Consider the following 144,179-nt stretch of genomic DNA (forward strand, 5'->3'; position numbering starts at 1 on the left):
GTACATACAAGAGGGAGTGCTTTAGAGTGGCATCTCAGTTCTAGAAAGCCCACCGGGACGAAGGTGAGTCAGTGAGAAAATTTATTAGTTGTTTAAAGAATTTGAATTCTCGTTGTAATCCAAATGAGTGTTTCAACAATAACAAACTACTTCATAGATTAATTAGGGAACTACGACATGAGGATATCTATAATGGCCTAGTCATTAGAGGTATCACTACTTGGGAAGCAGTCACCACCAATGCAATCAAATTGGAAGACAATTTAATGATTGCAAGAGAAAGAGTGTCTGTTGAGCCAAAGTCTACTAGCTTGCAAATAATTGGGCATGAGCCGATGACCATAAAATCCATTGTCAAAGAGCAGATATAATGAGATGAGTTTGGTAGACCCACCAAGGAACCGATGACCATAAAACGCATTGTCAAAGAGCAAAAGATATTTGAGATGACTTTGACAAACCATACCAAGGCTATTCAAGAAACTCTTATAGATACTTGTGCTCCACAAAACAATCATATGTATCCAAGAAGGGAGCTTTGATCCACATAGTACCAGTGAATGTCCTACATGTAGAGTAAAATGTAATGGGAATCTCAATGCATATGGGAGGTATAGTCATCAAGCCAAGGATTGCATAGTGTTTAAATGTGTGATGGCAAATAGACCACCTTTGGCTTGGAAGGACACACCTTGAGTTTGCCCCACCTCTTGTGAGGGACCATCACACCACATGGTCCCTAGGGTCCAAAATGTTGTTTAAACGTTTGGTGAAGGGAATTCTTGATGGTGGTCTTGGGGTCAGCACTATAACTAAAAATTGTTGGGGGGAGACAACTCATAATAAAAAATTAGACAAGAGAAGTAAAAGATTTAAGAGGCAACGATATCAAGCAAATGTGCATAATCGAATGAATGAAAAGAAATCCACTACAGATGGGCTCAATTATGTGGGGGCATGTGATGCTCATCGAAAGTTGGCAAACAATTGGGGTGAATACCTTCAGAGTGTCATGCGGTGCACTCCACAACCCCTTGACATTGCACAATTAGAGATCACAGAGAAGCCAAAGTTAAGCCGTACTGTAAAGAGAGGCCAAAACAGAGAGTTGGCTCAACAAAAAAAGGAAGCGGAAGTAAAATCAATGCCCATAACCCAACAAGATCCCATTGACTTACACCTTGCACCTAAGCATTTTAAATCTTACACCACGGAAGAGCGTAAGGTTGCATACACAAAGGCCCAAAGTGTTGAGTTAAGGCGGAAACATGAGTGAGCCATTCATGGCACTAAAAATTAATAATAACTATGCTTAACTACACAAAGTGAATTTAATTAAGTTTGGATAGCAAAGTAGGTAATTTCTTGTTATTATGCATCATGATATATTGTTTACAAGAGGCTCCTTATATAGATCTTTTGCAAGGCAACTTTCTTCCACATGTGAGAAATGGGCTAAATAGGATATGGGCTAGGCCTAATAGCATGTGGCTATTTTGTAGCATGTGGGTATAAAGAAAGAGACATGTGTGAGGCTTTGTAGGTTCCATAGAAAAATGTTACTTTACACTTTATGGTGCATGCTTGGCTTTTTAGGGAGTATTCACGCTATAAGTGTAAGCTAAGGCTTACCCCAACAAATGCCCTCATAAGCTAAGCTTACACAATGAATGCATAGATTCTAATCAAGGAGTCTAACATGGGTTGCATTGGGTAACTACATGGGGTGCATAAATATGGAATATGAGGCAAAGTAATAGTGTACATCTTACCACCAAACTATGTGGTTTGGGGCAGTGTCTAAACACTTGACAAATTGCAGGTCATCATTGTTTTAGGAACTTCATTAAGGCCTCATCTAAAATGTGTTAATTTTCTTGCATTGGAGTCTTAGAGGACTCTTATGATGGGACACGTATGGGGTGCCTCCCTTAGGCCATGTGCCTCAAAAGAGGAGAGGGTCCCATACAACCTTTGAGGGGAATTTTTGCCTTCAGCACCCTTTTCAAAAGGGCGCACACACACACACACACACACACACACACAAATTTGGCAAAAAAATCCAAAGGACGAAAGGGAAAATCTTGCACGTTTATTCCCCTGATTAATTGCATGTATGAGGCCCGATTTGAGCAAATAGATGGTTGACGAATTGCTCTACCAAGACTTCTTCCACGCACTATTAAATTTTTAGTTGGAGCTCATGTGACAAGTGATTAAGAGGAGCTATTATGCACAAAATTAACGCTAAATGGAAATATTAAATTGTTCGATTGCTAAGCTAATGCAATAGGAATCAATAAGAGGTAAATAATACTAATGACTCACACTAATCACAATTTCATCAACAAAGAAGGGTAGTGGCCAATTGGTCTTCCCAACGACTTGCCGGAGCTTGATTACAACCTTGCGATTAGGATTTTTATTAGAGGAGAGAGAGGCGAAAATTGAATGACGATCAAAGTGTGTCTGTATACACTAAATCTAGCATAGGGATAGAGAATAGGCTAAGATCGAAGGTGGGTGATTAGGAGGTGCTAATCACTCTATTAGCTCTGATACCACATGTTGAGTTAAGGTGAAAACATGAGTGATCCATTCATGGCGCTAAAATAAGTATGCTTAATTACACAAAGTGAATTTAATTAGGTTTGGATACCAAAGTAGGCAATTTCTTCTTATTAGGCATCATGATATATTGTGTACAAGAGGCTCATGATATAGATCTTTTGCAAGCCAGCTTTCTTCCACATGTGAGAAGTAGGCTAAATAGCATATGGGCTAGGCCTGATAGCATGTGGCTATTTTGTAGCATGTGGGTATAAAGAAAGAGACACGTGTGAGGCTTTGTAGGTTTCATAGAAAAATGTGACTATGCAGTTTATGGTGCATGCTTGGATTTTTAGGGAGTGTTCACGATATGAGTGTAAGCTAAGGCTTACCCCAACACAAAGAACACCTACCGAGGGAAGTAATGGAGTCTATGATGGTTTGTCGATAGTTAAGGAAATAGAGTTAGGAGACCCACGTAAGGAGTCCAAAACTGTTTTCATTGCCCAAGACCTAGCGGAGACCGAGGATTTGTACTTAAGAACCTCCTCAAGGAATTCAAGAACATATTTTCTTGGATATATCATGATATGAAGGCGTTCCACCTTTCATAGTGCATGTAAAATCCTAATGATAGCACTGCTAAGCCGGTCCAACAAAGACCTACCCAATGAATCCTAAGTATGCAAAGATCGTTCAGGAAGAACTAAAAATGATTATCAAATGTGGATTCATATAGCCTATTGAGCACTCAAAATGGCTGTCCCCAATAGTCATCATGTCAGAAAAGAATGGGAAAATCAGAGTGTGTGTGGACCTTAAAAAGGTTAATGCAGCCACTAGGAGAGACCATTATGAAGTGCGCATGCAAGAGCGTGTGTGTGTGTGTGTGTGTGTGTGCAACAATGGAGAAGAGAGAAGAAGGCAGGAGACACAGGTTTGGGTGGACTCCAAACACAATATTGTTAGGGTTATGAGTCATTATTCTTTTATGTAGAATGAATGGTCAGTGTTAGTTCTCGGTTAGTCTTCGACCGCCCAACACTCAACCGCGGCACATTGGGCTTTACCACCCCATTAACCTCCCACTTAAAGGCCAATGTGCCTTTAAGTTGGGGTGACAATGTATATATACATACAATACAGGTAGACAATGATCATAATCATCTACCTAATGCCCATGAGTGCCCGACAATGTGCAAACCGCTCTGAAGGTAAGCCCTTTGTTAAAAGATCAGCAGGATTCTTAGTGGTGTGAATTTTGGCAAGCTGCAATCCCTTGTTCTCAAGCACCTCACGAATGAAGTGATACTTTACATCCACATGCTTTGTCTTTGCATGAAACACTGGATTCTTTGCCAATTGTATAGCACTTTGGCTATCACAATGTAACACAGGCATCTCAACATTGATTCCCAAGTCTCCCACCAACCAACCAAGCCATATAGCCTCCTTGCAAGCTTCTGAAGCTGCAACATATTCAGCCTCTGTAGTAAACAAGGTAACACAATCTTGCAAATGAGATCGCGGTGAAACTGCACCTCCAGTGAGTTCAAAAACATAGCCTGAAGTGGACCTTCTCTTGTCCAAGTCTCCTGCATAATCTACATGTTTGTAATCCTTTATACATGCTTGCTTTCTTCTAAAGCAAATACACAGGTCTTTTGTACCATTCAAATATCACATAGCCCCTTTCATCGCCTCCCAATGTTTCTTGCCTAGATTTGACATATATATGCTAACAACTCCCACTACAAAAGCATTATCAGGATGTGTAGCAATCATAGCATACATCAAACTCCCAACTGCGAATGACTAAGGCAATTGTGCCATTTCAACCTTTTCCTCTTCAGACTTAGGTCAATCATTTCTAGAAAGTTTCACATATGGAGGCAATGGAGTACTCAATGCCTTCCCCTTCTCCATATTGAAACACTTGAGCACTTTAGCAATGTACTCAGATTGAGACAAATAGACCAATTTCTTGCATCTGTCTCGCTTAATGCGCATGCCAAGATATGGCTTGCTTCACCCATGTCTTTCATTTCAAAGTTTGCATGTAACTCTGACTTCAAGGCTAAAATCTCATCCTCACATTTCCCGACAATTAACATATCATCCACATAAAGGACCAAAATTAGTAAACTACCATTTTTAGATCGCTTAGTGTAGAGGCAATGGTCCATATCGCTACATTTGTAGCCTTGAGAGAGCATGAACGAGTAGAATTTACGATACCACTCCCTTGATGACTGTTTTAGACTGTAAAGAGTCTTTTCTAGCTGACACACCAAGTCTTCATTGCCATTCTCAACAAAACCTTTTGGCTGTTGCATATAAACTTCTTCTTGAAGATCACCATGAAAGAACGCCGTCTTGATATCCATTTGGTCAAGTTCCATGTCCTTTTTAGCAACCAACAGAAGTTAACACCGTAGAGTAGTCATCTTGACAACCGGAGAAAAGATCTCATCAAAATGAATACCCTGTTGTTGCTTAAATCCTTTAGCAACGAGTCGTGCCTTGTACTTGGGTTTATTATCATGAGGTGTAATTTTCTACTTATACACCCATTTCATGGTAATGCCTTTTTACCTTTAGGCAACCAAACCAGCTTCCAAGTTTGATTCTTATGCAACGAGTCCGTTTCTGATTGCATAGCTTTCGTCCACTTTGCCTTGTCATCCATTGACATGGCTTCCTTATAGCAGGAAGGCTCTCCGCAATATGTCAACATAATGTAGTCCAGTGAGGGAGTAAATCTATCAGGAGGCCTTGAAACTCTTGTAGACCTTCTAATAACTGCTTGAGCCAGTTGTCCCTCAGAAACACCTGTACTATAGGAGGATTATGTACTTGTTGTCTGACATTAGGCACTTCAGTTCTATTGTGAACAATTCCATTTTCTTGGAAGATAACTCTCCCGACCTCCACTGTATGCACATGCTTCTTATGCATCTTTTCTTCATTGAAGTATACGTCATTGCTGCGAACTATCATTTTAGCTTCAAAATTCCATAACCAAAATCCCATCTCGCCAAGATTGCCATAGCCAAGAAATATGCATTTCTTTGACTTAGGGGCCACCTTGCTTAAAACTCCTTCGGAACATGGCAATACGCTTCATAGCCAAAGACTCTAAGATGCTTGTAAGAAGGTGGCTTCCCATACCAAAGCTCTTCACGTACCTTCTCATCTAAAGCCTTATTAGGAGATCTATTAATAAGATGGACAGCAGTTGCTAACACTTCCACCCAAAATCCATTAGGCAACTCTACATTAGACAACATGCTACATAACTTCTCTTGTATGGTACGGTTCATCCTCTAAGCAACACCATTTTGTGGAGGGTTATATGGAGCAGTCAACTCTCTTTTGATGCCTTTGGAATCAGAAAAATTTTGAAAGGCTTTAGTGACATACTCACCACCATTGTCTGACCTTAAGCACTTGACTTTCTTGCCAGATTGATTCTCCACTAATGCCACAAAATTTTGAAATTTTGAAAGAACTTCATCCTTCTTCCTGAGAGGATATACCCACACTTTCCTTGAGAAGTCATCAATGAATGTAACAAAGTACAATGAAACTCCCATGGATATGTTAGGCATAGGTCCACACACATCACTATACACTAACTCTAATGGCTCACTTTTCGGAGTGCTTCCCCTTTTGTGTGGTGACTGTGTTTGTTTACCATAAAGACAATGCTCTCAAACTGAAAAGTATGAGAAATTGATGCTAGGGACATAACCAAAACAAGACAAGATTTTCATTCCCTTTTGAGACATATGTCCTAACCAATGATGCCACAAAGAAACACTTGGCTTCTCGGTTACACAAATTACATGGTTTTTAACATTGGATACATGTAGCATGTACAAAGTCCCAGACTTTGAACCATGTGCTACCACTAAAGAACCTTTGGTGATCTTCCACGAACTATCACCAAATGTGCAGCAATATCTTGCGTCATCCAATTGTCCCGTTCTAATCAAGCTTTTGGTAAGCTTCGGCACATGTCTCACATTCTTGAGCATGAATGAAGAACCATTTTGAAATTTCAGCTGCACATCGTCGACACCAACTATGTTGCAAGAAAAATAATTGCCAAGATGAACACGACCTTTACGGGCTGCATCATATGTATTGAACCACCCTCGCTAAGGAGTCACATGAAATGATGCACCTGAGTCAATAATCCAATCCTATAAAGCATAGTCATCAGTGGCAACCAAAAATGCTGAATCCATGGCAGATGTGAGATAAATGTCTCCATTAGAATCTTCAACAAAAACATTGTTGATCTCTTCAATCTTTATACTGCCTTCCTTAGTCTTGCCTTCTTCCCACTTCTTGTCTTTACCTTTCTCTTATTTCCACTTTTGACTGTCTTTCTTCATATCACCTTTTTTGTGACAATGATAGCACTCAATGTCTTTTTGGCCACGCGATTTGCTACGAGATTTTTTTCTCTGATTCTGCTTGCCCTTTTCTTGTGATCGACCATGAACAACAAGAGCATTGCTAGTACCACAAGAAGTATCAAGATTCTTCATGCTAACCTCTTCAGTAAGAAAACTTCCCTCAACATCAGCACATGTTAAACCATGAGGAGGTGCTGAGTTACTTATGGCTGTGCAAAAAGTATCCCAACTTTTTGGCAATGTAACTAGCAAGAACATTGCTTTGACCGAATTGTCGAAATTGACTCCCTGCACAGAAAGCTGACTGAAAATTGTGTTGAACTCATTGAGATGGTTGCACATGGGTGTGCCCTCATCAATCTTCAAATCAACTAAATTTTTCAGTCAATAAACCTCTAATGCTGCACTTTGCTTCTCATACAGGTCACATAACTTCTTCCACAGCTCATAGCTAGTCTTTTCCATGTTCACATTGAAGTACACATTCTTTGACAGAGTCAGCATGATGGTGGACTTGGAAAGCTCATCCAACTCCTCCCAATCATACTCGTCCATATCCTTAGGCTTTATCCCCTTCATCTTTATCGGTCGGATCTGCTTTTTTTGTACTAAGACATTGTAAACTTGTTCCTTCCAAAATGGGAAGTTAGTGCCCATCTAACTTCTCAATGTTGAACAAAGAATTCTCCAATGATGAAGCCATCACTCAACAAGGAACAAAAGTGATAGATCCGCTGCACTAAAGAAGATGATAGAAAACCTGAAAAATTTCGACAGAGTCTTCCCTGCAAAACTGCCTTCTGAACCCAAAACAAATGTGTACAATGATTGAAACGCTGATCAAACTGGCTAAACTGGCAAGATAGAATCTAAAAGAACTGCAAGTGTCTACAACTCTAGAAGAGTGTCTCACACAATTGAACACTGTCAAACACATACGCATAAAGATGACATCAATGCCAACAATGGCGGGTCAACAGATGCACACCAATATTGCACTAACCGCATAAACATACATCCTATGTCGATGCCGAAACTATGGGGATGTCGTGGGCTTGCTCCAAAACCTGTATCATTGAAAGGATCTCCACATTTGAGAATCCCCCATCTCAATAAAATCTTACCACGATCCTCAACAATAGGCTTTGCATATTTCCATCACAATACATAAACCGCATAAGATCTTACATCAACCACAAAAACCTTTTCGGTGGTTTGTCTAATTTAACAGACCCTCAAGATCTTACATCAAATATGCATGTGACAGAGATTGCAGAAAGAGTCTGCAACAAAAAACCTGTACGGAGAAGAACCGATGAAGGTAGACCACCCTGCTGTCTGAACTGAATATCTCTCGAACCGTGCAAAATTTACAAAGACTTCCTTCTACAAAGTTGTAGACCTCACAAAAATGGTTGGGATCAATGGGAATGGACATGAAATAAGTTGTTTTTAAAGTTCAAAGCAAATCTGTAAAAATCTGTAGCTTGTACTTCACGACCTACAAGCAACCTGAGTGACGTATCTCAAAATTGGTGAAGATTTTGAGAAAATTTTCTTCTGCAAATTTGAAGAGGACAAAAAACTGGTTAGGAGTCGTAGGAATCGGCTTGAATGAAGAAGTTTTGGTAGGCAAAAATAGATCTGCAAAAATGTGTTGCAGTTTTTACTCCTTCTCCGCTTGCCTCCCCGCTGAGCTCCAATGGTGCTCCCAATCCCTGAGCTTTGCTACCAGTTGAAGTGCGCGTGCGATAGCGTGTGCATGTGTGTGCAGCAATGGAGAAGAGAGAAGAAGAGAGGAGATACAGGTTTGGGTGGACTCCAAACACAATAGAGTTAGGGTTATGAGTCCTTATTCTTTTACGTAGAATGAATGGTCAGTGTTAGTTACCGGTTAGTCTCCGTCTGCCAAACACTCAGGTGCGGCACATTGGGCTTTACCACCCTAACACATTATCCGTTATTCGCTTGAAAGAGTAGCAGGAAAAGAAGCTTATAGCTTTCTAGATGGGTGCTCGGGTTACAATCAAATCACGACTGCAGTAGGGGACTAAGGTAAAACTACCTTCGTAATGAAATTCAAGGTGTTCGCATTTTGCGTGATGGCTTTTGGCTTAGCCAATGCCCCTGATATGTTTCAAAATTAATAAAAACTGCTTTTAGAGAATATTCAAGGGACTTTTGTGAAGCTTTTTTATATTACCTTTCTGTTTATTCTTCTCGGAAAGAACATCTATCATGTCTACATATCTCAATGAACCAATTTAAATGCCAAATTTGGATCAAGCATGGAGTTATTTTAGGGCACTAGTATCCAAGAATGGTATCTCCAATGATGAAGGCAAAATTAAAGTAATTCTATATTGCCACCACCCACCATATAAAACAATTCAAAGATTCATGGGTCATGTCAATTATTATTGACGGTTTATTCTATTTTTTTGTAGAGATAGCCCGTCCCTCGTATAAGCTTATCGTTGAGTTAAATGGATCGAAGAGTGTCACCGGGCCTATGAACTATTGAAGAAAGCCCTAGGAAGTGCCCCAATTCCAAGGACACCTAACTAGGATGTTATCTTCCATGTGCATATTGCTGCATCAAACTTTGCTATTGAGTGTGTTCTGACTCAACCAAGAGAACATAAATTGGACCTCCTCATTAACTTTGCCAATTGCCAATTGCCAATTGAATGATGCTTAAAGGAACTATACCACTACATAGCCAGAATTATATTTAGCTATGATTTATGCATTAAAGAAATGTCACTATTATTTTCTTGCTAACAAGTTGTTTTTATGGGGATCATCAAGCATTGTTGTATCTTGTAAACAAACCATGCTCCCCCAACAAAAGACATGTCATGGGTGATTATTCATCTTGCATACCCAATGGTGAAGCCCCTACTAGAATTGATAATGAATTGCTCAATACTTTCCCGTTCCTAGTCGAGACCATGCCCGAGTGGAGTGAGAAGATTGTAAACTTTTTAGTTAATGGTTTTCCACCCAAGGAGCTTCACAAGGATATAGCTCGGAAGCTACTCAAGGGGAATGTGAACCTTTTTGCTAGAACTTTCGATAAGGTAGGGAAAGACGATATTCTTACATGTTGTGCTCATGAGGATGAGTATGTGTACATATTGCAAGAATCACATATAGGCATAGCTAGAGGGCATTTTTTATGATCACTAAATACTAGAAAGGTGATACAATCAGGCTATTGGTGGCCCACATTATTTAAGGATGCATCACTTTTTGCAAAGGGGTGTGATGAATTCCAATGTTACAAAACCACACAGTGGAAAGATAATATGCCCTCACATCCTATTAAAGTGACTCAAAATGGGGCTTGGACTTTGTAGTCCAAATAGTCCGACAGCCTATAACACTCAATCTTGATACATTATTTTTGTCATTGACTATGTGACAAAGTGGCAGGAAGCTAAAGCAACACACAAGGATGATGCAAGGACAACAGCTAAGTTTCTCCTTGAGAACATTATTACGCGATTTGGTTGTCCCTTTCAAATTGTGAGTGACAATGGCACCCATTTTATAAATGAAGTAATAAGGGAACTCACGACAAGCTTCATGATATCCCACCATAAGTCTATACCTTATTATCCACAAGCAAATGGCCAAGCCAAGAGCACCAACAAGTCTCTAATCTTAATTTTAACCAAGATAATAGAGGCTCATCACATAGATTGGTATTTGAAGTTGACATCAACTCCATGGGCTTATTGTATTGCTTTTAAAGTGGCCATTAATTGTACACCATTCAAATTGTTATATGACCAAGAAGTATTTATGCCATGGGAGTTTGTCATTTACTAGTCTTCGAGTAGGTTTTCAAGAAGTTTGGGATGGTAACCCTTTAATTGAGCATTTATATCTCCTAGAGAGGTTAGATGAAAAGAGGCAATTGGTTGTGCAAAATACACTTGTGGAGAAGAATAGGAGAACAAAAATGATTTGACTGTCATTTAAAGAACAAGGATATCAAGGTTGGGGATAAAGTCCTTATGTATGGAGTGTGTAATGAGAAGTTAAATTTGAAATATGCAAGAAAAGGACCATATAGAGTACATGAAATTACCCCACAAGATACCATTCATGTGGAAACTCTAGATGGAGTTGAAACCATTGTATTCCTCAATGGGAGTAAATTTAGAAGAAACTATGATCCTTTGAGCCATGAGAAGCTACCTGCCATCCATCAAAAGAAGGCAACAAAGTCACAAGAAGAATTTTAAAAATTACAAGCTCAAGTTGAGGCTTAAGAGAGCAAAAACAGCATCTTAGGCAACAACAAGAGATTAAACTTGGAGTTACACATATATTTCAAGTTTAAACAAAGGATGATTTGGTAGACTTTGATCCACCTCTATGATATCCCATCGAGTTAAACAGCTTTTACGGGAAAGTGCTATATAACACATTATTATCATAGAAGCTCAAAAAAAATTTCTATCTTATGGAGTGTGGTGTCAGTTAGGGAATCCACCTTTATCCGAGAGTACCATTCAAATCAAGGGTATCATTAAGAATAAAAATATTGTCTTCAAAATCCTGCACACTTCTGTCAATTATGGCAATGGGGTCGTGGCTCAAGGCTTCTTGATCATGCTTGCACATGATATGGAGGGTAACATGAACCTAAGATGTATGTGGATGTCTGCAACCAAGTGTACTATTGATTGGGAGATCGAGAGTATCACAACATAGACACCAACTCTTAGCTCTACCGATCAAGCAACATTCCCTGAGTTATCACCTCTTGGGAGAACACAAGACAAAACATTGCCGATTCAAGAGGTTAAAGCATCCATACCTATAGCACAACCCTCTAAAGCTTCAACTTCCATGGCTAAAATAAAGAATGTGGCACCCAGGACTCAGCGTGATTTCTCACTAAGGATGACTATATTTATCTTGATGATGATGATAGAGACCTAGCCTTAAGATTGCCAACCAATCTTTGCAATATCTTGTTCCCTTGATCCTATAGTGTGGTGAAAATAATCTAATGGTTGCTAATTTGATAATCAAGTTCGTTCAACAAAGTATCAAGCATTTATTATCTCAATCCCTAATAGATGATAGGCATTTTAACTAAGCTACTTTTATTCAAAGCTTTCAATTCAACACAATATCAACGTGGTAAAGATAATATTGTAGCTAATGCTTTTAGTTGAAGACCTTCTCTTAATAATCTATCACTCATTACGGGTACTTCATTTGATTCTATGCATGAAACTTATGCACAAGATGATGAATTCAAAACCACATGGTTGCATATGCTTGACAATTTTGTGCACACATTTTTGGAATAAACTATTCAAGAATGATTCCTTTCTTTCAAACACAAATTGTATGTAACAAATTCATTTCATCTTTTACTCATTGAAAAGTTGCATAAACCACCTTATGTTGGACATAGAGGGTTTATTGCTACTTTTCAAATTTTATTTGGTGATTTTTATTGGCTTGCTACAAAACGTGATGTTAAATAGTATGTTTCATATTGTTTGATTTGCCAAAAGATTAAAGTGGCAACGTGTAAGAAATTAGGCTTTTACACATTCTTCGCATTCTTAAAAAACCTTGGGAACACATTTCTATGGTTTTGTTATTGGTTTTTCACTCAATGTTCACAAGCATGATATGATCTTGACTATCATTGATCTTTTTTCCATGCAAGAAAACTCTCACAACACAGCACGCTTTGCTTTTATTTCTAAAACTTGTCTTTCCTCATCATGGTTAGCCAAAGGTAATTTTGTAGTGCTTTTGGACTATAACGTTTAAAAATCTAGGTACTACTCTTGATTTTACTTTTGCATTCCATCTTCAGTCTAACAATCAAACAAAAGTCACTAATCGCACCATGATTGATTTATTAAAATCTTATGTTTCTTCTCAACAAAAGAAATGCGATGATTACCTGCATATTTTACATTTTGCTTATAACAATACCATTCACTCTGCTACAAGTAAATCTCCATTTGAGATAGTGTATGGTCACTTGCTTCCTGCTCTTGCTTCACGTCTTTCTAACACTGTGTCTACTATGGATACTTTTACATCAAATTACATGACATTTATGCAAGTGTTCATTCTGCTATTAAGCATTCACAAGAACTTTACACTAAGCATGCTCATAAGCATCACAAGGCACATGAGTTTAAGGAAGGTGATTATGTTGTGCTTTGAATTAAATTTTCAGGCAATTTTCACATCAGGTGCAACATTTACCATGGTTGACAACAACACAGATGTGTTCAAGATGTTTGCTACTGAGGATAGATTGGATGGGGACAATTACCCTATGTGGGCTTACATGCTGCAACATGTTCTTGTGTCAAAGGGCATCTGGAATATTGTGCAGGGCATTGATGTATGTCCTAGTTCTGAGGATGTAGGCAATGTTGAGGATGTTGCAAGTCTTGCTGCAAGGATTGCAGCAAGCTCCACAGAAATTATACAAGAAAGCAAAGTGCTAATATGGGCACTCGGGTGCAAGCATCACTCGGAGGATTGGTCTAGGACTACTTGTGCCTTGTTGTCAGCAAATGGAATGCCTAGGATGGGGGCAAATCTTGTCCATCGATAAATAAAAGATATCAGAATGAGGCGGGGTGGTAGGGGTGGCTGCCCTGATAGCCATTGTAATTATGATCCCTGGATGTTGTCATGGCTTAACATGAGCATGACAAAACCTTGTAACTTTTTGGGCTGCTCAATATAATCCACTCACAATTGTGAGTTTTGCTATTAAAAAAAAAAAGGATTGTTGATGTTAGAGTTGTTTTGCCTACAACAAAACAAGCTCGTTGGGATGTAAAGAATGTGCAGGCTCATGTGTTGATTGCATTGTCTGTGAAGCACACCATTACTCATCACATTCGTTCAACAAAATCTGCAAAACAGGCTTTCTGTGGTACCATATGGTATTCTCCTACTCTTTTTCTTAAACTTCATGTCACCTATATTTGATCTATTCCTACCCATTGGATTCCCATTTGAAGTTTCCCCAATCATCAGAGCTCTACCATTCGAACTAACTAGTCTCTCTCTTTAATTCAATACAGTGAAGCTGTTCGAGCCAGTTTATCATTTTTAAACCTTGGCTAAGGTATGAAAGCCAATTTTTGTAAAAAGTAAATTTTGGATAATGAAACTTTCATCACGATCTCTAAGCTTTGTCTACTCTCCCTCTAACTTTTGATCCTCATATCTTCCTCTTGGATTGTCAATTTGAAGTTTCGTCTGCTTCTTCCTCTTTCTAATCGGCTCATAACTCAAGATTTAAGCATAAAAAATGCATTATAACTAGAGGAGAGATATTAGGGTAACAATGATAAGCTTGTAGGTGTATTCTGGATTGAAACCAACTATGTCAAATATGCCAATCTGATAATAATCATTTTTTTGGTAAGTGGTCAAAAAGTAGTGTTGAGATGTTAGGCACCTGTGTTTAAGCTCTATCTACTTGTCTTGTAAGTTTTGAGCTTGTTTCCTTAGTGAGTTGTCAATATTTTCTTTGTTGATGTGACAACTAGCTTTTACTGTCTGACATACAATTGAGTGTTGCATTGAGTGAATTAGTTTTCCAAGAGATTGTCAACCTCTTGTAGCCTCTATGGACTAGTCGTGTTAGCCACATCCCACAGATTGACATTTATATACATGGTTCTTGCTATGTCTACAATAAGATAGAGTGTGGCTTGGCAAGCCATCCCATACATTTGGCGCCATTGCCGAGGATAAAGTCACCTAAACTACAGAAAACCTCTACAATTGGATAACATTATCCATCACTTTCTCTAGGTTTATTGGAGAAAAACACCATCTTTTAGAAACCGCATAGTTGACGAGTGTCGTCTTTAGCTGCATAGAGGTGTCTTTTGGAGTATTTATACTTGATGAGGATCTTTATGTATAAATTAGGTTGGTTTTGAGTGGTTGATGAGTTGGACTATGTCATAATCTAAAAGTTGACATTCAAATCATAAAAGCCCAAGAAAAAGAAAGAAGAAAATCAGTGTTCGTGGACACTTTTGACTACTCTTGTGTTGTTTGATTAGGAGTAGGTTCAGTAGACAACTTGGTGGGTTTTCTATCTGTCTCACTCTCTAAGTGTTCATTAGTGAGCGTTCTTTGAAATTTCAAGTTTTTCAAGTTTCGAACTCCTATGAAAACCAACATTGAAGAAAATTTTCAAAGTTTGGCTAAAAAAGGGGTTATTATCTCCCATGTGATTAATGCACGCAAATATGAGTTTTTCATGCTAAGAGTGCTTACAATCCTCTGTAAAAATCCTGAATCACGTCAATATTCCAAAAAAGTGCAATTCTAGGCTTGTAGATAATAATAGCTTTAGAGGTTGAAATTGGTGGACTTTGAGCTAAGTATTATCTTGACAGGGTGAATTATAGCCACTTTTGTGAAGGTTTGAGACGTCTCGAGTTCATTCGTGTACAAATTTTTATGTTAGATCTACTTCCACATTCGATCAACAAGTAAGTGAAAATAAGCACCCCAAAACTGGTCCAAAGTCATTGAAAACTTTTGACATGCCTTAAAACATTTTGTACTAAGTATTGGAACCATTAAAAGTTGAAACTTTTGCAAATTTGGGAAACATGATAATACTCACGCTTATTATCTTGCAATCCAAAAATTGCAAATTTTTCATCATTTGGATAAACCACCAACTAGACCATAGTGTATTGAGCCTATGATTCAAGTTTGGAGTCATTTGGAATTGTAGAGTGTCATTTAGACCTAATTTTCTTTTAAGTTCAATAGGAGACGCAAAAATTGGCTTAGAAACTTGAGAATTTATCCAAACCTCATGAAATTTGTCAAGTGACTTGTAAATAGTGTGTGCATATATTGAAGACCAAAAAATTAGAAAAAAAGATTCATTTTAGGCTAAAAGATAATAAGCACGCTTATTTCTCCTACCCTAGAATTTCAACTTTTTGAACTTTTCTTGAAGGGGATTTGATCTATGATAGTAATGGAATGCATGTATCAAATTTAAAGTGATTTGGAAAAGTTTTGATTGAGTTAGCCACTTGTATTGTAGTAGAGTCTGCCAATCATGGAAACTTGTGAGAAATTATACAAGACTTGTTCAAATTTGTTAAAAACTAATTCAAAGCTCTTTGAGCACCCCCTTAACTAGTAGGTATCATCAAAAGTGCAAAAAGATGCTTTTCTACGTCAGTAGATAATAATCATGCTTATTATTTCCTGTCAAACAAAGAAGGATTTTATTTTATTTTGGTTGCCAAGGGTAGAACACCTATCACACAGATAGCTTGAAAAATTTAGAGTCATTTGGACACTATTTTCTACTAGAAATTGAGCTTTTAGAAATTGAAGGTTGTAGACTTGTCCTTTGGCTATTTTTGCAGTTTGGGAATTTAAAAATTTGACCACCATTTATTGTACATAATGACAACTAATAGACCAACTAGAACACTATTTGGTTTTGCAAGACTGGTTGAGAGCAAGCTTGAGTAGAGAGGTAGTTTAGAAAAGGATAATTTCTACAGTTGAAACATATTGGTATTGAATCAAAAGACTAGGTATTCATTTTTAATAAGCATTGTTGGTCTTTATGTACCTTATACTAGGTTGAGTACTATAAAATTAGGGCTTTAATCAAGAAAAAGAGAGTAGAGTGTCAATTGAAGAGAGCACAGTGTCAAGTGAAGAGAGTGTCTACTAAGAGGGGCCCTTAGAGACCATTGTTGAAGAAGTGTCAGATACTTTTTTCGACTTGACATCAGACATGTCTTCCTTCTCCACTCCTTCGGGTGCAGGGACCTTGCTATGGTTTAATCACACATTGACATTTCACAAGAGCAATACTCATGGGGCTCAAGTTTATCTAGATCCTAAGGAGGAGTATGTAGTTAGGGTCAGGTTATACAAATTGACGAGCGAGTATTTTCGAGCAACAAAATAATCATGCAAGTCCCTATGGATTTCTCTCTCAAGCACAGATCTCCAAGCACAAAGCAACCAACATGGGATTGTTATACGGCAGAGCCGCCGGTGCTTGCAACAAGTTAAGGGCACCTAATGTCTGCTAATCTAACAGTTTCCACATGTTTGTATTATCCACTTGGAATACATTTCCATTATAGTCTCCAAAATTCATCCAAGGGCACTTTCCCACCTTATCAATTGACTCCTAAGTGCATACCACATAGTGTTCTATAGTGGTATGTACCATTAGAGCACGACTATAGCAATTTTGAAACAAACATGGCAAAAACCAGTACGTCCAGACGGCAAGCAGTCATAAAATTGCTTTAATATATTTTTCCAACTCCTCCAAAAATGTACCACCATGATGACCATAATCAACCTAGCTACAAGTAGTAGAAGCACCGTTCCCTTGCAGAAGAGCTCTCATCATACATCCAAAATCCAGTATGAGTCTTTCTTTTGTAATCAATGTTTGGAATGATCTAGTTGATAATAGAAATGTTCGTCCTCCACAGTCCCCCAATATGGGAAGCCTTATTCAACATGAGATGCAGTCTATCAGGTCCTTTTCCTACACACCAATGGTTGTTCATTTGGTCAAGCTGAAGAGCCTTTGTGCAACATTCTTATCGATACAAGCCCGATAATCAAAATATTGGCCAGGACAGTGTTTGTCTCCAGTTTAGTCACCTTCAATCCGTTTGAAGCAAGCTTTATAACTCATCATCTACTTGACACATTTTGTCTTCGACAGCTCATCTAGGTGAGCTCTGGGATCTACAACTTCTCCTTCATCGGGCATTGTCGCCTGTATTGCACGAAGCTCTTCCCGAGTTCCTGCTTTGATCCTCTCTCTCTCTCTCTCTCTCTCTCTCTCTCTCTCTCTCTCTCTCTCTCTCTCTCTCTCTCTCTCTCTCTCTCTCTCTCTCTCTCTCTCTCTCTCTCTCTCTCTCTCTCTCTCTCTCTCTCTCTTTGTGCATAGAGCTTGTTGGCTTGAGAAGCAAAAGCGAGGCCTGTGAGAAGCCGAGAAGGAGAAGCACATGGAATTTTAGAAATTTTCTCATGTAGGAAAATAGAGTCTTTTATAGTGTTTTTCATACAATATATAACATCATGAGCTTTTGCTCGACATGCACCACATACCTAACTAGGTACGATTGGGGGCAGGGGACCACCGATCTCCCTCACCGGCCCACGACAGTCCCCTACCCCCAATCGTACCTAGCTAGGTATGCGGTGCCTCTCACACAGAAGCTCATGATGTTGAGGTAAGTAACAATGTGGGAATTATTGTGAGAATTTGTCCAAAACTTCTTGTGAAGGAGGCATGTCATGCAGTTGGTTCAATTTCAATACATGAAATCTCCGTAGAATCCGTCACTACCTCTTCTTCCAGAACGACACGAAGTAAGCAAAACTACAAGGTTGTGATTTGACATTTGGCCGCTCAAGAATTTGTATCTTGGGTTATGGACTGAGGTTGGAAGCCACCAATCTCATCCAAGTGCTTTCTTTTGATAATCACCCCCGTCCCAACACATGGGGCACATCAACGTATGTTCATGTGCACCATCACCCTATCATACCCCAACCCACATGCATCATTCAGAGGGTCTCCTATAGGCTAGGAAGGTTGTAGAATGATTGGTGGACTTGCATGAAGGAGACATCGGGAGCATTGACAATGTACAGTAGCACCCAGATTAAGAAAGAGGGATGGAGGATCATATCTGCATCCATCATCACTACATACTCAGCATCTGAATGTTGCACACCAAAATTCATGTTTCCACACTTGAAGTGGTGAGGTACACCAGCTGGTACCTGCATTAAGGCCTTTCATGGTTAACATTCCACTACAAAATAAAGAAAGCAAATAATGCACGCATTTATTATCATGTTGATTAGCATACTTCTTGATGGAGTATACGTAATTAGATAAATTACCTTTGTCCTTCTCAGGTGGACAAGTTGATCACTGCCACTTTCGACCCGTATTGTTTCACAAAATGCCTTGAGATCATCATCAGCTAGAGAGAAGGCTACCAGAATGCTCTCATGGGGCACATCAGTGGGCTCTTTGCAACAAGGGATCATAATATGCACACGAGGATACCTTACCAAGGGCCCATTAAGGAGAGGCAAATGATCACCAAGGCTGCATGGGTAGTACTTAGATAATTCCATCTTAATGTTGTCATCTTGTTCTTCAGAGGCTGGGGGCGTTAGCGTCCGCACAATCATAGGTGGGACGAGGACATCCATGGCTTCAATAATGTTGGAAAGAAATTAAATCAGCTCACATACCAAGAGGAGGAGAAGCCAGAGTGCTGCTAGAGCTGCAAGAAGCTCTGGATAGTACAACCTAATTTTGAACGACAGGTAACTTATGTCATTGGCAAGGCATCCAAGGAGAAGCAGATAGGTGAAGAGGTGGAGGATGAGTACCTTGATACCAGGGCGCCGTAGCAGCTGCATTGGATGGATGATATATTTGGCGCACATGATGAGGAGCCCAATACTAGGGATGAGGCGACGAGATAGCTTGATGAGGAGCCTAGGAAGCCATGAGTTGTTGATGGGATGATGCTGAGTAGCGTTCACTACCCATCTCTGCTAACCAGTCTACCACTTAGATGGGATAAGACAGTGGATGTTGGGGGAGATATTTTTTCAATATGAAGGCTCTGTAGTGTCAATGGCAAGATCGGATGGCTCCCCCTCAGGCCCTCTATCACTGCCGGCGAGCAGTGCTCGGTTCGTGATCATCTCTTCTGCTAGTCTTTTCAAAAATCCTTGCACCCTTACTGAATTGATGTTTTTATTATTATAAAAAAATAGCCTCCTTGGTCAGCTACTGCAACCAGTATGTGCCTGTGCGGACTGGTTGCAACACCATACTAGGGAGGGGTAGGGTCATGCGGATAGTGTCACTTATTTAAGATAAAACATCAAGCAGACCAGGGAGTTATTGCAGCAGGCAGTGCCACAGACAGATAAAGTGGCACAGGTGATGGTTAGCAGCAAGAGATCATTCAATTGCGTGCCTCTTGGGAAAACAATGGTGAGGCATCATGATGTTGAGGTGTTGAGGGTGGATGACATTACAACGATTGCAATGTGATGGTGAGCAATGAGAGGAATTTTTTTTTCATGATTGAAGGGATTAGGACGTTGGATTGCAACCAAAGATGTTGGCATGTAGAAGAAACAACTCTGCTCCTATGATGGTCGCTCTTGTTTACATGTTGCTGCAAAGGATCTGGCAGGCTTTGGAAGCTTTAAATCGCCATTATGTGAATTAGGATAAAAATATTCTTTCAATCTTGGTATGGACTCTAAATATCCTAGGACCTTGGGTGTTTTCAATAGTAAGAGCACTCACATCATAAGAGCTTTTAAGAAATTGATGCTTCATGACTTTATGGCTCTCTCCATCCAGCAGGAAAATGCATCCGAGACTTGGGCCTTCCCTATGCTGAAGAACTTGCATTTGTCTATAGGTCGGATCGCTTTTGTTTAATTATCATGATAGACTCGTTAGGCAAAAAAATATCCCCGCAAAAAGTGGTTCCCAAAAGCAAAATGACCAGATCAAGTAGCCTTTTGGAGGTCCCTACAAGGCACCTCTTCAAGCTTTATTTTATCCTTGAATTTGCAATTAGGAGGTCTCAGATAATTAAGAGGCTGCCAGGGAACTTAAGCAAGACCAAAAAAATTGGTAACTAGTAAACTGGAGCTTGCCACAACCCTTTTACCGCCTCTTCTCAAAATACCTTGCCGCTTCGCTTTTGTCTTGGACTCCTCCCTGAAAATATTATCTAAGACCTCATGCATGTCATCAATTATGTTCACAAATGCAGATGACAACAATCAGTTCCCACAAGGTTAGGCAAATCTATGATATATAGATATATTAACCTCTCATCAGTTTAACTTGCTTGTATAAGCACCTGCTAAATTCTCATAATGGTTATAAAATCTCATTTTTTTTCAATTAAGTGTCAGATTTGTAGTATTGAAAGTAATGTGCATGGCATAATTTTTTTCTTTCACCATTGTTAACTCTTGTATCAGTTTGCTCGGATTTATATTTGCTAGGTTTTTTTTGCTCGGTGATTAGAAACCCCCGTTTAGGGTCGATGATCGCAGTGTTGAATTTGAGGAAGAGGTTAGAGCCAATAAGTAGGAAACCTTCTATATGGATCAAAATAGGACACAATACTTAAAGATTGTGAATCTTGACACTATAGACAAATGGGGACTAGAAGTTGATTCACTGATTCCAGACATGATTACCAAAGAGGGACCAAGGGTGCTTGGATTGGAAGGTTATGATCAGATTGACATAAAGCCTCTAAAGCATATACCGATTGATAACCCAAGACTAGGAGTCTATTATTGGGAGAAAAACAATGCTAGAGATTTGCTGTGGATAGCTTATGCTAAACCAAGACACTTCACACCCTTGAAGATCATGTATATTTTCAAGATTAGGGAGAAAGGTGCAACAAACCTTCCTGTGCACCTCTTTAGGGATTATTTTGACAACCAAATTTTGTCACCGATGACTCCACGAGAGGTTGAATAGACCAAATATTAAGGCTATTTGATCAAGGATATGATGTTGGGAATGGGCCCTAAATTAGATCAAAAGATTGGGCCAACATATAGATCTTTTATTAGTATGGCCAATGAATGGGGGAGTACCACCCATGGAACTCACTTCAAGGATGAAAGAGGAGCAAAAACCACCTAAAATAAAGGAAAATTGGGTGACATTAGAGGCAAAATTGGGCTACACGAGTCACTACTACCAAGCAGTTGGTTTGAAGGCTTAAAGGACGACCACCAGCCAATATAGTAGGTGTTCAGCATAATCGAAGATTTAGACCAACTAATTTTCAAAAATAGATCAAAAAACATAATGGATCTAGGGATCCATATGACCACTTAAGCTTCATGCAACTTTTAAGAGCAGAAAGGATTTCTGATTCCATACTCGTTTTAAGGTATTTGAAATGACCTTAGAAGGTAAGGCTTTGATTGCAACCAAGGAAAGACTTGTCTCACTATTCCTCGAAGGCTTGCTTAACAAAGAGTTGCATGCTAAACACAAAACCTTGGAAGCATGCATCCTTGATGCAATAGACTTGGGGGATAACTAAGAAATTTTTAGCAAAAAAGGCACTATGAGAGATATTCAAAGTGAGAGAACTACATCTAACTAATGTGCCTGTATCAATAGGACCAACTAAGGTAGCACCTCTAAATACGATAGAGGACATGCTCAAGTGGGTGAATGACATGATGAGCAATATGCAAAGAATGCCAGTGAGAGGGCTAGGACAAGGTCCACCAGAAGGGTAACCCATGGGATCAACGAGGACACCTAAATGGTGTGCTATCGAGGAAGAATGGACAAACCATGAGACTACCAAAGTATGATAGGAATGTACAATATGTGCCTATGAGAGACAACCTATGTATAGGTATCCACCTAACATGGGCAAAATGCAAAATCCACCCATGGCTATGGAGAGACCACAACCAGTGCTAGGTCAGCAACCACCACTACCAAGAAACGATGCAATACTAGTCAAGTACATGCATCTTGAAGGACAATTGCAAGAGTAGGCCATAGTACTAGTTATGCCACACAATGAAGGTAGTTCATCAATTACGGTAGTAAGGGAGAATTGGTATAATCAACCATAAACTACGAGAGTTTAACTAGTTTATCAAGCGCCTCCACAAGTAGTACTTATTTCATTGCCATTCAAGGGACTAGGCCACACATGATGAAACCAATGCCTAAATCACAAATGGGAAATTGCCATAATTGTGGATCAAATGATAAAAACGATTGCCCAAATCCTGATAAAAATGTCAAGCCAATTGAGGCTTCTTGCATGTAATGTGGTAGAAAAGGGGGTTCATTATACCAAGGAGGTCCCAAAGGAGAAACATAAATAAACATAGTAAATGCCTTGCCAATTAGATCCTTTGTGATAGTGAACTAGTAGTTCCAATCAAAGTTGCTAAAAGGGCACAAACCAAAAAATCACACGCCAAATGGAACAAACAAAACAATGCTAGTGAGTTAGAAAGCAATAAAAACTTCTATGAAGATTTTAAGAGGAGATGTTAGCATCATGAGCTTAGGAAATAGAGTTAGAGAAGGGGAAATTGAGGAGAAAGCTCAAAGGTTATTCCAAAAAAGAAGAAAGTCACCTTCATAAAGTTCAAGGAACCGAAACCAAAATCAAGTGGTTTTGTACTTATGGATAATATCTATGAACCTATCAATGCAACCTTGGAAGCTTTCCAAGCGGGTTGAAAGTGAATTGAAAGGTTGTTCAGTACTTGTGGATAAAATCTATGAACCTATATCAATGCAACCTTGGAATCCTTCCAAGCAGGTCAAACCGTAGAAACCAAATGGAAGATTTATCCAAGCCCTAATATAGAGGTAGCAAAGCTAGAAGCCTATGAGAATTTACTGAGAAAACAATGTTCAAAGCACAGAAACCAAAAGTCAAAATAATTAAAAATCCTACAATAGATAAAACAAATCAGGAATTAACGGAGATAAGAGACACTAAGGAATTGAGGAATTCTTTAGTTGAGAATGAAGAACCTACAATTATAGTACCTGACATGGAGAAGGGGTAGATGGAATCCCTTTAGTGGAGGAATATTGGCGTAAACACCTATGAGAAATAGTAAGAGAGGTTAATGTTAGAAGCTTGGCCTTGAAATCAGCCCCAATTGAAGAATTGTGACTAGAGCAACCCCCTATAAAGTTGGATATACAATATTTTGTATGAAGATTGGGGGTTCAGAGCAGTCAAGCATTTCCAAAGTCCAAACACTCAAAACCCTATCCTCATACCTAGGAGAAAACTAAGAAAATCTTTAGTGTATAAGACCACGAAATTGACTCGAGCACATTAGACTGTAGATGTGGGAAACCTTCAACACCCATACCATGTACTATTACATCAGAGAAGCTATTAAAGATCATATCACATCGATGGAAAGATCTATGAAACACTTTAGAAATAGTAAAAATCATGGGATCAACCAAGGAGAAGGCGAAAGAGTTGCAACAAGAAGAATCTCAAAGCAAACTTGTCAAATCTATTCCGATGAACAAAGTAGGAGAATATTGCAATGAAAAAAAAGAAATGACAACTCTTCATGTGGAATATAACGAGGTAAAAACCATGGCAATACTAGATAGTGAGGTTGTCATTACCATAGCCACCACAATAGTATGGAAAGTCTAGGAAGACCAACAATAATAAGACAAATGAGAATGAAACTACAATTGGTAGACGATCACATTGAACGACCAATGGGAGTATTGGAAAATGTGATAGTCAGCTCATGTGGGATTGATTACCAGCATACTTTTGCCATTGTAGAATTCAAAAAGAAATTGAATTAAGAAATCATCTTGGGATAACATTTCATAAAGCATGTTCAATGGATCTAAGATTGAAAAAATGACTAACTGTATCTAAAACAAGTAGGATCAATAATAAGAGTGAACCTAAAGGATCATTCTTACAAGGATGTCCTGAATGTTGGAGCTTGTGCTATGAAGCCATGCTGGTGCAGAGCAAGAAGAGGGACAAGAGAGAGAGAGAGAAAGGAACTCGACACAGTATGCAGAGAAAACACACACGCTATTAATGGAAGCCTTTAAGTAGCCTTTGGAAGGTGATATCTACCTCACCTTTTTCCACATGCAAACTCAACTAACTAATGGTCTATACCTGCATGCCTTTAGACTTGTTCTCACGGGCTGACCAATAAGCTGACCAATAAGCTCTGACCAATAAGGGCGTGAACCCAACAATCCCCCCCTCAAGCCCGAACTAGACAAGCAACTCATGATACCTCGAGTTTTTGGTGTACTCGTCAACCGTGAGTTTTAGGTTTTCTCACAACCAAGGATTTTCTGGTGTATCCATAACCTGGTGCTAGATCAGTAAACCCCCCCTTGAACAAATAGGGTGTAGGCCAAATATGTAGCTACCAAAAATGGAGTTTTTGGTTCACTGCCAAACCTTGGGTTTATGGTGTACCCAGTAACCTCATGAGAATGCAACAAAAAAAAGGGCTGAGAACTGATAAAAATTGGGAGGTCTTACCACTTGTTTTTGTGGCAGTGTCTAGAACCCGTACAATTTATTTTGATTAAACAACATGAAAAGAGTTGATCTAATAAATTTCCTCATCAACATAATATATTGGAGATTTAGTGTCTCCCTCAACCACGTGAATTTGAGTTTTACCCTTTTGAAAGCACTTATTTGACGGATGATTTGTTTTACCACAGTGAACACAAGGATTCTTCTTGAAACAGTCTTTCGTCTGATGATTGTTGCGCCCACAAATGGCACAAGATCTGGTTCCATTGAATGGTCGAGATGAAGCTGCTGTAGTAGCACATTTAGTGACTGCATATGCACTGGAAGTATCAGAAGAACTGGTGGGGGATACGGCATTCAAGACTGTATATGCACTGGGAATAATAGTAGAATTGGTACTAGGTACCCTGCGTTCTTCTTCCTGCAATGAATTGATGATACCATCCAAGGCGGGCAGCGGATCTTTCTCTTTTAAAAAAGTAACAATCTGATGAAATTTGTCAGTCAAACTTTTTAACAAAATGGCTATGAGATCTTCTTCTGGTATTGAAGCTTCAACATAAACAAGTTGATTTCTAATACTCTTCAGTCTATTGGCTAAAGCTGCAATGTTTTCATCTTCACGCATGCAGATGGAATATAATTCCATTTTTAAACTCATTTTTGAATACTTAGCTTTGGCACCGAAAAGCTTCTCTAACTCTATCCAGGCAGCACTTGAAGAATCAACATCGTCCAAATAATGAATAAAATCGTCTTCTAAGGAGGTTAGAATGATACCAAAAGCTTGTTCGTCTTTCCTTTGTAGCTCAGCAGATAATGCCCTTGAAACTGTAGCGGATGTTCCAGATTCGTCGGCTGCGAAAGGCTTGACCACGTTCCATAAGTTTTTGCGCATCAAATAGCCTTTAACTTTGATCTGCCAAGTATGGAAGCCCGATCCATTGAACTTGTCGACTTTTGATGCCATATTCAATATGCAAAGGATAGCTTTATGATGTGTTGGTCAAAAATACTTCGAATCAATCGCCATATTGTCTCTCCAATTGAGTTCGATGTACCCAAAAGTCTTCTTCTAAAAGATCTCGCTTTATATCATGAGTTCGTTGAGCTTCATTCATAGGCTGTTGTTGCTCTGGAGGTGGTTCAAGATCCCACGAAGGGTACGTGTCTTAATTTGACATAGAGGTCTGCTTTCTAAATATGCACACAAAAAAATCTCTCCGGATTTCCACCTACAATCATAAATTGTGAACAATCGAATGCCGATATCCACTCTCTTCGATCGACACGCTGGACTGCGGCTGCGGGGTGTGAATGACCTCTGGCTTAAGGAGTTTGGACCAAAAAAGAGGGTGGACACTTGATTTAAATGTGAAATTCAATTAAAAAAAAGACAAAACGAACTCTGTAGCAGCGTGAGAAAATCTGCGCCAAGCTTCGGGCAACCATGGCGAGCTGTGGGAACCGATTTATGGATAGAAGCAGAGACGAAAAAGCCTTATGACCCAATTGCGCTCCTGATGAGCCCAAAACCGAATACTTTGATGCAGGTCGAGACTCGAACTGCCTCCTCTGCAAGCGGTCGTACCCGCGCTGTGCTTGTCGAGCGCTGAGGCCCAATAGGGCTCTGATACCAGTTGTTGGAGCTTGTGCTATGAAGCCATGCTGGTGCAGAGCAAGAAGAGGGACGAGAGAGAGAGAGAGAGAGAGAGGGGGAGGGAGAGGAACTCGACACAGTATGCAGAGAAAAAACACACGCTATACTACTTTTTATTAATGGAAGCCTTTACATAGCCTTTGGAAGGTGATATCTACCTCACCTTTTTCCACATGCAAACTCAACTAACTAATGGTCCATACCTGCATGCCTTGAGACTTGTTCTCACGGGCTGACCAATAAGCTGACCAATAAGCTCTGACCAATAAGGGCTTGAACCCAACACTGAAAACACCAATCCAAGATTTTGATTCTGAAACATCAATTGAATCTAAATCACCATCATGGTTTTAAAAAACACTCTTATTTGGATGTGTACAGATTTAAAAAATGGTAGTTTAAAGCGAGAGGATTGTATCTTGGATTGGGAGGTAAATGGTACTAATTATATACCAGATCCTTTTTTTGAAGACTTGTTTGAGCCTTTTGAGTGGACTCAAATATTGGCTACCATGGATGTTTGCGTTAATGAGTTGACACACACCTTATTCTATGATGAAGAGAGCTACGACATTGTTCCTATTCAAATGGTAACTATTGTGTCATTAGGTAATCAACAAGTTTTCTTTGACCATTACTATGACATCACACAGTACAAAGTAATTACCCAAGGATGGAGTTTGCATAGGTTCACAAACATCACCATGCACAAGTTGCAACCTACATGTAGACCTTACTAAACCATCCTTTGGAAACTTTGAACGTTGTATCTTATCCAAAATACAACCTTCACAAACATGCTTAGAAGGTGCTTCAAGAGGGGCAAAGAAGCAACCGTATCATTTTTTTGCAAATGCACCAAACTGGCAGATTCAAATGCCCAAAACATGCATGCCAAAGTTGGACAACTGAAACAACCTTTGAATCCACAATTGTATTTGCAAGATTCTACCCACACTTGTCATACATAGTGAACTTATATAGCCCATGGCACAAAATGTCAAATGCAACAATTTCATCACCAAACCTGAGATCATGAACTGTACATCTATTATCCGTAAATTTGACAAGACCAAGTCATGCAAGTGTAGATATAGACAAAAGGTTCTTTTTTATCACTGGTACATAAAGTGCATCAAGAAGTATGGAAGAACTACCATTTGTATCAGTTAGCACAACCTTTCTAATTCCCTTGACCCAATACGAGGAATTGTTGGCACAAGTGATCGAATTCCCACGAGGGATAGTCTCGAGAGAGGCAAACAAGTCATGATGCAAAGTAAGGTCTTGGTTTCTTTTGCTTTCAACTTAGGACATTGCTTTATCAAGTGATCATTAGCCTCAGAATAATGTCAATGCAACTTCTTCTTACCTTTTCACCAGAATTCCTAAACAAGCTGCTACCAATAGAAGCACAAGACACAAGCGATTTGTTACTTACGTAGGAACCATGAGAAGTGGTTGCATTGCTATTACTATCTTTTCTTTGAGCAACAACAAAAAGCATGTTCAACTACGTGCTATTTAGACCTGTTCTTTCTTGAAAGTGTTGAGCAGCAACAAAAGCCTACTCGATTGCATGTTGTTTAACCTTGTTCTTTCTTGAAAGTGACTCCTGTAATAGGAATGTGCATAATGTATCAAACTTGATAGCTTGAGGGTCTCCTTGGGTCATAAGTCTCCAAGTACGAGCAAAAGTCTTGTAAGAGTATGACAATGCATCAAGAACAGTTTGCACAAGTGAACAGCTGAAAATAGCTTCACCTATAGGAATGAGTAGCTCATTAATATCCTTGATACCATGAAGGAAACTGTCCATATCATCTTCCTCTTCCATAATCTTCAACTCTAGCTCTTTATGCATCAATGCAATTTTAGACTCATTGCCACTTGCGTAAAGTCCAACCAAAGTATCCCAAGCCTATTTTGTTGATTTTGTTGAGCGAATGTTGTTGGGGTAAAGGCGGTGTGCCTCTTACCCCGGTCGGACATGCCAGAGATGTTTGTCGTCCATTACGTGTACATACCTTATTCTTTACTAGTTAAGAAGTAAGGGGCTCTTTCTCACACACACATAGTGTCGAGCTGCTCCATCGACATCTTGTGTTCTCTCTCTCTCTCTCTCTCTCTCTCTCTCTCTCTCTCTCTCTCTCTCTCTCTCTCTCTCTCTCTCTCTCTCTCTCTCTCTCTCTCTCTCTCTCTCTCTCTCTCTCTCTAGGCACAACAATCCACAACGATTTTGCCTCCACAGTCTCCGCATGGCAAGGGGCGGCCATGTGGAGGGTGTGAAACCCCAGCCTAGTCTCTTGGAAGCCCAAGCGATGGCCCCATGCCGCTTCTATTGTAGCTGGTGGTGGCGCCCATCTCCACAGTCCCCGCAGGGCAAGGACCGGCCATGTGGAGGGCGTTAAACCCCAGCCTTGTCTCTTGGAAGCCCAAGCGATGCCCCCATGCCGCTTCTATTGCAGTTGGTGGTGGCACCCATCTTAGCAGACTCCCGAGAGATGATGCAGCTCGTCTAGCTATGCTGCATGCCGAGTATGAGCAGGAGCTAAGGAGGGCACCGAATACGTGAGCGCGTTTGTGCCAATGGTGTTGTTGTCGTACAAAGCCGGCTTAGAACAATGGCATTAATCTCTATCAGAAGCTCCTCAACATATTTTGATATATTAATGTTGGGTTCTTAGGTATGTGTTAGGTCACACAGACCTGTAGCCAAACATAAAATTAAAGTTGGGTTCTCCTCAAAGAAACACCGATTCACACGGAAAGGTCATCGCAATCCAGCCGAACATGTCTTTTGATACTCCGATCTCCCACACAAGCAAGAGTTTTCTAATAGTGGCAGATGCGCCAAAGAAGGACTCCGCCGCTCGACAAGAAGCAAGGATTACAGATATGGAGGCTAAGGTTCAAGAACTCATTGAGCAAAACAAAAAACTGAAGGAGCGCTTGCATAAACTTGAGGAAGGGAAAGAAGTAGAGAGCCAAGATCTGCTTGCAAAAGCATAGGAAGTTAAATCCTCTATCGCCGAGAGTGTCATAGAAGTCCAAAAGAAAGCTCTTGAGGCAGCCCATGAAGAGATTGACACCGAGGTACAAGCGGCCCTACAAGAGTCTCTTGGCCTCAAGGTCCGGATTGGGGGCTCCACCCACCGTGGTGCACTGACGAAGACACCCTCGAACAAGCCATCACCAAACTTAATGACATTCTTCAACTAGTTCAGATCAAGCCCGAAACTGTTTGTTGGATCAACTACACACATAGGCCTATGCCACCCAAGCAATGTATTATCACCTTCAAGGACAAAGAGGAGCGGATCAATTTGCTAAGTCAATCTCGACTCTTGAAGGGAACAAAGCTTTCGATCACCAAAGAATTAACCACGATGCAACTGCAGATGAAAGCAAGCGAACTCAAGAGGATGCACGAAGCCCACAAGCAAGGTAAATGGGCAGTCTACCGAGGCGGTAAAGCCATCATCCAAAAAATTTGAACTCCCAAATTAGCTATCTCCTCGCCTAAGCCCCCTTAGGATTTTTTTTATTTTCTACCATGATTTTGACTGACCCTCAGTCCCTAACTCATATGTATCAGATATTATCACATACTTGGAGCGACCGTTATGTTTTGTTTTTTGGTCCCATGGGTCATATCTGACCTCCATGGGTCGATAATTTAATCTATCTATCTATCTATCTCTACACATGCACCGCATTCGTGCACTCACAATTGGTATCAGAGCTATGGCTTGGCAATGGGGGGTCGAGAGCGTTGAGGAGGTAGCTTGCTTGCTCTCAGTGGTGGAGAGATCAAGAAAGCTTTGAAGCTTCATGAGAATGTAATGGGAGCTTGTGAGCTCATTTGAGAGTGATGTATGCTCTTGTGGAAGCTCAAAAAGGAGTGCGGAAGATAGTGTGTAAGTGAAGGTACTGCCCTAAAATTATGTGCACAATATCATTGTTTTCATATTTGTTTTTATCCTTGTAGAATGTAGGTCTGAAAATAAGCCCCTCTATTTCGACGTGGTATACAACTTTTCAAAAGAAACTTTTTGCAAATTCCTCACGTTTTGCTAATATTCATTTCAGACTGGTTGTATACAAAAATTTCAGGTTTTCTATTTTTGCACCGTGTGCAAGTTTGATGCACTTTTGGAAGCACGACAGGTGCTCAAAGTTGGGTGCATAAATTATGAGCTGAAGATGCAATTTCAGCTTGTGCAGAGCTTGTGGTTTGAGGAATTTTTTGTGAATTTAGGCAACAAAGCACGGAGGCATTTACACACCATCAAAGCGGTCTCTTGAGAGACGCGGTTTTCCAAGCACACAGGTGGAGCTTCTTTCACAAGTTTTCACAAGACATTTTGGCAATGATTTTGTGCTTTGGTTTATGATCTTTGCGAATGGATTTGCATATGCTTATGGCACATGGTTGATGCCATTATACATGCATTTTGGCGAGCATTTTTGAGTGCCGGTGAGCTCTTGTGAGAGCATTAATTTGCATGATCAGGGAGGCGGTTATGGAGCGAGATCAACGGAGCGAGCTTTGGAGCGATGTTTTTTTTTTTTCATCCCACCACCACTACCTCCCATTGCCACCCATTAGCACCCATTGCCACCACCAACTTAGCCCACCAATGGTGGTTAGTGGTGCTAACTTACTACCACCATATGTGCCGCCCCTAATCCTACAACCATAGCCCATTGCCGCTCCTCCCTCCAGTGGAGTAGCCAAGAACCTCCTTCTCCTTGTGTGTGTGTGTGTGTGTGTGTGTGTGTGTGTGTGTGTGTGTGTGTGTGTGTGTGTGTGTGAGCCTCTACCCCCCCCCCCCCCCCCCTCCCTCTCTCTCTCTCTCTCTCTCTCTCTCTCTCTCTCTCTCTCTCCTCTCTCTCCCCCCCTCCCCCTCTCTCCCTCTCATGATCCCTCTAACCCATCCCCTCTACTGCCCCCCCCCCCCCCCTCTCTCTCTCTCTCTCTCTCTCTCTCTCACACACACACACACACACACACACACACATCCACCCCTCCCCTCTCGCTTCTCTCTCTCCATCCCTCATCTTTATCTCCCCATACCCTCCCCTTCTCTCTCTCTCTCTCTCTCTCTCTCTCTCTCTCTCTCTCTCTCTCTCTCTCTCGTGCGCGCGCTTGTGTGTGTATGTGTGCACACGTGCGCGCTAATAGAAAGAGGAAAATGGTATAACCTTTCTATCACCCAAGTGTGGTAGATTGGTTATCCCATTTCCCTCATGAATAACAGGTCTTGAGTTTAACTCTCGTATCTTTGAGGTCTCTTGGGATAGCTTCCTACGATGTTAAAATCATCTTCTTCTCGGGTGTGTGTGTGGATGTGTGTATTTAAAAAGAGGAAAACGGTATAACCTTTCTATTAGCCAGATGTGGTAGATTGGGTATACCATTTCCCTCTTGAATAACAAGTCTTGAGTTCAACTCCCGTCATTGAGGTCTCTTGGGATAGTTTCCAACAATGTTTAAATCCTCTTCTTCTTCTTCTACTTATTTCCCTCCCTTCATATCTTCCCTCTCTCTATCTTTGCCTCCTCCTCCTCCTCCTCCTCTCTCTCTCTCTCTCTCTCTCTCTCTCTCTCTCTCTCTCTGACATGGATAGATTACCCCCTTTCCATGTGACTGGACACACCCTCCTTGTCTCTCACACGGACCGAAATCACTCAGCTCATCAGAGAGGACTTGATTCAGTTAGACACTAGGAGGACATGGATACAGCCTATGGGGGTGCATGACACAAAGAGTGCTTTCTACAGAGAGCATCTCCTTGAGCTTATAGAGGATGGTTTTGTGACCAAACCCGCCTGTTTGAACACTCATCTATCCCATGGATTATGATGTGTTATTGGACAGATGCGCACATCATCACATCAGTTAGAGATTGAGGCTGGCAAATTTAGAGGAGTACCATTAGAGGCTAGGGTTGAGAGCGAGCGAGCGAGCGAGTTGTGGGGGGGGGGGGGAGAGAGAGAGAGAGAGAGAGAGAGAGATTTGTGGGGGGGGGGGGGGGGGGGGGGGGGGGGGGGTGGGGGGGAAGGGGGTGCTTTAGGAAAAAATGAAAAAAAAACCAAGCCCAAGCACTATTGCTATTGCTTGGGCTTGGGTTTTTTTTTTCTTTTTTTTTCCTAAAGCACCCCCCTCCCCCTACTCTTTCCCTCTTTTAAAGAAGAAGAAAAAAAGAAGGCATCCCCCCCCCCAATCTCTCTCTCTCTCTCTCTCTCTCTCTCTCTCTCTCTCCCCCCCCTTCCTTCTCTCCTTACCACACCTCGCTCTCTCTCAACCCTAGCCTCTCTTGGTACTCCTCTAAATCTGCCAGTCTCAATCTCTATTGATGTCATGATGCACACATCTGTCCAATAACACATCGTAATCCATGGGATAGATGAGTGTTCATGTAGGCGCTCCCCCCCCCCCCCCCCTCTCTCTCTCTCACACACACACACACCCACACACACAACCCTAACCTCTGATGGTACTCTAAATCTTCTAGCCGCAATATCTATCTGATGTGATGATGTGCGCATCTTTTGAATAACACAACGTAATCCATGGGATAGATGAGTGTTCATGTAGGCACGTCTGATCACAAAACATCCTCTGTAAGCTCAAGGAGATGCTCTCTGTAGAAAGCCATATTTGTGCCAAGCACATGCATAGGCTGTATCCATGTCCTCCTAGTGTCTAACTGAATCAAGTTGTGTCTAATGAGCTGCGTGATCTCGGTTTGTGTGAGAGACAAGGAGGGTGCATCTAGTGTGTGATTGGAAAGAGGGTAATCTATCCATGTCAAGGGGGGGGGGGGGGGAGAGAGAGAGAGAGAGAGAGAGAGAGAGGTGGGGGGGGGAGGGAGGGAGAGGGGGGTGATAGGGGGTGGACACACACACACAAAGGGTGAGGGGAGGTGGGGGCGTGCGGAGAGAGAGAGAGAGAGAGAGAGAGAGAGAGAGAGAGAGAGAGAGAGAGAGAGAGAGAGAGAGAGAGAGAGAGAGAGAGAGAGAGGTGGCCAAGGAGGAGAGAGAGAGGGGGGGGGGGGAGGGCATGAGTATAGAGTGATAGGAAAAGAGAGAGGAAGAAGGGTGTGGAGGACCTTGTGGAAGGGAGGCGGGTTGCTGGAAGACAAGATGGAGGAAGGGAAGGCAGTTATAGGAGTAGATGGAGAGAGGAGGTGGAGGATATTGGAGGAGGAGGTTGAGGAGGAGGAGGAAGGGAAGAGGAGGAAGCACATGGGTGGAGAGAGGAGGAAGGTGAGGTAGGGACAGCGGTCCTTTTGAAAAAAGAAAAAAAGCTTGCTTCAAAGCTCGCTCCGTTGAGCTCGCTCAAAGACCTAACTCCATGATCAGGTTTTTGGATTGCAACTCTTATGGCGCTTGTTTATGCACAATCACTCTGTGGATGTACGCTGATTATGGATTGCCATTGTATGTGAGATTGTGGAGCCATTTTGGCATCTCTACTCATTGGCATTGAGTAGTGTTATGGTTTATGGTTTAGAATCCTCTTTCGAAGACTATGGTGGTCAAGGTTTACTCCCACTTTGCTATACTTTTGGTTGACAATTTTTTGTCAGGTTGTAGTGGTCAAGAGCTTCTCCCACTTTGGCATCTTGGATGCGGTTTTATGGTTGAGATTTTGCTCCAGTTATAGAGGAGACTCTGTCAGTTTTTTTTGCCAGGTTTTATGCGCTTTGTGATAGGTGCTAGAGAGCTATTTTAGCCAAGTTTTGGCTTGTGCCTATGCGGATGGTCATTTTGCTTGTGCTTTCATTACGTATGGTCACGACTTATGCATGATTGGTTATTGGTTTGGTAGAGGGTTATGTGCTTTATGCAATGTTTGCCATAGATTTGGTGACAGGCGTTTGACCAACTAGTTTTCTTTTGCATTGTGTTGAGCGGTTATGCTCTTGTGGACAATGCATTTACACTTTGTGTGTGCTGATCTATAGACTCATTTTGTGCTCAATTATGGCATCTTGCAATGACAATTCGTCATTGGATACACAAGTTGGTGTTTTAGGCATATCTCAGAGGCGAAGGCATGTGGTTTGCTGGCATGGTGGCAGACCAGGGCACATGAGGAGACGTTGTTTGAGGTGTTGGAGACAGCGGAGGATTCTATTGACTATTGCTAAGAGTACGAGTGTGGTATACACTCCTACTTCCTTGGGTTCACCTACACATGCATGGACTTTGTCTCACAATTGGCAACTGGACAGTCATGTTCATAGGGAGTGGTTTATCACGTTTTCTGCTCCAAGACAGGATGGTGTTCATGGTGTGGGTGACATTCATTTGCACTTTGATCCACACACACTCAATTGTAGATGTGAAGCCTACCATGCACTCATCTTCACAACTAGAAGCGGCCACAATAGGTTGATTCTCGCTCAACCATGATATGCATGAGTTGTCGAGCATGAAACAAAAACTACTTGTGGACACACGTGTGTCATAACAACCAGCCCAACCTGAGTCCCAAAAAGGCATGCAAATCTAGTGGTAATGATCCCCTTTGGGATAAAATAACCCAAGATGTGAAGTGTCACTCATGTAGCAAAAGATCCTCTTAATAGCCTGCTAATGCTTAGACCCTAGGCTATGCATAAATCTCTTGACTTGTGAGACTACAAACTAAATATATCACCTTGTATTGTATACATAGATAAGATATCCAATAGCAATCTGATAAAGAGTGACATCAACAATATCTCCGTCATCATGAAAATCTCCAACAATAAGATACATTTTGTTTGAAAATGGTATAAATGGTAACCTTTGCTTTTAGGCATGTAGCAAAAAAAAATGCATTGATAGCCTTATCCAACTTTTTGTGCTGCATTTATGGCACCAAAGCATAGCTAAACAACCAAAAACATAGAAAAAATGCTAGTGACCTGTTCATGGTGAGGTTAGTGTATTAATTACAAGAGATTAGAGAGAGATAAACACTAATGCAAGTAGCAAAACGTAAAGTAAATTGACCAAACTAAATGAAAATGATGAGTACAAAGTGGGCTAAATGATGGAGCAAATGCTTCAATAGAAAGTCTGTAGATTGGGCTTCTTTTGTAGGAGTAGAGGGAGAGCATTTAGTGACACAAGCGATGATGTTAGATGTAGGCTTCCAAAGCAGAAGGGGTCTCCACGAGTTGGTGGTGCGGATGTGTCACACACCCAAACAAGCCTCCTCACGTGTGTTCAAGGAGCACCCAAATAGTACAAAAGAGTGTCCTCCCCTAGGGATTGTCAACTAGGGTGTAGGAATCAAAGTCAAGCATCCTCTCGGGAGATTTGTCAATTTGTTGTAGGATCAAAATGCTTGTCCTTAGATAATTTAATAGTAGGGTATAGGCCAAAATACACCCCCCCCCCCTTGAAGAATAACAGGCAACTTGGTGGTAGGTCAAAAGTCAAAACGGTGCTTGTATGCCTCTAGTGAATGCATACTTCAAATCTTCAAAATATTTTGTGGTGTTGTCGATGCTAACCACAAAGTGTCTGTGTTTGTCAAAGTTGTTGTGGTCGATGCTTCTCCTCCCCTCAAAGTTTTTTGTCAAAGTTTTCAAAGTGGATGCCAATGGTGGCATGACATACAAACCAAACTTTGTGCAAATGGTGTGCCATAGTCAGCATGGTCTTCCAGTGTATGATCCTTTTACAATCATAATCTCGTGAAGCCAAATGTGATCATGCTTTGTATATATGCAAATATGAATGCAAAGAGTTTGTGCAAAATGAGTAAACAAACTTGTGCGAGTGTATGGTTTGGAGATAGTTGGGTAGTCTTGGGATTGAATTTTGCATACATTGCTTTGTCATTGGGTCTCATGGAGCCTTGGCCCTGCATCTCTATGAAGAGCTTCCCTGGCAATTACGGCTCGGCTTTAGTGTTGTGGGAACAATGGCTTTGGAGTTACAGGCAATACTACTTGAAGATGGCACCACATGAAAAGCCCTTTGAGATGATATATCATGGTAAGTTGGATATGTTTGATGGTCTTTGGTGCTTGATATAGGGCACCCATGTGGGACTACTTGCTTAGATGAAGGTGTAGCCGTGGGAATCACCCCTTATATGGATTCGTGGATATGTTTGATGGCCTGTGGTGCTTGATGTAGGGCACCCATGTGGAACTACTTGCTTAGATGAAGGTTGTTGAGCTCAAGGTGTAGCCGTGGGAATCACCCCTTATGTGGATTCATGGATATGTTTGATGGCCTGTGGTGCTTGATGTAGGGCACCCATGTGGAACTACTTGCTTAGATGAAGGTTGTTGAGCTCAAGGTGTAGCCATGGGAATCACCCCTTATGTGGATTCTAGGTTGAATATGAGCGCACCCAGGATTGAACTCATGTAGACCCAAAAATAGCCTATAAATCCTTTTTGATGATCTTGGATGTTCGAGCGAACAGGACAATAGAATTGGCACGTGTGAGCGCGCTAACAGACCCGCCTGCTCAATAAGCTCGACTAGACAAGCCTTGCGGTCTGCTTTATTGCCCAAAATAGGGTGGGCGGTTTGATCCCACGACCTCACAATACCATGAATAGCTTTGTGCCACCTAACTAGTCTGCCAAACGCGTTACCTTGTCGAGGTGTCCTCTTTCTACAACATTCGGCCTTGCTATAGCAGTAAGGTTAGGCTTACTTAGTTCAAGTGAAGTCAAAATCAAGCATGCATTGGCTCCTTAGAAAGCTTTAGAGCATTCTAGACACACAAGTAATTTCACAAAATATGACTTGAATGGCTCACTTTACAACTGTGTATTTGTGAAGGTAGGCTCAATTACACACACACACACACACACGCGCACATAAATAGGACAATCAACCAAATTTTATTCCTATACCTAATGTAATGTAAGAGGTATGAGTAGCGGCCAAATCAAGCAAAGAGGGGGCTTGAATGGCCTAGCATAGAGGTGAATGATGCAAGCTATGTAAAACTAGATATTGCAAATTCAAGAAGGGGTTAAATGCAACTAGTAAAGCTATTAATAATGATCAAATAAACATGTTAATAGGTCTATGTGTGAACCATCGGCTCTGATACCACATGAAAGGGATTGGTTATGGCAAAAATGTCAATGAGCCGTTCATGGTGAGGTTAGTGCATTAATCACAAGAGATTAAAGAGAGAGAGATTAACACGAATGCAAGTAAAAACACAGAGTAGATTGATCACAATAAATGCAAATGATGCATACAAAGTGGGCCCAAATGATGGGCAAATGCTTGGATACAAAGTGTGTAGATTGGGCTTCTTTTATATGAGAGGGAGAGCATCTCGTGACATACGTGATGATGTCAAATGTAGGCTTCCAAAGTAGAGGGGGTTTCCACTAGTTGGTGGTGCAGATGTGTTACACACCCCAACACAATAGATGGCTTTATATCATGCCATGCTTCGCAAGGATTCATAGATTACAAGGCTTTGGTAGGACACTTGTTAAGTACATAAGTAGCACACATGTCAGACTCGACCCAAAATGAATGTTATAAACTTTCACTCTTGACCATACATTGTGCCATCTCCAGAATCGTCTCCATTAGTGGTTGCATTATTTTCTTTGAGCAACAACAACAAAAGCTTGTTCAATTGCAAAAGAAGAACAAAAGGATGGAATTGCCTACACAATACTGAATGTAATGGAAATGGAGATCGAAATGAGTCTGAATCAAAATTTTGAGCACACCCGACACTACGAGCTATCCCAAAGTACTACTCGACCTACTCACACTCACCAAAGCTCACCCAATTTCAGAGAAAATGTGTGGGGGAGGGAGAGGGTGCTGGTGACGTTGACGATTATGCCTTGGAGGAGGCAACCTGCTCTGATAACAAATTGTTGGAATTATCGTTGCAGGGATGCACACACAACTTAAAGAAGACGAAGAATCTCAAGGCACACAATATAGAGTATATTGCTTAGTAGAAAGATAAGTTACTCCTAGAGTGATGGGTGTATACAATGCATGTGGGAAAAAACCTCCTGGTGACGAGAAAAGTACCACGACGGTCCTGAGTGTGTTTATACCCATCACTACTACGTATATGGTAACAACACCCAAAAGATTCCACCTCACAAGATAGCAAAATGAGGATGGCCAACTTAATGAACGAGAAACTAAGCTAATATATTTAAGGCTTTTAAAAGTTAAAGAAAGTGAAGCCTTTATGGACACGAGTGACCAAAGATTCAAGGATCTACCCAAAACAATGAGCACATTAAGTGCGGATAGAAGTAGAAATGTTGAGGACATAGCACAAATAGATGATATCTACTCCATTGTTCAAAAAAATGTTGATCACTTTTACTTCATCTAGTTTTTGTGTACATGGTCAAAATTTTGAGTTTTAGGCTCCTTGGAGGGCTACCATATGTACTCGGATGGGGGAGATCAATTAGCCAAGTCAAGACCTTCATTATACATTGTGATAAAGGTATTTAGACCACCGTTATCACGTCAAAGATGTAAGTTACTAATTGCATTTGGTTAGGATTGCCTACACATGTAAGGGTGTTAACAAAGAGGGGTACCATATAGAGTTGTGGGTTTGATGTCGTGGAGTTCATATATATGTTTTATGGTTTGTGTTGGTAAGTTGATTCCACTTGTGTGATATCCCATAAAGATATGCTTGGATGCATGGTTACCTACACAAGTTGTATGTTCAACTTTGCATGAAATGACTTTCATCATAGTTATCGATTCTCACCCTTAGAGCATAGCTAGACACAAAGACTAAAGGAAAACTCTGTATATCATGGAGAAACTACAACATGGATACAAAATTGTCTAAACCAATTAACAACGACCAGCCACGTAAAGTGCATGAGAACCTTTCAAAGCTTCAAGATGATAGCAAAACACACCCATGACACACCTATCACAATGCAAAGGATAAGATGGCACTACAACACGGACAAGGCAATGCATGATGGACAAGAGAGCTTGCCTTACGAGGCAAATAAACCAACAAGATCTATGAATGGTTTCATAGGTAATGATTATATACCAACTTTGACTTTGCTATGTACAAAAGAACTCACCTTATGAGGCGAACAAGGCAAGTATTAGAAAAGAAACTAACAAGATCTAGGAGTATTTCCACATGTAATGATTCTGTACTAGCTTTAACATTGTGTAAGCCATATTGAACAATCACAGCAAAACGAATCCAATACAAGCATAAAACAACATAAGAGAACCCCTGCAAAAAAAATGCTAACCGACATACATAAAATTGTCCATTTGAGAGTGATTTTGAGCTAACCACTTTAGAATTGTGTACAAAGTATGTAGGCTAGAACCATAGAGCAAATACACACAAGATAATACAAAACATTATTCCTTTAGGATTTAATATTTTGTTTGAATACCCACCAACACAAAATTATAGTCCATTCGAGGGCAATTTTGAGCTAACCACTTTAGAAATTTGTACTAACTGCGTAAAGGCTAGAACCCTAGAGCAAATATACTTAAGATAAGAAAAGAAAAATTGCATTAGGATTTAATATTTTGTTTGGATACGCACCAAAGTCGAAGTAATATCACTTTTTATAGCTTTAACCATTTGCCAATTCCTTTACTTTGACAAGTCCATTAACTTGGTCTCTTCTATATTCGAGTTGTAGACACCCAAATCTCCAACATTCATGCTCATATGTGGTACGAAACAAGATTTATTTATGCATTTGTGCTTACATTTCTCATTTTAAGCATGGGGAAACCCATACCTATTGAGCAATGCATAAAATTTGTGGATGCAAAGTACGAGGAGCTCCTAAAATTTGGGCAAAATGAAAACTTAATCAAAACACTTAAAGAAGCAAAAGTGAAGGGTGAGTAAAACAAGCTACTGGTTGCGAAATAAAACCTAATGTAAGTGGAAAATCAAAAGTTAAAAAACTGTCTAAAAACTAATTATGATGAGAGAATACTCACCACAATTGGAGAAAATTCATTCCTTGGCCTATTCAACCATCTACACGAAGGCACTCACATTATATCACATGGAATCCATCAGACATGAACATACTTATTGACATTGCTGCATTGGCCACATGCTCATTGTATGTTGCTCATAACATTCATAGACAAAGCTAGAGACCATAACAATAAAAGTAATGCCAAGCTTGCCTCCCCCTTGCCACATGTCTCTGTCCTTTCGACGAATGTGAATTGCTCTTGCCCACTCTCTGGCCAGTAGTTAGAAATAGTTTGTGAGAAGCATAGCCGGGTTGATTGAAGGGAAAATTACCAAAATACCCCTCTAATTTGTGGAAATTCCCAAAACGCCCTTCAAATTTTCCAAAATTCCCAAAATACCCCTAGTTGTGAGCGTAAATTTCTCCTTTTTTTTTAAAAGCTTTTCATAAGAAAACCGTTTGTCTATCATACAAGATGCTAAAACTAGAATTCAAGCTGGTTACGAAGGTTTTGGAGATGAATTGCTCCATTATTTTTTGATTTGATTGCCTTTTTTTCTAGATAATTTGTGAAAAATTACATGTTAAGCATTCAAAAACGGATCTCAATTGTCAAAAAAGAATAAAGATTAGAAAATCTTGAACAATCCAACCAAAATAAATACAATGGTATTTTGGGAATTTTTGAAATTTGAAGGGTACTTTGGAAATTTTGACAAATTAGAGGGGTATTTTGGTAATTTTCTCTTGATCGAAATCAAGAACCCCTCTCTCTCTCTCTCTCTCTCTCTCTCGCTCTCTCTCTCTCTCGGGGCCGAGGCTGGAGGATGCAGGCAAGCAGCGCGCAGCAGCTGCGCCACAATGACAAGACCTTTCTGCCGCGGCTGGGCCTCAGAAGCTTTCCTTACAGAGTGCCCCTCCGTAAACGCCTCTCCAGTTGTCGCTCTTGCCTCGCCAAAGAAACCAAACAGGACGAGAGAACACGCAAGTTCTTCGAGGTACACACGCTCTTTATGTGTGTGTGTGCGCGCGTGCGTGCGTGTGTGTGTGTGTGAGAGAGAGAGAGAGAGAGAGAGAGAGAGAGAGAGAGAGAGAGAGTATGGACCGACGGATGACGTGCCTACTGATTGCATTGGGATCTTATAATAACAGTAGAACACTTAGTTTTGATTGGCTGTCTCACTTGCTGCAATATCAGGCTTTGAGAAACAAGGAAAGGGAGCGTATGCTGCACTTGAAGGAGACATCAGAGAAAGCAAAGAGACAGCATGAGCTGGATTCTGTACAAGCAATTGAGTGGGCCAAATTCTTATCTCGGCTACAAGGGAAAACCAAGGGAACATTTTGGGATCCTGAGCCTGCTCCAGACCTCCTATTTAGTCACTTCACTAAGTTACTAAAAGGCAAAAAAGTGCAATTCATGGATTATGCGAATGCAGGGGAGGATGTAGCAGGTAATTTTTTGATTTTGAAGAGTACATTGCATTACTGCAGGCTATATGTACTTAGTCTCGATGTTATATGGCAGAGTGATTCCACGCAAAGCACGACATCAATTTGCTTGTATCAGTAGAAAGTATTTTAGCCCTTCTTTTAGTTTGCAGTTTCTGAACTTTCTGTGTTTTTTTCTTTTTCATTTCTAGTCAGTACTATTCCAGGAGCATCTACAGGCTCTTGAATAAGTAGCACTTGCAATATATATTGTTCATTAATAACTTTTGATTTCCTCTATTGGACCCATTCACCATGTTTGTAGTTCGGTCCTTTGGTTTTTTCCCACATCCATTGTCGTTCTTCCTCAGAAGTATATAATTTTTTATCAATTGTGAATCAGGGGTCTGGTGCTTGACATAGTTCATCTTTAGAGACGGTGAGCGCTGACAGGTTTAAGTTCATTGTATTAGGTGAAGCATAAAGATAATGGACTCCTTAATCTATGGCCTTGTTAGTGAGCATATGCGGCTACTAATGTATCTTCTATCTATGAGAAGGCAAAACATGATAATATTTCGTGCTGCCATTCCAAGCAAGTAGTCTGTTTGGGCTGGGTTACTGGAGGGAGGCTCAATTGAAAGGATCGGACCAATGAATATGGGAAGTCAATTTGGGGTTTATCGCACTAATGAATATGTGAAGTCATTTTGGGGTTATGGCAATATTTTTTGTCCGATAAATATTTAGTGAGAATGTGATTCAAAATTCCAATGTTGGAGGTCATTTAATCAAGTCGAGTTCATCTGAGGAGGATACAAGATCATAGCCTCAAAGATTATTTGATGAGTATTTCTTGAGAGTACAACTTTCTTGTCAGACAAGAACGAACCTCAGAGAGGCTTATTTCTCTCTTCTTTTGAGCCCCATTCGTTGCACAGCTTGTGTCTTCTCTATCTTCCTTAGTAGTGTGGATTATATTGTAGCCATCAGGAAGATTCAAGTGGTATCGTGCTCCAAAGGATTTTTTGTGCGCCTCAAAGAACAATCTGTTTTTGACTTTCCTGTTTTTTGTAATTTCAATCTCAAATTTACATTGCCCACCATTGAATTCTAGAAATGCAGTATAGGTGCTATCATTGTGGTCTTTGAACTTCAGTTCAATCAGAAAATTTGTATAGGTAACCGTATACTGATAGTAAACGCTTCTATCGTTAACATGCTTGCAGTTATTTTACCACATCGAACCAAAGATCTACAGTCATCTTCAACAACACAAATAGATGGCAAAGCCAATGATAACAAACTGGTGTTCAAGCGATATAAGGTTCGCCAAATGCCAGCAGATGGTTGGAATGACATCTGGGACCAACTACACCAGCAATTGATACACGTCAATGTTGTGAACACCAAAACTATTTTTTCGGATATTGAGCCAACTTTAGTTATTTTTGTTGTTTGGTCAATGCGGGTACTTTTAGCCTCTGCGATATTCAATTGGCTTCGCAAAAAATTATACCCCTGGTATAAGCTAAGAGATCCAAATGACAGGCCAAAAATAAAGCGCTTGAAGCTTGGGAGGGATGGTGACTATCTGGGTTCCCTCGGTCAGAGTCGGTTAGTTTTTGAATATATTCTTGTACTTATTCTTTTGGTGAGCTCTTGTGATGAAATTTATGGGTAACTTGAGCTTTAATGTGAAATTGTTAACAGAGCCAGATTTATTACAGCTGAAGAGAGCACAGGTGTCACATTTGATGATTTTGCTGGTCAGGAATATGTGAAGCGCGAGCTGAAAGAGGTTGTTCGTATATTGAAAGGAGCTAAAGAATATACCGGACTCGGTGTTTATTGTCCCAAAGGTGTACTTCTTTATGGTCCTCCAGGAACCGGAAAGACATTGCTTGCCAGAGCCATAGCTGGAGAGGCAGGAGTACCCTTCTTCTCTGCTAGTGGTTCAGAGTTTGTGGAGGTTAGATTTTGTGGGATTGAAGCTTTTGTTACTCTTCAAATTTAAGTGAATCACACAATCTTTCCTTTTAGATGTTTGTAGGTGTAGCAGCAGCTCGTGTGAGGGACCTTTTCACGCGTGCACGCCAGTTTGCACCTTCAATAATTTTTATTGATGAGATAGATGCAATTGGTGCAAAACGTGGGGGACCAGACGTGGGCGGGGTATTCTTTATGTCTTAGGTTTCTCTTATTAATGACTCTCATGGTTTCACCTTGACAAGCTGATTCGTCTTCTTTGAATTGGCTTTCTACTCAGGGAGGCGTGGAAAGGGAGCAAGGATTAATTCAAATATTGACCGAGCTTGATGGCTTTCAAACGTCTAATTCACAGGTGGTGAATGGTTTTTGTATATAAAAGAGTTCATAGCTTTGCAGTTACAAACAATCAAGAAGTGGTGGCATGTCTTTGGAACAGGTCTTGGTTGTGGGTGCAACAAATAGGCTTGATATGCTTGATCCTGCCTTGCTTCGCAAAGGGCGATTTGACAAAGTTGTCAGTGTTGGACTTCCAACGGAGGAAGGCAGGCTTGAAATTTTAAGAGTATGAACATTTGTCTTCTTAGAGCCATTTGATGTCCCTTGAGTAAGATATGAAATTCTTTTTTTCATTATAGGTCAATAGGTGGTTTGTTTGTTTCATCATAGCACATTAGCTTTAAGCAGCTTCTGGTAGAGATGTATGTGGTTAAGGAGATGTACTGCAGTTAGCGAGTGGTGTCCAAGAAAACTTGTAAACGAAGTTTATCCGAGCACAGAGGGAGTTAACGAGCCTTTAGCAATGGTGCTAGAAGGTACAGTAGAGATTCTCCTTTGTACTAACACAGACATAGGGAAGCTGTTCCCCAGGGGAGCAGAGGCAGAGGAAATCAAATGGAAGCCTTTAGAATTTCACACTGATTTTTTCTTGGTTTTCAAGACTCAGAACTTGTTCAAGGTCCCACATTAACTAATTCAGTTCGTATATGAAGGAGAAAATTGGCACACATGGTTCTCTCTCTTGCTTAGCTCGTGTAACTCCTGTGTGCCTTTCTGGTTTGCACCCCTTCTCTCTCCTCTCTCATTGCTATGTGTGCTACTCCAAGTTCGAGAGGCATCTCCCATTGCTTTTTTCACATCGAAGTTAAGCAGTAAGAACATCTAGGATTAGGTACCAGGGTTATTGCTGGCTTGAACTATAAGAATTAACAAGAAATCAGACTGCCAGTTAAACACAGGGAATTGCCCTTAATAAATTTTGGAGTGAAATTTTGCAAAACCTCCATGTTTTGCTTTGGTCAATGACTGCAAACTCATTGTCCATTCACAAAAGAGGCCCCTAGTGTCTCATACCGTGCATTTGAGATCTCGGATTGCAAAACTTACAAGTTAGTGAAAGCTGATCAATCCAACATGTTTGACTAGCCCTCTCCCACATGCTTCATGTGACGGACTTTACCATTAGTGTTTCCACATGAGCTAGGCTAACAAGGGCGCTGGTCAAGTGGGCCCAAAACCCTTAGTTAGTTAGGGCGTAGCACTCTGTTGCTAACTTCCGTTTCTGTATTTGTTGATTTCCTTTTTGTCTCCCAAGTTGGGGCGTTGTATTCTATATTTGGGGCGTAGCACTCTGTTGCTAACTTCCGTTTCTGTATTTGTTGATTTCCTTTTTGTCTCCCAAGTTTCACACAATTTTTTTCCCTTATGGACATGGTTCTGGGGATTGCAAATCTCAGCTGAAAGTAGCGTGGGCTTTTTCTTGGGTATTGGTGAAGGTTTGTTCATCATTTTTTGCTTTTGATAATCATTGTGTCATTTATATTTTCCAGTCAATCATTTCAAAGGTCTGAGTTTGAGTCTGAACCATTGTAATTCGAACCTTATTGTGAATCTGAATACACATTTCCAATTGTCTCATTCTATCTCAATAAATGATGACATGGCATGGCCTAAAGAACGGAAGGAGGGGCCAAAACCCTAGCAAAGAGTTAGAAGATGTTTTACCGACTTACAAAACTCTTTCAAGTGGCCTAGAAGGGGTTAGGTTTAAAAACCTAACCCAAAAGTCTTTCCAACTTATGGTACTTGTGACAAGTAAGTGACGTGGCACTGCTGTATGTATTTCCGCACTTTACGCTGGTAGCTTTTGATAGCTTTTTGTGCTAGCTTTTGAATGTAGATACTTTTGAGTTTAAGTGCTTTTAGGACTTACGCTTTTGGGGCTCTGCTTTTAGGAACTCTTGTACTCTTTATAAGTGCGTAGAGGGCCATTCTTTTAGGCATTTGGACACGAAGCTTGAAGATCTAGACCCAAGGGGAAACACTACCTAGTTGGAGCCTTCCTCACCAATTCCCACTGCACGCTGCGTTTTGAAACGCCAGCGTCCTTTTCCCTCAGCGGCGCCATCCTTTCCCTTGCATGCTGCATTTTGAGACGCCGACAACAAAGGACGACATCGTCATTGGAGCTTGCAGTAAACAACCGCTAGGGCACTGCCTATGACTGCGTTCTGAAATGCATCCGGCAGTGGCTTCCCCCTCCATTCCAGTGCGCAAGCAGCGTTTTAAAACACTGCTGCATTTTCCACTCCATTTCGACAGTCCCCCCCCCCTCCCATTCCTTGACGACGACAGGTTGGCCCTTGTGCAGATGACCTAAACTCGCCTCCTTGCCATAGCGTTTTAAAAGGCAACCTGGCTGAGGGTATTGAGGTCCATCTTGGGTGGGTCAACTTTCCCGGAGTTAGTGTGACGAGCGGGCTGAAGAAGTAGAGAGTGGAGGCAATAGAGAGCCCTCTATTGGCTCGGAAGAGGCAGAGACAAAAGCTAAATCAGAGCGGTCGGGGAGTAGTAAAAGAGGCAAGAAAAAACAGACCAAAAGCTATGGATAACGGATCGTCAACCATCCATTTAGCGGCCTGTGCACCGGCACAGTTTTCAAGGAACCCGGCAATTTGTTTGGCTCGAGTTAGTGAAGTCAAAAGCAAATGGAGGAGTTTGCTAGAGAACAACGACAAAGGTCAATTGGACACGGATGGCAGTACCAATACTCAGCTAGCTGCCTCGGTAGCCGAGAGGTACCTCCCAGTCATGATTGTGATTCGACGCTTTGATGACAGGTGTCACCACTAGCTTCAGCCAGAGAGAGGCTTGTGAGTGCCAGAGAGGGGCAAGCACATGCTCCCTATAATTAATTTGGACCCTTGTGTTGGAGTTCAAGTTATTGGTGTTTGGACCCGTAGGTCGGAGTTCAATGCACATGCATCTGGCAGGGAACCAATCAGACGTCTAAGACACTACGGATGGGCTAGCCAATTCATTGTTGTTGGTCAGATTATGGACAGGATGTGTTCCAACAGTTTATTATCTTGGAGCTTTATATTTTGGACGTGATATGTTCACAGTTCACGAATGGGATTATTGGACGTAGTATGTGGTCTACAGTTCAAAGTTTCTACAAAGGCAACCTATGCTCAAGATGGCATCACTTTCAGGTACAAAGTTGAGGAGAGCAACACCGAGGTGTATCCAATTGGTGGCCACTTTCTGGGGTGTCTATGATAGCTTCTTCATCGACTTGGTTTCACTATTGATGTCCACTATGAGCTGCAAAGAGGGTGTTAAAGTTTAGGCATCTCAAGTGAACTGTTCAATGTGATCCCATTATTTAGTTTGGCTTTTAGGTATTTATTTTACTTATTTGTCAAAGTCTTGGGTAGGGCAATTTACTGGGATTTCTATGTAAGCAACCCCTTGCATCCATTGTATACACATTCAATTATTCATTGCTAAGGTTGATTGGTTCAGGAGACTCTCTCTCTCTCTCTCTCTCTCTCTCTCTCTCTCTCTCTCTCCCCTTAGTCTCTACGCTTCCGCATCGTCGACTTTGACACTCCCTCCATGTCTATCTTTTGAGGGTCCGGAGGATCATCGCACCGAACTCATGGAACGAGCGCAACTTGTCAACAAGGCTTTCTACTGCTTGAAGAAAATTCTCAAGAAGAGGAGTTAAAGCGGCAACTAACCGAGCTCAATAAGAAAGTTTCTTATGCCTTGCATTGAGTATATTTTTGATAGACTCAATGGGGTGAAGGTGTTCAAAAAGGTCGATCTCAAGAGTCGGTATATCAGATAAGGGTATTTAAAGGTGACATCTACAAGAGTGCCTTCAGGATTGAGCGAGGGTAGTGGGAGTATGGTGTCATGCTTTTTGGATTGATAGGTGCTGTAGGTACTTCTAGTCGTCTCATGGTAGGTCATTTTGGAAATATGATCGGCATATGTGTGTTTATTTTCCTTGATGACATTCTCAGTTTTTCCGCATCATGGGAACAACATGACTGGGATGTAGAGAAGGTTTTAGGTTGTTTGGATGAGAGCCAGTTGTATCTCGCAGTTAAGAAGTTGGAAATTTTTCTCACTAAGGTTGCTTATATGGGCTATATCATCTTTGCAAGGGGTGTCAAGTTGGATCGTGCAAAGATCGAAAAGGTTCGTAATTGGAATTTGCCCAAAATAGCATTTGATATGCATCCATTTTTAGGTCTGTGTCAGACATATAGTTTACACATAAAAAATTTTGTGCGCATCGCTGCACGAAGTCCACTTTGGATTATTCTATTTATCTCACTTATTTGTATACAAATACCTCATATGCACACAATTGGGGAATTTATGTACACACTTTCATTAGTTTTTCATAGCATTGTTTTTTCCGCAAGAAATTATGCACTATGATTTTTTTAAAAAATGACCTTAAATTACAGATATTGGTGAGTTTGAAACCTTGAAAAATGCTTAGCTGATGGATATTGGCTTATAGATACATTATAGACCTTACTTTTTGTCTCATAACCTCATCATGTTAATGAAATAGGCTTTGAAAGATCAACAATTTCCTCTTTCTTAGCATTTTCAAGGTTTGGGTTTTTTATAATAACAAAAGTCTAGTCTTATAACTAAGTTATGAAGCACAATTTCTTGCTATGATATGTTTTTTCCTATCCATACACCTTTAAATCTTTGCAAAATCTTATTTTGATGAGAAGTTATATTCAATTTATGGAAATTTTATTAAAATTGCATTAAATTTTTATAATTTTTCAATCTTAAAACTTGTCACCATAATTTTAATTTGGAATTAATTTTGGCAAAATCAAAATTTGGCTGTATTCTTCACCTCATAACTGACATAAAATATGAACTTGACCTATAAATCTTTATTCCAATCTCACTAAATAATTATAACAAGTTCCTACGACCTAGTAAAACAGGACACTTTAGTGTATCAACACACTTGAGTGTCCGATTATAGAACTAAGGTTAATGGCCCTTGGCCTATGAAAAGTGGTTACACGAAAAGCTTCAAATTCAAAAGCATCCGGCCCGAAAAGCACGAGCACCAAAAGCTACCAGCGAGTTTTGCAGAAATCCGTATAGCTGCCTCATAAACAACGTAAATCGCGAAAGTCTGTTCAGGTAGCCAAGTCATCGGGGGTGTTCGTACTGGTTGCCACGTCATCAAGTTTTTACCGTGTGTGTGTGTTGGTCTTGCTTATTTTTTTTTGTCTTTAGGCCCCTTGGGTCCCATCAGACGGGGTCGCATAAGTTGGTGGGAACTTCTTTAAAAATAGGCCTCTCGGCGAGACTTTGCAAGTTGGTGAGAACTTCTTCTGCTGCTTCTTCTTAGGGTTTAGGCCCCTCGGCCGAGATCTGCAGGTTGGCTCCGTTCTTCAATGGCTTGACACGTCAGCAGTTTGTGACATATGCTCGTGTGTGTGCGTGTGGTGTGTGTGTTTGGGAGCATAACCATTGGGCATTCAACATTGACGATGTTAGTGCGGATGTAGTGGTATTTAGTCAATACTATGCATCGCGGAGCTGATGGTTATATTGTCTTGTGGGTGACTACTATGGGTCTATACCTTGCACTTTCCTTTAAGGGTGAATCTGGGCTTATCCTGGATTCATCTAGGTATCTCGTATTTTCGTCACCGTCTTTGTGCGTTGCCTTCTCTTAGGCAAACCATATCGCACGATGCACATGATGTACTCATAGGTGGGCACAGAGGTATGTATACCACTTTAGAAAAAGTAGAAAGATTCTTTTATTGGCTTAAAATGCGAAAAGATGTGTTTAAGTATGACACACAGTGCTCCATTTGTCAAAAAGTAAAAGCTTCTAGGGATAAGAAGTAAGGACTTTTGATGCATTCTCAAGGGTCAATTTTATGACATTTCTATGGATTTTGTGACTAATCTTCCACCTAGTTTGCATTCATGTAATACACAATGTTTATAATGATTGTTGATCGTTTTAGCATGTTTTGCATGTTAATACCTTGTAAGGCCACAATTACAGCACAAGATGTAGCATGTTTGTTCATTAAGCATTGGTATCCCCTTTGTGGTATGCCAAAGTCGATAGTGTCAGAAAGAGATGTCAAGTTTATGCCGCATTTTTGGCAAGCACTCTTTGAAAATTTTGGCACTAAGTTGAATTTTTCATGTGCATTTTATCCACAGTCCGATGGTCATACGGAGATTTACAATCAGTTAGCCTACGATGTGTTAAAGTCGTATGTACATTATCAATAGTCTCATTGGGATTATTATCTCTTGTTAGTAGAAGCAATCTTGAATGACTCCTATTCCAATGCCATTGGTAGAACTTCGTGTGAGGCAACATTTGGTGAGATTATTGAGAGTGTGAAGCTTCAGCTAAGGAAGGTTCATGAATCTTATTCGTGGCAGGCTAACAAGCATCGTTAGTATGTTACTATCAAGGAAGGGAATCGAGTGTGTCTTAGAATCATGAAGCGCTTAGCAATGTCTTAAGCAAGTATAGAAGAAGTGTCCAAAGTTGTCCTTTAGGATGTATGGTCTATTTCCAATCATTAAAAAGATAAATGATATATCTATGAAATTGCGGTTGCCTAACTTATGGTCAATGCACAACTTGAAGTTGTTTCAGGGAGATCCCCCAAAAGAGATTTTTAAAGAGGATGAACCGGAAATCGTAGATGAAGTTAAAGTCATGGAGCAGGAGCAAATTTTATTGCATTGCTTTCGGCATAGCAATACTTTTTGAAGTTCAAGGATCGAGGAACCCATGAGGCAGTGTGGGTCGACATAAATTTCTTCATTGGTTACCCTATTTTGTTGGCAGGCTAGAAGGAAGCCATGCAACTCAATACCAGTACCTCACCGTAAAAAGAAGGGGATGTCACGTGCACATCTAACCCTCTGTGCATGTGGACAAGCTATAACTCCTACTTTGAGGGTTAAGGACGATATAGGAAATGTTCTGGCACCCTTGTCAGCCTGTGCGCAGGACATGCATGTTTAAACACTTCTGATTAGTTGCAAACGTGTTGATTGCACATGAGCACAGCTAGTGTTTGTCAGATGTGGCACCGGGGAGTGTTTCCTTATAGAAGCATTAGTATCAAGCTTAGTTAGTATCTGCATAGGAAGCACCTCTTATTAATTGTTTTTTTTAACTTACTAATAATTGACATATAACATTAATTATGAAGTCGTGGGCTGCCTGCTAGCATTGTGACTTCTCGATCTAGGCTTTCTGCCCTATGTAAGAGACCCTTGGGGCAACTGATCTACATCAGAACCTGGTACTAGCACCCCACGACACCTAGTGCCCAATACCCCTAAGCATCCTCTAGCGTTTCTAGATCTTCAAGCACACCTCGGGTTTTTTCATCAATGTTTGAAGCCTTATCCATCTACATCCATAGCGCTTGCAGATCTACATTGCGAAGCAGATCAAACTAGCGTTTTGCAGATTTCAGCCTTAGCATTTTTGGAGCATTTTATAGTCACAAAGTGATGACATGGCATGACTAACTAGGAGAGAAATGGTCGCTTGGACCAGAGAAATTGAAGAACTGAACCTAAAGAGCTTTTGAGCACCGACCAAGGGACCTATGTAACGAGGATGGGCACCACGTGCCAATGGAGAAGAACAGACTAGACAACTTTAAGCACTTGAAATAACAACTGAAGTGAAAGAGATAAGAGAGTGCACGACACACGAGACGGGTAGTGGCGGTGTTCCACCCCAAGAGAGCACTGGCCCCAAACTTTGCTGCCCCTTTCAGTATTTCTTTATAACAACTGAAGTGAAAGAGTTAAGAGAGTGCACGACACACGAGACGGGGAGTGGCGGTGTTCCACCCTAAGAGAGCACTGGCCCCAAACTTTGCTGCCCCTTCCAGTATTTCTTTATATTGCTTCAACTCAATACAATGCCGATGCTCGCGCTCTGGACCTTCACCCAGAAGCGTGCTAGAGAATGAGTCCTTGGCTCATATTTAAAGCCCGTTGGTCTATGAAAAGCAGTTACATGAAAAGCTTCAAACTTAAAAGCATCTAGTCCCAAAAACTGTCGTGAAAAGGTGTCAACGCAAATTATGGAAATCCGTACAGGTGCCATGTGAGCTGTCAGCGCAAATCGCGGGACTGCTCGTACAGCCTGCCACATCAACATGCCAATGCGTTTTGTGGGGGTTCCGTACAGCAGCCACGTCATCAACTTTTAACGCTAAATCTTTTGTGGGTTTTGCTTCTAGTTCCTTGCGCCCCATCGGACGGGGTTCCATAATTTGGTACAAACTTCTTCTGCTGCTTCTGCTCCTGTTTCTTCTAGGGTTTAGGCCCCTCGCCTGGGATCTGCAAGTCGGCTCTGTTCTTCAGTGGCTTGACACGTCAGCAGTTTGTGACAACCTAGCCCTAAGAATCCCAAAAGAAAGCTTGACCTTTGAGATGGATTTCCGTAAAATGCGTTGACGTGCTGACGTGGCCTACTGTACAGACATGACAATATGGATTTTCTGTGATTTGCACTGTTGGAGCCACGTGGTAGGCTGAACGGTTGCGCAAATTGCGTTGGCTGATGTCTGCGCTAGCTTTTGGGAGCAGGTCCTTTTGGGGTTTAGCGCTTTTGATGAGGGTACTTTTGGGGCTCTGCTTTTGGGCATCCCTTGTACAGTTTATAAGGGCCCTTGGGGCCTCACTCTGTAGAGCATCTAGACGTAGATTCTAAGAGCAGAGAACCCTCGAGAGTTGTACCTTGCCGTGAGCAATAATAAAGAAACATTGAAAGTGGCGCCAGTCTTTGGGGCCAGTTTCTACAGGCGTGAAACTACACCGCGCTGCGTCGACTCTCTCTCTCTCTAACCTGATTGCACATCTCTCTTTTCTTTATATGTAGAAAGCATGGGTAATACATGTTGTAATGGTAAGCTCATGACCATGGAGCTCTGAGCTACTGAGGTAGTTTTATTTTATTTTCATTTTGCTATGATGGAAGACACTGTAACCAAAGATGTATTGTGATTTGTCCTACATGTCAGCTTTGCCTTGACATGGCGTTAATATATCTTTCTTTCTTTCTCTCTCTCTCTCTCTCTCTCTCTCTCTCTTTCTCTCTCTCCAAGTAAAGTTCAATGATTTTGTAGTTTTCATTCGTTTGTTGCTATTGATTTCTCGCTTGGAGTGTCCAAGCGTGTAACAGTGGTATCAAAGCTCAGAAAGATTCTTCTTCTACGGAGGGTCGGATTCCTTCTGCAGCGCGCACAGGTTCTCGAGGAGATTTTGTTTGTGAAAGAATCTTCATGTCCTTGCACAGATTTATTAGCCACTCACCCTTAGTCCATCCTGCATTGGGCGTGCTCTCGTCTTCATCGCTCTCTCTTTAAGGGGCATAAGCCATAAAGTACCCAAGATTTCACATGCGTTCTCGCGGAGAATTTGACAGAGATAGCACCTCTCAAGGGGGAGGCAAAGAAAAGTTGAAATATGGCACGGAACGGAAGAAAAGAATGAAGAATTTGACAAATTTTTGGCGGAGTGTTTTCCAGAGCAGAGTACAAACATCGATTGCAGATTGACACGTGAGTGAAAAGATTGATGAAGTACTCTAGAGAACTATAGATCCACGAGAATTATTAAAAGCCATCAGGAACGGACAATTCTGACGTGTCATATGATGGGTGATATTAAGCATCACGAGGGGGTTCTACCTTTAGTTCGGTGGGAGAGACTTGGAAGTGGATATTCCTGATGTGTCACATGATGGGTGACGAGAGCATCACAAAGGGAATATTCCATTGCTATGGCAGGAAATCCGAATTGGAAAAAGAATATGCGTAAAGACGCAAGCACAAGAATAGAGATGGGTCTCAAGAAGTTTTTTTTCTAAAAAACGGAATATTTTTAAAGTGTTTTTAAGGAAGAGCAGATGCTTTCTTGCGAGGAATCTAAGTTTGCATTGCATCCGTGCTTGAGAACTGCATTCGGGGACGCATTGAATAGTCTGTGTAGCATCAATTTTTAACTCACTAAGTTTTATCGAGTTTTGTCTAGGTTCACATTTTATTTAATAAAGTGGCCGGCCGCCCGGGCGGCCCACTTAGAATAAAACAAAGTTCTCACAAAAAAATAACGAGCACTGACATTTCTGGCTGAAATAACTCTCTCTCTCTCTCTCTCTCTCTCTCTCTCTCTCTCTCGCGCGTGCGCGCATAGCAAAAGACTGCCACCTACTATTTCTCTCCTCCAATGCTACCTTCCCTGCTATCTTTGTCAGGAATATATTGGTTATTCTTGCCGGGTTCGGGTACCTATAAAATCAGCCAGCGTCTCTCTTCTGCAGACAATTTATGCCAGCGCTACCAGTTGAAGACTCTGCCTGACGGGAAGCAGTAGGAGATCATGCAATGCCTGCGTGTTGAGTTCGCTTTTCCGCACTTGGAGCGACAGGTACCGATTGTTTCATGTTTGTGTTTTGCAAGTACTTTGTCACGGAGAAGGAGCAAGGAGGCCTCGGTCTATGCTCAGGGATTCTGGGAACGGAATTGAGAGCTTGTCTCTTGGGAATTTCCCACACGAGAAGGAATTGACCATAAGAATTAGAACGGAGGGGTCACTCAAGTTCTTGTGCTTGTAAAACGGTTCTTCCTAATAAAGATTCTCTTTAAGGGAGGGGGACGCGGAAGAAAGCATTGCAGTTTGTACACTAATTCGACAACATCTACGCTTTGGGGAACTGTATAGAAGAATCCAAGACTTCTCGAGCAGCGGGACTTCTTAAAGATAATGCCATGTAGTGGTGAAGTCCCATCGCGACGCAACCGCATGCTCCAAGGAATTGGCAAGCTTTCAAGACAATATCTGCACGCAGTTATATGACTTCTCTCTTTGAAGTCTGGCTCTTGGCAGAATGGTTCAACTTGAAAATGCTTGCCCTAGAGACCATGGACGACTATAACCAAAGGTTTCTCGACGTCTACCTTCCTGTGTCCTTCTTTAAGTTCATTTCCTTGGAGGACCAGTGCGAGCAATACACCATTCGAATACCATCACAATTACAAGAATATTGTCTATCCAAGCAAGTCTCGACCATGCAAGAACTTATGGATCATGCCGCGGTCGGCTACAAACTGATGAAGGGAAAGTTGGAGTTTACCACAAAACCAACTCTGGCCACCAACCAAACCTCTCGGCAACAACGAACAAATTATCGGGAGTCTCGTGAAACCCAACTTGAAAGGCCTCGTCTTGCACAGCGTCAACGAGAAACCCTTTTACAAGAAGGCCGATGGTTTGAATGTTTTCAAATAGGACATACATTCACTACATGTCCTGAGCGGGCCTCGACGTCTTTAGAGCAACCTTATGCTCCCACGACAGAAAGATCCGCAGGGCCACCTCCAGCTAAGAGAGCTAGACTCGCTATTGGACTAGTCCTTGATATCTATGGTATACACCTTGAAAGTACAAATGAAGTGTGTCGAGTATATAGCAAAGTCAACGATGGGACCTTGTCCGATGGGCCCAAGGGACCTAAAGATTAAAGCGGGACCAACACGCACACAAAGCCAATTCAGATGATTATATGGCAACCAGTACGGATTTCCGCGTTTTGCGCTGACAGGTGTTGACATAGCAGCCAATACGGATTTTCGCGAATCGCGTTGCTTATATGGCAAGTGTATGGATTTGTGTAATTCGCATTGATAGCTTTTTGGTTCAACGCTTTTGGACGAAATGCTTTTGAGTTTATAGCTTTTCATGTAAACTGCTTTAACGAATGGCCAAGGGCCTTTAATTACAAATTGTGGGCTCATTCTATCACGGGCAGATGCAGAGCAAGAGCCACAGAGTGTATGTTGTTTGAGCAATATAAAGAAATACCAAAAGGGGCGCCACGGTTTGGGGCCAGTACTCTCTGGGTTGGAATTCTGCCACTTCGTGTCGCAGATGCTCTCTCTCTCTCTCTCTCTCTCTCTCTCTCGCTCTCTTTTAGTTCAGTTGTTATTGAAGTGCTAAAAGTCTGTTCAGTCTGTTCTTTTCTATCGGCACGTGGTGCCGTCCCCGTGACATTGACCACCAACGCAACTCCTGTGCAAGGACAACTTAATCTTCGGATTGGCGAGTACAAGGAAGGCGAATGATTCTTGATGGCACCCATCGGGGGATGTAATCATCTTGGCACTACCATATGCAACCGGTCCCAGGTTATGTAGAAAAGACCCTTGCCTTTGAGCATGAGGGCAAGAACATTAAATTTTTTGAAGATGCAGGGGCTTGGCTATTCCCCATCGTAAACCATATCTCCATTAAAAAGGAAATAAAGAAGTGCATTTGTCCTTACTTGATTTTCGCATGGGAAAAAGATAAAACTATCGAGGGTTCGTTCTCTAGTTTGGAAATTAAACGTTTTTAATTTCTTGAGAAGTATAAGGATTGTTTCATTGACACTCTTCCAGATAAGCTACCTTCAAATGCCGGAAGAGCATCGCATTGATCTTGTACCAGATACCTCTCCGCAAACCAACCCCCTTATAGGGTAAGTCTTGCTGAGCAAGAGGAAATTTTGAAGCAAGTCAACGAGCTTCTGGGAAAAAGTCTAGTACGACCAAGTAATTCGCCTTACTGCTCTCTAGTTCTATTGGTGGAAAAGAAAGACGACACGTTTCGAATGTGCATATACTACCGATCTCTAAACAAGATTACTATCAAGAATAGTTTTCCAATTCCTCGGATTGATGATATTATCGATAAGTTGCAGGGTGCAAGCATCTTTAGTGGCATTAACTTAAAGAGTGGGTATCATCAAATACGCATAGCCCCTTAGGATGTTCATATGACGGTCTTTCGCACAACCTTTGTACTTTATGAATTTTGGGTAATGCCTTTCGGCTTGACCAATGCTCCTGCCACATTCGATCGAATGATGGATCGAATTTTTAGACCACACTGAGCTTATACAGGAGTATTCTTTTATGACATACTCGTCTTTTTGAAGATCGAGGAGGAGCATTGGAAGCACTTGGACATAGTATTTTAGGAATTACAAAAGCATGAATTGCATGTCAATGCAAAGAAAAGTGAGTTCTTTCTCACGGAGATACATTATCTCGGCCATATAGTCTCACACAACCAAGTGAGTATGGATCGCGCTAGGTGGTACAAGATTGGCGAACTCCCACTACGGCATATGATGTCACAAATTGTTGACGTGTCAAGCCACTGAAGAATGGAGCCGACTTGCAGATCTCGACCGAGGGGCCTAAACCCTAAGTGAAGCAACAGAAGCAGCGGAAGAAGATCCAACCAACTTAAGGTCCCCGTTCGATGGGGCCTAAAGTAAAGCAGCCCACACACACATACAAAAAGCGTAGAAGCTGATGACGTGACATCCTATACAGAATGTCCAGATTTTACTTGGCTTGTTGGCGTGGCAGATTGTATAGACGCCCCAGTTTCGCGTTGACACGTGCGGACATGGCAATAAACGGATTTCCACGTTTTACGTTGACGTGCTGACGTGGCATTGTACGCGTTTCCGTAATTTATGCTGGGCAGTTTTTTGACAATATGCTTTTGGACCAATTGCTTTTGAGTTTGAAGATTTTCATGTAATTGCTTTTTGTGGTCAAAGGTCTTTAAATATGAGCCAAGGGATTATTCTGTGGCATGCTTCATTGTGAAGGTGCAAGGATTGGAGTATTGGCATTGTGCTCAGTTGAATCAATATAAAGAAACACCAAAAGGGGCGCCAAGGTTTGGGTCCAATACTCTTTGGGTTGGAATTCCGCCACTTCATGTCACTCTCTCTCTTTTACAATTCAATTGTTATTCAAGGGCTAGAAGTCTGTTTAGTCTGTTCTTTTCTATTTGCATGTGTTTGCGGCATCCTCAACTGAATTTTCCGATGTTGCAAAGTTTTCAACAATTTTTGAATTACATGTTACCCCCTTTGATGCCCCAAGTGGTACCTCCTCCTTCGGCACCAAAAAGTACGAGAGCTTCCAACCACAACCTTTCCAGCCGTCTGTTCTGATCGGGGGAGTCTTCAGGAATATGGTGCAGCCATCTGACCCTGATCCAATGCAACCACCTTTGCCATTGCCGTTGCCCCCACCTCCCCCACCACCACCACCGCCACCAGGCTACAATGGTTGGAGCCCATATGGATACCCTTTGTCACGAGGATGTGGCAGTTATTAACCATGTCACAGAGATGTGGCAACTGCTAACCTTGGTTGTTGGTTTCTTTCCAATGGGGTTTATTTTATTTGTTTTGAGACCCTCTTTTTGAAGTAGCAAACGGTCGGACATTGTATGGCCAATGTGAACGGTAGATTCACCCGCAGACGGGAAGTGGTCGGCACTGGAATTCGTATGGTAAGAGGATGTCTAGGCTCAGAGCAAGATCATATAGGTCCCCTCATCGCACTTAGCAAGTTGGTGGATACTAGGAAGTGAACTCAATTAAGGCGTAAAGTCAAGGTAGGACTACCAACAGAAAGTATCCGATAGTTGGGCCACATTGCATTTTTGGATGCGGTCCCAATGAGGATAGATGGTCAGAAGACCAGTGGAAGCCCAACGGAAGCATCTCCTAAAATTTAGGGAACTGCTATTTTGGGCCGTGAAATGTGTTCGCGATTACCTCCGGTATGACTAGGGGAACATTTTATAACTCTGCCGCGAAGTCAACTGGGCAACCGGTCAAGATATTTTTAAGCGGCGAGCCCGAAACGGGCAAATGCTTGTAAATGCGCCAAGTGTCAACTTTTCATGCACTTTCCTCTTGCAGAAGAATTGGCGCTGAATTTAGAGAAGGGAGAGGCTTCATTTGCAACCTGTCACAGGTTAAGAGCTATGGAGTGCTTCCTTTCCCTCTCATGTACAGTGTGGTGCTAGGAGTGATGCCCTGCACACTACACACTGCTCTCTCTCTCCCCTACGTGCAGTTATGTGATGCCCCACAAGAGGGCTCCTCATTTGACTGATGTACAGTTGTGTGGGTTCATGCTTTTGTGCTGAGGCAAGAGCCTCCTTGAGCAGGAACAGGGGTAGCTAGCTGCTGCTCCAAAGCAGGCATTGGTGAGGGTCATCACCTCATCATATAGGTGCAAAATCAGCGCTGTGTTGCGCTGTAATTTCACTGTTTTTCAGCCATACGGACGCCAGGATCATTGGGAATCGTGCCCCACTGGCAAAGGACAGTTAGGGGACTGTTTGGGGCCGAAAACAAGGCAAAAACCAGTAAATACAGCGTGCTGAATTTACTGTTTTTGGACAGGAATCAGAGGGTATACGTCAGTGCAAACGAGTTCCAGGAGGGGAATCGGTTTCGCGCAAGTTTTGGGGCTGTTATGGTGCCGAAATTTGGCCAAATCAAATGGTATCTAGGTGGATACACGTGAAGGATTCCCAGGACCTTACCTTGTAATTTACCCTCCTAAAGAATAAAGAAATACCGAAAGGGGCGCCAATTTTGGGGCCTATAGGTTGTCGGCGTCTGCTCGGGGCATTCTAGCTTCCGAGCCGTGTGTGTATTCAAGTGTTAATTCCCGTCGCAGGTTTCCTTTTTGCAAAGTGTTCTGTGTGTGTGTCTAAAGTAAAGAATTTCGGGTGAAAGCCAACGCCTACCGCCCTACGGGCCGGTTTCATGGTTCCTTCGCTGGGATATCAATCACTTTTTCCTCAAAGAGTGAGCCTGGATTGTTCAGGGTAAAGACACAGAGTGCAGGAACGCGGGGATTACACTATGGCCGACAAGGGGAAGGGAATTATGGAAGAGGGTTTCTCTTCAAAGGACAGGCAAGAGATTCCTATGATTTTTGAGATTGGCGAGAGCTCACGGCCACGTCAGTCTGTACCTCCTGTCAACGTGAACGTCCCTCCAGTAGTACAGGGCTTTATGACAGGGCAACTTGAGGATGATGCGTTCAAGACTCAGTTAGTTGCCGCGGTGAATGTCTTTTCGCAGCTGGTGCAGAATCCGAGGTTTATGGAATTCTTGCAAGCGCCACCACTGCAACAACAAAATAGGCAACCTACGCCGCGTACGGAGCTTGTTGAAGCTCAAGCCCAGGTACTTCATGAGGCGCAGGAGGAAAGGGAACACTCGCATGTTGCGGAGTCGGGGGCTCCAAAGCAGGTTCCTCCCGTGCTTGAACAGGTGGCTAGAACGCCTATTCCACAGGTTATGCCAGTTCAGCCCGCCACCTTTCAGAGCCAGCATGCTGTCTTGAATGGACAGGGAGCTGGATACCAGGCTATGCACTCAGTTTTTCCACCACCCACGGTACATCCTGGGTATTTCGGGGGTGGATCAGTGTTCCAAAGTATGGCTGGTTATGCGTCTGGAATTCAGCCGTACATGCCAGGAACAGTGTTCGGGGGTATGCAAGGCATCATGCCAAACCCCATGTATGGTAGTATCGGCATGCAGCAAGGTTTCCATTGCAACCAGGGCCAGTTTGGGGTGCCACAGGGTCATTTTGGCATGGCTGGTTTTTTTGGACAGCAGCCAGATATTGCACCTCTGACGCAAAATGTGAATGGCCAACACGTGCCAATCATGCCTAGTACAGTGCCCATGTTGCAGACCATTCCATATGACAACTTGGGGGCACTAGAGAAGCCGAAGGCTTACAAAGAAGGTGGTGCAGCAATAAAGTTCAGTACCTTCAGTGGTTTCGAGGATAAGACAAAGGCCCTCACTTTCCTCCAACAGTTTGATACAACTTATGCGGGAGGGAATTTTACAGAGGCCTCGAAGGTCAGGAAAGCTGCCACTTTCTTAAAGGACAATGCGCTTACATGGTGGACGACATTGTTAATGCAAGGACAGGCACCTGCCACTTGGGTTTACTTCAAGCAAATGTTTGCATCTGCTTGGCTATCAAATGAATTTGAAGCCGACGTCCTGACAGATTGGCACCAGCTTACTTCAGCTTCGTGCAAGAGCTTGCTGGAGTACAATAGGAGGTTTTGTAAAGCGTTACTCTCAGTGACCTCCTACAGATTTGTGCCACTGACAGAGGAGATAGAGAAGTATTGTTGTGGGCTGCCTAAAGGGCTTCGCGATTACTGTACAAAGAACAGAGTGGCTACCCTTACTCAGCTTATGGAAGTTGCGAACACTGGTCTTGCCTTGTTGAAAGGAGAGGACAGTGGATTTCCGAGCAGTAACAAAGGAGGGCAGCAAAAGAAAAATTCAGCGAAGAAGCCCTTTGTGAAAACGGCTCCTGATGCGTCACAGGGGTCAGAAAAGGCCACCAAAGACGAGGATTCAGCCGGGACTTATGGAGCGTAGGCAAAGAAACAGAAAAGGAAGCCTTTTGTGCGCAAGTCGCTCGAGGAAAAGAAGGTCCTAATGGCTGAGAACAAATGCTTTATATGCGAGCAGCCTGGTCACATTTCTATCAATTGTCCACAAAGGAAAAGGCCAGCTGACTCAGAGGATAAAGAAGACCAGAAAGGCAAGAAGCCTAAACCCACGGTAGGTTTAGTGCCAGACATGGTGGGTGACAGGCCCAACACAGATGCCAGTGAGTTATGCAGGGCATGGGGTAAAGTTAGGGATCAGACGGCACTCATCTTCTTTGATCCAGGTGCCAAAGCCAACTTTATCTCACCAGAGTTAGCTATGAAGCTGGGCATCAGAGCTGAAGAGATGGGGTACACAGCAGAGGCAGGGTTGGCATGTCCTGGCTACTCAGAGTGTGTTACTCCCATCATTGGAAAACTGCGTCTGCATATTCAGTCGTATGTGGACACTGAAGAGTTTTACATCATGCCGCTGGAAGGTTGTGACGCCTTGTTGGGGATCTCGTGGATGTTTTGAGTGCATGGAGTCTTGGATGCCTACAACAAAAAGATCACTGTACAGCATAGGGGCAAAACTCACATCTTGGATGTAAAGCTTAAAGGAGAGTCAGTCCCTATTGTATCTGCTTCTGCTATCACTTCTGTAGTAAAGAATCATCTTTCTGTGTACTTGATTTTTGCACGTGATGTCTCAGATAGTGATCAGTCAAATTTATCTGTGTTAGATAAAGAAAGGTCAGCATTTTTGCAAAAGTTTAGTGACTGTTTTTCTGATTCATTACCGTCGCAATTGCCGCCAGAGAGACCTGAGGACCATCGGATAGATTTGGTGCCAGGGTGTAGCCCACCAAATAGACCTCCCTACAGGGTTAGTGCGGCGCAACAGAAAGAGATTATGGCCAGGTTGAGGAGTTATTAGAGAAGGGGCTGATTCAGCCTAGTTCTTCACCCTTTTGCTCCCCAGTGCTCCTAGTGCAGAAGAAGGATGGCTCATGGCGCATATGTATTGATTACCGTGCGTTGAATAAGAATACCATCAAGAATAGGTTCCCTATTCCTAGAATTGATGATATTCTTGATCGTTTAGAGGGTGCTGCAATTTTCAGCAGGATAGACCTTAAGAGTGGGTACCATCAGATTCGTATAAGCCCAGAGGATGTGCACAAGACTGCGTTTAGAACGACATTTGGTCTTTATGAGTTTCTAGTGATGCCGTTTGGGCTAACAAATGCTCTTGCCACGTTCAACAGAATGAAGGACCGGATTTTCCGCTCGCATCAACAATTTGTTGGAACGTTCTTTGATGACATGATAGTGTATTCGAAGAATGAAGAGGAGCATAGGCGTCACTTGACCATTGTGTTTGAAGAGCTGCGCAGTCACAGGTTACTTGTCAATCCTAAGAAAAGTGAATTCTTCCTCGAAGAGATTCACTTTCTTGGCCACATAGTCTCAAAGGATGGTGTTAGAATGGATCCCGCAAAGGTCGAAGCTATTAAGACATGGCCGGACTTGAAGACTGTGCACGATGTCAGAAGCTTTTTGGGATTGTGTTCCTACTATAGAAGGTTTATCAGAAATTTTGCAGAGATAGCATCGCCTCTTCACGCATTGCAAAAGAAAGAGGTTACTTTCAGATGGACCCAAAAAGAGATTTCAGCTTTTAGTCTCTTAAAGGAAAAGTTGACTTCAGATCCAGTTATTGTTTTGCCAGATCTCAGGAAGTCATTTGTGGTCCAGTGTGACGCGTGTGGCAGTAACATCGGAGCAGTGCTAATGCAAGATGGACGGGTAGTAGCTTATGAAAGCCGAATTTTGCAAGGGCCAGGGAGGACTATGCAAGCCTATGAGAAAGAGCTCTTGGCCGTGATTCATGCGCTTTCTAGCTGGAAGCACTACCTCTTAGGTGCTGATTTTGTTGTCCAAACAGATCACCAGACCTTGCGATACTTCTTGACACAGTCAAAGTTATCCGAAAAGCATATGCGATGGGCAAACATTCTTTCCATGTTCCACTTCCAGATTATGCATGTGGAAGGCAAGAAGAATGTTGTGGCTGATGCATTATCATGAAAGCCACAAATTTCAGCTGTGTCAATTCCTTATCATGTCATCATGAGTTAGATGACATGAAGGAACAGTATACTGCTGATGAAGATTTTGCAAGGATCTTTGAGCAGTTACAAGAGGGGCAACATCACGAGCACTACCTCCTCAGAGATGGTTTTATGATGATGCATGGCAGACTTTGTGTCACTAGGCCACTGCGACATAAGGTCATGGAAGAGAGTCATGTCCCACCGTATGCAGGGCATCGTGGCATTGATGCAACAGTTAAAGCGGTAGAGACGTTCTTCTATTGGCCTACCTTGAGGAGAGATGTGGATGCCTTTGTCCGAGCATGCATAGTTTGCCAAAAGGTCAAGTTTGACAGGCAAAAGGCACCAGGGTTGTTACAACCACTGCCGATTCCGGATAAGCCATGGGAAAGCATTGCTATGGACTTTATCTTTGATCTTCCAAGGACGCCAACAGGGAATGATGGTATATGGACCATTATCTGCAGGTTCAGCAAGCAGGCCCATTTTATCCCTGTCACGAAGAAGATAAAATCTGATCAGATGGCACGCTTGTTCATGTACAATGTGTTTAAGTACCATGGTATGCCACAATCGATTATCAGTGATCGTGATCCTCGCATGACCAGTTTGTTTTGGAGAGGATTGTTTGAGAACATGGGTACTACGCTCAAGTTCTCGTCTTCGTTTCATCCACAAACTGATGGACAATCAGAAGAGGCTAATTCTACTGTCTTAGATCTGCTGAAATGCTATGTGTCAGATAATAAGGGCAAGTGGGAACAGCATTTGCCTATGCTTGAGTATGCGTACAATAATATGGTGCATTCGTCTACTGGCAAAGCACCTTTTGAGATTGTTGAAGGCGGCAAAAAGGTTCCTCCCGTTTTGCATACAAAGGACAAGATCTTTGAGGCAGATCGATATGTTGAGAACATGGATGAGATGTATAAGAAGATCAAAGTTGCTTTGGAGAAGACTCAGGCAAAGCAGAAAAAGGTTGCTGATCGTCACCGTCGTGAATTGCTACTATCACCTGGTGATTGGGTTCTGTTAAGGTTCGAAAAGGCAAGGTTAAAGAAGATGAAGGGCAAGGAACGGTTGTTTCCTAAGCTTAGCATGCGTTACTATGGACCTTTTCAAGTGCTTGACAAGATCAGCGATGTGGCTTACAGGCTGAAATTGCCTCATACATGGAAGATTCATAATGCGTTTCACGTGAGTCTTCTAAGACCCTTCGTGGGTGATGTGCCAGAAGACATGCCAGTTGAGGATCAGCCAGAAGTTGAGGAACTTGATGAGATCGTAGTACCTGAGCAAGTTTTGGCACATAAGGACAGAAAAGTTAAAGGACAAGTTGCAAGACGCTATTTGGTGAAGTTCAAGAACTATCCCCCTATGGATGCAAAGTGGATGGAAGAGCACGAACTGTCAGAGTCACCAAATGTATTGCAGCTTTACCTTGAAGCCTTTGGGTTACAGCCTACTTATGCCCCAACCCAACTTGTGCAAAGGAGGGGTAATGATAGAGCTAGTACATCAAAAGTACATATGAATTCAGTGCCATAGATGGAAATGGCAAAAGTATGAAGGCCTCATTAAGTCATCTGTATCTATGTATGTTACGACCTTTCTTGCGGATACATGCGATGATAAAAGAGTGTTAATAGCACAAGATCATCAGTGGCGTGTATTTATGGTATGCAATCGAGGATGTTTGCGATTTCAAGAGGGGGGTATGTCACGAGGACGTGGCAGTTATTAACCATGTCACAGAGATGTGGCAACTGCTAACCTTGGTTGTTGGTTTCTTTCCAATGGGGTTTATTTTATTTGTTTTGAGACCCTCTTTTTGAAGTAGCAAACGGTCGGACATTGTATGGCCAATGTGAACGGTAGATTCACCCGCAGACGGGAAGTGGTCGGCACTGGAATTCGTATGGTAAGAGGATGTCTAGGCTCAGAGCAAGATCATATAGGTCCCCTCGTCGCACTTAGCAAGTTGGTGGATACTAGGAAGTGAACTCAATTAAGGCGTAAAGTCAAGGTAGGACTACCAACAGAAAGTATCCGATAGTTGGGCCACATTGCATTTTTGGATGCGGTCCCAATGAGGATAGATGGTCAGAAGACCAGTGGAAGCCCAACGGAAGCATCTCCTAAAATTTAGGGAACTGCTATTTTGGGCCGTGAAATGTGTTCGCGATTACCTCCGGTATAACTAGGGGAACATTTTATAACTCTGCCGCGAAGTCAACTGGGCAACCGGTCAGGATATTTTTAAGCGGCGAGCCCGAAACGGGCAAATGCTTGTAAATGCGCCAAGTGTCAACTTTTCATGCACTTTCCTCTTGCAGAAGAATTGGCGCTGAATTTAGAGAAGGGAGAGGCTTCATTTGCAACCTGTCACAGGTTAAGAGCTATGGAGTGCTTCCTTTCCCTCTCATGTACAGTGTGGTGCTAGGAGTGATGCCCTGCACACTACACACTGCTCTCTCTCCCCCCTACGTGCAGTTATGTGATGCCCCACAAGAGGGCTCCTCATTTGACTGATGTACAGTTGTGTGGGTTCATGCTTTTGTGCTGAGGCAAGAGCCTCCTTGAGCAGGAACAGGGGTAGCTAGCTGCTGCTCCAAAGCAGGCACTGGTGAGGGTCATAACCTCATCATATAGGTGCAAAATCAGCGCTGTGTATGCGCTGTAATTTCACTGTTTTTCAGCCATACGGACGCCAGGATCATTGGGAATCGTGCCCCACTGACAAAGGACAGTTAGGGGACTGTTTGGGGCCGAAAACAGGGCAAAAACCAGTAAATACAGCGTGCTGAATTTACTGTTTTTGGACAGGAATCAGAGGGTATACGTCAGTGCAAGCGAGTTCCAGCAGGGGAATCGGTTTCGCGCAAGTTTTGGGGCTGTTATGGTGCCGAAATTTGGCCAAATCAAATGGTATCTAGGTGGATACACGTGAAGGATTCCCAGGACCTTACCTTGTAATTTACCCTCCTAAAGAATAAAGAAATACCGAAAGGGGCGCCAATTTTGGGGCCTACAGGTTGTCGGCGTCTGCTCGGGGCATTCTAGCTTCCGAGCCGTGTGTGTATTCAAGTGTTAATTCCCGTCGCAGGTTTCCTTTTTGCAAAGTGTTGTGTGTGTGTGTCTAAAGTAAAGAATTTCGGGTGAAAGCCAACGCCTACTGCCCTACGGGTCGGTTTCACCCTTATTATCCGTACACGGGATACGTGCCTAATCAACCCAAAAATTTCAAGGATGGCGGTACGACAATCAAATTTTTCATTTTTTCTAGGGTGAAAGATCGGAAGAAAGCATTGCAGTTCCTCCGGCAATTCGACAACATCTATGCTTTGGGGAACTTTATAGAAGAATCCAAGATTTCTCGAGCAACAGGATTTCTTAAAGATAATGCTATGCAGTGGTGGAGTTTAATCGCGACACAACCGCATGCTCCAAGGACCTGGCAAGCTTTCAAGACAGTATTTGCACGCAGTTATATGACTTCTATGTTTGAAGTCCGGCATAACCATTCGAGTTGTCTCCATCGTACTGATAGACCAGCGAAGCAGTTGCCCGCATCGACGGTCCACAGATGCCCAACGCCACCTCCAGCTAAGAGAGCTAGACCCGTTATTCAACTAGTACCTGATATCTATGGCATACGACTTGAAAGTATAAATGAATTGTGTCGAGCATATGGCAAAGTTAACGGCTTCAAAGCCCTAATTTTCTCTGATCCATGAGCTACAAAGAACTTCATCCATCCAAAATTCTTGAAGCAGATGTACTTTGATTATGATGCAGAGGGTGGAGAAATTGAAGCCGAGCTAGCCACGAGTCAAACTCAGAAAGTGGTACCATTCATTGGTGCTCTTGAAGTGACTATCCAAGATTATCATGGAAAAGCCGGTTTCCACATTATAAAGTTGGGCGATTGCGACGTTCTCTTGGGCATGCCCTGGTACGACAAGAATGATGCGACTCTCATGGTTCGGAACCGAACCATCATCGTGATTCAGAAGAGCAAGCTAGTCGTCCTCAAAGTTTGGTTGTCCGAACAAAACCCTGAATGAATTCTCTAGTTGTTTTATAGTTAGATACTTTTGAACAATGTTTGAGAAAGTATTGTTTGAAATGTATGCCATCTGTTTTAAACCTGTCTTGGTGCCGATTTGAAATGTTTGACTCTGGTTTTAAATACTGGTTGCAATGATTGGTGATTTTACTCTCGGGTGGAGTACTAAGAAATGATGTTTGAGAATGCTTGTTCATACTCATGGCGTGGATTTGGATGGTTATTTACCAGGGGAGCATTAAGAAGTTTAAGCAGTGGTTACGCTCAGCACCTCCAAACGACACAGCCTACGTTTCTATATCTCCCGGGCCGCACCTTTTTAGGTTATGCGGGAGGAGTGATGAGGGAGTCGTTGAATATCTCTCGGCGCGAACCTTGTAGGTTAGGTGGGAGGAGTGTTCATCGACGGCTTTATGTTTCTATGTCTTGTAACATGCATATGTGAGCATTTGTGTTGCATTGTGATGTGCCAACCACTGAATAGTCCTTTTTAGATAAGATACTTCTGGGAAGATAACGACACAGGATATTAAGAGTTTCGATCTAGAAAGAGACTCCTTATTGGATGAGATTCTTCTGGGAAGCCAACGACCCAAGAAATCAAGAGCTCCGATTTGGAACGAGAAAACTGATTGTCCCTCAGAATGACGCTCAAATTTTTTTGAGCTAACTTGAGTTGAAGGAGGGATGTCACAAATTGCTGATGTGTCAAGTCACTGAAGAACGGAGCCGACTTGCGGATCCGTGCTGAGGGGCCTAAATTCTAAGAGAAGCAACAGAAGCAACAGAAGATGATCCAACCAACTTAAGATTCCCATCGGCTGGGGCCTAGAGTAAAGCAGCCCACACACACATACAGAAAGCATAGAAGCTGATGACTTGGCATCCTATACGGAATTTTTGGATTTTACATTGGCTTGCTGATGTGGCAGATTGTACGGACGCCCGGATTTTGCATTGACAGGTGATGGCGTGGCAGTGCACGGATTTCCATGTTTTGCGTTGACATGGGGCAGCTTTTTGACAATATGCTTTTGGACCAGTTGCTTTTGAGTTTGCAAGATTTTCATGTATTTGCTTTTTATGGTCAAGGGTCTTTAAATATGAGCCAAGGGCTCATTCTATGGCATGCTTCAGTGTGAAGGTGCAGGGATTGGAGTACCCGCATTGTACTCAGTTGAATCAATATAAAGAAATACCAAAAGGGGCACGTCCCTCGTCTCTTTTTTGAGTTGAAAGTTTATACTTTTTCAGCTTGTTGATTATTCGTGTGCGCTTTCATTTGTAGCTACAAAGTGATCTATCATCTTGGTACATCAAGAGTTCTTGATGGAATGAGATGGCTAGATTGAATGATTGAAACACCTTGTTCAGTGTGAACTAAGTGTATGATTTTGTGAATTGCATGCTATGTGGATGTACTGTCTTGTGAGGATGGTCATCGACATGGTTTGCTTGATTGAAATGTGAAATGAAAGATATGAATATGATAACAAGATTTAGTGGATCAAGACATCCGTGAAAAAATTAGCATGGTTTGGATGTGATTGCTAAATGGTTACAATGATAGGATTTGCATTTGACCCTTGACAGAAATGTGTTTGATCAGTGACTGATGTCTTTGTAGAAGTGCTTGATTGGTGGAATCTAGTGAATGAGTACATAGAGTCAGTGTCTATTGAAGAAAGTTTTTGTTCTTTGACTGTTTTTGCAGGCGTAATCGAGGGCGATCACAATTCTTTCAAGAGGGGAAATGTCACAAAGTGATGACGCGGCATGACCAACTGGAAGAGAAATGGTCTCCTTGACCAGAGAAACTGAAGAACTGAACCTAAAGAACTTTTGAGTAGTGGCGGAAGGGCCTAACCCCAAAATCCCAAAGCTTGAACTCTAAGGTGGTTTTTTTGTAAAATGCGCATACGTGCTGACGTGGCCTACTGTATGGACGACGTCGTGGCAGGTCAGTATTGTTTTTCCGTGATTGGCGTTGCTGGAGCCACGTGGCAGGCTGTACTTGTGTTAGTTGGTTTCAATGCTAACTTTTGGAGCAGGTGCTTTTGGGGCTCTGCTTTAGGGCATCCATTGTACTGTTTATAAGAGGCCCTGGGGCCTCACTCTGCAGAGCATTTGAATGTAGAGTTTTAGAGCAGAGGACCCTCAAGAGTTGTACCTTGTTGTGAGCAATAATAAAGAAATACCGAAAGGGACGCTAGTCTTTGGGGCTTGTCTCTCTGGGCATAGATGTAACCGGCCTGTTCTATCCGAAAAGGGCGGTAGACTTTACTTCAAACCTTGATTTAGCTTTCACCCATTATTAGTCGTCTATTATACCTGTGCTATAGTGACACAAGAGAGGGGAATGGGATACAGATGCTAGAATGCACCTGTATGAGAAGACCGACACCAGATTGGCCCCTAACTTAGGCGCCCCTTTCGGTATTTCTTTATTGTTCAAAAGAGGGAATAAAACGCTGAGGTTCTTTCCAAGCTGCCCCGCACAACCTTGGTTGAATTTTGACGGTTCTGGCTTGATTTCGGCAGCATAACTGTACTAGAACCCTTCACGGTCAGTACTCCCACTCATTAAATGACTTTCCCGACGCATACGGGCACTTTGCAAAACCTGGCGAGAATCTGCAGCACGCTGAATTCTCTGTTTTCAGCCCTGAAAATGCGCCAGAACACCTGTACAGCGGTCCCCTTGCGTCCCCGAACCTCCTGGGGGTATTAGGGTCCGTTTAGGGCCAAAACCCTAAACCTGCAAAAATACACAGCAGGCTGTAATTCTCTGTTTCGGGCTACGTTTCGCGTGCCGGTCGCATCCGTAGCAAGTCCTCAAGCTCCCGCACCTGTAGGGCCACTTGCCCTTTGAATCGGACGAGATTTTTGGCGTGAAACCTCTCCGAATTCACCTGTACCTGCGGGGGGATTAGCCGCTAGCTAATCCAGTACGTGTGCAAGAGGCTCTTGCCTCGGCAATCGCGCATGAACCCACACAACTGTACATTGGTCAAATGAAGAGCCCACTAGTGGGGCATAACATACTGCCAAAGGGGAGAGAGAGGGCAGTGCGTAGCGTGCAGGGCATCACTCCTGGCACCGCACTGTGCATAAGAGGGAAAGCAAGCACTCCATAGCTCTTAACCTGTGACAGGAACTTGCAGAATGAGCCTCCCAGCTATAAATCACGTTTTTGCCTTCTCTATAAGTAGTAAACTGGCCTCAGAGTGCCAAGTGTCACTCATTTGTGCATTTTCCTGCTTTAGACCCTCGGGTCTAAAAATATCTCACCTGCAGCCTCTGTTGACTTGGCCACAGAGTAACAAAATGATCCCCATGTCAAACTGCACGTAATGACGCGAAGACATTTTCAGGTCCCAAAATAGCAGTTCCCTAAATTTTAGGAGATGCTGCCATTGTATCTTTCTAGGTCATCTGACCCTCTTTGTACACTGCGGCCACATTCAGAACTGAAATGTAGCCTCTGTAGCAAAGGATTCCACTTTGGCTAGTCAATGACCCCACTTTGGCTAACCATAGTCTTTGTCCAACCTTAGTGCTCTCTTGCCCTCAGGCGTGGACTCCCTCTGGACAGTTCCACACTAGCTATGCAATGCAGGGCAGTTAGATTTCCCGAGGGGTGTTTCCAAGAAGTGAAAGTAAATTAATAATAAGAAAGAAATCAGCAAAAAGGATAGATAGTAGTCACACGCTGGTGACATACCCCTCTCTTGAAATCTCAAACGTCCTCGTTTGCATCTATGTCGTACATGCTCATAGTCAACACTGATGTATTCAACACTTGTCGACACATATACGACACATACATGCTCGTTGTCAACCCTGGTGTATTCAACACCTCGTCGACTCATGTATTGCCTGCGTGTGAACCCTGTTCCAATGACATAGTGGTAGCTTCGCACTCTGCCATTGCTTTGAGTCAATAACTTTCCAATGACAAAATGGTCGTCACACATTTTGTTACTGTCTTATAGTACACGTTGGATTCGTAACACTTTCGAGCATACCCAAACCGATAGTTTAAGAATGCAGTCACACATGTACCCTTTAATAGAAGTAATTACTGTATCCTTGACAAAGTGACAAGAAATACTCACTTCTATAGCACTAAGCACACTTTTGGACATTCCATAAGAGCAATTGCCAAACTGACAATCTGTACAGCTCTAACCTTTATGTAACATGTATTTCATTTGAGCTCACTTTAAATACCATGTACATCATTTGTTTCAAAAGCCATTATCACACTCACAATCCATGTAGCTTTGAAACTCAAGGGGTCAAGGTAGGTTGCAAATCGAAGGCTTCCAGGTAAAGTGATAACACAGTTGGTGATTCTGCAAGTTCACCTGCTTCCATCCACTTAGCATCCATTGGTGGATAGTTTCCGAACTTTACCAAGTAACGCCTAGCAACCTTGCCTTTCACTTTCCTTTCTTTATGTGCCAAAATCTGTTCCGGGACCAAGATCTCGTCAAGTTCCTCGACTTCCGGCTGATCTTCAACTGGCATATCTTCTGGCACATCACCCACATAGGGTCTGAGAAGACTCACATGAAACGCATTGTGAATCTTCCAACTGGCATGCAATTTCAGCCTATATGCAACATCACTGATTATGTCGCACACTTGAAAAGGCCCATAGTAACGCATGCTGAGCTTTGGAAGCAGTCTTTCCTTGCTCTTCATCTTCTTTAACCTTGCCTTTTCAAAGCGTAGAAGCACCCAATCACCAAGTGAAAATAGCACTTCACGACGGTGACGATCAGCTGCTTTCTTTTGCTTTGCCTGAGTCTTTTCTAACGCCACTTTGACCTTCTTGTACATTTCATCCATGTCGTGAACATACTTATCTGCTTCAAATATCTTGTCCTTTGTATGAAGTATGGGAGGAACTTTCTTGCCACCTTCAACTATTTCAAAGGGTGCCTTGCCAGGTTATGAATGCACTGTATTATTGTATGCGTACTCCACCAATGGCAAATACTGCTCCCACTTTCCTTTATGCTCTGACACATAGCACTTTGCCAGATCTAGGACAGTAGAATTTGCCTCTTCTGACTGCCCATCTGTTTGAGGATGAAATGACGAAGAGAATTTGAGCGTGGTGCCCATATTCTCAAACAAGCCTCTCCAGAACAAACTTGTCATGCGTGGATCACGGTCGCTAATAATCGACTGTGGCATGCCATGATACTTGAAAATATTGCTCATAAACAAGCGTGCCATCTGATCTGGCTTTATCTTCTTCCTGACAGGAATAAAATGAGCCTGTTTGCTAAATCTGCAAATAATGGTCCAAATATCATCGTTTCTTGTTTGCGTTCTCGGAAGATCAAAGATAAAATCCATAGCAATACTTTCCCATGGTTTATCTGGAATAGGTAGTGGTTACAATAGCCCTGGTGCCTTTTGCCTGTCAAACTTGACCTTTTGGCATATTAGGCATTCTCGCACAAAGGCATCCACATCTCTTCTCAATGTAGGCCAGTAGAAGAATGTCTCAACCGCTTTAACTGTAGCATCGATACCACGATGCCTGCATACGGTGGGACATGACTCTCTTCCATAACTTTGCGTCGTAATGGCTTTGTGACACACAATCTGCCATGCATCATCATGAACCCATCTTTGAGAAGATAGTGTTCATGACGTTGTCCATCCATTAGTTGCTCAAAGACCCTTGCAAAATCTTCATCATTTTCATACTGTTCCCTCATATCATCAAGTGCATGATGATAAGGAATTGACACAGCTGAAATTTGTGGCTTCCTTGACAAGGCATCAGCCACAACGTTTTTCTTGCCTTCCACATGCACAATCTGAAAGTGGAACATGGACAAAATATTTGCCCATCGCATATGCTTCTCAGATAACTTTGCCTGTGTCAAGAAGTATCGCAAGGTCTGATGGTCCGTTTGGACAACAAAGTCGGCACCTAGCAGGTAGTGTTTCCAACTTAAGAGCGCATGAATCACTGCCAGTAACTCTTTCTCATAGACCTGCATGGTCATCTCTGGCCCTTGCAAAATTATGCTCTCATAGGCTACTACCCTGCCATCTTGCATTAGCACTGCACCAATGCTACTACCGCAGGCGTCACAGTGGACCACAAATGACTTCCTAAGATCTGGCAACACAATGACTGGATCTGAAGTCATCTTTTCCTTCAAGAGATTAAAAGCTGAAATCTCTTTCTGTGTCCATCTAAAGGTGACTGCCTTCTTTTGAAGAGCATGTAAAGGTGAAGCAATCTCAGCGAAATTTCGGATAAACCTTCTGTAATAGGAGCATAGTTCCAAAAAGCTTCGGACATCATGCACCGTCTTCAAATTTGGCCATGACTTGATCGCTTCAACTTTTGCAGGATCCATTCTGACACCATCCTTTGAAACAATGTGTCCCAGAAAGTGAATCTCTTCCAGAAAAAATTCACTTTTTTTTGCATTGACGAGCAACCTATGACTGCGTAGCTCTTTGAACACAATGGCCAAGTGATGCCTATGCTCCTCTTCATTCTTAGAGTAGACTATCATGTCATCAAAGAATGTACCAACAAATTGTTGATGTGGACGGAAAATTCTGTCCATCATCCTATTGAACGTAGCAGGAGCATTTGTAAGACCAAAGGGCATCACTAAAAATTCGTAAAGGCCAAACGTTGTTCTAAAAGCAGTCTTGTGCACATCCTCTGATCTAATGCGGATTTGATGGTACCCACTCTTTAGATCTATCCTGTTAAACATAGCTGCTCCTTCTAATTTGTCTAGAATATCATCAATTCTAGGTATAGGGAACCTATTCTTGATGGTATTCTTGTTCAGTGCACGGTAGTCGATGCACATACGCCATGAGCCATCCTTTTTCTGCACCAACAACACTGGAGAACAGAATGGAGATGAACTGGGCTGAATCAGCCCCTTTTCTAATAGCTCCTATACTTGGCCCATTATCTCTTTTTGCTGAGCCGCACTAACCCTGTACGGAGGCTTATTTGGTGGGCTACTGCCTGGCACCAAATCTATCGCATGGTCCTCGGGTCTCTCTGGCGGTAATTGAGACGGTAATGAATCGGAAAAACAGTCACTATATTGTTGTAAAAACATTGACCTTTCTTTATCTAACACAGATAAATTTGATTCATCACAATCTGACACTTCACGTGCAAAAACCAAGTACGCAGAAAGATGCTTTTTCATTACAGAAGTAATAGCAGAAGCTGATACAGTGGGAATAGACTCCCCTTTAAGCTTTACATCCAGAATGTGAGTCTTTCCCCTGCTCTGTACAGTGATCTTTTTGTTGTAGGCATCCAGGATTCCCTGTACACGAAACAACCAAGGAATACCTAACAACACATCACATCCGTCCAGTGGCATGATGTAAAATTCTTCAGCATCTACATAGGACTAGATATGTAGACGCAACTTTCCGATGATGGGTGTCACAGCCTCTGTATGGCCAAGACATGCCAAACCTGCCTCTGCTGTATACCCCATCTCTTCAGGTCCGATTCCCAACTTTGAAGCCAATTTTGGGAAAATCAAGTTGGCTTTGGCCCCTGGATCAAAGAAGATAAGCACTGTTTGATCCCTGACCTTTCCCCATGCTCTGCAAAGCTCACTTGCATCTGAATTTGGCTTATCGCCCACCGTATCGGGCACTAGACCAGCCATGGGCTTCTTTCCTTTCTTGTCTTCCTTGTCATCAGAATCAGTTGGCCTTTTCTTTGTAGGACAATTGTAAGCAATGTGGCCAGGCTGCTCACAGATAAAGCATTTGTTCTCTGTCCTCAGGACCTTCTTTTGCTCTTCCGATTTACGAGGAAAACGTCTTTTCCATTTCTTTGCTGGTCCCCTTTCTGATTCAGCCGTAGCTCTATCTTTCCCTGCATTGGCTGACTCCTGAGTCCCTTTAGGAGCCTCATTAGGAACGTGCTTCTTGGCTGAATTTTTCTTGCCTAATCCTGCCTTGACGCCAGTGTTAAATTCACAATCTTCTCCCTTGAGCAAACCATTGCCAGCGTTTGCTACCTCGATGAGCTGCGTCAAAGTAGCGACTTTTGTCTTCGTACAGTACTTTGTCAATCCTTTAGGTAGGCCACAACAGTATTTTTCAATCTGTTCTGTCAATGGCACAAACCTATAGGAAGTTACTGGAAGTAGAGCTTTCCAAAACTTCCGATTGTAATCATCCAGATTTCTGCAAGTGGCAGCATTAAGCTGGTGCCATTCTGTCATGACATCTGCTTCAAAGTCATCAGATAACCATGCTGCTGCAAAAATCTGCTTGAAGTAAATCCATGTGGACGGAGCTTGCCCTTGAAGCAATAAAGTTGTCCACCATTGTCCCGCATTCCCTGTCAAGAAAGTGGCTGCCTTGCCGACCTTTGAAGCCTCTGTAAAGTTTCCCCCTGCATAGACCTTGTCAAACTGCTGGAGGAATGAGAGAGCCTTCTTCCTGTCATCAAACCCTGTAAAGGTCGTGAATAACACACCTTTGCCACCTTCTTTATACGGAGTTGGCTTCTCCAGCGGCGTTAAATTGTCATATGGAAGTGAAACATGGGAACACTGTTAGGGTTCATCTGTGTTCCTTGGCCACTATTAACTGGACCTGGAAATGCCATATTTGGCTGCTGATTTGTAATTCCAGCCATACCAAAATTTGCCTGTGGCATCCCAAATTGGCCCTGAGTGCTCTGAAACCCTGGTTGCATACCCATGACACTGTACATGGGGTTAGGCATCATCGTTTGAGCACCCCCGAACACTGTTCCTGGCGTGTAAAACTGGTTCCCCAGTGCATGACCAGCCATGCTCTGGAATACCGATCCACCTCCAAAATAGCCAGGGTGTACTGAAGGTGGTGGGAAGACTTGCTGCATAGCCTGTAGGTTGCTTCCCTGCCCATTAGAACCAGCTATAGGCTGCTGAAAGGTGGCGGGCTGAACTGGTACAACTTGAAAGACTGGCATTTCAGCCACTTGTTCTTGCACCTTAGGCACAGGTTGTGGAGACTGCATGTTCTCCATCAAGTGTACAGGTGTTTCCATTGACTGTGCAGTATGAATCACCTGTGCTCGAGCCTTAAGAGGCTTTTGAATATGATCCAGTGACCCAACTTGCTGAGACGGAACAGGAGGTTGCAGAAAGGCTAAAAACCTCGGGTTCTGCATTACTTGTGTGAACATAGCCACAGCAGTAGCCAACTGGGTCCTGAATATATCATCATCCGTCTGTGGCGGTCTTGAGGACTCACCCACTTCATGTGTCTGTTGACCCTGTGAAGAGGAAACCTCTTCAGTCACATCATCTGGTCTGTCAGCCATAATTACAATTCCCTGTGTTTGGTCTATGATCCCCTGTGTCTTCAAGCCCAATCTGACCAAGGCTCACTTCTATGGGAAAAAGTGATTTAATCCCGTCGATGGAACCATGTAACCGGCCTGTTCTATCCGAAAAGGGCGGTAGACTTTACTTCAAACCTTGATTTAGCTTTCACCCATTATTAGTCGTCTATTATACCTGTGCTATAGTGACACAAGAGAGGGGAATGGGATACAGATGCTAGAATGCACCTGTATGAGAAGACCGACACCAGATTGGCCCCTAACTTAGGCGCCCCTTTCAGTATTTCTTTATTGTTCAAAAGAGGGAATAAAACGCTGAGGTTCTTTCCAAGCTGCCCCGCACAACCTTGGTTGAATTTTGACGGTTCTGGCTTGATTTCGGCAGCATAACTGTACTAGAACCCTTCACGGTCAGTACTCCCACTCATTAAATGACTTTCCCGACGCATACGGGCACTTTGCAAAACCTGGCGAGAATCTGCAGCACGCTGAATTCTCTGTTTTCAGCCCTGAAAATGCGCCAGAACACCTGTACAGCGGTCCCCTTGCGTCCCCGAACCTCCTGGGGGTATTAGGGTCCGTTTAGGGCCAAAACCCTAAACCTGCAAAAATACACAACAGGCTGTAATTCTCTGTTTCGGGCTCCGTTTCGCGTGCCGGTCGCATCCGTAGCAAGTCCTCGAGCTCCCGCACGTGTAGGGCCACTTGCCCTTTGAATCGGACGAGATTTCTGGCGTGAAACCTCTCCGAATTCACCTGTACTTGCGGGGGGATTAGCCGCTAGCTAATCCAATACCTGTGCAAGAGGCTCTTGCCTCGGCAATCGCGCATGAACCCACACAACTGTACATTGGTCAAATGAAGAGCCCACTAGTGGGGCATAACATACTGCCAAAGGGGAGAGAGAGGGCAGTGCGTAGCGTGTAGGGCATCACTCCTGGCACCGCACTGTGCATAAGAGGGAAAGCAAGCACTCCATAGCTCTTAACCTGTGACAGGAACTTGCAGAATGAGCCTCCCAGCTATAAATCACGTTTTTGCCTTCTCTATAAGTAGTAAACTGGCCTCAGAGTGCCAAGTGTCACTCATTTGTGCATTTTCCTGCTTTAGACCCTCGGGTCTAAAAATATCTCACCTGCAGCCTCTGTTGACTTGGCCACAGAGTAACAAAATGATCCCCGTGTCAAACTGCACGTAATGACGCGAAGACATTTTCAGGTCCCAAAATAGCAGTTCCCTAAATTTTAGGAGATGCTGCCATTGTATCTTTCTAGGTCATCTGACCCTCTGTACACTGCGGCCACATTCAGAACTGAAATGTAGCCTTTGTAGCAAAGGATTCTACTTTGGCTAGTCAATGACCCCACTTTGGCTAACCATAGTCTTTGTCCAACCTTAGTGCTCTCTTGCCCTCAGGCCTGGACTCCCTCTGGACAGTTCCACACTAGCTATGCAATGCAGGGCAGTTAGATTTCCCGAGGGGTGTTTCCAAGAAGTGAAAGTAAATCAATAATAAGAAAGAAATCAGCAAAAAGGATAGATAGTAGTCACACGTTGGTGACATAGAACTCTGCCGTGCCGTGTCGTGTCGATTCTGTGTGTGTAAAACTCAGCGATTTTGCAGTTTTTGTTCGTGTGTTGCTGTTGATTTAGCCATTGCAATTTTCAGCACCGTGCACATCTAACCCTATGTGCATGTGGACAAACTAACTCCTACTTCTAGGGTTTAGGGCAGCCTAGGAAGTGTTCTGGCACGCATGTGAGCCTGTATGTAGGACTTGCATGCCCAAGCCTGTAACATTTAGCCATTGCAGTTTTCAGCACCGTGCACATCTAACTCTATGTGCATGTGGACAAACTAACTCCTACTTCTAGGGTTTAGGACAACCTAGGAAGTGTTCTGGCACCCATGTGAGCCTGAATGCAGGACTTGCATGCCTAGGCACTTTAGCGTAGCTGCTTACCCTCCGATTGCACGAGCATCGTTAGTGTCCGCTAGGTGTAGGCACTAGGGGCCGTTCCCATTCAGGTCATTAGTACCTTGACTTGGTAGTATCTGCATGTGAAGCACGTCTTATAAATAATTTTATTAACTTGTTTATAAATGACATTTAGCCCATTATTTAGCAAGACGTGGAATTTTTCTGGAGCCTTGGCCAACCCCAACTTTAATTCCATATATAAGTGACTCTAGGGGTCACTTCTGAAGATAAGTCGAATACCTGTAGTACAAGCACCAGGAGCGGCATGCTCTCACGTTTTTGCACCAGATCAGCATACAACATATGATCAGCCTATAGCACCCCATCAACACCAAAGTTTCTAATTTTCAGCCATAACGTCGCCGTACTGTCACAGATCCAGCCATTCCCACCTGCATTTTCAGATTCAGCTCTCAGATGAGCCAGGGCGTTACAGTTTTCAGCTCACCCTTGACATTAGCCATAGTAGATCAGCCATAGCCTCGTCGACGGTTGCGGAGGCTTTGTTGAAGTCTCAAGAATGGCATAAGAGGCAGACAAGTATTGCCGCAAGTTGCAGTTGAAGAAAGGTGATTGGGTGCTTCTTAGGTTTTAGAAGGCACGCCTTAGAAAGAAGAAGAGTAAGGAGAGGTTTTTCCCAATGCTAAGTATGAGATACTATGGGTCGTTCCAGTTTTCTGAAAAGATCAATGATGTGTCCTTTCGACTGAAGTTACCGGATACTTGGAAGATTCATGAATGTAGGCTGTGGCATTATGCGAAGTTTGTCTCAGAAGCATGTCCTCAGTTTTCCTTTCTTGGTCCTTGTTGTCTGCCAAAATAAGGATAGGTGTTCGTTACCGTGTGACAAAATAGTCCTTCAGGTATAAAAGCTCTAAGTTGTTTGAATGAGATACCTTGAAATGCAGGTTGCAAAGTAGTGTAGCACCTTCAGATGGAAATTTGTGTTCTTCTTGCATGATTTTAGGTGATCCTCTTATGCACAGCACTCGTACGTGCATTAGTTGAATTCATTCACATGAATAGCTATATCAAACTGAGCAAGATATGCAGAAAGGTCGAAAATGCATGGGAAGGAAGTTTTTGGCAGAAGTTTCTCTCATCTTTTCTTATGCTGTTTTCAGGTTCATGCAAGAAACAAAGATTGGAGGTCAGAGCTTGAGAAGGAAAGCTTTTTAAAGAGTATTGCCTCTTCAACTATTGATTATAGTGGGGCAGAGCTACAAAATGTTCTGTGAGTTTTGTTTTTCCAACAATACACCCTCGTGACTTCAATATCTGAAGGAACAGTTTTCTAAATGTATGAGAAGGATCAATGGAGCCTTTGGTTTGTTTCAGTGTGTGTATATCTAAAAGACATGATCAATGTCTCTGTTCTCTTTCAGTGCGTTGATGTTCACAAGTTGAAACTTGATTATGTAGGAATGAGGCCTCCATCCTGACAGTGCGCAAGGATAAGCCTTTTATTGAAATGGAGGAACTGGAGGAGGCCATACAAAGAGTATTTTCAACTTTCCTCTCCAGAGCTTGTGTGTTGATGTTGTAAGATGAGTGAGATGGTTATTTATCAAGTGTAGAGATGCAGTTAAAACGTTGTGGGTCTCTACTTATAGAATCTAAGTGTGGATTGCTACTGCTTTTTGCTTTTGTATGTTTGTGCTGCAAATTCATCATGGTGCTAAATTATGTTTTACTTGGTTTGCAGCAAGAAGGTCAGTTCAAGACAGGAGAAGAAGATGATGTATTTGTCCCGGATGAATCCAGGATTAGAGTTGCATATCGGGAGGCTGCAATAGCAGTGCTGGAATGCTACTATCCAAACCGACACAGGCCTTTTTTGAATGTGACTCTTCTTTACTAGATGAAGATGCTCATACTTCGAAAGCTATTGCTCAGGTATTTTCTTAGGTAGACTCTGAATGTTAGTGGATTCTCTGTGGAAATCTTGCAGACAACAATCCGCTACTATGATACAACTCCGAATATAAATTACTCAAAGCGACGGGGCAGAGTATATGCAAAGAAGGACGATATTGTGAACTCAATAGTTCGAGCATGTGCTCGTGAGTTTTCTTGATCTCGTTCCTTTTGGTGGCTGTTTACAGCTGACTGAATTTTCAAATTTCAAATTTTGCTTTGTTTTGGAAATTTTAGGTTACTAAGCATATTGTCGAAAACAGTGGAAATGAAGCAAATCCGAGTAACCTATAGTTATTGAAAACTTAAGTATGTAGCAAAAAGACGCCGCTTACAATTACTTCAGCGTTAAGGGCTGCGAGGATGAATTTGTATGATTTTATTCATAAATTGGCTTCTCAAGGTGACTGGTTTGTAGGCATTAGCTTCCTGTGGTTATCTATTGCAGGGATGCTACACGCCTTAAGGCATGTGTTTAGAAGTAAAAATGACTGTGTATGTGTTTGCCTTTCCATGTGGGGGTCAGCAATGTACTAGGTATCATGTGTACTGATAGGGCAATCAAAACATCAGCAAGAGGTACTACTTTATTTGAGGAGGGGACATATTGACTATGTGCAATGTACATCTTTATGTATTTTCTGAGAATGATGGTACTAATATTTTAACACCATGTGTACGACTGTCTGCTTTGATAGGCTGTTTTTCTATGCTGTAAGGTCTTATACGGGAACTTAAATTTGTTGTTTATTCAGCTAGGGTAATCGAGGAACAAATTTTCGGAGAGGAGAATGTTTCGTGGATATCTGGCACCTCACTGGAAGAAGCAGGGGCAAATGCTGATTATCTTATTCTTCAAACAGGCATGACTGCTTTTGGACAGCTTTATTATCACACAGAGCAGGACCTTGTGACACATGTGAGTACTGTTTAAATTACCTTGCCAACTAGTTATGACACTCCGGGCATAGCAATTAAATTTGGAAGTGGCAATTCAGCTTGGGCCAAAGGTACAAGCATTGCGGGATGAGTATGTGCGATTTGGGCTTGAGAAATGTGCTGCTGTACTGAAGGAGTATCGCTCAGCTGTAGAGACGATTGCAGGTTTTGTGGATTTGTATTACGAGCTATCTCTCTATGGCTCATTGATGAGCTGCTGGTGGGGGTTGACTCTACATCTTATCTTCCTGCAGAGTTTTTGCTGGACAAAACTGACATAGATGCAAATGAAATTTGGCATATCTTCAACAATGCACCTCGGATTCCCCAGGTACTGTGATGGTATAAAGCATCAGTGCTTTGTTTATGATGTGCCTGCTGACCTTCGTCTTGGTTACCGGTAATGTTAGTTGGTGCCGTTATTAGCACATTTACTTTTCTCTTCTTCATTTTGGTAGCGGAAAGTGGCTCCAGTTGATGAATATGGTGCACTTGTCTATGTCGGACGCTGGGGAATCTATGGTGCTTCCTTGCCAGGAAGAGTAACATTTAGTCCAGGTTTTAGTGGATTTGCAACATTCGGTGCTCCCAGACCTATGCGTGTAAGTGTCTGCATTTATACCTAATGAACTCATGCGTTGCATTTTTATTGAAGGAATATTTCAGTTTACAAGAGGCAGCACTGTTGTTTTATGGGTGGTGCAGACGAGGGTAATTGATGAACGAGTATGGAAGATGATGGATGCCAGGCGGAAAGAGCGAACACAACGGTTTACCCAAATGAAGGAAGATGCAGAAGTAGCAGTTCCTGAGGTTCTGAGTGTTCCACAGATTCTATAATTAGCCAAGCAGTTCAAATTATCGTATCAATTTACATCTACGAGCAGAGGTATGGGCCACGGAAATTGAAACAAGGCTGGAAGCTTGCTTCCTCACAAAGCCAAGGGAATCATATCATTAAGTTGATTCTTTCATTTAGTAGTGTACAATGGGCATGGGCAGCAAGGTTGGTGTCTTAATGCAAGCAAAAGTGTTTCTCCAAGAGCTCTTCCTGTCTAATGGGATATTGCTGTCCAAGGAGGAAAATCAGAACTCCGGACATGATGGCACTGCTTTATGTAGATGCAACCTAAGGACGGAGAGGTAGTTTGCCATTCCATCGAACGAGAGCAGTTTAAGATCAAAGACACCTTTACCATGTGGTGAGGATACACAGCATCTTGTGATTATACACCGTGGAGTTGCCTAAACCCTGGGGCCTGACAGGGAAGGAACCAGGGCCTCAACTTCTCTGAGGGCAGTAGGTTGTGTGGAACTTTGGAGCCCTGTACATCTTATATGCACACAGCACATGGGTGAACCAATTTTTAAAGTTTGCCTCTTGTACAAGTATTTTTTTAAGAATTATAGCGAGTGAATTCTTTGAAAAGCTGCTTTTCTATAGGGCAAGGAGCACTGCAGTTTGGGCACGTGCTGACAAATGTGTGCCCACACACATATCAACGTATGTATACACAGATATGTATTACACACATGCTTTGATAAACTTGGGCAGACTTGAATGCAATATAATTGGATATTTGCACCGGAGTGCTTTAGCATAATGTAAGACTAATTTCAGGTGCTTTACAATCAAGGATGCAGAGCTATTACAAAAGAACATGCATACAAAGCTAAACAGGACAAATTGAGACTGTGCATTGGGTGTTTCGTTTAAGGCTTCGCTCTCATCTTCTTTCATCATGTTGCTTTTTAGGGGAGACGGGGGTTGCCAAAAGGTCAAATGCGAGGTCTTGGATCTCAAGTGTGGTCTTGTTTGTTCAACGCTCTTGATGGATTGCAAGATATACGGGAAGGCATTGACTTCCTCTGTATGTGTGTCAGTGGAAAGTGCAGCGATTTTGCACCTCAGCATCTGGGGGAGTTTCAGAATAACCTTGATCTACAATGTTTGAAAGTCGTGCATTTGCCATGAATGACCGTCTCAAAATAACCTCAAAGTTGTTGCCTCTTTCAAACTCAACTATAGCAAAAGTGTGCTCATACTCTTTTCTGCATGAGGACTCAAATAACTTGTTTTAACATTCCTAAGGGTCTTTCCATATATCCGTCTTCTAATTGCAACTTCATGTGCGTTTTCCTGAGAGCTAGTTTCTCCTAGATTTCCTCTGTAGCTACTCCGGCCCCACTGTCAAGTATTGCTATCATATTTACTCCCTTGTACTCTAGCAATAAGGTTGTGTTCCCTTCTTCGCCTTCGCAACAGTCACCTACCTTATTCACTAGTACATGCTCCGATTTTGATCTCTTTGGTTGATTTGTTTCCGTGATTTCATTTACAAGTTTATCTTGTGAATATATTTTCAAACCCATTCTTCTAGGTTTTTGCTCATTTGTTCTCACATATGTGGTTTAATTTTTAGAAGTTCGGCGAGAGTAATGGTGCATCTTATAAGAGACGACATTAGATTGTGCAAGCCTTTTGCGTCCGTCATCAGTGTAATTAAATTCCATCGAGATGACACAATTCTCATTTTGGATTTTGTTCCATGTTTCCCTACGAAGGAAGGTAAAGTCCTTATGGTCATCGGTTTACTCTCCACTCATACTTCCATCCTCGCATCTCCATACAATGGATATATATACACAGGATAGATCTCATGATCCATGTTTATCTCCGGCATCAATGCGAACAACAATGTGGCACTTTTGTCTTTTTTGTTTTTGATTGTCTCCCATAATGATTGCGACCATGGTTCATCCACGTTAGGAATCGGCGACATTTCATGAGATTTATCCTCGTCCGTCGTGTTCGTAACAACCCTCATATCCAAAGGTTCTTTTTCTTTCACTATGGTTTTTTTGTTTGTGTTGTTTTCCTAGAGTGCACTTGCGTTTTCTTTTTCCATGGATTTTCAATGTTTTTAGCTACATTAGAACTTGAGTAATCTCTATGAGCCTTTTGTACATTTCCATTCACTTGATTTCTATTTTAGGATACGGATAGGTCATCAATCTTTGTTCCAATGTTTGAATACTCTTCAAACTTGCCTTGTAGGCTTGCAACATGGCATCTAAATGCTTGTTCACCTTTTCAACCAAGATTGATCCGTCGAATATAGTCTTCAACTCTTTCCCTCCCTTAGCATTTTCCTTATTCTCTTGCTCATGTTTGAGCCGTTCCTTCATTTGGTTTAGTTTCATCTCTAAGACCACCTTTTCCTTTAGCCTCTTTGCTTTCATTTTGTCTCGTTTTCATTTCCATGTTTTTCGTTGGATTCTCACCGACCCACTATCAAACTCGGTTTTTTCTAGAAGTTTTAACTCATCGCCACTGAATTATTTTTGGTTGCTTTGTGAGATTGAACTCCAATTAATATTTGACAAAAACTTTCGGGAATCCACTCAAACAAGGTAAAACTCCAATGAAATTCACAGTTGCTTTTCCATTGTTGTCTAAATTTTTAGCATAGTGGTGCAATAGGTGATCCCTTCCACAATCCTCACATAATCCAAAGAATTTTTTTGTTGACCCTTGTTTAGACAACCTCGTGCCCAATGGTCACCTCCATGTTCATACCATGGACCTTCCGGCTGGATGGCTATTGGTGCTTTCATTGGCTGTCTTGTCTTAGGAGGATATCCTCTAGGTTTGTAATTTTGATTTTCCATGAATATGAGCGTATTTTCATCCATCGTGAATTGGTTTCATTTTGTCTATTGCCAAGGTGAGGATCCCATCACAAATTTTTAGTTACTTTATGGCAAAGAGGAAAGAGAAAGGACTAAATTTGAAGCTGATAAAGAGGCGACCACAATCAGCACTGAAGTGAGGCACCTCAACATCTGTTTTGGTTTCCATAGCTACATCAAATCCATTATTCCTGGTCTCATGAGAAGAAGAGGAAACATCTCAAGAGCTTCCCACGAGTGAAGTAAAATTGCTGGAGAGTACATAGGCTGAAGAAAACACCAAAGAGCAAGCAAAAGAGGACATGAAAGAGGATACAACAGATATTGCTTTGCAGCAAACTAAATGTGGTAGACTGAAAGAATCTTCTACTCTTGTTCTTGGTGGACTCACTCTCATAGTTTTTGGCCTTGTTTAAGAGATAGTTGGTCTATGCGTGTTGCGGGTGACATAGTACTGGTCATGAGGAAATTTCAGAGATCATTTGGAGGGCCTTCTTAGAAAAATAGAATTTTTACTTTCTCTCTCTAGAAAATAGGTGTGGTAAAAGCAATTGTAAACTTGGAATAACCATTCAAAAAGTGCACTTACAAGTAAATTCTTGCCACAACGTCATAACGGCCATGATGATTGAAGAATAAATCGTTTTCAATTGCATTTAATGAACGTCCTAAAATTGGAGGGAGTTTCCTGTACGTGGAATGCATGACTAAAGGAGGAAAAAAAAGTATCCTTCTAAACCTGCTCTCTCCTTACTCTCTCACTGTTTGTACGCTGACCTCAAAGAAATCCTCCCTTTCTTGCACTGTTGCATACATGGCTTCTTCTTCCACCCCCACAAATGTCCTCCTTAAAAGAACCTTCTATCATGTACACATTGACCTGGATCCCCAATATACACCACTGTGTAAGCGAGGGAAAACTAACATAAAAGTGACACCGATCATGACAGAGAGACTCAAAGTAGGGGGAGCAAAACACTTAGATATTTGGACAAAAGGCTCACTCTATTCATTGAATCCCATGACCAATGCTTTCCCTGCATTTTCAAATCCCACTAACTTATTGACCTTTGCAGGTAATGGAGAGAATGGATTGCTTGGCTACTGTAAAGCTCTAAATAGCAAATCAGAAACTTTTAAAGACATGGTGAAGCACCAAGCAGATGAGATTGAGAGACTTTCTAACTTGCATTATGAGGACCAAAAGACTGTAATGCAGCACAGACAAGAATCACAGGTCTTGCGAACAAAGGTACGGACATTACAAAACAAAGAGACAATGTTAGGCACTCGTGTGCGAAAGAAGAAACTACGGAATCTTGAAACATTGAAGGTAGGCTCTGGCGGCCTTAAGAAAAGAATCCAAGCATTGAAGTGAGCATTGTAAACTGTCTAATTAATTTAAACTAACTTAAGTTTTTGCTTATGTTAGTTATACTTTCTTTGTAGAGATTCTATCTATCCAGACAAAGAAAACATAGACCCGAAGGCCAATGTAGGAAAGCAGTTAAAGCCATTGATAACTAGTGGTCTTGCAAAGGATATAATGCATGACAAAAAGTTTAAGGTTTTGCAATGGGATGTCGTTGACATATTCATTTCAAAGAATGCAGTGCCTGCCAAGCAAATACAGGGTACATTGGACTCCCTTGGCGTCAGTAAAAGACGTTACTCAGCTATTCAACAGTCTATCTCTTCCATGTTTGTGAAGAAGGGAATAAAGTCTAAGCTTTTACCAACAACTGCAAGTGTTTGAAAAGGAAAGATCCAGCTCAATAATGAACATACCGACTTCATTGGATTCCATTTCATGTTCAAGATATTTATAGCTCACAGGGAACTACTGTCACTTATGATGAGTACAACAATATCTTCATGGACCTGACTTTGTTGCAAACTAGAATGGTAGAGTTCTACAATATCACATTCGAAGAGACAGGTGGCATTCTACATTTTGTTTTGAAGCTAGATGAGTGTGAGATTCTTAAAGAGAAGAAGCTAAAGCGAGTTACAATCACATTAATGAATAGGGCTCTTTCCAAATGTCTCACTGATGATCCTTCATATTTCAGTGTTTAATCAGAAACAAACATATGGTGGCTTGGTGCATTTCTGGTAATCCAGTTATTTCCAAGTTTGCAGCTCTAGCAAGCCCTCTATTGTACCTAAATTTTAGATTTATTTTTTGTCTCTCATAAGGATTAATCTTGTAGGTAAAGAAAGAAGACCATGACATTTTATTTTGGGTGTTCCATCAGACCCCTATTCCAAATATCATTGATAGGCAAATGAATCAAGGAGAGGTATTGGCTGTAGATGGGAGAGGAGACTTTCAAGTTCAATGGCATATTGCAGGTGACCTCAAAACATTGAAATGTATGTATAATTGTGGAATGGGTGCCATGGAAAAATCTCCATGCTTGTATTGTATGGAGCCTGCAAAGGTGATGGGCCCAAAGTGGTGGAGAAAGGCTCCTACTTGTCACAATAAAGACTCTAATTTTCGATCAGTTCTGGATAAACCACTGCTAATGTCCATATTTGTACAATGCATGGTCTCTGCCGAATTGTAGAGAAGTTGATATATCTCTACATTGGGTTTGCTTGGAATATTATAAAGTCAGCTGAACGACAGGTCGCTCTAGAGACTTTGGAACTAGTTTTGTCAGATATTGGTCTACATGGGGGCAATGTGAAAATCCAGCGGGACAAAAAAGGTCAATCAATGAGAAAGATGTACCCTGCAAACCATCCATAGGTGGGTTCAAAGCACGCCATTTTCTATCTAAACCTCAAGGTATGAAAGATGTGAAGCTAACAAAGCGAGGGAGAGTATATCACTCTACCTACATTAACAAAGTTGAGTATATGCACTGGAAAAAACTTCATTTAGCAGTGAAAGACCAATAGCCAACAACTCACAATGCAAAAGGTGATTTGTGGCGTTCCATTAACACGCTAATTTAAATGTGTGAGAATGATGATTGGTCGTAGGATAATCTCAGCAAGTTAAAACAGAACCTTCAGCTATTACTGAAAAAAGCCTTCAAGATAGCATGAACTGACACTCAAATCACTCATTACATGGTAAATTCAAAGCACCTCAGATAGTCTTAGTACTAAGTTTGTATTTAAATTTCTAAATAAATTTCTTGTTTTGCAGCGCATTATTTTTAATCATTTGCCATACTTCATCCAAAAGTATGGGAATCTAGGTATATGGAACACCCAGGGCTTGGAGAAGACTCATTACATGGCTAGAAATGCCTACTTCAGACATGCACAGCATGGAGGCGCTCAAAATAAGGCAAACAGTCTGAAGGAGTTATTTTAGTGGTTTTATCACTGAATCATTCACCGCATGCAACAAAAGCAAGTATTGGCCTCTTCAACAACTGTAAAGGCAATTAGACATTTGCAACTTCAGAAAAGAAAGCGAGCAAACGCATTCAACAACTCAAGTGCTTTTGAAAGTCAAATGAGGTGGAGGGAGACAATGCAATATGCCAATCATCGGTGGAACAAGGGAATTAGAGTTTAGATGATCGGATGTACCACAAATGCCTGTAGAATTAAATTCAATATGTACCACAACTATTCTAAACTTTTGATGATTTGCAAACATCATTTGGAACCTCGCCTTTGTATCTGATCATTAAATGTTTGCCATACTCTAAGAGTTCAGTAGGGTTTTCTTTCCCTAAAGATAATGCCATTGCTGTGTATGTGTAGTAATATGCTGCACGACCCCCAGTATATCCTGGCGAGTAACCAAAACATTCTCTCCCAAAAACCTTGTCGACAAGGATAACTTTGTATGCATTTTGTGGTAGCATTGGACCACCTAAGAGGCGAGATAATGTCTTGAAAGCATAGGTTGTAGTATTCCCCTCTTGTGACATTCTGTAGTGGAAGATTAGGATGTGTGCCTCACCATAGACTAGGAAGATATTGTCCTAGAGCTGCATCCCTGCCACAGAACTGTCTTCTTCAACGACAAAGAAAGTCGTCCTTTTCAGCAATCCATGACTGTAAACAAAAGAAGTGCGTGTGTGTGTGTGAGAGAGAGAGATAGAGATGGGGGAGGGAGGGGGGGTAGGATGTTATACCATGAAAATCTCATCTTGCAAAAAAAGACCATTCTTCCATACTGTGACTGATCCGGTTGAGTCCCGTGCTGGTTGCTTAAACCAATCCTCCATATCCGGATTACTAGTTGATGGTTTGAGATTATTTCGAATGGTTTGAAATGTGGCTTCATCAGGAAGTCTTTCTTTATACTTTTTTGCCTTTTCAAAGCAGAGTTTAAGGCAGTCCAGTGGGTTACTGGAGATCTCCATTGCCTCGTCATCACTACTGTCATCTGAAACAAATCCATTCCTCTCCTCCTGATACTTGGAGATAGTGGCCAGTGCAAAGTCCTCCTGCAAACAAAAAATACTTTGTATATCATGAAGGAAAATGTATGACCTATCTCCAAATTTAAACTCTGGCACTCCTGGTAGCATTAAAGTGGCCAGCAGCTCATTGAAACCTGACACATCTAGAGGTAGCTTGATATCTGAGGTTTTCAGTGAGAGAAGATTGCTTCGTTCCACCTCTTTTGCTTCTTCTTCAAGATCCATAAACTCCTCTATCCCTGTCACTTCAATATATTCCTCATCCTTTTCCTCTTTTTCATATGCTGGTAAATCGTGTTCCTCCATGACCTCTTTAGGATCTTTCATAAGACTTGTAAATAATCCATTTAAAAATATTAGAAATCTAAAGGATTCTTGAACCAACTTGCACTCCCGTTCATGTAAGCTGCACCAATGGCGTTTGTAAATAAGAGGCAGCTGATAGTACTTCTTGTAAGACGGTCTTTTAGGATCATAGTCTTTTAAATGGACTACCACCTTTCAGCAACATTAACCCTGCCCTCTTGAGTGTGAAGCTCAAACTTCTCTCGTTCCAACTTCAAGTGTTCACTCTGCTCAGCTATAAACACATCAAGATTAAATGGAGCATTAAAAATGAAGGAGATCAAGTCAAACTTATCATCAGCCCCAGAAGAAACTGCAAAATCTAAAAGCCTTTCATCAATCATTGTAGGATCTTCATAAATAACTGCCTCTTTTTTCTTTGGGATTGTTGCAACACATTGGGCACTCTGTAAAGTAGGTGTTGAAAAATCCACATCTCTCTTAAGTGAGTGTAGTAAAGTAAATTTTGGAGTAGAAGGGACTCGATTTTGATAGATGGATCAATATCAAGCTCCTCCAAACTCATGGCAGGCTTTGCACCAGATATATCAATGGGTTTTGTGAAGTCTCCATTCCTCTTCATTGAAGTTTTTAACAGCTCCGAAAGTCTTCTCGGAACGTTTTCTTGGCCAATGATGCACTCGGGATCTATTTTCTGCCTCTTCCTCCTATGAGATCTTAATCCTACCATTTATTTCACACTAAGAAATATAAGTTTCTTCAAACATAAGTAAAAAGAAGAGCACCACATGATCATATAAGTTTTCAACAAACAATAGCTAGGTGTCTCACAATTATTCCCAACTAATCATATAGACAATAACACAAGATGATTAGCATATGTGCATCCTTTGATGGTTTGTGTGAAGGGTCACTAAACTTTTGCCTTGCATAATGATTGATCAAATGCAAAATTGCTTTATAGTTGTGAAGCGCAAAAGCCAATCAAGTGGATCACGGCGCGTGGAGTACTTAAACAAAACTCCACAAAACTACTGGCGCGCCGTGATCCACTTGATTAACTTTTATACACAGTAATAGCTACCAAAACATCAAAGGATTTTATACTCCAAAAAAAAACCTTCTACACTTTAAAAAGTGGATCACGGCGCGTAGAGTACATAAACTAACCTCCACAAAACTAATGGTGTGTCTTGATCCAATTTTGCTAGGTTCAATGTTAAATGGCCTTTCACATTTTGTAGCACAATTCCTAGACACAACTAAATTATGGGCCAAATAGGCGCGAAGAGATTGCGTTTACCTTTGCCAGCACTAGACATTGCTCTTGGAATAGGGATTCAGGACTGGGAATGTTATTGTTGGTCTTCACGCTTAAGATTCCTGCACCTTCAAGGAGGCAGAGGCCTTTTTAACTCTCTCTCTCTAGCCTCTCTCTCGATGTTTGTATCTGCTGCTGCAAATGATTTCTCTTCTCCCCTTTACTAAATTATTCTCTCTCTCTCTCTCTCTCTCCTCTTCTCCTTTTCATACAATAATAGACATTACCGTTAGCGTTTTTCCCGAAGCACACCGAATATTATTCTACACGTGTTAGCAAGACATGCAATAAATGGCTGGTACGACCATAATAAATAACTTTTTACAACCAAAGAATACGTGTACTATTTATGGTAACAAATGCACACTTGGATTCATGATAAGAGAGAGAGAGAGATAAAGAGAAAGAGAAATAGGGAGAGAGAGAGAGAGAGAGAGAGAGAGAGAGAGAGAGAGAGAGAGAGAGAGAGAGAGGGGGGGGGGGGGGGGGGGGGGGGGAATACAATAATTGGAGCATGGCGCGCAATAGCTATGTTCTCTTCTCAATTTTCAGCCCGCGCACCGTGATCCACAGAGAGAGAGAGAGAGAGAGAGAGAGAGAGAGAGAGAGAGAGAGAGAGAGAGAGAGAGAGAGAGAGAGAGAGAGAGAGAGATCCCTTGCATTTTTCTCTTACAGTGGAATGGCAAGAACAAAAGCAACAACAAGGAAGGCAGAGAAAGGACCAGGGCTTGCAAAGAAAGCACGTGGAAGGTCTACTAGTAAGAAGAAAAGACCACGTAAACCAATGAAAATATTGAAGGGACCAAGAATAAAGAATATTTAGAGAAACATGGGTTTACTTAGAGAGATTAAAAAAGCTCAGAAATGTATTGAGCTTTGTGTCCCTAAACTTCCTTTCCAAAGAGCAGTAAGGCAAATTTTGGTGTAATCATGTGCTGGTACAAATGAGATGGAAGGCTGTTGCCCTGCTCTGTCTTCAAGAAGCAGCATAAGGTTTTTTACTAGAGTACTTTAATGATATCACCATTTTTGCTGCTCATGCTCATCGGGCCACAATAATGGAGAAGGACAATGAGACGCTCAAGAGAGTACGTTGGAGATACGATAAGCTCCTCATCCCTAATGAGTTTATTGACCCTAAAATGAAGGATATATTGCTAATACCACCAGGCCGACGGGAGCATGGGATTAAGATTCATGAGGTTACTCATGATACGAACACCAGAGCCAGAGCTGAACAAGAAGAAAGACTTTACCTGGAAGCAGAGAAATTAAAGAGGATACAGACTACTGCTGTTGATGAAGAGGCACAGAGGAGAAATTATGGGCTAGTTACCACAGACTTAAATGAAAGAAACAATGATATTTTACATTCCATGAAAGAAGGATTGTTAGCAACCATTCCCCTTGCTGATGGTACTCGGTAATTAACTCTGGATTTTGTTGATATTGGGATTTTGAAAGATCCCAATGCACAAGTTACGTACTCTATTGTTTATTTATGCATAAAGTAAGTGCCCTTCTCTACCTTTAAGATCCTTTACTTTTGTATTTGGTCTCTAATTAAATCCTTGTTACTGATTGTAGCTTAATAAAGAGCCAACTCCCTCAACAAACCCATAATGAAATACATGTTTTAGATCCACAGCTGTCTGTGCTACTCCGACTAAAAATCACCCCTCATGGCACATTGGAGAGATGGTTTGTCCATTGTCCAATGCTTTAGGTCACAACTCTGGTGTTTCCATATGAATCAAATAATCATTGGAGCCTTGTATGCATTGAACTGGACAAACAAGTGGTATGGACTATCAACTCCATACGAGGAACACATTTAGAGATAAGACTGTGAGTGTTGATATAACCTTGAGTGTTTATTTGGGCTATGGATGATGACCTCAATATTGTTAATAACAAATAACTTTCACTGTTCATAGAGTGTAAAAAAATTACTTCACGTCTATGGAAGGCTTTGTGGAAATCATGAACTCTACATGGCAACCTTTAAAGTTGTCGAAGTGCCTAATCAAATAGATCTAAATTCCTGTGGTTGGAGATGTCTTCTTCACGCAGAGTTATATGTATGCACACAATGATTGTAGAGACTAATTATTTTGGATCTCAATGGATTGTTGCTGTTACGACAGCAGTATAGTGTACATACAGAGATCTCCGATTTACGTAGTTTCCACTTGGGAAATCTCAGAGTAGTAATTTGACCAGGCCCAAAGGAATTTTTGAATTTTTTGATTCCACAGTTTAGGGTTGCTATCTGGTCTTCAATGCAGTCCCAAAACTTGAATCCCCTTGTTTCCATAGTTTGCAGTTTGATTGAAATTTAGTGACGGATTTTTATTTTGTGTATAGTCAAAGAAATTGTAATACCATTGCGAGACATTTCCACCCAACTAAAGCTAATGTACCACTTTTCTACAAGCCCTTTGAACATATCAATGTGTATTATGATGCTCTCAATACTTTGTTGATTGATGACACACCACATAAGGATTTACTTAATCCACCCAGCACTACTATCTCCCCACCTTCATTTCAAGGGCATCTTCACGATTTTTACCTAGAGGACATTTGGTCCCATACCTGCAAGGAATGTACTTAAGCCCATTGAGCACATCGGAATTTGTACTTACAAATGTATTTAGTAATTCATTGTTTATACATTAAATTGATATAGTCTACCTGTCTATGTGTTTTGAATATTGAGAGAGAGAGAGAGAGAGAGAGAGAGAGAGAGAGAGCTGTGAGCAAACACTTGATATTAAGATTAAACTAGTCAAAAAAGTTACATTTCGTTGAAGTCATTCATGCTAGATTACATGGGCACAATTCGAATATGGCCAGAAAGATCTCCACACAGAAAATGCTTCTCCCTTTGTTGCATTACTCTTCGTCCACCCAACAAGAAATAAAAGTTTACAGAGTCAATGTCGGCAGTCTCCTCCACTATGTCATGTCAAAGTTGCATTGCTGTCTTATTGTAATTACTGTCATAAGATGTAGGTTTTTGTCCACCACTTCCACGTCTATGACAACATTGTTTGCCAAACTTGCTGCCTCTTGATCCATAGGCACATAGCAACCTTCAACAATGTGAGAACACTTGTACCAAAAAGAGATCATTAATGTATGAGTCACAAGCATATACTTGACAATGAAAGTGTTAAGAGCAATCTTGCAACATATGCCATCTGTTTCTTTCATATACCACCCTTGATCAAGAAGCTTATCACACAAGACGGAATCAAATGATTTAGGAGCAGCATAGTTTTAGGAACATGTACATTGTAGGTATGAAATAACTCAACAAAGAGACCAACAAGACAGAAATTTGCAAGTTTCACCAATTTAGTGGGTACAGAGTTTCGGAGAGACCTCTGAACATCCCTATAGAGCCTGCTCCTCAATGCCTCACTCATTGTTGTGTTGGAACGGGCCAATCCACGGAGTTCCAGTTGGTTGGTAGTGAAACCTTCATCAACACTCTTCTCTGATTCCTTTGATTGAGTTGGTAGAAATGGTCATACAAGAAAATACCCTCATTTGCAAGCTTTTGCTAGTTCTACCTGCATACTGCAAGACCCCAATATGAGCATGAGTCACAGAGATGAGACCTATAATGCACTCAAGTGGCTCCCATTCCTCATATGAGGAAGGATAAACATCTGTGAATGTAAAAGAATAGAAATAAATACAAACATCTATATAACCTAATTAAATATCTGCAATAAGAGAAGAAAAAAACAGATTCACATTTGAAATGTAAGATAATATTTATAGAGGAGTGCTAAATAATTAACTCACAGTTGCACTGTGGATTATGCACCATGGAGAAATCGCCGCCATTAGCAATCACATCAGAGTGAGTGAAAACATGTTGAACAAAGACCTCTTTCACAGTCTTCTTACCAACCTCGATTTTGAAATCAAGAACTCTTGCTTTCCATGCAGAACAAAACATATTTGTTGCCTTCGAGCTTTTTCTCCTTCTTGGCTGCATAAGAACCCAAGAACCTTTGCTTATCCTCTGCTCTTGCCACCTATTATCTGTAGTGAGAGAGTTTGAGATTGAGATAGTGCTTATGCTACTACATGGTCTTCTTGGCACACTAATCGTGAGGTTAGTTGGGGACAATGTAGAGCAACCTCTAGAACTTCTTGGGCGGGAAGAAGACGCAGCCATAGCTATAATGGAGGGAGAATGAGTTTTGAAAGCCTTTCATAAAGGTATGCTCAACAGGGCCAAGGTGAGCAAGTTATTAGCTGTTTTGAATGGCTCCAAAATGAAGGTCTCTCTCCAGATGCAATGACATTTTCCAACGTGCTTAATGCTTGTAGTCACTTGGGCCTTGTAGATGAAGGCTACATGCACTTTGCAAGTATGAGGAGAAAGTTTGGCATAGAGCCAGATATGGAGCACTACACTTGCATGATTGATCTTTTTGGGCGGGCGGGACAACTCGAGAAGGCAGTAAAGTGGATCCAAGAATTGCCATGAGAAGCCCTAAGAAGGGACATGGAAGTAAGCAAGGTTCTTATCAGTGAAGCAATACCATTATCAACAGGATGACAATGTTGTCCAAAACCCAAAACTGCAATAAGGACCAGATTTTGAATTGTGTTGAAAAGTGCCCATGTGCCGATGCTTTCACCTGATGATAACCTAATTTTGTGAACAAAAAGAGATCAATGAAAATAAACTAAATCTAAAGGCTGCTGAGTTGATTACAACTGCTACAACTGTGTAGGCTTTTGACTCCTTTCCCACACGTGCCGCTGAAGTGGAATGCATTAAATGGCCAAGCTTGGCTTGTCCTGGTATGACGTGGCTAGATAAGGCTGCCTCACCCATGCATGGTTGGCCTGAGCGCTAGCGCCCCAAATCAAACACAAGGCCTGAGCGCTAGCACCCTCCCTGCTTTCTGCTACAAATGCGAGGCTGCCACCTGGTTGGTCGCCCTCCCTGGTTTTTGCTACAAACACGCCAGCGCGTTGATTTCAATACTCTACAAGATGGATAGGCCGCATGGATATCTTTTAATGAAGGGAGAGACTTAGCTATCAATCAGTAGTAGGGTCTCAGCAACTTGATGACTACTGACAATGGGCCCTACTTTGTGAGATGAGGAAGTTACTTTACGAAAATGGGACAAATTTCAATATTTTAAAATGCTTTCTTTCACTTTTGTGATATTTTCCATGCATTTCTACGTTACGTAAGGTTGCTGCTCATTGGTTGCACCTTCTTTTCTCTCTCTTCAATATGGCCCTCCAAATGACCTCCAAAATTTCCTAATGGGAGTGGCAATCCCCACTTTTCCACAATTAAGGGATTGTGCACAACTGAATACATATTTCCTTACTCATCAAAGTATCGATCACGACTACAATCTATGGCACAATCGGCTTGAGCTCACTAGGCCTCTCTTCAATTTTCATACAATAACGGGCATGGAGACTCTTTGAGGGTGTCAACCTCAAGAAGTGAACCCTACAAACAAAGCTATGTCCAACACTAGCAAGTCTATCACTCTAAAATTGGGCAAACTGCCTATATCCTATGTCACCATTCTTGGTCGTCATGCCATTTTGATACTCAAGCAAAGTCCAAATTCTCAACGAAACTTTAGGAGTATGTCTAAGACACCAGGGGTACTATCCTACCAAGTCTGATCGCAATCTGACAAGGTACCAAAATCACAACCCATCATGATCAAAGTCCTAAAAATTGCAATAGAACGTACCAAAAAGGTCGTCCTATGGTCTAGGAGCACTCTTCGATGGTCGAAACATTAAAAAACAAAATTTAATGCATTCAAAACAGCAAGTATAGCTCGCTAACATGTAGCCATGAACCACAACAGAATTGACAATGATTACACTTAAATTAAAGAGTAGTAGACAAGGAACACAATGCAATAATTGGATCAAATTTGGATTACTAGAGCTCAAGAAAAATGGATTACAAAGCACGTGACAGTAGCTGCTCTCAGTCGTATGCTCCAAAACTCAAAGAACCTTGATAATGATAATGCGACCTTTTCCACTTACAAAAATTGAGCTTTATACCTAGGGCTTTTCTTGGCCAATGGCTGTCGCTGTACAAGGCTCATACTCAAAATCAGACATTACACTCAGATTTTACATAGACTAGCTCAAAGATCATTTGGCTAAATTCAGGGACTCTCATATAATTACAAAGCTGTCCCAAAAAAATAATGATGAGATATCAAAAAATTTGTGGCCCATGATAAAGGGGTTGACTAGGAGGGCGCTCGTTTGGTCTATCTACCAACACAAGCACTTCTAGGTAGTTGAACAAGCACTTTCTGTACACTTGGTAAGCACTTGGGAAGCACTTAAGAAGCTTTTTTTTTTTGCCACTAGAAAAGCACCTTTAGAGATTTTGCAAAGCACTTTAGGACCACTTGCAAAGTACTCTAGGAACACTTGTTAAGCACTTAAGACCATTTGCAAAGTATTCTAGGACCACTTGTTAAGCACTTTAGAAGCACTTGCAACGTACCCTAGGACCACTTGTCAAGAACTTTTAGTCTTAAGACAAGCACTTTAACGCCACTTAACAAGTACTTATAGGCTACTTGACATGCACTTAAAATTCGTAGGCAAGTACTTATAGACCACTTGTTGACAAGAATTTTCGAGGGAAAATCTATCACCTGCACCGCATAAAAACAATGTTTATAACCCCTGATAGAACCACAATATAACCTAAAATATAAAATTAATGCTAGATCAACACTAGAACTTTCTAGGGCCACATTCATTTACTTTTGTATGTATTACAGCGAGTATTGGCAATTAGCTACACGTGATTCCTTATAGCTATCTTCGGCAAGATGGGAGCTTGAATGCTTCTCCTTTTGCCAACATTGTCTCCAACATTAGTGCAGTTCCATCGTTGCAAAGACTCATATTTGGCATCATAAGGACACTCTTTGATAGTTTTTGCTATGTAAACACTTTCTATCCACTTTATCACAAACTCGACTACATCCTCTTTTGCCATTACCCCTCATTCTGCCTTTCCAGTTCAGGAAGAATTACATAACATGCAAGATTATTAAAGTACATTTTCTACAAGAAGTCATCTAGCACAAGTGTGACATATTGAAATTTGGAAAAGATGCATGAAGGTATCCAGCTTTTTAAAGATCATTCATCTAGGAGGATTATCAAAGAACCAATTGCTAACATGGGAGGTGTTTTGTGAGAGCCATCCACTCAAGCATTTTTTGGCTTGAGGCAAGCACTTATCCATTGAAGAATCCAATTTCCATCCTACATGTGAGGTCCACACAAACACCTGTGCAACCTGACTCAATGCTAGCAAGATTAATTGTGCATCCTACCATAGGTTTTAGGTGATTCTTGCATCCTCAGAGTCTATGTAAAAGTACAACATTGAGACATCTGGAGACATCCTTGACTTGTGTTTATTTTGCATGCATGCAAGAACATTGTGGAAGTCAACAATGACTGCCAAGTCTTGGGATTCATTGAAGCATTGAAACTAATAGCATGGAGGGCAGCTCTCAATTTGCTTTACCTCATTAGTGGGTTGAAGGGTCTTTGAGCCAACAACTTGAATTTTAACTACACAACAATTAAGTTGATCAAAAGCAATGAACTTAAGACATGCCACAGACACTTAAACAAAGGACTTATATATTATAGTGCCGTGAAATAATACAAAAAACATGAACAAAAAGCTACAAAGCTACAAGAAGCTAAAGCTTCTTGCATGCTTGGGTTCTGGGGAAAGTGGGTTAGTACTTTTCTTGGGGTCCCGAAGAAGCCCATCCTCCATCTTCCTTTTCCTCTTCTTCCACAGCTCTCCTACAACAAATAGGAGAGTCTCTTCCATGTCTGGGTCTAACTTCTTCTCTTGAGACTACACACCTTGTCGACAGAGCTTGGCTCGCTAGTCGAAGCAATAACCTAACTCAAATGGCTTGCTGACATCAATACCTATGTTGGCAATAGGAAATCAAATTAGGTGCATAGGTATTTGGTGGTGATCACACTGACCATGGATAATCATATGTCCAAGGACAACATGTAGACAATAATAACCAATATTACCTTACGTGCTTGCAGAACTTGGTGCCTCCTTCAAGATGTCTACATCTCCAAGCTCATCACTTTTTCTAGCATCCATAGACCAAGTACAACCCTCAAAGTTATTGTATTTCCTCATTTGATGCAAGTAGTAGAAGTGGTAGATGCTAGTGCATCCACATATGTGGCTAGGAGTTGTGTGCATGAAGAGTTTTAGGACAAGTGTGTGCTCCATGTGGCATATAAATGAAGTGCTAGGTGTAGGCATGTTTCCCACTAGAGTGTGTGAGGATAGCACCATAAGGGGTTGTTGACATATGCATAGGATGGATGTAGGTTTAGACCCTAACACATTAATGTCACCATGGCCTAGAAGAAGATTCTAAGAGAAAGTACTAAAAGCACCCAGATTGGTGATCAAGAAACAACAAAAGGGCAAGGAGCAGAGTAGACTCCATAAGGTAGAGATAAGAAATTAGTTCTACTCTCCATTGCTTCAGGCTCCACGAGAACAAACGGACAAATTGAAATCAAGAACCTCAAAGCCAACATTGAAGAAACTAAACGTATCCAACTTGCTTGATAAATTAGATCCAAGCAACAGAAGATAACAACAATGTCAACTGGCTTGAAATGATCACAAAGAGTAGTGGACAAGACTCCAAGTGCTTTTTTTGACAGAGCCATTAAATTACCTAGCACTCTATCAAAAACCACTTTTGTTAAGGTTGCTACTATTGATAAGGGGAAAGGTAGAATTCTAGCCAGTACTTCTCAGGTAGCACTAGTAGTACACACACATGTTCAACAAATTAGGTTGGATAGGCTACAGAGACTTTAGAAGAAGCCCAAGGTAGGTAGTCTTATTCACTCCAAAGAAACAAAGAAAAGTGTAATTGATATAAAAAACAATAGACTGAGACTAATATTGAAATGTATATCTATAGAAGAAAATTATTATTGATATCAAATACAACAGTAAGAGCCTATGAATGCTCTGAGCTTAATGCCAAAAGAGTACAACTAGCTCTAATAGTGATAGTAAAAAAAACTGAGCCTCTGATTGACTGTCTCCTGTACAATTGTCACAGTAGCTACGCTTAGTATTTACCAAGTCCAGCTAATAATTTGACTTCCACTAGTGTCTATTCCCACTATTGTCTACATTTCCTTCCCCTTTCAATAGTGAATTTTGGAATGTTTCCAAAATTTCAGATGCGTTGCTAAAAATTTCAGGTGTGTTGCTGAAAATTTAAAGTGTGTTGGTGAAAATGGATTTAAATCCACCCACTTTCCTTCTAGATCACTCCTCTGCAAAAATGGATCACAAGCTCCTTTGGGTGCACCTTACTTCTTACCAGCTAAGGTTAGGCCTCTCAACTCTCCATGCTTGTATGTGAATGTCATCATTTCCTTTTATGTGGAGCCTTCTTCTTTGTGGGTTTCTAGATGAACCGAGGAAAAGTCTAGAGTGCTAGATGTTGAGTTGCACCTAGAACACTGGTGTCGGCATGCTCCTTCTAAATCATTTGCTAAATAGCTTCTTGGTCCAATTGCTCCTTGCATTTAGTCATCTTCTCTACTTCATAGGGTATCAAGGCATTCCATGTCTTAGTATTAGCATCATACAAAGTGTGTTTACCCTTGGTTAGCCTCGCTCTGGCCACTAAGGCTATATGAATCCATCCCTCTAGTAGCGGTTGGTTTGCTTGATCCTAGCCTCGAACAAGACTTCACCCATCTAAGGTTTTGATGCTGCCTTGTTTGCTAATTCCTTCTCCGAAATTTTGGAAGCTTGGATAGACAATTGCAGTAACTCATTGGTAATCTTAATCAGTTGCCTGAGCTGGTCTCTCCACTAGAGCATTTTTTTCTAAAAAGATGCAAATCAGATTTCAATTGATCCACAGTAAACATCTACTCAACCTTAGACATTCTTTTAGGCCACCCACTCTGCTCTCTTATGCTCATACCATTCTCGCAATGGATCTACTATCTTGATGTAGCGTTATTAATCAGCTTGTCCATTATATTTAGGATATAGAGCAAGGAATAATTTAGGCACCTCATCCTCCTTCACGGGTAATGCATATAACAAAATTGGTGAATCTTGATCAAACTCAATAAAGTTCATGATCATCTAGATTTCTTGAAGCATCATTTTTTTGAAAATTTTGATCAGATGAAATAGACTCTTTAGAGACATTTCCTATTCTTTGAGGATCATTTTGGTCTTAGATCCCTTGCTACTAATAGCATTGTTTTCTAGCAATGTCTTAATGTTGTGATCCAAAATATTCTTGGCAATTTGCAACTTGACCAACATAGCTTTTGATCTCAATACGAATATCTCTCATACATTTATATGATGGTTTGTTTCCCAAGAGGATTTCAAGTTGCAAGGCCAAAATTTTCAAATACATTGTCAAAAATTGATTTGGTTGTGGGTTGAGACCTATATCATCATCATAAATCATATATTCCTAAACTCTCTCCAAAAGTTGAATCATGCTTGGATGAGGAGACATTTTACAAGTATTCCACTCATGGTAGCTGATTGATTCCCATTGATCAATCATAGTCCTAGCCCCCACACATAACGCATCTGAGAACGCTCTAAGTGTAAATAGGAATCTCATCATGCAAATACTTGTGAATCTTAGTTCCTTCTACTTCCTTAGTTGCATGTTCAGAATTAACAATCAATGGAGTAATTTGGATATGTATGTGACTCTAAATTTAAATCAGCCACAATCTATTTACCTTTGTCCATTCTCTGAACTTCCAAAGTGTTGTGCTTTCTAGAAAATTGTTGTTGGATTCCTTGCTAGGTTTGATGCCGGGTCTAATGAGATTGAGTTTGATTTATTTGTTGTGTCTAATTCCTAGTGTCTCCATTCTTCCCATCTACCCCTTGTATAGTGTTGGTCTACTACTTGCCTATTGCTAAGCCTGATGCTATAGGAGAGGGTGGAGTATCATCATCGTCACCCTTACTATTGCTTGAGGCCTGCACCATCCTCCTCCTCTGCCTCATCATCATCCTCATCATCATCATCGTCTTTGGTCTTCAAAGAATTCAGTAAATATTGATTTACCAGTGTGGCGGTGTACTCTTTAGTCTTAGTATCAAGTCAAACTTGATGGGCCCAACCAGGCTCTACAAGTCTTCTAGATTCAGAGTCAGATTATCCTCCTAGTAAAAAATATCCACTAGTGAATAATAAATATATGTCTCCATAATGGACTCCTTGAGGGTCTTATGAATCTCCGTGAGAGAACTCAAAGCAACCTTTTTCTAATTTAGCGATACCCTTAATGCCTTGCTTCTATTGAGTGTTTATTTCTCTTCCTCTAGAACTACTTTTTGGGCTAGTAACTCCTTGATCTTTCTTTGTTGAATGTTCATCACCCACCGTGCAACATTCTCTTGGTCAATCTAATATTTTAGAACTAAGTCTGTGAGATGCACTATCTCTTTTTTATATTCTTTAGCCTATGATCTGGCTTGTTCCAGTTCAGTTTTTAGAGTAGTCAGTTTCAAAGTAGTAGGAGAACTCTCGACCTCCATCATCTAGCTAATGACATTGACTATAATGTTCAAAATAGTCATCGACACACCCATCAAATCCACTATTGTGGTCATTTCAATCAGATTCATATACCATAAGAGAAGCTTGGTAATGCATAGATATATATTTTAGTTTTAGTTCTGGTATCAGTCTCAATCTATTATTTCTATTTCGATTTAATATTTGTTTGATCTTGTGTTTGAAATTTGCTTGCCTGATTTGAACCGACTAACTTAAATAATCCAGCCTAGAATAGCTATCAAAAGTGACTAGCTCATTTGAGTAGATATCTTCACCAAAGCTCTTGGGAAAGACCAACTACTTTGACACCTTCATCGACTCGCAATTGGTGTACAACCAACATAAAGCATCTTTGGGTGTTCATTGAGGGGGATGTTAGTATACTTGCATTGTACACCTATCAATTTTTCCCACTATCATGTATGTTGCTCAATTTGTAAGGCAACCATATGAGGAGAAGCCAACAGTGCACATATATTTGGTGTATTCTAGCTAATTATACGCTAATGAGTCTTTATTTGTGATCTTGGATGGTACAAATTAATTTGGTAGACCGAACTTGATGAAAATTTTAAGGAATATTCCTAGAATATTCCCTGAGACACTAGGCAAACATGTCATTAGTACTATGGTGGGTGGTCGGTGGTTGTGGATGGTGGGTTTCCATAGTCAATACAATACAAGCCACACACACACATCTACCACCCCCCCAAGATCTATATAAGGAGGCCATCTCCATGAACAATGGAATCCAATATTGAAGGATAACTAGCCCCTTGTATTCCTACCTATATCTCTAGTTGTCTATAACACCATCTAAGATCCACCTTCACAGCTCATGGATGGATGATGCCATCACTTTGTAATAGTGCTAATCTAAATTTTGATTTTTCATTAATCTACTTTGCATCATATCTCTCTCTAATCTCCTTGATACAAGATCCTATTTTGTTCTACATTTCTTTCAAAAACATTATCTCCCTATCTCACTCTCTATGATGCCGAAGAGTGTGTTTAATGTCAAATGCCAAAGAAGATGTTGGGATTGATGGCAACTTCTACCGTCGGATGGAAGTGCCTCGGTGATGCTTGAAGATGCCAGAGGAGAGCCAATTCTCTCTCTCTCTCTCTCTCTCTCTCTCTCCCCCGTCGCTATGCGAAAGTTTTCAAAGACAAAAATCAGAGTGTGTCTGAGATTGATAGGCCAAAGATGGCCTCTCTTCATTTCCTCCTATGTTGCTCGTTTGGCTTGTGCTCTATTGCCTTTTTTGAGGATTGATCGAACGGGCGTCCACTTGGCCGGACACGTAGCCGGACACCACACTTGTAATCTATTATTTTGCCAAGCTAGTGTAGTGATACTCTATGTAAATTTTGATTCTAGAGTAGCAGGTCAATTCCCTAAGTTGTAATTCTGTCATGACAATTGTAAAGCTCCATGTGAACCGGCCACTGACCATTTGGAAATACCTAGATATAAAGATCAATAACTTTAATGTGAAAGGAGGCTTATCGTTGGAGAAGAAAGAGCTCTGTTGTACGTATGCTCAAGCTATGAAGCTACTCCAACTTGTAATCAGCTTTTCTAACAATTGGGTAATCACTTTTCATTTCCGAAACTTGCATTGTGTTCCTCTCTCTTTGCTCTTTCATTTAAGTGTAAGCATTGTCAGTTTTGCTGTGGTTTGCGACTACACATTTTTGAGCCTTTATTGTAGGTTTGGGTGCTTAAATAATTGTTTTTAGTCGTTTTGACCATAGGAGAGTGTTCCTAGACCATAGTGCGACCTTTCTGGATAGTTCTATTGCAGTTTTCAAAACTTTTTTCATGATGGATCGTGATTTTGGTACCTTGTTGGATTGCGGCCAGACTTGGTAGGATAGTGTCCCTAGGTGTCCTAGACCTCCTCCTAAAGTTTTGTTGCATTTTGAGTCCGTTCGAGTGCCAAAATGGCGTGATGACCTCGAGCTGTGAGAAAGGATATATGCAGATTTTCTTGATCATTGAGTGTTGGTTTGCTTGTTGAGTTGGTGTGTTTGCTTGTTAAGGTTCACTTCTTTAGATTGACAATCTCAAAGAGTCTCTGTGCCCCATCCGAGTCACTTCCCTGAGTATTGACATTATGTTAGTGCCCGATAGCTATGCTATAGATGTCCATCGCGGCGACCCGCTAACATGCTTGCACTTCAAGAGCAAGCTTGCCATCCCCAATTCTTGCAGCACGTCCCTTATGCATATTGTCTTCTTTTTTGCAGGACATTTTTCTCCAAATGCTTGGCAAATTAAAGAAAAGAAGTCCTAATGCTATTGTATTTTTGCTTCCAGCACTGCCTGGTTGCTTTCTGTTTCTCTATAGAGCACTTGAAACTCACCTTGCATTAGCTTTTAATTCTCTTCAATGTTATAGAGCTCTAGCTCAAATCACCAGCAATTGTGCTTTTCAATCTCCAATGCTACTTTTAAAGCCTTGCAATCTGATTTTAATTTTGAGACTGTAATTTAACTAACCTCAAAGAATAATGCAATACCTTAGCTCTACTCTCTCACCCTCAGCAGCCAGCTGATGATCTTTGAGTTATTTGCTTTATCTCTACACACTAAGACTCAAGCCTTAGCTCACCTTGAAGCTTGTGAATGTGCACAAGGAACGGGAAGACAAATGCTCTGATACCACTTGTGAATAGCACATGTGCATATGCATGTATGCTCAGAATGCTATGCAAGAATGAAGAGCACAAATTGGCGGATCTTAGTGAAGATAAGAATATTTCATGCATTATATTAATATGTATATAAGTAAAGAGTCAATTAGTGATGAATTTGTAACGCACTGGGCATCCAACCAGTTGACAATGCACACATGAATACATATTGCAACTACCACCTTTTGAGTTGTGTATGCATTATGGTTTGATGTATGCCACATTGTGGATTAGCTCGTTCATGAGTAAATTTTATCATAGCCAAATTGGGTTGTGAGTTTGTATCTATAGGTCTTGCATTTAGCCATAGATTTGCTTGTGGTTTGTGTTTTCTACAAGTGTTTTGGAATCATATATAGGAACATGTAAGATATACTATGGGATACGTGCGGTCATGCATATAGTTATGTAGTAATGATTGTTTGTGCTCTTTTAAGAGTAGTTTTATAGGTACTTGTTTATGCTAGGTATTTGTTTGGGAAAAATCTGTCCAATTTTTCCCAAATTTCTACATGTTTCAATACTATATGGATTCAAATATGGATGATGTTGACTCTACAAGGTTGATTCTTGAGAGACGGTGGTTTTGTTCTTGTAGGCTTATGTGATGTTAGCATCGTAGTCATACAAGGTACATTTAATTGTGTGACTTCGGGCTTATGAGGCAACATAGGTTATGCATGTGTGATGCAGATAGTAATGCCAGTAAGTGAGGCACTTATAGTGGTTGAGTATGCCAATGATGGAGATGTCACCTTTGCCTCTAGTTTACCTACTATCTACTCTATGTATACACTTTCTCCACATTGGTTGCTAGGTGACGATGCTGTTTTTCATGTTATTTCATGTTGTGAGTGGTTAAGAACTTTCTCTAGTGGGAGATTTGGTTGTGTGCATGTTGATAATGGTTTAGGATGTAATATTTCTGGTGTAGATGATGTATTTTGTCATTGCCTAGTGGTGCATCTTATACGCTTCATCATGTGCGTCATGTTCTTAATGTGAGATAGAGTTTGATCTCAATGAGACAATTGTGAGATAGTGTCCGTCATGTATTGCTTGGAGAGTAGTATTTTTAGATGCATATGGGTTTGCTAGTAATTGCAAAAGGTGCATGGAGTGGCATGGTTTACCCTTTGCATGTTTTGATCTACAAGATGGGGGTGTCCCTATCACTTTACAAGCATGTTGAAAGATGTGATGTATATCTTTGACATGTATCTTTTGCGGTTGGGCTCCATGGTGCTATTCATGACATGGCTATGGATTTTGTGGATAGAGAGATAGAGCAAGAGTGCTCTTGTGAGTAACAATAGATTGATTCAAAGATGACAAAGATGGAGCACTTTGATACACTCATGTTAGAAGCTGAGATTATGCACTTATCGTTAGCTTTTGGAAGTCTCATGTATGACCTCTTAGTGTCAAGACTTGATATAGAAGCTACAATGGGAGATTTTGTAGTTGGGATTTCCAGTCATACAATGAATGACACTAGTTTGATGCATTATGGAGCTATGTAGATCATTATGGGATGCTTATGGGACATGCATGTTGACTCTAGCAGTGATAGGTGCACTCAACTATCACTAGAGCCTATACAAAAACATGAACGTGTTTTGAGAGAGCCAGTTTGTGTAAGTTGAGAGATTATCTCTCCCTATTATCATGTATATAATAGTAGTTAGCTAGTAGGCCCACTTATTGGAAAAATCACCTTCAAGAGGGAGATTTTTGGGGTAAAGGTAGGGTGCCTATTACCCGAGGCTGAACATTCTAGCCATCCACTCTTAAGTCCCTTACTCTTTATCTATACATAGTAATAAGGAGATATCTCACTATCACATTAGGGTTGCTTCACCAACACTGTGTCTTGTCTTCTCCTTCTCCTTCTCCACCACCATAGAGCAAGCTCCTGCACCACACTCACATTATTTCCTACTATGAGCAAATGATTCTTGGATAGATTACAAAAGATCCTACAAAATTTTGCTCCACTAGAACAAGGGAAGAACCCACCCTAGCTAACCAACCATTTACTTCTTGAAAACCTCAACAAGAAACTCAAGTGGACTTAGAAGTTGAATCCTAAAAAAGGGAGGCCAAGCTTAAAAAAGAACTCTTAAGAAGCCAAATGGAAAAGCATGTAGATGTGAGATCCATTAAGGCCACTAAGGCCCATGCTCTAATTGAAAGCATCTTTAATGATCCTAAAGCCAAATATGTATAGATAGTACAATTAAAAATCAAACTCAAACAAGAAAGAGTTGTCAATGAGCTACTTGTGTTTGAAACTACTCATAATAGAGTGTAGAGGTCGTGGTGCTTAGAGTTGCACTAGATGAGAGCCAAAGTTAAATAAAAGGAAATAAGAAGAAAGGGACCTAGCCAAAGCGAAGATTGTCAGTCTAAAAGAATCTATAAATGTGAAAGATAAGAGGATGACAACAATGATAATTGAGATCTCTAGAATTACACAACACATTGATAGACTAAATGCTACTCTAAAGCTGGCTAATAAAGGTTTACAACGAGAGATTACAGGATTTCCACTTCCATCCATCCATCCACCTATGATGAGGTAAGTAATAAGCTGAAGGAAGATCTACAGAAAGCACAAGTAGAGCTAACAATCAGAAAAGTATAATGGTAAGCTGTGCTGAAAAGGTATTCATAGAGAAAGGGAAAAAACTCATCAAAACACACACGTCTGGGCCAATAGCAAACCCATTATTGGCTATAACTGTTGCATGATCCTCTGATTGCAGCCCCAAAAACAACCAAGAAGCCAAAGTGACTACCAAAAATTATTATCGATGTTCAATAGTCTAGACCTCTAACTTGGGAGTAACAGCTAACTTCATTCAAGGTTCTAGCACACTTTGTACTTACGGGCATCAATAATCACAGTGTTTTTGGGCCCAAACTGTGTTAAGCCCCTCCAAAACATACTCAAGTTCTTGAAGAAAACATGCTTATTATGTATTAGCCTTGCCCACTGTGGTTTGAATACTGTATCTAATATTGCTTCTACTTTACACTTTATGTTGGTAACATGGCAAGAATTTGGCAAACATTTGGTAGAGTTTCCCCTATAAACTGAGTAAAAACTCAAAACATCTCAGCCATAAACAATTGGCAACACAAATAATGCGTAGCTCTTTCGGTAATGAGCAAAACAAAGACTCGGTCTCTCAACCACAGATGTCATACACCAAGTCAAAAGTGACAAAAAACTATCCAACCACAACAGAGAGAAGCAAGACAAAACCTGTAGACCATAATAAAAAAGCACATAAACCTTTTTGAGACCAATCTGTCTCAATCAAAAATCCACATATGGTATACATGTACCATAAGCATTGCAACCGAGATCACTCCTGCATGAGTAGCTCTATGGACAACTCCACCTGTCCAAAATACCTGTATATTGTGAGCTTGGTACCTCCAATCTATACCTAGCTCAAACTGTATCCACAAATGCATACACAACATAAATTGCACAAAATCATGCTAAAACCACTCTCTGGAATGCCCCACACAGTCATACAATGTGTACAAACCCGCATCCAAATGTGTATCAGTCCAAAATTCACATCCCAAAGCATCACTTGTATACAAAAAAGCAAGGTTAATTCCCTCTCAAACAACACCACCAGTGTACCATACATAGACGTAGATGAAAATCTCACAATGCTCTGCAATGTAGGAGTCAAACTGCCAAGCTTCGATAAGTCGAGGTTGTTGTAGGCTGCCACAAAAGATTCAACACTTAGAATTTCAAAATTTTGATACAACCATCACATCCAAAACATGCCAAAACCCCAGGATAGACTCTTGGATCACATATATCCGAGGCCGACCATTTTTGGCCAAAAAAAGCAGCACAAACTTGCTGTTGTTTCATCTGTTGTAATTTTGATTACAATTTCATAAAATGAACATCAAAGTTGTATTTAGAATGTGCCAAAACCCCAATCTAGACTCATGGACTGCATCCTCGACTCCGTATGACAGAGAAATGCAAAACTTCACTGTTTCGAGAGCCGAAAACATAAAAAACGAGCAGCAGTACTTCCTGCTCCTGCTTCTACTCTTCAAAATTTAGAAATGGCTTGCTACACAAGATCTATACAAGCTCAATATACATGCCTAAGCTCAAATCTACAATCTGGGCTTCTCTTGCACTGCAATTTGTGTGCACACAATGCCGGTGTAGAAGCTTCCGTGTACACGAGCAAAATCACTCGCAAACCTGTGATTCACACACATTGCCAAGTTGCTCCCTTCTCCATTCTCTTTAATCTACTTTCATCAATACGCTTGTTGTTCTGAAGCAATTGACTCAACCATTGCAATACACCCACGCAAAACCAAATCTTTGATACCACTTGTGAGAGCACTAGGTGTGGAAGCGATGTGCAGTGCGTGCGGAGGGCAAGGGAGGATAAGCAACCTCCAAGAATGTGGTGAGGAGCTTCTTATTCTTTGTGTATATGAAGAATAAGGAATGTGTATGTATATATAGTGGTCAACCGAACATCGGACGTCCAAGCTCGGGCAAAGGTGCAATGCCTTTACCCCAACATTTGGAATCAAGTATGGACATTATTGGAAGGCCTTTAACTAGAGTTTTCTCACATGACATCAAGAACCTTTCTATCAATTCTTCATCCAAACAATTAGTTTTCAAACTTAAGGTTGCTTCAACTTAGAATGTTGTTAGGATTGGGTGATATGTATTACTACGAGGGAGTAGCCCTCGGAATTGTTAGAATTGTTGACGTCGCCAAGATTAGAAAATAACTATAGACCTAAATTACCTAAGAGAGACATAATAGATTTTCCTATGATGTCAATCCATAGACCATGTAAGCTAGTGTGAAGCATAGTGATGCAACTCTCTTAATTACCATGAATAAAGCATAGATTTGTTTTTCTCTATTCAACTGTACTAAATCAACTTTATTTTTATCTTGTGTCTATATAGATTTCTACAAAAATAAATAAAGCAACACTGCAAACATACACAAAATAGCATAGCATGCATGAAATTGGGACACGCATACTTGGAGAATCATTTGCACATTTACTCATCAATACACACAAGCAGAGAGAAGTAGAAAGCAAGAGATAAAGTGTGCCATGTGCACCCGTGAGATTGGAGTGCTACACATCGCATGAGTGAGAAGAGGAGGGAGAAGACATAAAGCACTAAACAAAATCTTTTCCTAGAGTATAGCTTGCTTCAATGCTCAAAATGATTACAAATGTCTGTTGAGACATAAAATGATTATTGATCATAAAGAGTTCTTCATTAAAAAAAATCCATAAACTTGCTATCATTTACCTAATCAATAAATCAATCATGCTTTTCCACCTGTCAAGTGTGATATATAAATGTTAATTGTATTCCATTACCTATCCATTAGGAAGCAACTATCCTCAACTTCTTTGTGATCAATCTATAAATCATACTTGGAAAAAGAATAATCAAAATCATGCATAAGAAATGCCATGTATCTGTTAGGATTTGATTATGGTGGGTGCCGTCAAGGAAGAAACATGACGAGAGAGTAGCGTGCAGCAGAATGAGAGTGAGATGGAGAGAGAGAGAGAGAGATCGACACAGGAGGAGAGCCAAACAAAAGGATGCGTTGTCGTGCAGCTCCGGTCCCATGCTAAGAAAGATGCTAGAAAAATACAGATCGAGCTTAATTAAAGCTACTTGATTAATGGTGAGTGACCAGGGCTTGTTAACATGCCAAGTTTAATGATTAATGTATGCCAGATGCGGCTTAAAAGGGCCAATTGATGCCTTAATGATGCTAAAAAGGACTATGCTTGAAGTGAGCACAAATGGAATATTATGATCTAGAAATGCAGTGCTTGAAGTGCTCTACTGGCCTGTCTTTACGGCTCGTCGTGATTGGAGCTACGATGAAGAAGTTATGGCAGTTTGAAGCTTAAGTCGCTTGCAGATCTGTACCGGATTGGGCAACTGCAACTGAGGGGACAAAACTGAAATGAATGCAGCGGGCTGCAGTGCTCAATTTTTGGAGCTCGTTGGTCTTTTCAGATCGGTGATTGGATTTATGGTTGCCAAGTTATTGGCCGTTAAAGATTTACCGGGGGTTGGTTTCGTACCAGTCCGGTCCGCTCGATCGGAGTGCCATATGAGAGTTTTTGGGGTTCAACCAGGCTGCTCTAGAATACAGTGCAATTAAAAGATCAATAAGTGCTCGAGGAACATTGTGTTTGGAATGTCATCTCTTGGAATGCAATGATTGCAGGATAAACCCAATAGAGGCAGGGCCAAGAAATTGGCTATTTTGAGCAGATGCAAAAGCAATCACTTATACTTGCATCTGAACGGCTGTGGCAATGTCTGCAACATTGAAACGGGAAACAAAACTCACGATGTGAAAGTCAGTCCATGGCTACTGGAGGAAGATGTCGTGCTTGGCAAGTTTGTTTTTGATATTCTATTATGAAGCAATGCCTTGCCTGATAATGCATGCCAAAGGTGATGCCCTTACAAAGGCCAAGGGCATGGCCGCCTGCCCAAGCCAACCCAAAGGCCACCCAAAGGCTCATATAATGGCCACCCGCCCAAGAACCCAAAGCATGGACGCCCAATTAATAAAGAAAAAGTCTTTAGTGTGTATGAAAAGGGGGAAAGAAACGTGGATATGGCGGCAAGTAGCGAAGAGAGCGCAGGAGGGGAGAGAAATCTGCTTAGCACGCACAGTGGAGACCTCCAATGACGCCGACTAAGAAGCGAAAAATGCCCAGCAGGGTAAAGCGCTCCCTTTCGGTGCCATTCATGGCGGATTTTGCGCTGGTCCAGAAAATCGCCTACCACGTCATCAGGGAGCCATTCCCATTAGGGATATTGCTAATGGGATGGCCAAAAATATGATTATTTTTCATGCAACCTATATAAAGAGGGGACGGCTCTCTTTTGAAAGAGCTCTCTTCTTTGGGGATTCGTTCTCTTCTATCTGGAGTAGAATAGCAAGCTCTAAACAAAGCATCTTGCTCTTTAAGCCAAGCTTTCCTAAGCTTTCTTAAGCTCTCAAGCAAATCCTATCTCAAACCATTAGCCGAGCCTAATCTTAAACCATTAGCCGAGCCTAATCTCAAATTCATTAGCCGAGCCTAATTCAATCTCATCAAGCCAATCCAAAGCTCTTGATTTCATTAGACTCTCATTAGCAGAGCCTAATCCTAATCTCGCTTAAGCCAATTTTTGTAAACTCTCTATGCCTAATCACAAACTCTTAACCCAAGCCTAATTTTAATCTCGCCTAAGCCATAATCCTAAGCTTGCCAAGCCATAATCTTCAAGATGTTAACTCAAAATTAATCAGGTAACCATAAACTGGATTGGACCACCCAAGGCTTTGGAAGTTGAAGGCAGAAGACAGTCCAAGGTAGTTCCTACTGATCGTCTTGATTAGCACCTGGATTAACACAAGTTAAAGTTTGTAAAGTGCATAACATTTCCATTATTATTTGATTAAAACAGGGATACTGTGGCTTATTTGGTGTAAGGTAAACTGTCTGTTTTGAGCTCTGTTTTCGTTTATTGTGTCTGCTGCAACTCTTTTTCCCACACCTCTCACAACCAGGGGCCCGACGCCTTCCCAGCTCACCTTTCGAATACAAATCCCTCGACAGCGCTATATTAATTGATAGAAAACCATATATAAAGTGATACTAGCCATTCTTTTTTTCTCATGAAAACTTCAAAATAACTTGAGCTAAGTCTGCATGCTATAAGGGACTGCCCACCATGGGTATGATGACCGAACCGGGCTTGTAAACCCAACAACCCCCCCCCCCCCTCAAGCCTAAACCACTGACAATGGACTCGAGACAGATAGACCATGGCAGAGTTCATTCACTTGAAACCATGAGTAGAAGCCCCCCCCCCCCCCCCCCCCCTTGACTATAGCATAGGTGTGTGTGTGTGTGTGTGTGTGTGTGTGTACTTCCCTCAAACAACCATCAGTGTGAGACATACCAGAACCCGACCAAACAACAAAGGGGTCTTACCACTTTTTATGTGGCAGTGTCTATAACCCGTAGAATTATTGAGAAATAACTGACATAAAGGAAACATAAAGACAAATTGGAAAAAGAAACTATAGGACATCACTTTCTACGAAAAGCATTGGTGCTGCACAATCTTCATCACCTTCAACCATATTGATATGTCGCTTATTCGTCTTAAAGCATTTTTTTGAAGGATGATTATTCTTTCCACAATGGGTGCAGAGGATTTTTGCTAAAACAATCCTTGGTTTGATGATTGCTGCGTCCACACATCGCACAAGGTCTAGTGCTAGTAGTAGGCCTGGTTGAATTGGCAGTTGAAGTGCAACCACGAGCTACATATGCAGTCGGTACAAAAGAGCTAATTCGTGGTACTCGTTTCTCTTCTTCTTGCAATGAGTTAACTATACCATTCAAAGAAGGTAGAGGATCCTTCTCCTTTAAAATAGTGACAATTTGACAAAATTTTGTAGGGAGGCTATTCAGAAAAACGGCTATAAGATCTTCATCTGGCACAGGGGCTTCAACATAAATGAGCTGTGTTTTGATGCTCTTCAGTCTATTAGCTAAAGCTGTAATGTTTTCATCTTTACGCACACGAAGAGAATATAATTCCATTTTAAACTCATTTTTGAATACTTAGCTTTGGCACCAAACAACTTTTCTAACTCTATCCAGGCAGCACTTGAAGAACCAACATCATCCAAATAATGAATAAAGCATCTTATAAGGAAGTTAGAATGATACCAAAAGCTTGTTTGTATTTCCTTTGTTGCTCGATAGAGAGGGCTTGAGTTACTATAACTGTAGTGCCTGCTTCGTCGGTTGCGAGAGGCTTGACAACATTCCATAGGTTTTTTCGCATCAGATAGCCTTTTAACTTGATCTGCCAAGTGTGGAAACCGGATCCATTATATTTGTCGACTTTCAATGCCATGTTGAAGGCTTTAGAAGCTTGTAGTGTTTTGAGAGGCGGTAATATTCTGAAGGTCGGAGCCTTTTTGAGACGCTCTCGTGTCGTCTGAATCCTTTCGTGGGAATAGGCACTTCAAAGGGGTTAACACAAATGATCAATATGTACATAGGAAATATGAAAAGAAAAAATGAGCTCTCTGTAATATCATGTCAGAGTGGCGCAGAAGCTTGCAAAAGGTTGACGTGTTGATATGTCCTGTCTGCATAGTGTTTTGAAAAAAGCCTTGGCTACAACTACAACGCCTTAGTATGAGGACCAGAGCGGCTTAAGATGCCCTTGGCGGCTTGTTTTCCTGCAGCTCTGCAATCGATAACCTCTTGAGATGCCACCTACGCTTGCCAGAGCCAAGCTTCTCCTAGCTCTGATACCAGTGTTAGGATTCGATTATGGTGGGTGCCAACGAGGAAGGAACATGACGAGAGAGTAGCGTGTAGCAGAACGAGAGCGAGATGGAGAGAGAGAGAGAGAGAGAGAGAGAGATCGACATAGCAGGAGAGCCAAAAAAAATATGTGCTTTATTAATTGATAGACAACCATATATAAAGTGATACTAGCCATTCTTTTTTCTCATGCAAACTTCAAAATAACTTGAGCTAAGTCTGCATGCTATAAGGGACTGTGCCCACCATGGGTATGATGACTGAACCGGGCTTGTAAACCCAACAGTATCAAAGTAAAACCCTTATAAACTTAAATAGACTAATTTGCTTATAACTTCCATCAACCACGTTGCATATTCTAGTGTCCCCATAAGCATTATATGTCATATCTTAATGTATTAGGATATCATTGGTCACCATCATCATTCAATAACCAATTTCCATTAATTCCAAGCACAATTCCATAAACACTAGCAACATAAAATCATCATGAATCAGATTTTAATTCATATAATTTTTCATCATATAAGTGGGTTGACAAAATCATACTAGTAGCAATGGTGGCTAGCATTCGTAGCAAGATTTTGTAAGTGGTGTTGTCTAAACCAATGAATTGATACCAATTGTACATGCTACCTAAATCAATTAATTTGCACTCATGATACTTAAATTGATGGATTTGCAATTAACACATAATCTGCTGTTTGTGGTCATACTACACAAATCAAGGAATTTGCATTGTTAGTTGTTGTCTAAATCGGCTAATCTACACTAGGATGACCATTGGTACCTTGCATAAAACAACGAATATGTGTGCATGTGACTAATGGACTCCAAATGGCATAAGCTACATTATAAAACGCTATCAATTTGATTGCAAAAGAGTGAGAGAGGACTTCTAGTAGTATTGTTGAACCTTTCCAAAAGTTATCTTTCTTGTTTGCACTTAGTGATTAGACCAAGAATGATATTTCTAATGTATATAGTTGGAATCATCATTAAACCAACAAATCTTTAGATTCATGGAGATGCAGCCATTGAAAGTAGATGATTGAGTGAGTAGGACATATGGTAGTCTTATGTGACATGAGCATATTCTTTGAAATTTTTTAACCACCATGTAGGGATTCAAGTATGCAAAGAGGGAGCAGTGGTGCAGTGTTAGTAATAAAAGTGAAAGTTACAAATTTTGGATGAGAAATAGAACAATCATGGCATGAATGCATAGCAAAAATCATATCTTGTTGTATTTCCTCGTGTTTAGCTCTCTTAGAATATGCATTGTTTGAGTAGAGGAAAACTTACGAGTTTTGTCGATTATTCTGATTTACTTAGCTCATACATTGAATTATTTCTCAAGAATTTCCACAGATTCCTCCACATCCTTCGCTTGCTATCCAGTGATTGAAACCCCATGTCAAGAGTAGGATTTGAACTCCGATAGTAGTGTACAAAATTCATATCCTTTTCTCTAGCCACCTCGAATCTAGCCATTCTTGGTGAGAGGGTGCATTTCAACATTAAAAAATAAAAGTTCCTTGACAACCTAGTCTACATGACACTGTCTTGTTCCGCCTGTAGACTCTCACACAAGCTACCAATTGCCTACCTCTCCACAATCCTATCTATTGTTGTCATCTCAATGCCTACAACCTACCTACAATCTTCCTTTCTTTGCTAATTAATTAAAGAGAGAAGAAAATCTTCTAAAATTTTAGGAGCACACTTGTAAATATACATCTCACACACAAAGCACTTAAAGATGATTTTCTATTAAATTCAACCAAGGATTTAACTACACCTTAAATACATTAGCATTGTGGGAGCCTATAGTGACCAAATTGGTTAGAGCTTTGATTACCCTTGACTAGAGGGACTAGTCACTAGTAAAAAATAATGAAACTGGGCAAATATGAGTAGACAAGATTGGATAATGAAAGAGCTATAGAAAATTTGGGGAATGGTTCACAAAGTTAGGATAGTCAGTGGGTATTCAACTTGTGCCAAAATGTTTCTAAGCTCAAACAATAACTCCAAATGAAAGACCAATCTTAGTATATTATTTTGACAATTTAAAAAACATCCATCCCTAAATATGACTATGTATGTACATAACCTTATACTTGGTGAGGATTTATAAGATCGATGTAACATTTAATAGCGTAGTAACTTGTGTGTAGCGGAAAATAGCATGAACATAGTGAGCATTTCATTAGAATACATTCCTAATGAGCATAACAAGAGTGCTTGGGTGGAGAGAGCAACAAAAAGCATAACACCTAGTTAGATAGGCATGAACAATACTTCAAAAGAGAGAGATATTAAGCTATCGAAAACAGTTGAGGACAGGATTTACATGGAGCCGGTCCCCCCTCCAAAAGGCTTTGAATTATAGGTTTCCCCCATCAAGGGAGACATTTTGCAATATAATTCTTTGTGTTCCTTCAATCATTAGCTAGTGCAATGAAGATGGAAGCTTCAAGCACTCAACAAAAACTTATAAAACACAACATCAATTACCTCACGGTCTCAGACCCAAGAACTCACACACCTTTGAAGATGGTGAGAGCTAGCGGGGTATGAGAGTAGATTGAGAGGAAGAAGGAGTAGTCTTACGAGAAAGATGTACATCTCCTCACATAATCACTCATATTAGAATAGCATAGCTTAGTCATTAGCATGGTAGAGGAGATGAGCATGCATTGAAGCTTGTCTCTTGGTTGGATTTGCATCACAAAGCCAAGAGTTGTTGGTGTAGGCCTCCCTTCTCACAAGCGTGGAGTAGGTGATAAGCTTTCCATTAAAGCTTGAGAAGGAGAGAGAGAGTCTTCTTGCTTCACACATGAGCTAGTGTAAGTGTGTGTGGAATAATGCCTTGAGAAATTCAGCCCCCTCTCTCTCTCTTGGTCGACCCCTCATGCAAATTACTCATGCTCGCACCCCATTGGACCTCTCCAAGCTTAGCCAATGAGAATTAAGTAGCATAAGTGATAGCCTTCTGACATGTGTCTCCCTTTCCCCTTTTGTGAGAGTTTTAGGTAATTAATTAATGCAACTAAACTCTCAATGGACCCCTTTGCCTCATGGCCCAATAGAAAGCAGGTAAGCCATTGGGCTGCTAAATGCTCATTGGACCCCTTGGGAGACTGTCCAATAGTCTTCTAGAGAGCTTAATTCTTATTGGTTCTTTTATTAAGTGTTTTTAAATGAATTAAACTAGATTTAATCTAGCCTAATTCTCATTGGTCCACATCCATGGCCATCCAATAGGATTTGAGTGCACCTTGTGGGCATCTGGGCTAGGGAGCTGACATGTGTCCCTTATTCCCTTTGTGTAAAGGAAGCTTGTGAGTGTGTGTCTGTGTGTTTCTCTCTCATCTCCTACTTACAGGGCTTGCCACCTCTTATGTAGGAATCATGAAGACTTTTTTGTACACACACAAAGCATCCATTTTTTATAAGCTTGACCATTGGACACGACCTTTGATTTTTGGAACCTTAGCATTTTGGAAGTCCTAATGGGCTGAACCTTAGGGTCTTTAAAGCCCATTGTTGCACATAGCTCTTTTGCAGATGGCCCCCCCTTGGGTTCCCTATTTTCCCTCCTTTGGATCCCTACTATGGCCGGCCTGCCAGCTTAACCAATATTCTAGCTTTTTCTTCCCTGCTGGTACTTCCCCATATTAAATGATCAATTTAACATGAGAAAATCATTTAGGAGAATTAGATATTAATTTTTATGACATTACCTCTCGCTTGAAATCATACCCATCCTCAATTATAGGGTAGAGAAGATAAAGCCTATTCGTTAGTCCTTTTTTCTAGTGGGTAGATGATCCCTATCTTACTCTACGACATCGTTCCAGAATGGATGACTAATCCTTTTGGCACTTGAGAGCCTACGGATGCCGCAAGCATGTCTGCACATTAGTCCTATCAATATTCCATAGTAGAGTGATAAGCTCTACTTGGTGTTTGGGAGACGTCGTCTCCACAAACTTGATTCTAAGCATGCATACTACTTCATATTTGTGCACAATAAAGAAAAAGAGAGTCTTATAAGACAAAAACTTTGTAGTCATTTTAAACATTTGTACATTTGCTTACTCTAGGGAAGCATTGTAAGCATTGACAAGGTTTAGGTTATCCTTTAATTGTATGCCTTGCATCCATCTAGCATCTTCAAAAGGATAATTCTTAAACTTAATAAGCTATCGACAGATAGTCTTACCACCTCTTAATACCTTGTATTCATGTCAAAGAATGGACTCGGGCTGCAACACCTCTTCTTGGTCCTCGATCTCCGGTGGGTCTTCAATAGGTGGTTCTTGAGGTGGCTCTCCTTATGGTAAGGCTTTAATAGGCTCACATGAAAAGAATTGTGTATGAGTCAATGGCTGGGCAGCCTGAGTTGGTAGGCCATATCATTGATTGGTCTAAGAATCTGGAAGGGACCAGTACCTTTTTGCTAACTTAGCATAGTACTTTTGGTGTCCCGTATGATTCTTGCCCGTTGTGTGCCTTAATCGACCTTGGGAAATTTAAGTGAGACCCAATCATTTTCTTTAAAGGCTTGGGATCTTTTGTGCTTATCAGCAGTAGCCTTTTGCCGTTGCTGTGAGATAGAGATAGCATCCTTAATCTTTTGGGAAGTTTCTTGTAGGTCTCCGCTATAATCATCAACGAAGGTCTTCCCGTGTACTTTGAGTAGCAGGGGACTTTTTGATATCCCCACAATTACCTCGAAAGGTGCTTTTGCCGTGGAAGTATGTACATTGTTATTGTAGTCATACTCCACTAAGGGTAAGTACTTCTCCCATTGGGACCTTTGATCTACTTCCGTTACATAGGCTTTTAGTACACCATCACTTTCTTCATAAGAGGACAAGGATGAAGAGGATGGAGAAAAATGTGACCTCTTTCATGCCTTTTTCTTCTCTTGCTTTTTATCATCCCTCTTTGAATTATGGTGTGAAGAAGTGTGCGATGATCTGTTTTGTTTAGGAGGTGGTGATGGAGAGAATTTTGCCTGCCGTCTTCATGTAGCCATCTCCACCGAGGTGGCAAGAGACTTACTTCTTTATTGTTCCTTCGGTGGGGGCTGTTGAGTTCTCCTTTGGGAAGGAAATGCATCATCAAGAAGAAAATTTTTGAGCCCTTCGTATGGATCCTCTTCTTCTTCCCGAATCGGAGAGAGGCCTCTTTAGGAAGTCTCACAAGGAGGCTTCCTAGGTACTCTCTCGTCATAGTGGGGAGTTTGGAGAATCCCATGAGCATGAAGCTGCGGTTGCACTTCACTTTGGAGGGATGGATTGCCCATGGCTTGTTGAAGCCTAGAAACAAGGTAGTTAACAAGCATACGGGCATCATTAGTAGCCTGCTCATTAGCAAAATCAAAGCTATCAACATTAATTTCACTCTCTTTACTATTGTCAACCATTCCAATAATTTTTAGGTGTAAATTTTTTTAGGTGTACTTTGGCACTTCAAGCCCTAGTTGCTACTCCTCTTTACCCCTTTAGAAAAGCACTCAGGCTATTGTACCCGTGGCTTGCATACCATTAACGGGTCTTTAATAGCATCGGCTTCTGTCACTTCTAATAGATCAATAGTGATTAAGCCATAGGCAAGCCCCATAGGAGTCCACTATTAAGACCATAGCTCTCGACAGTGATGCTCCATTATCTACACGAAGGCAGGCGTGCTGCAAGGCTAAAAAATCTCAACTCTACTTACTCAATTGCAATTAATAATACCAACCATTTATAGCTACCTCAAGACCTCCCTTCTTGAGCAAGAAAAGAGAAACCTTGAGCTCTGATACAAATGTAACATTTAATGGCCTAGTAACTTGTGTGTAGCGGAAAATAGCATGAACATAGTGAGCATTTCATTAGAATAGATTCCTAATGGGCATAACAAGAGTGCTTGGGGGGAGAGAGCAACAAAAAGAATAACACCTAGTTAGATAGGCATGAACAATACTTCAAAAGAGAGAGAAATTAAGCTATTGACAATAGTTGAGGACTGGATTTACATGGAGCCGGTCCCCCCTCCAAAAGGCTTTGTATTATAGGTTTCCCGCAACAAGGGAGACATTTTACAATAAAATTCTTTGTGTTCCTTCAACCACTAGCTAGTGCAATGAAGATGGAATCTTGAAGCACTCAGCAAACACTTATAAAACACAACATCAATTCCCTCACGGTCTCAGACCCAAGACCTCACACACCTTCGAAGATGGTGAGAGCTAGCAAGGTATGAGAATAGCTTGAGAAGGAGAGAGAGAGTCTTCTTGCTTCACACATGAGCTAGTGTGAGTGTGTGTGGAATAATGCCTTGAGAAATTCAGCCCCCCCTCTCTCTTGGTCGACCCCTCATGCAAATTACTCATGCTCACACGCTATGGACCTCTCCAAGCTTAGCCAATGAGAATTAAGTAGCATAAGTGATAGCTTCTGACATGTGTCCCCCTTTCCCCTTTTGTGAGAGCTTTAGGTAATTAATTGATGCAACTAAACTCTCATTGGACCCCTTTGTCTCTTGGCCCAATAGGAATTAGGCAAGCCATTGGGCTGCTGAATGCTCATTGGACCCCTTGGGAGACTGTCCAATAGTCTTCTAGAGAGATTAATTCTTATTGGTTCTTTTATTAAGTGTTTTTAAATGAGTAAAGCTAAATTTACTCTAGACTAATTCTCATTGGTCCACCTCCATGGCCATCCAATAGGATTTGAGTGCACCTTGTGGGCATCTGGGCTAGGGAGCTAACATGTGTCCCTTATTCCCTTTGTGTAAAGGAAGCTTGTGAGTGTGTGTGTGTGTGTTTCTCTCTCATCCCCTACTTACAAGGCTCACCCCCTCCTATGTAGGAATCATGAAGACTTTTTTGTACACACACAAAGCATCCAATTATTATAAGCTTGACCATTGGACAAACCTTCGATTTTTAGAACCTTAGCATTTTGGAAGTCTCAATGGGCTGAACCTTAGGGTCTTTAAAGCCCATTGTTGCACATTGCTCTGTTGCAGATGGTCCCCCCTTTGGATCCCTATTTTCCCTCCTTTGGATCCCTACTATGACCGGTCTACGAGCTTAACCAATATTTCTAGCTTTTTCTCCCCTGGCACTTCCCCATATTAAATGACCAGTTTAACATGAAAAAATCATTTAGGACAATTAGGTATTAGTTATTATGACAATCGATAATCAAAGCTTGAAGCTATTCCATAAAGATCAATTGAAATCATGATTAAATACATAGATATATGATTATTTATCAGCGTATTTTGGGATATACTAAAATAGGACTGATGATGCAAAGGTTTTGGTATCTAAATCAACATAGGAATAAGTACCCCTGAGTAACTTTAGCCATTCACAAAGGAGTATTAGTAGAGATGTCATACATGAGTAAAGAAATGAGGCAACATCATTCAAGGTGGAATAAGGACTTTAGTATTGCATGGTGCAACATTGAAGATAATCATAAAGGTATCAAAGTGTGAATCTCATTACATTAGATAATTGTTAATGGGTATATTCGTACATCACTAGGCAGTGGCTCATGGAAAGAGTGATGAGAGAGCAATTTAAATTATTTTTCCTATTGCCCAGTAGGAGCATTGTGATGCTAAAGATGCAACTCCTTTTGACTAAAAATTCAGTTTCCTTAACTTGTGTCTATACATTGTTCCAATTGATATTTGTGCTCTTTTAAAACATCCATGAGTTTATGTAGACCAACTACTTCATCCCACAATTTTGCACGTATCTTGAACGGTTAGCTACTAGTAAAATTACACATCAGTGAATTATTTATGATTTTAGGTTTCATCTCTTGGTACCAATTTGTCTTGACTAGCAACTCATTTTCTTTAAATTATCTCTAAACATTGTTCCAGTTGATATTTTTGCCCCTTAAAACATCCTAGAATTTAGATAGACCGGATACATCCCACAAGTTTGGACGTATGTTGGCCAAATAAACTATTGCTAAAAGTGCAATTATCACACACACAAACATTATTGCTTGTAATTTTTTGGAGGTCCTCTTCCTTGGGGTCCACATAATGTCCTAGGTAGTATAGAAGGATAGCAAGAGTGACTGCATAAATAACACTATCATTATCACACTCTAGGACATCTTGGATGAAAGAGCTTGTATCCCCATGGTAACTAAGATCTTTTGAGAGCTCTAGATAGGACAAAGTTGGGGTGATTGTCTTTATTTTGGCAACACAATCTCTTACTTGATCCCACAACTTGTTAGCCATTTTCTCATCCAAGTTTAGAAGTTTTATGTATGTAGGATTTTGCTTCTAAAGAGAAAATAATGGTGGCTCATGTGGCCCTTGTGGTGTTAGGTCTACTATAGAAGTTTTCTAATAAGCTTATTGTATAAGTCATTGGTTATTGTTAAAGCCATGGGCTCTTTAGGTTTAGTCTATCTACACATTGTAGCTTTTGATGTCTGGATCACTATGCTAGTGGTACGCCTTCTATATTTTTTTGTTGTTGTGTGATCTTATTTGAATCCTAAATTCTAGCCATGAGTAGATATTCACTAGTGTTTGTTTGCGTTAATCCACTTGAGCTTGTATTTTTTTGAGTTTTGAGTGACTTAGGAAGCTTCATTTGACCCTTGTTAGAGTACAAGCTACACATTCTTGTTTTTTTCCTTTTGTTTGTCTACTAAGGGAGGATAATTCTACTTATGGAACCTTGCGTCTTGGTTCCTTTGGTTTTCCTTCTAAGCATGGTGGATGGTGTTGCTCACTATGTGTAGTTTCAAAACATCAATCAGGCTTATCAATGGCCACGTTTTACTCATAGTTTGAAATTTGAGTATTTATTGGAATACAGGTAGAATCGTTGGAGGACGGCTTAACATTAAACTCATGTCATACTCCTTATGGGCGGCTCTAATTCTACAAATTCATGAAAAAGTGACTCAAGCATGCTAGTTCCATCACTACCCCCTTTATCACCAATGGTCCTTGTTGATTAGGCACCTCATCATCATCATCATCCTCATCATCATCTCTTTTGGTATTTTCTTAACTTAGGTGACACCTCTTGCAGCACTAGCATGTTGTAATCAAAGCATACACTCATAAGTACTGAGAGACACATTGAAAAAATACATTTGATATGATGCAATTGAAGCTACTATTTCATTAGAATGAGTTGCTTGTTAGATGCATGCTTCTTATCACAAGCTTTCAATGTGTGTCAAAATATCTGGCACTTTGCAACAATCATAGTAATATTAATTAATAGAAAAAGAGTTTTACATTAATAGGATTCTTTAGAGGAAAACCATAGGTAGTGCAGGGCTGATTTCATCGCTCCATTTACACATTAAACATCAAATCATGAAACATAACTTGAAGAGAAAAGCACATTAATTTTGCTTGAACCTCAAAAAGAACTTTTGTATCCTCAAATCCATGAAGATGGTGAGCTTCATGATTTCAACATAGTGTAACCCCCCTTCCCAAACCCTAAATACCCCCGCAGGGAGAAATAATTGAGGGGATGGAGGTAGATGAGGATGAAGATAAGTATTTTTTAAGCAAAGAGATAATATTTCTAGTGTGCTTACTCCATGAGCAAGATTAGCATATCTAGTCTAATAGATAAGAAGAAGATGATGAAATTTCATGTATCTACTTGCTTGGATTTGCAACCATAGCCAAGTGCATGAGGAAGGAGACCATCTCTTGAGCTACCATGTGAGAGGGAGAGAGACAATACTTGCTTGACGACATTAGGAACATGAGAGCATGAGAGAGAGAGAGAGAGAGAGTGAGGAAAATGAGAGAGTGTGTGCCCAAAATTCCACGAGCCCCCTTTTTTTCCCCTTCCCCCACTTGCCAAAAAACTCTAGAAATGGAAAACTAAGTACAAGGACTAGCCATGTGAAAGAACTCAAGGAAGAACTTTGTGCATGTGTGGCCACTTGTCCCTCCCTTGCTATTCTTGAAAATACTTTGGATGATGTACACATACACACACTTGCCAAACTACCTATTAAGTATATGTGAGCTACTTTGGACATGTGACCTAGCCAAACTTGGAAGAAAAGGACTAGAGTCAACTTTCTAAAGAGGAAAGGGCTGATCTAACCTTAGTCTTTTTCTTTCCCCTCTCAGTAATTAAAAACCATAGTCTTGCCTTCAATTTAACTAGCACATGTGCAAGACCTTTGCAATGTAACATTTAATGGCCTAGTAACTTGTGTGTAGCGGAAAATAGCATAAACATAGTGAGCATTTCATTAGAATAGATTCCTAATGAGCATAACAAGAGTGCTTGGATGGAGAGAGAAACAAAAAGCATAACACCTAGTTAGATAGGCATGAACAATACTTCAAAAGAGAGAGAAATTAAGCTATTGACAACATTTGAGGACTCGATTTACATGGAACCGGTCCCCCTTCAAAAGGCTTTGTATTATAGGTTTCCCCCATCAAGGGAGACATTTTACAATACAATACTTTGTGTTCCTTCAATAACTTGCCGGTGCAATGAAGATGGAAGCTTCAAGCACCATGCACACACTTATAAAACACAACATCAATTCCCTCATGGTCTCAGACCCAAGACGTCACACACCTTCCAAGATGGTGAGAGCTAGCGGGGTATTTGAGTAGATTTAGAGGAAGAAGGAGTAGTCTTACGAGAAAGAAGTATATCTCCTCACCTAATCACTCATAATAGCTTAGCATAGCTTAGTAATTAGCATGGTAGATGAGATGAGCATGCATTGGAGCTTGGATCTTGGTTGGATTTGCATCACAAAGCCAAGAGCTATTATTGGTGTAGGCCTCCCTTCTCACATGCTTGGAGTAGGTGATGAGTTTCCATTAAAGCTTGAGAAGGAGAGAGAGTCTTCTTTGCTTCACACATGAGATTGTGTGAGTGTGTGTGTGATAATGCCTTTACAAAACCCCTCATGTTTTTTACTCATGCTGACACCCCATTGGACCCTGCAAAGCCTAGCCACTAATAATTAAGAAGCATAAGTGATAGCCTTGTGACATGTGTCCCCCTTTCCCCTTTCGTGAGAGCTTTAGGTAATTAATTAATGCAATTAAACTCTTATTGGATCCCTTAGTCTTTTGGCCAATAGCAATCAGGCAAGCCATTGGGCTACTGAATGCTCATTATACCCATTGGGAGACTAGTCAATAGTCTTCTAGAGAGCTTAATTCTTATTGGTTATTTTATTAAGTGTTTTTAAATGAATAAAACTCGGTTTACTCTAGCCTAATTCTCATTGTTCCACCTCTATGTCCATCCAATAGAATTTGAATGCACCTTATGGGCAATTGGGCTAGGGACCTGACACGTAGCCACTATGCCCTTTGTGTAAAGGGGCTTGCATGAGTGTGTGTGTGTGTGTGTTTCTCTCTCATCCCCTACTAAAAGGGCTCGCCCCCTCCTCTTTAGGATCTTGCAAATACTTTTTTTTTTGTCAAGCATCCAATTTTCCTAAGCATTGACTATTGGACTTAACCTTTGATTTTTGGAACCTTCTCATTTTGGAAGTCTTAATGGGATGAACCTTAGGTCTTTGAAGCCCATTGCTTGCACATTGATCTTTTGCAGATGGTCCCCCTTTGGATCCCTATTTTTTGTCCTTTGGATCCCTACTGTGACCAGTCTGCTAGCCTTACCAATAATCTAGCTTTTTCTCCCCTGCTGGTACTTCCCCATATTAAATGATTAGTTTAGCATGAGAAAATCATTTAGGAGAATTAGATATTAGTTATTATGACTTTACCTCTCTCTTGAAATCATAGTCGTCCTTGACTATGGGGTAGAGAAGATAAAGCTTATTCATTAGTCCTTTTTCTAGCAGGTAGAGTATACCTATCTTACCCTACAACATCGTTCCAGAATGGATGACTAATCCATTTGGTGCTTGAGAGCCTAAGGCTGCCGCAAGCATGTCTGTGCATTAGTCCTATCAATCTTCCATAGTAGATTCAGAAGCTCTACTTGGTGTTTGGAAGACGTCGTCTCCACAAACTTGATTCTAAGCATGCATACTACTTAACATTTGTGCACAATAAAGAAAAAGAGAGTCTTGTAAGACAAAAACTTTGTTCATTTTAAAAATTTGTAGATTTTGTGAATTGTATGCCTTGCATCCATCTAGCATCTTCAAAAGGATAATTCTTAAACTTAATAATATTTTGTCAGATAGTCTTAATACCTTGTCTTCATGTCGGAGAATGGACTCGGGTTGCAACACCTCTTCTTGGTCCTCGATCTCTGCTGGGTCTTCAATAGTTGGTTCTTGAGGTGGATCTCCTTTGTAAGGCTTTAGTAGGTTCACATGGAAAGCATTGTGTATGAGCGAATGGCTGGGAAACTTGAGTTGATAGGCCATCTCATTGATTGGTCAAAGAATTTGGAAGGGACCATAGTACCTTTTTGCTAGCTTAGCATAGTATTTTTGGTGTCCTGTAGGATTCTTGCCCGTGGTGTGCCTTAATCGAGCCTTGGAAATTTAAGCAAGACCCAATCATTTTTTAAAAAGGCTTGGGCTCTATTGTTCTTATCAACAGCAGCCTTTTGCCTTTGCTGATAGCATCCTTAATCTTTTGGAAAGATTCTTGTAGGTCTCGGCTATACTCATCTGCAACGAAGATCTTCCCGTGTACTTTAAGTAGCAGGGGACTTTTGGATCTTTGAAAGGTGCTTTTCCCGTGGAAGTATGTACAATGTTATTGTAGGCACACTCCACTAAGGGTAAATACTTCTCCCATTGGGACCAGAAACACACACACACACACACACACACACACACACACACACACACACACACACACACACACACACACACACACACACACACACACACACACACACACTCATGCAAGCATCCTATTGGATGGCCATAGAGGTGGACCAATGAGAATTAGGCTAGAGTAATTCTATTTTAATTCATTTAAAAACACTTAATAAAAGAACCAATAACAATCAAGCTCTCTAGAAGACTATTGGCCAGTCTCTCAAGGGGTCCAATGAGCATTCAATAACCCAATGGTTTGCCTGATTCCTATTGGCCAAAAGACTAAGGGGTCCAATGAGAGTTTAATTGCATTAATTAATTACCTAAAGCTCTCACAAAAAGGGCAAAGGGAGACACATTTCACAAGGCTATCACTTATGCATCTTAATTATTAGTGGCTAGGCTTTGCAGGGTCCAATGGGGTGTTAGCATGAGTAAAAAGCATGAGGGGTCGACCAAGAGAGAGAGAGAGGGCTGATTTTGTCAAGGTATTGTCACACCTACTCCAAGCTTGTGAGAAGGGAGGCCTATACCAACAACTCTTGGCTTTGGGATGCAAATCCAACCAAGAGCCAAGCTCCAATGCATGATCATCTCCTCTACCATGCTAATTACTAAGGTATCCTAAGCTATTATGAGTGATTAGATGAGGAGATATACTGCTTTCTTGTAAGACTACTCCTTCCTCTCAATCTACTCTCATACCCCGCTAGCTCTCACCATCTTCGAAGGTGTGTGAGGTCTTGGGTCTGAGACCATGAGGGAATTGATGTTGTGTTTTATAAGTGTGTGCATGGTGCTTGAAGCTTCCATCTTCATTGCACCGGCAAGTTATTGAAGGAACACAAAGTATTGTATTGTAAAATGTCTCCCTTGATGGGGGAAACCTATAATAGAAAGCCTTTTAAAGGGGGACCGGCTCCACGTAAAATCCGGTCCTCAACTGTTGTTAATAGCTTAATTTCTCTCTCTTTTGAAGTATTGTTCATGCCTATCTAACTAGGTGTTATGCTTTCTGTTGCTCTCGCCATCCAAGCACTCTTGCTATGCTCATTAGGAATCTATTCTAATGAAATGCTCACTATGTTTATGCTATTTTCCGCTAGACACAAGTTACTAGGCCATTAAATGTTACATTGGTATCAAAGCACAAAGTTTCTCTTTTGTTGCTCAAGAAGGGAGGTCCTCAAGCTAGCTATAAATGGTTGGTATTATTGATTGCAATTGAGTAAGTAGAATAGGGATTTTCTAGCCTTGCAGTGCGCCTGCCTTCGTGCAGATAACGGGTCATCACCGTCGAGAGCTATGGTCTTAATAGTGGAGTCCTACGGGGCTTGACCACTATTGAGCTATTAGAAGCTTGACAGGAGCAGGTATTGTTTTGGTGTTGAAAGACCCTCTCTTCTGTTCCTTGCAATTAATGATATTCGAGCCACGGGTACAGTAGCTTGAGTGATTTTCTAAAGGGATAAAGAGGAGCAGCAACTAGAGCTTGAAGTGCCTAAGTACACCTAAAAATATTACACCTAAAAAATTGTAAGAGTGGCTAGCAATAGTAAAGAGAGTGAAATTATTGTTGATAGCTTTGATTTTGCTAATGAGCAGGCTACTAATGATGCCCCTATGCTTGTTAACTACCTTGTTTTTAGGCTTCAACAATCCATGGGCAATCCATCCCTCCAAAGTGAAGTGCAACGGTAGCTTCGTGCTCATGGGATTCTCCAAATACCCCACCATGAAGAGAGAGTACCTAGGAAGCCTCCTTGCGAGACTTCCAAAAGAGGCCTCTCTCCGATTCGGGAAGAAGAAGAGGATCGTACGAAGGGCTCAAAAATTTACTACTTGATGACGCATCTCCTTCCCAAAGGAGAACTCAAGAGCCCCCACCAAAAGAACGAGAAATAAGTGAGTCTCCTTGCACCTTGACGAAGATGGCTCCACGAAGACAGCGGGCAAAGCGCTCTTCATCACTTCCTAAACGGAGAAGACCATCGCACACTTCTCCACATCATAATTCAAAGAGGGATGACAGAAAACAAGAGAAGAAAAAGGTGAGAAAGAGGTCACCCTCTTCTCCATCTTATTCATCCTCTTCCTCTTATGAAGAAAGTGATGGTGCAGACAAGGAGGACCAAGGCAAGAAAAATTTGAGAAAGAGGTCACCCTCTTCTCCATCTTCCTCAAATTCTTCATCTTTTGAAGAAAGTGATGGTGCAACTTTTGAAGCATAAAAAATAAGAGGCCATAGGAAATCCTATGCCACGTGGAAGAGGTCATCCAAGCTCAAGAAGTTCAAAGAGGGAGGAAAGAACATCTCTTTTCTTACCTACGATGGCACCTTTGGTGCTACGGACAAAGTCTTGGCCTTCATCCAACAATTCGATGCGGCGCTTGGAGATGAGGGCTTCACGGAGTCCTCTAAGATACACCATGTAGCTATGCATTTTTCAGAAGTCCGCCAGGCAATGGTGGTCTAGCCTACGGAAAAACAATGAAGCCCCACGAACATGGAAAGCTTTAAGAGCTTCCATCATGAAGCAGTTTTTGGCTACCGATGCCAAAGACAAAGTACTCATCGAATAGCGAAGCTTGAAGTTCTCTCCCTACGAATCCATTCACAAATATGTAGACAAGTTCTAGAACTTACATCTCAAAGCCACTGTCTTCAAAAAGATGGATTTTGAAGTGCAAAATCAACAATTTTGTGCGGGCTTAACTGAAGATATGGCGGAGTATGTCAACTCCCAAAGGCCACGCACCATATCTGCGGTCATACACCATACCATGGTGGCTTCACGAATCAACTTCCAAACAGGGGCTAAGAGAAATCTTAAGCCCACGAAAAACAAGGGTTCCAATGAGCCTAAGGGGAAGGAGAATGTCCAAAAGTCTCCTAAGGGCAATTCCAATAACAACAAAGCTAAGGAGAAGGGAGTTTACAAAGGCAAAACCAAACTCTCTCCTGAAGAGCTTGAGTGTTATCGTAAGGATAACCGTTGTTTCAAATGCAGCGAGCAAGGGCATGCGTACCGTGCTTGCTCCCAAAAGAACACCCACCATGAGCCTCCTAGAGCTACCTTGGTCAAAGTCCAAGAAGAGGAAGCTCACCACAAAGGATCTCCTCTATGCCATGCTTGGGGAAAGGTAAGAGAACATGATACTTTTATTCTCTTTGACCTTGGTTCTATTCAAAACTTCATATCCATAGAGTTGGCCACCAAGCTAGGCATCCAAGCCTACGAGATGGGAGATTTCCTACCCACCGATGGTGCTTTCAAGGGGCAAGAAGCTTCAGTCACTCCCTTAATTGGGAAATTGAGGCTCCATGTCCAAAGCTATGTGGATAAAGAGGACTTATTTATCTCTCCTCTCAAGCATGAGGATGTAATCCTAGGGGCACCATGGTTTGATCGCATGGTTGCCAATGTTAAATTCCCTGAAAGGAAAATCTACTTTAGGTCCAAGGAAAAAGATATGTACGTAGATGCAAAGGAGTTGGGTAACACCATACCCATTGTACATACGCAAGCTTTCAACAAGTCAATAAAGAGCTCTATTTCAATGTACATGATTTTTGTTAAAGATTCTCAAAATGAACCTAATACTTAAGCAAAAGAAAATATAAACAATCACAAAGAATTAGAGTTATCCAAATTTCTCAAGGGATTTTAAGATGTTTTTATTGACGAAATCCCTTGTAAACTACCTCCTAATCGAGGCAATGATGACCATGCAATTGAGCTTCTTCCAAGAAGTTCACCGCCTAATAAACCTCCTTATATAGTTTCTCAAGCTCAACAAGAGGAGATTATGTGGCAAGTGCATGAGTTAGTTGAGAAGGGCATGGTTAGGCCTAGCTCATCTCCATTTTGTTCACTCGTGCTATTAGTGCAAAAAAAAGACGGCACATATCGTATGTGTGTCGACTATAGAGCACTAAATAGGATCACTATCAAAAATAGGTTTCTTGTTCCACGGGTAGAAGACCTATTTGATAAGCTATAAGGGTCAACCTACTTTAGTAGAATTGACCTAAAAAGTAGCTACCATCAAATAAGGATAGTTGATCAAGACATTGTAAAGACCGCATTTTGCACTACGTTTGGTCTTTACGAATACATTGTCATGCCTTTTGGTTTGTCCAATGCACTAGCCACATTCAACTGCTTGATGGAGAAGCTATTTAGGCCTCATCGAACCTTTACTGGAGTATTCTTTGATGATATTATCATCTACTCTAATTCATTAGATGAACACAAGCAACATCTCCAGGTAATATTTCAAGTCTTACAAGAGAATAAACTTTATGTTAATCGAAAGAAAAGTGAGTTTTTCTTACAAGAGATTCAATATGTAGGTCATTGTATCTCTCAAGATGGCATTCAAATGGATCCATCAAAGCTAGAGGTAATAAAAGGATGGCCTAATCCAAGTAATCTTCATGAACTAAAAAGCTTTATAGGTATGTGTGCATACTATAGATGCTTCATAGAAAAGTTCTCATCAATAACATTACATGACCTAACAAAGAAAAATGTTAGGTATACATGGTCTGCTAAGGACAATGTTTTCAAAAAGTTATCTCTCAACATGTGCTTACACTGCCAGATCTCTCAAAGACATTTGAGGTCCAATGTGACGCTTGTGGTGATTGCCTTGGAGCCGTTTGCTCCAAGAAGGGCACACCATAGCCTATGGAAGTGGAAGGCTCAACTTTAATAGGCTATAGCTAGAGCTTGCTTGACCCTGTTGAGCAAGCTCTAGGCATATATGAAAAGGAACTCATAGTTTTACATGCCTTAGACTCGTGGAAGCACTATTTACTGGGGACTACTTTCATTCTTCGGACATATCACCAAAGCCTTAAGTACTTCATGACGCAGACCAAGCTCTTCGACAAAAAAATGAGGTGGGAAAATCTCCTTTCGCAATTTTATTTTTCATATTGCTCACATTGTTGGCAAGCATAATCAACTAGCCGATGCACTCTCAAGACGATCGAGAGTGAATGTGGTTTCCATAGCAACTCACAATGATCTATCTTCTATGATAGATGAGTACGCTATTGATTCCGATTTTAGAGATATGATTTCAGCCCCTTGCACTAGGGAAGAAAGAGGAACCATTTACCATCAAGGTTGCTTGTGATAGATTCATCCTTTCTTGATTTGTACCATTGGCTGAGATAATTAATAGCAATTATCTTTGCTCTTTTATAGACTTCTTTCCTTTGGTCCCAAGCTTTTGATCAAATTAAGTCTCTAAACACTTTATTTAACTTTAATTGTCCTCTTTTATTTTTCCCAGATTTAAGTGACCAATTTAAGATGGAAATACTTTTAGAAGTTTAGAAATTAACTTTCATGAAATTATCTCTCCCTTGAAGTCATAGTCTTCCTTGATTATGGGGCATGTAAAATAAAGTCATAACTAGTCCTTTTACTTTGGGTAAGGGATTCCTTTTTACCCGTTGACATCCTTCCACATTGGTGACTAATTTTGCTTGGTGCTTGGAAGACTTAGCTGTCGCAAGTATGCCTTTACTTAGCCCTTACATCTTTCATAGTAGATTGGAAAAGTGGTGCTTGAGAGAAACATGTCTATCGCAAGCATGATTCATTGCATGCATACACTTAAAAAAAAGATTACGAACATTAAAAAGAAACAGAGTCAAAATAAGACAAAACTCTTTATGAAATATGTTTGTTCATATGTGGTTCCTACCTTTGACATGATCCATTGCAAGCATTTATAAGGTTTACATTATCCTTTAACTAGATACCTTGCATCCACCTTACATCTTCAAGAGGATAAATTTTAAATTTGATAAGATATTGTTGGATGGTTTTATCACTTCTTAAAACTATGTCTTCATGTCGTAGGATGCTCTCAGGCTCTAGGATTTCTTATTGACCTTCAAATTTGGGTGGATCCTCAATTATTAAGTCTTTGGGTGGCTCACCCTTATAAGATTAAAAAGGCTCACACAAAAGGTGTTATGAATGAGCCAAGTGCTAGATAACTTTAACTTATAAGCGATTTCATTAATTGGATTAAGAATTTGAAATGGACCATAGTACATGTTTGCTAGTTTAGCATAATATTTCTAACGACTTGTTGAGCATCCTGATTTCCCCCAGGGGACTCACCATGGAAAACTTACCACACCACATAAGTGCAATGCAGGTTTTTTTATAAAAGTTACATAACCATATAAGTTAGGGGCAAGCCCCCAATAATTTATCTCTCAAGAGTTAAAATAGGGGAGGGGGGTATCATATTTATTGGGGGGGGGGGGGGGGGGGGGGGGGGGGGGGAGGCTGACCTGGGTTGATTACTTGTAACAAGTGGTCATCGGTCTGCACTAGAAATTGGATGAATTTTGGGGAAGTTTTGGTCAGGTCATCCACATTAAATTTTGCACCAAGCCGATCATAGATAAGGGCTAATTTGGAGCAGGTCAAGGATTGATTTACAACAGTTTTGGATGGGCCAGAATGCGGACGAGAAGACAGAGTGCAAACTGATCGGGCACATAGTTTGAAAGTCAAACTAAGAGACATAGTTATCAACAAAAGTGGTTCCTTAGTACATTTCCAGTCACTATGATATACACTCTTTGACTAGTTTTACTTAGTTAGATCATGTGAGACCTAAATTTATATGTAAGAGAGGGGTATGATAGTTTTCTTCATTGATTTTTGCATAAGCGTAGAAAAGAAGGTCATATTCCCTAATATGAGTCGTATATAGGGGTTTTATCAAAGTTGTCCAATCGCAGGTGGCGTCCCTTTTTGTATATAGAGTGAATCCCCCACGTTTGATCTCCTTGCTTGTTGTGTGGCTTAGGCATGCTTTGAGAAACTTACGCAATACCCAATCATTCTCTTTGAAGGTAAAGGCCCTTCTATGATGATATGCAGCAGCCTTTTGCTTCAATTGCGTAATGGATATAGTTTCCTTAATCTTGTTAAAAGATTCTTTAAGGTTTCTACTATACTCATCAGTAGCAGCAAAGATCTTCCCAAGTATTTTGGCTATCAATGGGAGTTTGGGTCTTCCATCAATAATTTCAAAGGGTGCCTTTCATAAAGAAATATGGACAATATTATTGTACGCATACTCCACTAAGAGAAAATACTTTTCCCATTGATCTCTTTGATCTACCTCCATAATACAGGTGTCAAGCAGAGCAATAATGGTCAAGTTTTCTATTTCACTTTGGCTATCTGTTTGTGGGTAATAGGCGGAGGAAAATTTCAACTTAGTATCCAAATTCTCAAATAGACCTTTCAAAACTTATTAGTCTTTCTTGGATCTTTGAATATTATGGATGTTGGTAATCAATGATACTTAAAGACCTGTGATACGAAGAAAGTTTCCATATGATGTGCTTTAATAGACTTTTTTGAATAGTATACAATACCCTTGTTCACTAAACCGTCTATTATTTTTCATATTCCTGTTTTTAATGGATCTTGGAAATCCAAAGATTAAATCCATGGATATACTCTCCCATGGGAAATTAGGTATGGGTAATGGCTAAAGCAAGCCAAGCTGCTTTCCTCTATCATACTTTATCTTTTGACATACAATGCATTTGGCAAGATATTCATGTACATTGTCTTCATTGTTGGCCAATAAAAATACATTTCTACTCCCTTGAGAGTAGCTTTAATCCCCTTATGTCCCGCACAAGTGGGAGCGTGAGACTTGTACATAACCTTTTCATGAAAACTATGTGTAACCCATAACTTATTGCCATAGAGAATATAAACATCTTGCATATTGTGTGGTTTCTATGTCTTCCCTAGTAAGCTGACATTACATCTTTGAAGTTTGGATCTATATCGTACTCATCTATCATGACGAATAGATCGTTTTGAGTTGCTATCAAGAAAACATTCACATTTAGTCTATATAAAAGAGCATCATACACTTGGTTGTGCTTAACAAGTATGTGAGCAATATGAAAATTAAATTGTGAAAGATAATTTTTCCACCTCATTTGCACTCAGTTTAGATTGCGTCATAAAGTACTTAAAACTTTGGTGATCTGTGTGCAAAATATGAAGTGCCTAGGAGATAATGTTTCCATACATCTAAGACATATAAGATAGCTAATAGATTTTTCGTACATGCCTAGATTCTTTTCTTGGTCATTCAATCTCCTTCTTTCATATGGTATGGCATTCCCTTCTTGAAGCAACACAACCCCAAAGCATTGTCCACAAGCATCACATTGGACTTCAAAAGGTTTTGAGAGGTCTATTGATATTAATACATGTTGAGATATAAGCTTTGCTTTGAGGCTTTCAAAAGATTCATATTCTTTCACACTCCATATAAATTTAACGTTCTTTTTAGTCAAATCATACAATGGTCTTGCACACATTCCTACAAAGCTTCTTAATTTATGTAGATTTGTTGGTATATGCCATACTTTTATTGCCTCCAAATTTTTTGGGTCCATTTGGATCTATGCTTGAGAGATAATGTGACCTAGATATTGAATTTTTTAAAAAAATCACTTTTATTTTGATTAACATAGAGCTTATTATCTCTCAAAACTTGAAATATTATCTAAAGATGCTAATTATGTTCTTCAATAGACTTGGATTAGATGATAATGTCAATGAAGAATACTCTTGTGAAGCTTCAATGAGGTCTAAAGATCCTCTCCATCATTCAATTAAAGGTGGATGGCACATTAGTAAGCCCAAAAGGGAGTACTAAGTATTCATATAGCCAAATTTTGTACAAAAGGCCGTCTCATGAATATCCTCAGGCACAACCTTTGTTTGAAACTCTATCTTTATGGTTACTCTATTAAGTGCATGATAGTCTATGCACATTCTATAAGTATCATCTTTCTTTTTTTATAATAGAACTGGTGAACAAAATGAGTTGGGCCTTACCATCCCTTTTTCCACAAACTCATCCACTTGACTCATAATCTCCTCTTGTTGATCCTATGAGACTCAATAAGGAGGCTTATTAGGAGGTGAACTACCAAGTGGAAATTCTATGCTATGGTTGTCTTGTCCTCTTTTGGGAGGTAGCTCCCTAGGAACGTCATCCATAAAAACATTTTGAAACTTGTTTAGGCAATTAGATGATTTTGCATCCTCTTTAGTTTCACTTCTTACCTCTTTAAGAGCACATGCATCCTCCTTGGAATCTTTGACAAAAACCATGTAACAAGAAAGAGAAATTTTCACTACTTTGTCAAAAGATAGAGTTTGTATAAGTGGTAAGTGATATCCACAGTATTTACATCAAGTGTAACATCCTTGCCTTGTAGGAAAGAAAACTTTTCTTTCAAGAAACTTCATAGTGGCAGCCATGCAATCAGACCATGGTGCCCCTAAGATAGCATGTTCATGCTTGAGTGGGGAGATAAAGAAATCTTCTCTATATACGTAGCTTTACACATGGAGCCATAGCTTCCCAATCAATGGAGTGACTGCGGCCTCTTGCTTCTTAAAAGATCCATCTGCTTTCACAACATCCCCCATCTCAAAGTCATGGAATCCTAGCTTAGTAGCTAGCTTGATAGAGATAAAATTGTGGGTGGAGCCAAAATCGAAAAGTATGAAAGCATCATGCTCTCTCACTTGTCCCCATGCATAAGAGAGTGGTGATCCTTTGCAATGGCCTTCCTCTTTTGAAGCTTCCACCATGGTAGCTCTAGGAGGTCATTACATTCATTTCTCTTATGACATACACATGAAACATGTCCTTGCTCCCCATGCACTTGAAGCACTTGTTATCTTTAAGATAATGTTGTACCTCTTCAAGTGAAAATTTAATTTTACCTTTCCTTTGCCTTTACTTTGTTGTTGTTGCCATTAGCCTCATTTTGCATCATGTTGTCCTTCCCCTTTTGCTCAATTGGTTCCTTAGCTTCCATAGCCTTGGAGCTCTTTTTACTCCCTCAATGAAATGAATCCTTGAGGTGACCATCATGTGACCACTGAAATAGTTTTCGGGCCTTTGTGAGTTGACATACTCACTCATCTCCTTGGCTAGGCCATCACAAAATTGTTTCTTTTGTTCCACAAAGTCTATCTTCTTCTTTAAGATGTAACTCCCAAAACTTATCTACATAATTTTGGAAAGACTCATAGGGTGCCATCTTCAAGCTTCACCATTTTGTAAGGACTTTGTCTTTGGCATCGCTCGAGAGAAACTGTGCACATATGTCGCACGTGTCAATGCGCAAGGTGTGAAAAATGAGGGGAGTGAAGGGATGGATCTTTGTGCTAAGATATGTGTGAGAATGACAAGTGTTTAACTGAAATATATGAGAGAGACAATGATATACTGAAAGGAATATCTTTATTGATGATGAAGCTTCCTTGAGATACAATATTGGTACTTGCAAACTACCAATGCAGGTACTGTAGACTACCAATACAGGTACTGTGACACAGTCTTAACAGTACTAATAACAGAGAGTAAATAGTACCAAACAGACAGTTATGGTACTCTGGAAGTACCTAGACAGGTACTCGGAAAGTACCAATGGTACACAATATAGGTACTTCTGTGAAACTGAATGGTTGATCCCAAAACCCAAGCTAGAGGTTAAAGTCCCAAGTACAATGAGAGTGTTTTCCCAAATAACAACACTCTATACAAGATGATCTAAGCCTCGCAAGGTCTCTCAGCTCTCTCTCTGTTTTCTCTGTCTCTCTCTGTTCTCTGTCTTTCTACTCTGTGTATCTCTCTGTTGAACTAGTGTACTGGTATATCTTTATATATCTGTATCTCTCAATGCCGAGCATAAGTCGTGGATCCCTTTGGTAGGTAGATGCACCATTATGTGGGGAACATATCTCCTTCATAGTCCAAGAAGAGATCATGGCTGTATCTCCAAATAGGTAGCTCCCAAGTTGGCAGGTTACCCTCTGTGTGCAGTCTGCAACTCTGCAGGCAGCCAACTTGGCACCTTCACCAAATATGGTAGAAGCTGAATTAGGATAAACCCTTTGATAGGATTATAGTACACATGGAGTAGAACAATTTCTCTTTGTATTTCTCCACGAGATCACAGCTGTAGGTGGCTATTTTCATCCCTACAAATCTGCCTGCTGCACCTCCTGAATCTGCTCCGACCTTTTAGGTACTTTTCCACCTAATTGCTTGGTGGTTGTTGTAGATGCTTCAACGTGTATAGCTGATGATGCAAGGGTTATTGACCATCCAAAATGATGTCAAGTCATCATCCTAAGCTACCATGCCATCATGCTACCATAGCATCATGCTTAAGCCTTTGTTCCCACCTTATTCAAGTAGATGTGTTGGACTTGTAACTTTAACACAAGGAACTTGCCGATACACCGTGTGCGAGCCACAAATGGCTCCAAGCACACAACAAGCCTAAACTAGTAAGCTCAAAGAAGGCGATGGTGTGTCACTCACCGCTCTACGCTTGCTTCGTGGAGGATTCCTCACCGCGAAGAAGAAGGAGCCGCCGCTTCGCCGCGCTCAACCGCTTCGCCGCCACCGTGCCTTCGTAATGCTCGATCGCCCACACACTCTCTCTCGCTCTCTCTCTCTCACACACACACACACACACACATACACACACACACAAGGAGGTGAAGAAGAAGAAGATGGAGATGGAGCAAGAGCACGCTTCTATTGCACAAATGAGAGAATGAGTGAATTTTAGGTTTAGTTGACTTCTATATGAGCTCGCCCCATTCACACTTGGGCGCCCATGCTTAGCCAACTAATCCCTTGAATGTTCCAGTTAGAGTGCGCCTCTCGTCGGCGATCACTCTTACCCTTTTCCTATTGGACCGACAAGCCCGGTACCTAACTCTACCAAATAAATAATACAATGTCCACCGTAGGTTAGAACGTCCATCGTAGGTGATAGGGTGTCCGTGAGCCGTGAGGGTTAACATGCCCCCCTTCCTGATGTAGATTCCGTCCTTGGAAGCTATTGAGTTGAAGCTCGTTCGTCGAGGTGGAAGAGCATTTGAGATGAATGTCCTTAGCCTTCTTCAGTCACTACACAATCAAACAACATTGGCACAGTAATTGCATTCTCATAAGCGATTAAAAAGCATATGCAATTTTAGGCAGACAAATTGATTGGTAACAGAATTTTAAACAATTTGTCAGCAATAAACATTAAATTGCAATATAATCAAATGCATAAACAGATGTAAAGGTAAAAAATTAAACAAGTCTGGGGTCGCTAATTTAACAATCGAAAGGCACTAGAGATCGACTATTAATACCATGGGTAAGCTTCTTAATTTTCTCTGGTCAATTAAGTTGTTCAATCGCGAGAGCCAAGAATTTCATGTTCGAGGGCTGACTAGAGGCTATACCTAGAAGACCTTGTAGTTAAGCTACGATAAAAGGAATTTCTCATGAAATCATCGCCTGACTGATTACCTTTCCTTTGACCCCCCAAAGTCTTTTCACAATGATTCAATTTTGATGTGTGTGCTTATTTTGTATGCCTTGGGTTTTTTGCTTTTCAAGGAAAAGCACCCATACTGGGAACCTCTAGGGCTCTAGTACCATAGGTGATACATGTGAGTGAAGTACCCAATCAAGCTGAGATTTCTCTTCTAGCTTAAGATTTTACAATGTGGCACTTTGATTTTTTGTTTGTTCATTTTCATCATTTAATTTTGTAACTTTGGGGGGTCATATAACACTGATACACCTCCCTAGGCTCATCACACTAGTAAACTCCCTTTATAATACTTAAGCTAAAGGTCAATAGGGACTAAGCCCACTAGAAAGCCCTAGTACATTTCACACAATGCTGCCTAAATCGGATTAAGAACCTAAGTAACCATTGATTATTAGGAAGGCATTCCCCATGGTATTAAGAGAAGATCTCTAACACCTAACTTGGTCAAACTAGCTTAGTCAGACTGCTTGATTTTTAAACCTAGACAAGTGATTATGACAAAAAAATTACATTGAATTTAATATTTGGTACTAAACAAAGGCACTAAATATTATGCTACCAATCACAACCAAAAGCAGACAAACATAGATGCAAAAAAATAAGGGGCAATGCTAATGGACAAGAAACACCTGTTTGTGTTGATGGTCACGCTTGATCTGAAGTGTGAACGAGAGAAAGATTCCATGAAGGTCCAAATCCTAACCACAACAACACGTTCCTGTACACACTAAGAAACACAAAGAATACCTCTAGGAGGTACATCAGTGGGAAAAAGGAACTCTAAAACAGAAACACTCCTATTGTACTAATTCTACCTACCCTCCATCACTCGAGTGACGAGGATCAAAGGTGTTTAATGACATAGGTTTCTGTTTCAGTGTACCGGATGCGAATGTGTAGGTCTGAGTCAATGTTTTGACTTTTATTGTGCATACTCGTTTGCTAATTGCTCTTGCTCTTTATTATTTTTGTTTTTTGTGAGTATAAGTCTTTATATATACATTCCCTCTGATTGGAGATAAGAGGTCAGGGAGGAAGCTTGAGAGGGAAGCAAGTGGATGATGGATGTCAGCAAACACTCCCCCCTTCCTTGGGTAGATCATATCGTTTGAAATGAGCTCGTCACCCTTTGAAACCAATTGCTCCAGTCGGTAACAGGTGAGGATTTTTGCCAGTAGTTTTCTATTACCTTAGGTGCCTCATCGAGTTGCAAGGGTGGTAAGGTACTCTCCCAAGATCGAACTTGAAGTGGTTCATCAGGTGATTCTTGAACACTGGGAGGTGTGGATTCCTTTGTAGCTTCATGGAGGTCCATTATTGTAGGTGGAGGTTGTGGATAAGCTTTTACCTCTATGGATGCATTACATGAGGAGCTAGAAGCTTCATGGGACCCCCCCCTTCCTGAGCTAGGTGGAACAAATCATTCTTTCTTCGGTACCCAAACTAGCTCTGGAACGGGTGTGTAGCATTCTGTGATTTTTTTCTTTCCACAATTATCATTTCGTTTTGGAGCTACAGGATTGGACGCACATGGGTCAGGTGACAAGTAAGAACACAATCTACGTTTTGGCACCCAGATTTGATCATTTCCTTGATAGTAGCCTTGGGCTTCCAATAGTCATTTAGGAATCCAACGCCACGTTTCCTTACATTTTTTGGAGCGAGTGGGACGTCTCTTACTAGGCTTTTGTCTTTTAGCACTAGCTATGGTCGCTAAAGAAGCTTTAGGGACCCACTTGTATGTTTTCTTCGTTATATTAGGATGAGTCTTGTCAGAAGCTATATGCATTGCTTGTAGCATATTTAAGGGTACAGGCATTTCATCCCCCTCAGATGTTACCCAGGTCGTCCCCTTGTTTCCCCAAGTGTCTATGGTTGCTGCTAGGTGGACCCAATCCACATTGTCCGACTCAGTCATCCCAGGTAGTACATCCATATAAGGAGAATCTTCCCCAACATCAGTGTCCGCTTTACACATGTAACAATATTGCAATGGGGCTGAGTGAACTGTGGTATCAGACCTATGATCAATTATAAACTTGTTTCCTAGAGGATGTGCTCGACCTGTCACAAGATCCACTCGAATGACAGAATCTTGGAACTGCAAGTAGACATGGTTTTTAGACCAGTCATGTACCATTTTTGCTTCCCTCATGAAAGGACGTCCTAAGATCATCTTCGATGCCATAGTGTGTTTGGAGAAATCCATAACAATGAATGTAACTCTTATTTTATGTCCAAAGAACTTGATCTTGAGATCTTCTAGCATTCCGATAGGTTTAACGATAGACCCATTGGCCATCTTCACTACTATAGTTGTGGTTGCAAGGTGAGGTCTTCCCATAGTTTCCCAACAATTTTTAGTCACAATGCTAAGCCCAGCGCCACCATCAAGGATTCCCTTCACAGTTAATCCCTTAGTAGTGATTGATATAGTCGCATTGGATTCATCACCCTCAAAGTATTGTCCCAACTTGTTAACAGGTATTTCTATAACAAGGTTCTCATCTAGGTTGGGTTATGGATCTATGTATTCCTCCTCTATTGGCATCTCCCCAGCTCCATCCATCTGTGCAAATTGTGGTAGCCCAAACTTCAGTTCTCCATTGAGGAAGGCTCGAAGAGCTGAGACTAGCTCGGGGTCTTTATATAGTTTGGACATGATGGTGGTTCTAACTTCTGAAGACATGAAATCCATCAATTTGGCAATGTTTAATGGCACCTTTTGGCCTTGAGTTCCTTGACGTCGGGAAGATGGGATCTCCATTTCTTTGATAGGATCAGGTAGTCCCTCTGTAAACATTCTTTCCATCAAGAAATGAGTATGCCCACTTTCCCATGACTTTAAGTCAATTTCTTCTTGGATGACACTAGGTATGGCTAAGGGTCTATAGGACTTGGTGAGGTTGTTGTTGCGTAGGGAACACGATGTCTGTAATCTGGACCTTCCTATGTGCTGGTGCTAGATCCCTTTGGGTATCTTCTACCAAACTCGTTAATTGCTTGACTCGCTCAATCTCCTCTGTAGGGTTTGGATAAGTTCCTATCTTCTTCTTGGATCCTGGCCATTGTGGCTCATGAAGATCTTCCTTGTTGGTTTCTATGTTAGTGGTCATTTTAGTCTCCATGGTTTCACCTGAATCAGAATCTCCTTCAGCGTCGTTCAT

The 144,179-nt window shown here is 41.1% G+C and overlaps 1 protein-coding gene and 1 pseudogene across 1 annotated transcript; one reads left to right on the forward strand and one right to left on the reverse strand.

Moving 5' to 3' along the window:
- Positions 1-17,501: 17,501 nt before the first annotated feature.
- On the reverse strand, positions 17,502-17,790 carry LOC147417482 (cytochrome b-c1 complex subunit 6-1, mitochondrial pseudogene; annotated as a pseudogene).
- Positions 17,791-41,545: 23,755 nt separating this feature from the next.
- EMB3144 (AAA-type ATPase family protein) lies at positions 41,546-83,826 on the forward strand. Its single transcript, XM_086506592.1, has 16 exons — positions 41,546-41,778; positions 41,979-42,234; positions 43,441-43,828; positions 43,925-44,183; positions 44,255-44,386; positions 44,481-44,555; positions 44,640-44,765; positions 80,497-80,606; positions 80,795-80,873; positions 81,078-81,215; positions 81,324-81,435; positions 82,045-82,208; positions 82,288-82,393; positions 82,483-82,559; positions 82,687-82,830; positions 82,934-83,826. The coding sequence occupies exons 1-16, from the start codon at positions 41,608-41,610 to the stop codon at positions 83,066-83,068; spliced, it is 2,472 nt and encodes an 823-aa protein (XP_086362718.1). The 5' UTR covers positions 41,546-41,607; the 3' UTR covers positions 83,069-83,826.
- The last annotated feature ends 60,353 nt before the right edge of the window (positions 83,827-144,179 follow it).

The sequence above is a fragment of the Adiantum capillus-veneris genome, chromosome 30 (assembly GCF_014529385.1).
Source record: "Adiantum capillus-veneris isolate H3 chromosome 30, ASM1452938v2, whole genome shotgun sequence".
NCBI classification, from domain to species: Eukaryota; Viridiplantae; Streptophyta; class Polypodiopsida; order Polypodiales; family Pteridaceae; genus Adiantum; species Adiantum capillus-veneris.

Coding starts and splice junctions, on each gene's coding strand:
- EMB3144 (XM_086506592.1), top strand. CDS start 41,608: ATGCAGGCAAGCAGCGCGCAGCAGCTGCGCCACAATGACAAGACCTTT. Junction 44,766..80,496: donor GCAGGCTTGAAATTTTAAGA/GTATGAACATTT, acceptor TGCTGTTTTCAG/GTTCATGCAAGAAACAAAGA. Junction 82,394..82,482: donor AGCTGTAGAGACGATTGCAG/GTTTTGTGGATT, acceptor ATCTTCCTGCAG/AGTTTTTGCTGGACAAAACT.